The 144179-nt window shown below is 36.5% G+C and overlaps 12 protein-coding genes across 12 annotated transcripts; 9 read left to right on the top strand and 3 right to left on the bottom strand.

The window, feature by feature from the left end:
- Positions 1–2474: 2474 nt before the first annotated feature.
- LOC112930636 (olfactory receptor 9G1-like) lies at positions 2475–3392 on the bottom strand. The gene has a single exon (XM_026012977.2). The coding sequence runs from the start codon at positions 3390–3392 to the stop codon at positions 2475–2477; it is 918 nt and encodes a 305-aa protein (XP_025868762.2).
- An 18862-nt stretch (positions 3393–22254) lies between these two features.
- On the top strand, positions 22255–23187 carry LOC112930605 (olfactory receptor 2G3-like). The gene has a single exon (XM_026012947.2). The coding sequence runs from the start codon at positions 22255–22257 to the stop codon at positions 23185–23187; it is 933 nt and encodes a 310-aa protein (XP_025868732.2).
- A 9144-nt stretch (positions 23188–32331) lies between these two features.
- On the bottom strand, positions 32332–33267 carry LOC112930550 (olfactory receptor 5AR1). The gene has a single exon (XM_026012894.2). The coding sequence runs from the start codon at positions 33265–33267 to the stop codon at positions 32332–32334; it is 936 nt and encodes a 311-aa protein (XP_025868679.2).
- Positions 33268–45664: 12397 nt separating this feature from the next.
- Positions 45665–46617, top strand: LOC112930570 (olfactory receptor 5AP2). Its single transcript, XM_026012913.2, is given in 2 exon segments — positions 45665–45833; positions 45836–46617. Coding segments are annotated over 2 exon segments (951 nt in total).
- A 5200-nt stretch (positions 46618–51817) lies between these two features.
- LOC112930496 (olfactory receptor 5AP2-like) lies at positions 51818–56241 on the top strand. Its single transcript, XM_026012850.2, has 2 exons — positions 51818–52715; positions 56234–56241. Exons 1-2 carry the CDS (start codon positions 51818–51820, stop codon positions 56239–56241), a joined length of 906 nt encoding a protein of 301 aa, XP_025868635.2.
- A 10966-nt stretch (positions 56242–67207) lies between these two features.
- On the top strand, positions 67208–68176 carry LOC112930497 (olfactory receptor 5M10-like). Its single transcript, XM_026012851.2, has one exon. The coding sequence runs from the start codon at positions 67208–67210 to the stop codon at positions 68174–68176; it is 969 nt and encodes a 322-aa protein (XP_025868636.2).
- A 9088-nt stretch (positions 68177–77264) lies between these two features.
- Positions 77265–78212, top strand: LOC112930571 (olfactory receptor 5M10). The gene has a single exon (XM_026012914.2). It carries the CDS (start codon positions 77265–77267, stop codon positions 78210–78212), a length of 948 nt encoding a protein of 315 aa, XP_025868699.2.
- Positions 78213–80862: 2650 nt separating this feature from the next.
- On the bottom strand, positions 80863–81846 carry LOC140598926 (olfactory receptor 5M5-like). Its single transcript, XM_072757377.1, has one exon. The coding sequence runs from the start codon at positions 81844–81846 to the stop codon at positions 80863–80865; it is 984 nt and encodes a 327-aa protein (XP_072613478.1).
- An 11227-nt stretch (positions 81847–93073) lies between these two features.
- LOC112930630 (olfactory receptor 5M5-like) lies at positions 93074–94012 on the top strand. The gene has a single exon (XM_026012970.2). It carries the CDS (start codon positions 93074–93076, stop codon positions 94010–94012), a length of 939 nt encoding a protein of 312 aa, XP_025868755.2.
- A 14316-nt stretch (positions 94013–108328) lies between these two features.
- On the top strand, positions 108329–109264 carry LOC112930586 (olfactory receptor 5M5-like). The gene has a single exon (XM_026012927.2). The coding sequence runs from the start codon at positions 108329–108331 to the stop codon at positions 109262–109264; it is 936 nt and encodes a 311-aa protein (XP_025868712.2).
- A 9920-nt stretch (positions 109265–119184) lies between these two features.
- On the top strand, positions 119185–120153 carry LOC112930551 (olfactory receptor 5M11). The gene has a single exon (XM_026012895.2). The coding sequence runs from the start codon at positions 119185–119187 to the stop codon at positions 120151–120153; it is 969 nt and encodes a 322-aa protein (XP_025868680.2).
- An 11616-nt stretch (positions 120154–131769) lies between these two features.
- On the top strand, positions 131770–132726 carry LOC112930622 (olfactory receptor 5M5). Its single transcript, XM_026012963.2, has one exon. The coding sequence runs from the start codon at positions 131770–131772 to the stop codon at positions 132724–132726; it is 957 nt and encodes a 318-aa protein (XP_025868748.2).
- The last annotated feature ends 11453 nt before the right edge of the window (positions 132727–144179 follow it).

Below are 144179 nucleotides of genomic sequence, written 5' to 3'. Positions count from 1 at the left end.
GGTAAAGGATCTATACCCTAAAAACTATAGAACACTTCTGAAAGAAATTGAGGAAGACACAAAGAGATGGAAAAATATTTCATGCTCATGGATTGGCAGAATTAATATTGTGAAAATGTCAATGTTACCCAGGGCATTTTACACGTTTAATGCAATCCCTATCAAAATACCATGGATTTTCTTCAGAGAGTTAGAACAAATTATTTTAAGATTTGTGTGGATTCAGAAAAGACCCCGAATAGCCAGGGGAATTTTAAAAAAGAAAATCATAGCTGGGGGCTTCACAATGCCAGATTTCAGGTTGTACTACAAAGCTGTGGTCATCAAGACAGTGTAGTACTGGCACAAAAACAGACACATAGATCAATGGAACAGAATAGAGAACCCAGAAGTGGACCCTGAACTTTATGGTCAACTAATATTCGATAAAGGAGGAAAGACTATCCATTGGAAGAAAGACAGTCTCTTCAATAAATGGTGCTGAGAAAATTGGACATCCACATGCAGAAGAATGAAACTGGACCACTCTCTTTCACCATACACAAAGATAAACTCAAAATGGATGAGAGATCTAAATGTGAGACAAGATTCCATCAAAATCCTAGAGGAGAACACAGGAAACACCCTTTTTGAACTTGGCCACAGGAACTTCTTGCAAGATACATCCACAAAGGCAAAAGAAACAAAAGCAAAAATGAACTATTGGGACTTCATCAAGATAAGAAGCTTTTGCACAGCAAAGGATACAGTCAACAAAACTAAAAGACAACCTACAGAATGGGAGAAGATATTTGCAAATGACCTATCAGATAAAGGGCTAGTTTCCAAAATCTATAAAGAACTTATTACACTCAACACCAAAGAAACAAACAATCCAATCATGAAATGGGCAAAAGACATGAAGAGAAATCTCACAGAGGAAGACATGGACATGGCCAACATGCACATGAGAAAATGCTCCGTATCACTTGCCATCAGGGAAATACAAATCAAAACCACAATGAGATACCACCTCACACCAGTGAGAATGGGGAAAATTAACAAGGCAGGAAACCACAAATGTTGGAGAGGATGCGGAGAAAAGGGAACCCTCTTACACTGTTGGTGGGAATGTGAACTGGTGCAGCCACTCTGGAAAACTGTGTGGAGGTTCCTCAAAGAGTTAAATATAGACCTGCCCTATGACCCAGCAGTTGCACTGCTGGGGATTTACCCCAAAGACTCAGATGCAATGAAACGCCGGGACACCTGCACCCCGATGTTTCTAGCAGCAATGTCCACAATAGCCAAACTGTGGAAGGAGCCTCGGTGTCCATCGAAAGATGAATGGATAAAGAAGATGTGGTTTATGTATACAATGGAATATTACTCAGCCATTAGAAATGACAAATACCCACCATTTGCTTCAACATGGATGGAACTGGAGGGTGTAATGCTGAGTGAAGTAAGTCAATCGGAAAAGGACAAACAGTGTATGTTCTCATTCATTTGGGGAATATGAATAATAGTGAAAGGGAATATAAAGGAAGGGAGAAGAAATGTGTGGGAAATATCAGGAAGGGAGACAGAACATAAAGACTCCTAACTCTGGGAAACGAACTAGGGGTGGTGGAAGGGGAGGAGGAAGGGGGGTGGGGGTGCATGGGTGACGGGCACTGAGGGGGGCACTTGACGGGATGAGCACTGTGTGTTTTTCTGTATGTTGGTAAATTGAACACCAATAAAAATTAATTTGTTAAAAAAATAAATAAAAGATGAATGGATAAAGAAAAAAAAAAGAAATCCTGGTGAGGCAATAGAAAGGGATAATTTCAACCAATTAACTTTCATAGGAAAATATTTAAAATGAACTCAGCATATTAGTTCCTCTTTTCAAGGACCTAACTGGATAGATCCTATTCTGTGTATATCAATCAATAAGAAATATTCTCACGCTAAAGATGTGAAGTATTCTGCTATATTTTGAATGTAAAGAAGAATTTTAAGTTTTCATTCATTTTTATTCTAGAGTAGCATGAAATTCAATAAAAGTTCTTAAATTTTGTATTTAAATTCTATCTCCTAAAAAGGCTCTAATTTTGTCTTCTCTTAAATTGTCATGGATCAACAGTGCAAAGTCTTTAACTTGCATTGTCAGATTTCTTTTTTTTTAAGGTTTTATTTATTTTTTCATGAGACACACACACACACACACACACACACAGAGAAAGAGAGAGAGAGAGAGAGAGAGAAAGAGGCAGAGACACAGGCAAAGGGAGAAGCAGGCTCCAGGCAGGGAACCCAACATGGGACTCCATCCCAGGTCTCCAGGATCAGGCCCTGAGCTGAAGGTGGCGCTAAACAGATGAGCCACTCAGGCTGCCCGCATTGTCAGAATTCTTAATCATGATGGAACACAATGGCAGCTCTTCTTGAAATACAGTAACCTGATCAAATATTATCATTGCATCTCCTTAGAAGGAGAGAATCTTGATTTATTTAATGAGTTTATTCAGAGCCTCTTTCACATCCTTATTCCTCAGGCTGTAGATCATGGGATTCAGCATGGGGAACACCACAGTATAAAATGTAGAAACTATTTTGTCTGTGTCCAAAGAATAGCTAGATCGGGGACGAGAGTAGATGTAGAGAATGGAGCCATAGTACAAGGTGACAGAGACCAGGTGTGAGGAACACGTAGAGAAGGCTTTGAGTCGGCCCTGGGTGGAGCGGATCCTCAAGATGGTGGCAATGATGAACTGGTAGGAGGCTAGGATGAGCACTGTGGGGGTGATGACATTGGAGCACAGGATCAAATACAGCACAGTCTGGTAGCCATCTTTCCTGCCACAAGCCAACTTCACCAGGGGATACAAATCACAAAAAAAGTCATCAATGATATTGCCACTACAGAAGTTCAGGGCAAAAGTTCTTTTGGTGATGATAGAAGAGTTAATAAAACCACCAAGATATGAGGATGCTACCAAAAAAGCACACAGCTTTATAGACATGGCCTGAGCATAGCGCAGTGGCTTCGAGATGGCCATATAGCGGTCATAAGCCATGGCAGCCAACAGGTAACACTCACTGTATGCCAGTCCAGCAGAGAAGAAGAACTGACATACACAGCCAGCAAAGGAGATGCTTTTGTCTTCAGAGATGCAGGTCAAGAGAATCTTTGGGGTGTAGACAGAGGAATACCAGAGATCCAGAAAAGATAGATTCCCAATGAAAAAATACATGGGTGTGTGCAGCCGGGAGTCATTACAGATCAACACTATGAGGGTGGCGTTTGCTACCACTGTCAGAGAGTACACGCCAAGGAATACCACAAACAGGACCAGCTGCATCATTGGGTCTGTCGTGAACCCCACCAGGATGAACTCAGTCACTGTATTGTTGCTTCTTTCCATGGCTTGCCTAAGAGGAGAGAAAATGTGATTTCAGCTTGCCTCATTGTGCTGAATAAATAGATAGTACGCTAAATTAAAAATTATATATATGGTAGTTTTATTTTCATTTTTTATTTCCTGATCATTTTCTTTCCCCTGGACTCTAACTCATGAAACCAAATCTCTACTTAGCATCTCTTATAGGACATCTACAGGCATTATAAAAAAACTTATTTCAGACAATTCCTCCTCACCCTGCTTTTCTCTCAGTTTCTCCACTACAGTAATTGGCAGTATCCTAGTTTAGGGGAAATCATTTACTATTCTTGACTCCTCTCTGACTTTTACTTTTTAACTGACTAATCAGAAACATCTTGATTCTACCCTCACAATATATCCAGAGCCTGACCAGTGTTTTCCAGCTCTGGTGGGTGGTTCTGCCCTAGACTGAAACCCTTGAGATCTCCAGTGCGTGTTATCACAGAGCTTCTAATGGGTGCCCACAACCTCTCTCCTTCTATCCTTTACCCAGGCCGGTTCTCTGAACAAGGCAGGCAGAGCGATTCTGTTAAAAGACCAGTTAGATTATGTTACTTTTCTGCTTCAAACGCTCCAGTGACTTCTCAACTTATTCATAATAAAGTCATCGCAAAGATGAGCAAGCTTTTTGCCTCTCTGCTTCTGACTCCTACTGTCCATTCTATCCATGACATCCTTCTTTCAATTCTTGGAATAAACAGAGGATGCTCTGAGCCTTTGAAGTTGCTTCTCCGTATGACCAGGATACTCTTCCTCATATATCTTTTTTTTTTATAGATTTTATTTATTTATTCATGAGAGACACAGACAGAGAGGAGAGAGAGAGAGAGGCAGAGACACAGGCAGAGGGAGAAGCAGGCTCCATGCAGGGAGCCTGATGTGGGACTTGATCCCGGGTCTCCAGGATCACGCCCTGGCTAAACCGCTGAGCCACCTGGGCTGCCCCCTCACGTATCTTTATAGCAAACTCTCTGACATTTTTTAAAGTCTTAATTGCCACATATTACCCCTTTTCAGGTGTTTTTGATCACTATTTGTAATTTACTTTCCTGGCATTTCTTATATCCTTTTTCTACTTTATTATTCTCCTGAGGGCTACTCAGTATCTAATACTATGAACATCCCATTAATTTAACTTATTTTTTTTTCTCTTCACTAGAATATTGCTAAAAAGAAAATAAAAGAAACAACATGCCCCTACAGAGTCCTTTGATTCCTGGGACAACAAATCAAGATTTAATTACAGTTTCAGTATATCCAGGGAATTTGACCTTTTAGTAGTCAATCTGAAATTTCCTGATCAGCACTAGTGAAGTCATTTGCATTATAAAAACTGTTTCCTCCTTTTCCCTCAAAATATGTTCTGGCTTGAAACAATCACTTCTTTTCTTTCTTTTCTTTACTTTTCTTCTTTTTTTCTTTCTTCTTTTCCCCAAAGATTTTATTTATTTATTCATGAGAGACACAGGGAGAGAGAGAGAGAGTCAGAGACACAGGCAGAGGGAAAAGCAGGTCCCACACAGGGAGCCCAATGTGAGACTTGATCCTGGGCCTCTAGGATCACACCCTGGGCCAAAGGCAGGCACCAAAGCTCTGAGCCACCCAGGGATCCCCTCTTTTCTTTTGCTAATAACTTCCTTGCTCCACTGTCCATCCTACAAAAATGTTTCATTCAGTACAGCTCCCAATCTTTCTATTTGCCTGATGGATTGTTGCTTGATTCATGAATCACTAGATAAAGCCAACCAATTGGATCTTTTGGTTGGACTGGACTGGATTTTGTGTCTCAGCAATATACCCTTCCCCACCTGTTTTTGATGGAAAACACATATCATTTCAATGTTTATCTCATGTTAATGTGTAGGTTATTATGAGATTTTGTGGGCTGTTTGTTTTAAATGAGTCAATAACAACAATTGTGCAACTGAGCAAAATCTTTGAAAATAGATCCATGAGAACTATGAAGGGTTTCCTGTGGGAAACACTTGACAACTTCCATGACAGGTATACTGAAAGATTGATAGCAATAATTTTACAGATGACAAAATTCAGTGTTAATAAGTAGCTAGTAAGTGTACAATTAGCAGTGGTGCTGTCTTACTCCAGAGATCTGGTATTTAACCACTAAGTCATGTCCTTTCATATTTGATATTAGGTTAAGAGTTGCTTTTAGGCTCCATACATGGGTCTCTCTCTTTTTGGTTATAACAACTTAACTCAAAACCAATAGAATAATGCTGACAGATTCAGATGCTATCATAGATAAGTACCTTATACATATGGGGTCTGATAAATGCTTCTAAGAAGTACTCAAATCATCTAGCAGAGTCCTGTGTCTCACATTTATAGGCAACCCTGATTATGAACACAGAAATGGTCTACTCACCGCATCCAGGGCCAAGACACTTGCCTGAAACTCACAGTCACAGCCAACAAAGGACCACACTGTGGATCCAAGTACCTTATACTTGTTCAGGATCCCCAGTGTATTTGATTCCTCAAGTACCTCAGGGGTTCATCGCTTTTAAAGTGCCTAAAAGGCAATTAACCAAAAAGCATATTAACTTTGAAAGATTCTTCTTGCTGAAAGCAAAAAAAAAAAAAAAAAAAAAAAAAGAGAGAATGATTTTAAAAGTAATAATTATTGTGATATTTTGAGAAACTACTCTTTGCCAAAGACTTTCCTGGAAACTGTATTTGATTGTCAAACAACTCTGTGGAATAGGTATTGCAATTCCTATCACAGACAAGAGAATAAATCCAGAGTACTTAATTAACTTTCCTAAGTCAAGCTCAGAAGTAAATGCAGTCAGAATTTAAACTCAAGGCAGCCTGATTATCCTAATAACATTTACTGAATTCTTAGTATGTCCCAGGCACTCTACTGAATGCTTTAAAAGACTCCTTATTTTAACCTTCATAATAATCTTGTGAAATAAGTATGATTATTAGTCCCATTTTACAGATGAGCTATTTGAGAGAAACAATTGTACATATATTCTTCAGGGTCACAAAATTTGAGGCTTCTAGAACCAAAATTCAAAACCAGTTCTCCCATTGTGTATCATCTATTCCCAAACCTACATATCTATCTAGCATTTACTATATTCTCGATGCTTTTCCAGGCACTATAGACAAGAGAGAGAACTAAGGCATGGGGTCTGACTCAAGAAGGGTGTAGTTTATTTGGGGAAACCAAATCTTTATAAACAAATAAGCACCACAGGTTATGATAGAATTGTCTATCATCTCTGATGGTGGGAAGCAGGCCAGAGTGGAGAGCTTGCCAAGGGCAATGAGGGAAGCATTGTATGTGTGCCATGGGAGATTTCACACGGGAGGAAGAGATACATATCCTGCTTGAAGAGACGTTTATGGCAAAGAAAAAGAAACTGCAGCCCTCAAGGCATAGAGGCAAGACATGGGATTGAGGGTGAGAAAACTGTCCAAAGTTTGTCAGATGCATCCGGAATATAGTGTGTTTTTGTTGGAATGATGTTAGATGAGATTGTGCAGGGCCTTTAATGCCATACTCAGAATGTTCTTGAAGACTATGGTTTAACCTTGACCAACATTAAAATACTTTAAGGGTACCTGGGTGGTGCAGTCCATTAGGCTTCTGACTCAGTTTCAGCTCAGGTCATGATCTCAGGGTCCTGAAATCAAGCCCTGAGTGGGCTCTGTGCTCAACGTGGAGTCTGCTGAAAACTCCCTCTCTCTCGGCTGTCCCCCTCTGTTCTCGTTCTCTCTCTATAAAATAAATAAGTCTTAAAAAATGCTTGAAATGTCAATGGCTTTGGCAAAACTTTGATGGTATTAGGGAGGCAGTTAGCACTGCTCAAATCAATATGTGCTCCAAGTCTGAATAATGAATGATAGACACTCCACTCCACGCCTGATTCAAGATCAGAAAAATAAGAAGAGAGCCGGTCTCCTAAAGATGAAAGTGGTGACTGGGGATTGTAAAGCAAATCAGTGTGTATGGCTGAGTCTAAACTCAGTGACTCTGACTCTACCTTTTGAGATCTTTCCTACAACAGCAAATTCCTCCTAAACATTTTCCTGCCATGACAAAGATCCTTCATCTCTTTAGGCATTTTTTTTCTGCTACTGATATCTTGAAGAGAAGGGGCAAATGACTCATACCTTCCCAAACCTCATGCCCTAACTCACCCATCCTCCCATAAAGATGATTGGTAACCTAGGGAGAGGGGGCATGGGTGGAAAATGGAGAGCTTAACAGTGCAGTGGAATATTTGTACCCCAGGGGACCTTTTGCCTAGGGATGCCTATGTGTCTCCACAGGAACTCTGAACTCTCACGTATACACACACACACACATACACACACACACTTCATTTGTAGACCAGAGGATGTTCACTTGTGAGGTATTTGGACTTGCTATTCATTCTGTTTAGAATATTATTTTATCTCCTTTAGTTGTCCGAAATATATCACCTTCTCAGGTAGGTCTTCTTTCATAACCCTCTTCAAAGTTGTGTCCCTTCCACATCCCCTAGCACTCTCTATCTCCTACCTTGCTTTATTTTCCAGAGCACTTATCATCTGGGTTACCATATAATTGACTATGTTATTTCCTGTCTCCTCCCAGTAGGATGTGAATGCAAGAAGGGCATGTTCTGTTGCTTGTTCACTGCTGGATGCCAGGGCTTAAAACGGTATCTGCCATAGAGTAGGCATGAATAATGTTTGCTGAATAGATGAATAGATGGACAGCCCTAATTCTCAAGAAGTGTTTCAATCAAATCCACATACTTGTCTGCGCCAATGATGGCATTTAACCCTTCAAAGACGTCTTTGCTATTCTATATTCCTTGCAATAACAGAAATCTCTGCGTATTCTGTGCTAGTCACAGGCCTGTGCAAGAGAAACCAGGGACAAATAGTTAAAGAATAAACAGCCTGACCACTGTTATAGGCATAATAATTGTATTTGAAATAGAGTATATTTGCGAGGGAGGTTGTTTCCACGTGAGCAGCAAATTCTTTCATGTTGAAGAGCTATGAGGAGCCATATCTTTGAAATTAAAGTGGCCACAACTGGAGGGTTGTCCATCCAGCTACAGCACTGGGCCTTGGGGCTGATGACAGGGATTCAGAAGCTTGATCTTTCTGTTTACATCCTGCTATATACAGAATGTAAATGGCTATTGAGCTGTCCTGGGAAAAAAAACGAATTTCTATGCCATCGGTAATATCCAAATCCCATAACTTACTTAAATTCAGTGCAAGACTTCATTCCAACATTCTAATATTCAAGTCAGCTCATTCCAGAATCTTCTATAATTGTTCGTAGATCCTGTTAAAAAGAAAACCACAGGCTCAAAATGGGAGTCACTTGTTAATTAAGGCCCATGTCAGCTAACCTAACTGAAGTTTCAACCGCACTCTCCCACCCCAGAAGGTAACCTTTAACTAGTCAACATGGAATTACCTCGTGAGATATTCCTCCAGAGAGATTCCTTCCATTCCCCTTAGGAACATCGCCTGGCCCAGAACAATGTATTCTTTGCTAATAACTTCCTTTTGCCACCCCCTTTCTACCTTTAAACACTCTTCCTTTTCTACAGCTTGACAGAGCTCCTTTCTGTTTGCTAGATGGATGCTACCCAATTTATGAATCACTTAATAAAGCCAATTTGATCTTTTAAATTACTCAGTTCAATTTTTTGTTATTTAACAATCCCAAGGGTTTTATATCCATGGAATTCCTCATGGTTTTGTAGCTTTGGGGAATGGCAAACAAGGCAATTAAACAACACTATGCATTGACAAAGTCAGGTCAACCTTATTTAATAAAGACTCAGAACAGTTTTGTTTACAGACTGTGATTCCCCAATGATAGATGTATTTAACTATAATATTCCTTCACATTCTATATTGAGTTATATACATAAATTCATATATTTACAGTTCACATATATACATTTGACTACTGGTAAACACCTAAGTACTGACTTTGTAAGCAACAAGAGTTAGGTCCTCAGAAACTGAAAGACAGGCATAGCTCCCTTAACTTAAGAAAAGTCATTTTAGGCCCCTGGCCATCTTGTGAAAGATTGTAAGAACCAACAGTCATTATCAGGCTAGGAGATAATCTAATCACATCCAGGACGATAAATCAGTGGTAAAACTCCCAGTGCTGATTCAAAAGTGAAGATTGCCCTGATATATATTTTTGAATTGTCTTTGCAGGATCTAAATCCCTCTAAGCACTCAGATACTGAAGCAACTGGAGCCAGAAAATTGATGATACTGATCTTTGCCAGCTCTTGTGACTTTGACCTGGACTCAGTCACCTTAAGTCACCAATACCCAATGTTGTGTTGAATTCCCCACTGGACAAGCCTCTTTGTGAATATGTACACACCCTTAGCTTAAAACTCCATTTTAGTTCCAGGAGACAATGCTCTATGAAAGATCCCAGTTCTCCTTTACTTGGTGTAAGTAAAACCCTTCCTTTTGCTACTCTTCAGCTTGCTTGTGTCTTTTGGCTTCACACCCACCAAGACGGGTAACAATATTTCTGTAGGGTACTAAGATACCTTCCATTAGCCCTTCTACATCCTTTGCCACCTTGCTTTCTGCTCCAGGAAACCATCCTGTACAGATTGTATCAGTTAACTTGGCCATTGGGGGAGGAAACTAAAAGGAGGAAAAAGGTGATACAGAATATGTATTCCTAGACTCTGTTCCTGCACAGCCAACCAAGGCCACATTAACCCTTAAATTAATGCCACAGCTTTTATCCCATTTTCCTCACCACAAAATCTCTCCCTTTCCCTCTCTTTCTGGGTTCTGATAACTGCTCTCTCCTTTTCTCTCTTCAGATCTACATGTATAGTAAGATGCTCTGTCAGAGGACTGGTTTGTCCTTTGTGGCTTTTCAATGCTCTGTTCACATCTTGGTAAATAGTCCCTTTATTAAGTTCTCTTCAATTTGAGTGGGCCATCTGTTTCCTGACAGGATTCTGACTGATACAGTAATTAATATTAGGAGTAGCCTAGAATGAAATCTTTAAACTGGCTCACTGGGATTAATTTGCTCACATATTAAAAAAATGTGCAGATATATGACATACTCCAGAATGGGACACTGGTAAGCCATGGAATGTAATGGCATCATGATAATTTAAATCATCACCAGTAATGACACAGCTTGAAGTGCAGTTGAGGAGCAAAGCATTGAACAATCAATTGGTTGTAGCATTGATCGTGATCACAATAATATTGTTTGGAAAAATCATGAGATCTTTTGAACTGAAAATGATATTATCAGACTGTGAACAGGAAGGGCATTTGGAAAGCCTCAACTGTAGGTTTGAAGGAGTTTCCCTTCTCCATCAATCCTTTAGGAAAGATATGGTTGAGGTCCAAGCTGGGGCCTGATTGTGAGGATTGCAGAGAAGCAATACTACTAACATTGACCCTTGAATAACATGGGGTTGAACTGTGTGGGTCCACTTACATGTAGATTTTTTTCAATAAATATAGAAAAGTGCCATAAATGAAATGTATTTTTCTTGTGACTTTCTTTATAACCTTTTTTTCCCTCTAGCTTAATTATAAGAATACAATATTGAATACATAGAACATATAAAATATGTATTAATCTATTATTTATGCTATCACTAAGGCTCTGGTCAACAGTAGGCCATTAGTAGGTAAGTTTTGGGGGAGTCCGAAATTATATGCTGACTTTTGAATTATGTGTGGGTCAGTGCCCCTAACCCCCATGTTGTTCAAGGGTCAACCATAAATGCTAAACATTGCCAGAGATTTTATGGCACTCTAAAATAATTGATGGAGGGAAGAATTGGGACCATAAAGCAATGGGATAGGGATACTGGGTAGACAAGGACAGAGCCAAAAATAAAAATCCCTGCTTGAAGAGGTAATCCCTAACTTCTACTTGAGGAAAATAGCTTTTCTCTGGACAACTTTTCCAATGACTGCACTTAAGAAGTTGCCTTATGAGCTCATTGTAATTCTCAACACCCAACCTCACAACACTCACCAACTCTGAGTGAAAGTTAAATATCATTAACCCAGATGAAGAAATCAAATACTTTCTCTTAGAGCAATTATACACTAAGAAATTTATAGGATCTTACCAATCTGTTTATCATGAATCTGGGAAGCATGTATGAGAATGGGTTCTAAAAGTGAAAAGCCAAGGAGAATGAAATGTAAAGATTAATTAAGCCAAATTTATCATCACAGGTGCACCCATGAAAAATTCAGGAATTCACTGTTTCCTCAAGAACTCTAGGAATTTATGCTATAAATACTCAATAGGATTGATTTTTTGAACTGTTTACTTACTGAAGAGAAAATATTCCCAATGCAGTGATGACAAAATATGTGGTTAATATCAATACCATAGGCATAGTTAATTTCTTCATGATGTCTATATTTAGTGTGCTAACTTCTGAGCATTACTTGTTTATTTATAATCTTCCCATGTTTCAGTGACATTATTTGGACCTTTCTCGAGTTGAATTAACTTTACAAGATAAAAATGAATAAAAATATCTTCTCAGGATGGCAGTGGTTTCTTATTTGGAAAATAGAAGTTTTCCTAAAGTAAATAAAACAGGAGCAACGTGTCACATGATCAACTTTCCTTTTTAATTGTTTAACTTTTAATATGACTTTTCAAACAGAAATTTTGTGAGATTTTTGCCAAATGGTATCTTCTAAAATAATTTTTTCATGAGTGGAAAATATCAGAAAAGGAACATGAGAACATGAGAGAACATGAGAGACTCCTAACTCTGGGAAAGGAACTAGGGGTGGTGGAAGGAGAGGTGGGCGGGGGGTGGGGGTGACTGGGTGATGGGCACTGAGGGGGGCACTTGATGGGATGAGCACTGGGTGTTATTCTATATGTTGGCAAATTGAACACCAATAAAAAATAAATTTATAAAAAAATAAAATAAAACTTATTTTTTCAAATCTTCAGCCAACATTAAATAACTCCTTTTATGTTATTATTATAATATTAATTTAATACATGAGAATTATTTAAGAATAATTTAGCCTTATAATAGCTTTAATTAGTAAGAGTACTCAATATTCATCTGTTAAATCAGAGATTGAGTAGGCATAGTTAACTATTCATTTAAAATCTGTTATCTAAGAAGAAAAAAAAAGTAGGAGATGTCACTAAGGGAGACAGAACATGAAAGACTCCTAACTCTGGGAAACGAACTAGGGGTGGTGGAAGGGAAGGTGGGCCGGGGTTGGGGGTGACTGAGTGATGGGCACTGAGGTGGGCACTTGACGGAATGAGCACTGGGTGTTATTCTATATGTTGGCAAATTGAACACCAATAAAAAATAAATTTATTATTAAAAAAACATAAAATCTGTTATCTAATTCAGAATATCAGAACTCCTCTGTCTCAACTTGCTTATTTTGTATGATATCTGCTACTGATTATTATTATTCATATTCATCAGCACTGATTATTCCTTTCTGATCTTTGTTTAGCTCCTAATCTTACTGGAATTGTCTGGAAAACACCGTTCTTTATACTTATTATTATTTGCTGTTTAAACCAATAAAACATGGACATATCAGTATTTATTTGAATCTTCATGTATTTCTCTATGCTAAATATTTAATCAAATTGGTTCCTTTGAAAATCCAGTCAAAATGAAATAAGCTGTTATATTTACCCTTCTTTTGCTTTATTGCTATCTTATATTCTTTACATGCACTTCTTTCTTTCTCTCTCTCTCTCTCTCTTATCTTGAACTCCTTGGTTTTCACTGGTTCACCATATTGCAATATAAACTATATTATTTTGGCTATTATCATAATTTTGCTTTGATGCTCAGAATTCCACAACTTCAACTTCACAGGACCCTTTAAGTTGGCTCCTTTTGTTCCTGTCTTTGTTATTTGTAGACATATCTGTGTATCCTAGAATATTCCAGAATATTTCAGGCAGGTACTATTTATTTTCTCAGTCTAAAACATAGACTGAGCTATCCTCTAAGAAATACTTCAGTGGGTAGTAGTATTAAGGATACAAACTAAGTTCTGAAGTGTGGGAACAACAGGGTACAATGGGTTGACTCCTCTGAACATAGAAAGAGTGGTGGAGTGAAGTGCATCTGTTTGATGGTACTATACTGTTTGAATGGTAACTAGTGGATTGACTGAGCAGAGATTTAGAATAAGACTGGAAATTTAGTGAGAAGGAAGTCTGAGAGAGGTACATGGATGCAATTCTTGGAAAGGACAGCGTGAAGATACTCATGCTCTATCTATCACAGATGTCCACTGGAGGGCACTGATTGCAGAAACCAGTCTGCAAGGAGAATGTTGGTAAGCCTCTTTCCCTATGTTTTCTTCTAGAGCTTTACAGTTTCAGGCCTTACATTTAAGTTTTTAATCCATTTTGAGTTGATTTTTTGTATAAGGTGTGTGATAAAAGTCTAATTTCACTCCTCTGCCTGTGTATATTTATTTTTCTCAACATCCTTTGAAGAGATTGTCTTTCCCTGTGTGTGTTTTTTTGTACCTTTGTTGATAATCAGTTGACCATATATGCGTGGGTTTATTTCTGGGCTCTGTATTCTATTCTATTGGTGTATATGTCTGTTTTTATTCCGGTACCATACTCTTCAATTATTGTATTCTGTAATATGTTGTAAAATCAGAAAGTACGATGCCACCAACGTTGTTCTTCTTGCTCAAGTTTTTCATTTGTTTGTTTATTTTTTTGGCTATTTATGGTCTTTCATGGCTCCATATGCATTAAAAAACATTTTTAAAAAACAATTCTGGGGAAAATGCCATTAGTGTTTTGATAGATGTTACACTGAATCTATAGATTGCTTTTTAAAAAAATATTTTATTTATTCATTCATGAGAGACACAGAGATAGAGGCAGAGACATAGGCAGAGGTAGAAGCAGGCTCCCTCTGGGGAGCCTGCTGGGGACTCAATCCCAGGACCCCGGGATCATGCCCTGAGCCAGACAGACAGATGCTTGACTACTGAGCCATCTAGGCATCCCTAAAGATTGCTTTCAGTAATATGGACCATTTTAACAATCTAATTCTTTCTGATCCATAAACAGTGGCTATCTTTTCATTTATTTGTGTCTTCTTCAATTTCTTTCATCAATATCTTTTAGATTTTGGAGTAGAGAGCTTTCACCTCCTTGTTAAATTTATTCCTAAGTATCTTACTCTTTTTAATTCTATGGTAAATGGGATTGCTTTCTTAATTTCCCTTTCAGATAGTTCATTGTTAGTGTATAGAAATGTAACTGATTTTTTAACTTGGAGCTTTACTGAAAATTTTTCTTATTAGTTCTAACAAGTTTTTGATGGAGTCTTTGGGTCATATAGAGACCCAAGAGAGACAGTCAGCATATCATCAATAGGATCCCATATGGTTTCAAAAACCCTCCAGAATTTTTATTAGGTCTTTGTGCTGACCATGGCCCTAGACAATGTACATATTAATGTGAGAAAACTTTAAGTGTTTTTCTTGTCACTTATGTACTACACAAACCTAGAAAAGTGGTTTCTTTTTCTGAATTTCATTCTAGCAGAGTCCTCTCTGTTTCCTGGAGTTGTGAGGCTCAAATAAGAAAATATATGGTAACAGATATGTTCCATGTGTTGTTTTTCCTTCATGTGCTGGGAAGCTTCCATTACAATTCCGGAGTCAATGCACTCTGAGGGGATGACACCTGGTAAGGGTCTAATCTGGGAGTCTCCAGTTTAATCAAAGCAAAGTAGAACTGGACATTCCAAAAAATCTTGGATGTAGTACTTTTTACATTATTTTTACCCAACAGTTCTTAAAAGTTGAATATAGTAGGGAAAAAATTAGAAGTAAAAATACGGAACTCCCTAAAAGGTTGAATATTTTGGGCTTAGTTTTGTGTAAATCCGCAAGCATATCTTTTTTTCCAGTAAAAATAGTGGAAAATCAGGCTTTAAGAGTTCACCTGGATAACTTTTAAAAATACCTATACCAGACTCCTGTTTGGCAAGGATTATGATTTAATTGATTCAGGATAGGTCTGGGCATTGATATTAAAACCAAACAAACTACAACAACCGTTCAAGATTTGAGAATTATCAGATGAAGAGATATCGTTATGTGGAAGCATGATTTGACTCAGCTGACTCTTTATACACCGGGAGGACTGAATTAATGTTAACTTTTTACTTCCTTCCTTTTATGTCTTCTTTCCTTGTTTTCTTCCTCTTTTTCTTCATTTCCTCCCTGTAGTTCCATAAAAAGGGAGTGATATAGTGATCTAGATATTTTAATGTTTGTTGTTTGTTTGTTTGTTTGTTTGTTTGTTTGAGAGAGGGAGAGCACAGTGTGAGAGGAGGAGAGGGAGAGGGACAGAAAGAATCTTAAGCACACTCCATGCTCAGTGCAGAGCCCCACATGGGGCCTGATCTCCTGACCCTGAGATCATGACCCTGAGCTAAAATCAAGAGTCAAATTATTGAGCCAGCCACCCAGGCACCTGATATTTTTATGTCCATTTTAAAGATGAATAAGCTGAGGTGCAGGAAAATGAAGTGGTATGTTTGAGGTCACATCTAGGAAGTTCCCATGCTGGCTCTACCGTGCCCTTATAAATAGTTTGTGTATTGTTACTATGCAATAGGAGATGGTTCCAGAGTTTGCTATGATCTGGGAGAAAGGAATGTAGGGTTCAAATTTGCTATGCGCATAGTTGAGAGCATACTAGCATCATTATCATCTCTAAGTTCCAATAGATTCCAGGGAAATGACTCTGTTTCTGGTCTCTGAACTCTGCTTCTTAGGTTTTTCTCTTCTTCTGATGAATACGCTCATATTCATGATTACCAGTATTAGGCAATTCTGAAGGATGAGGACACCCAGGTCACTTGGAAGGGTCACTTTAACCATGGTACAAGGTCATATGCAGGGGAGGGAGAAGAGGGAGTACAACCAACAAATGCCTCAACCAGGAATCCCTCAGAACAAATAATTAAGTTTTAATTACTGATCTGGGACATTATCCCTCAAGAATCTACAAAGGTCAGCCGAAGCTCTTAAAGTGAGAAAACTCAGATGACTTAGGGATTGCACTGTGTATGTATTCATTATCTTTATTTTTTGTCTATAAAAGGGCTGAGTTGGATCATAGTACTATCTCATTTGTGGTTATAATAAAAAGAGATTTATTTTTATCTCCATGGAATTAGATTTTTTGCTCAGGGATATTACATCTGCTGCCTTTTATGGGTTTTTGTGTACATGAGTATGTGGTGAGGACAGGTATTATTTTCATACATTGCTTGCACCTTAAGGTACGTTTTATCTGCTGTGCTTTTGATTGCAATTGTCTACTGAGATGTAAAAAAATAGTAAAATAAAACTACCAGTTATTTAAATAAAATAATTTAGAATTATTTTAAAGTGCAAATTATGGTTCTGTTAAATACTCTGAGAAAGCTGTATAGCTTCTCTGATCTTTAAAATATATTTTGGAGTTGTAAAAATATTATTTATTATTAGCAAAGGATCTTAAAAAGTCATATAATAGAGAATTTTAATATATAGCAGTTAGTGATTTTTTTTGTGGATATTTTTCTTTCTGATAGAGAAGGCTTATTTTGCCAGTGGGGTGGAGGGGTTTTCTGATTGCCTGTGCTGAATATCACAATTTGTTAACCTGTGTTATGATATTTGCCATCATGGCATTCTTACCCATGTGTGGAGTTTGCCTCCTCTCAGAGCATGGCCTCCCAGGAGCCCCTGCTTTCATATTTTCCTCCTTCTCTTCCATGCTGTATCAAAAGTAAACCCCCCTTTTTGTTTAAAAGGCTTTGTGAAACTAATTCACAGTAAGTGGTAAATTACCAACTATAGTGCAATTTGTAAACACTGCAAGTTCTGCTTTTATAAAAAAAATGAACACTCCTTTTCTAGGATAATTTTCAAGTCAGTAATGGATTCGTAGGAAAAATATTTAGAGTCTTCCTGGTAGCTTTTCTTAATGTTTTTCCTTAACGAGGTAGGAAACAGGATTGTGATGCTATCTTTAGTCTTCTTAATTTTTAAAATTCTTAGTCCTTAAATTAATTTAATTTAATTTTATTTAATTTTAAATTTTTATTTATTTATGATAGTCACAGAGAGAGAGAGAGAGAGAGAGAGAGAGAGAGAGAGGCAGAGACATAGGCAGAGGGAGAAGCAGGCTCCATGCACCGGGAGCCTGATGTAGGATTTGATCCTGGGTCTCCAGGATCGCGCCCTGGGCCAAAGGCAGGCGCCAAACCGCTGCGCCACCCAGGGATCCCCTTAAATTAATTTTTAACAATAAATCTTGTTGATTGATGAACTGATAATGAATGAAAAGACATCACAAATTATGGCATTATGACACACACGTAGGGATTGTATGAGTTTGTGTAGGCTCTAAATGTTTCTACAGTGATGTTGTAAGTAACTTCCAATATAATTATGTCTTTCTGCTCTCAGAGTACAAGTATATTTAGAGCAAACTGAATAAACCTGAAGTTTATATAACATTGTGAGCTATAATTTCCTAAATTCTCACTATGTGTCAAATTCTATGCTAAAACTGCTAGATGGACTTTCTGATGTAATCAATTAAATAATCTTTAATCTTAGGTACTAATATAGTTCCCACTTAATCTAGGCGATAAAGAGTCTTGGAAAAGTTTAGAAACTTACCCAACTGACCCAGCAGAGAGCTGGTGGAGATATAATTCATATTCAGGTTGATTTTTATGCCTACATTAGGGTGCCTTGCAAACTTATCCTGGAAAAAGGAGGTATTACCAAAGACCAGAAATATCGTTGCTATATATCAAATCTATTTACCAAACTTAATAAACAATTTAACTACAAGTTGGAGAAAACAGTGTATTCAGTTGTTTACAAATTATCTAGATTACAAAGATTAAAGGTTTAGCTTTTAAACATCCAGAATTTATGAAGGAACATTAGAATTCTTTAGTTTTGTGTAAAATATATATTAGATTGTTTCCTGTGACTTGCAGGACAGAAAAAGGAGTCATTTTTCTGTGAATACATAAGATGCCTGATATGCTGTGTCTATATGATGCTAAAGTAACCTGAGCTTGTGTAAAATTTGTTAGCACACATAGTACCTTCTTGGTATGAAGTGACATTAATCATTTCCCCTCTTCCCTGCACCCCCACCCTGCCGAAACTGAATTAGATGGCTTTTTGAGCCATAGACAGTGCTGTTTAGAAAAAGAAGCAATTAGAGAGTAAATGATTTTTCAGGACCATATTCTTTGACTGAAATTATGGCTAGCATGAGGTTGAAATTATTTTTAATCTGAGTTTAAGACTTAAGAAAAATAAGACATAGAATCAGCTTATCTGAGTTTTTATCAATGCTTAACAGTGCTTATTATGTTCTAAGGAATGGGACAACAAAAATAAACATGACAGGATCCTTAGAAAGCCAAAGTCAATTGAAGAGATAGATTCATAACTTTTCATTCACACACACACACACACACACACACACACACACACACACGTACAGTAATCGAGTATGTTCAAAGGATGGAAATGATTCAGCAGAAGGGATTCTGATTAATTCTGTCTGGATGAATTAGATTAGGGAGAGTTTCCAAGAGGATGCTTGTATGCTTACATTAAACAATTCGAACATTTAAATAATCAAATATGAGTTTTCCAGGCAGACAGGTTGGAAGAGGCATATAGCAATGGTAGCTTTTGCCTTGTGAGGTAAGATGGAGAGTGTGCAGCTAACTAGGTGTTGGTTGCTTGATTGAAATGGCTGTATAGAATTTACAGGTAATTATAAACCATTGAGGGCCTTTTCAACTTGCATTTAATTTGGTGAATTTGCTTCCTATCGTGGGAGATAGATTTATCTACAAGTGTCTTTATTCCTCTTATCCTTATAATGGATTTACAACTCTGTGTTCTGATAGGAACAGAAACAAATTTGTAACCTGGAAACTGACAACAGAATGGGTTCTAACTCACTTTCAGCAACAGCAGCCATCAAGTTACTAAAAATGTTCTTTGAGGCAACCTTTTTATTTACAGGAACTAAGGGAATATCCTCCTTTATTGAGGCTTCGAAATATAGAGAGTGTTTAAATGTTGAATCAATATATTTACATTCCTTTATGTGAACACAATTCTACACGTACATTCATGCCTAGAGGACCAAGACTATTGCATTTGTGGTTTTATTACTGTAGAAATAGCTATATATACACACATGTTGCAGGTGCTTGCATATAGCTTCAGTAATTCAGTGATTTAGGACAAGTTGTTTACTGTCTCAAAGACTTAGTCTCCCTGGCCTATAGGGGAGTGGGTGAGGAATGCCAATAATTTATGATCTGTTCACTTCATATCACATGGATCATAATGATAATAGTTAACATATATTGAGCCTTTACTATATATGTCTGACTCTGTTTTAGGTACTTTTCATGCATTATCTCATTTATCCTGTGTATCACTTCTGATGAAGCCACTCTGCCCACCCTGTACAGATGAGGATGGTTGGGCACAGGTTGGTGTTGTGAATTGTGCAAAGTATGCCCTGCTGGCACATAGTGGAATCAGACATGTCCTCTTGCTCTCCAGTGGTGGATTCTGTGTATTTCACTACCAATGGTGTGATCTCCTGATTATATGCCACCTTGTCAACTGAAAAACTCTTTGTGGATATCATTTATTGTCATTATAATCACTGCTAAAATCACCAAAACATTTCTTATTTGCAGCAGAACTTGGTTAGTGCTGTTTGAAGGGCTTGACGGGAGCTCTATATCCTTCTGTTCACTCCCTTTCCTGATGCTCCTAGAGAAAATAGGGCTGTGACCTAACCTCTCCCCTCTCTTTCCAGGCCCATCACTCTTTTATCCCTGGACCTCAGATTGTTGATAATTTAATTGTATCATTTCACTGCATTATTAGATTTGAAAAACCCTGATTAAATCAAAATATAAGATAACACCTTATTTTTTTAAAATATTTTATTTATTTATTTAAGAGTTGGGGTGGGAAGGGGCAGGGGAAGAGGGAGAAGCAGACTCCCCACTGCGTAGGGAGTCCTACAAGAGGATCCGTCCCACAGCCCTGGGATCATGACCTGAGTCAAAGACAGATACTTAACTAACTAAGCCACCCAGGTACCCCATAAGAAAGCCCTCTAAAAGATATTACATGCAAATTGATGTTATTTGAGAAAGGATGTGTTGCATAAAGTAGTCTTTTTCATGACCTGCAACTATTTGGTTCTTAAATGTCTTCCTGATAATATCCTCCATGCTGTCAAGGGATGGAACTGTTACCTTCATCACAACTTTCCACTGGATTATAAGCTCTGAGACTATTGAAAATGCTTGTTGTGTTTACTAGTATATACCCAGCATCTGGTACATACTAGATTATCATAAAGAGATTTTTGAAAGAAAGAATAAAAAAGAAAGAAGACCAAAAAAAAAAAAAAAAAAAAGAGGATGAACAAATGGGCAAATGAATGATTGGCAGCTTCCTCTGGCTGCTGTAATGGTGCCTACCTCTAGGACTCTTCCTTACCTTACATCAGTCTTCAGTCACTGCTTTTAATCTGCTCATGGCTGCAAGTCAGTTAGCTGAACATGCTAACTCGGTGCATAAATAAATTTATTAAAGTAGACACAGGGAGGGGGCTAAGAGGTTCTCAATGAATAGACCTGGTAACTTTAACTTGTCTGGATTCTTTTAATTAATATTTCTCTGAAATAGTTTTTATTAGAGAAGCAAATTTTAGATAAATGTAGCTTCACTGTACATTAATAGAACTATTAATAATAGATGTTTTATATGCATTATTTCCTCCATGTAGACATTGTCCTAAATTCTTTATATACATTATTTATTTAATCTGCAAAAAATTTATCCCTATTAATCTAACAATTATTCCCATTTTATGTATGATGAAATTCTCCAAGACCCCACAGTTTGGAAATGGTGAAGCTGGTGGAACTGGCCATTAGTGTGACCTGTGACTGGTTTTGTTGGTGGTGTATGCAGTCTTTGTTCTTTAGGGTATCAGGGTGTCCAAGCATGGGAAGAATGCATCAGAGTGATAGAAAACAAGCACAGGCTGCTGTTCCTGCCTTTATTCTTAGGTTAGCACATGGAGTAATGCCTTTCACTATTTTTTAATTAATTTCTACATCATGCTGCTCAGTTGTTAGGTGTGGAGCAAAGACATAATCTGATCTTTTCAAAGAGATGAGCCATGAGTAAAGCTTTGAAGAATGAAGAATAAATAGGTTTTGGAAAGATTATGAAGAGCCAAAAGAGCATACTCTTGGAGAAAAGTTAAGAATATCTGCTTAACTCAATTTGAATGTGAAATTACTTTTTTAAAAAAGCTTTTATTTATTTATTCATCTGAGGTATGGAGAGAGAGGCAGAGACATAGGCAGAGGGAGAAAGCAGGCTCCCCACAGGGAGCCTCATGAGGGACAAGATCCCAGAACCCCGGGATCATGCCCTGAGTCTAAGACAGACACTCTGTCTGGCTGAGCCACCCAGGCATCCCTGAATGTGAAATTCTTAATCTCATCAAGGGAGTATGCCCTCCAAAAGTAGAAGAAAAGCTTTCCGTTTATAGTACATCTCAGATACTCAAGATGTAATTTCAGATCAAGATTTCTCTTTGCTTTCTTACTTATGTCTTGACTTTCTGACACTGTGCTTATAGATATAGGACATCTGATGTTTGTCTTCAGGTAGATGATCCTGTGAGAGGGAGGTGGCCTGAAAAATGTATATGATAAAAACAAACTTCACTGTGACTGAGTTTGTGTTCTTGGGGCTGTCATCTCAGCCAAAGATGCAGCTCATTCTTTTTATTATGTTCTTGTTCTTCTATTTATTAACAGTTGTGGGGAATATTATAATTATCACTATTATCCAGATAGAACCTCGTCTCCAAACCCCCATGTACTTCTTCCTTACAAATTTGTCCTTTCTGGACATCTGCTACACATCCACCAATGTCCCACAAATGCTGTCCAACATGATGGGAAAAAAGACCATCCCCTTCTCTAGCTGTGCTACTCAGATGTACTTCTCCCTCTCCTTTGGAATGATTGAATGTGTTCTCCTTGGGGTCATGGCTTATGACAGATATGTAGCCATTTGTCATCCTCTCCATTATATTGTCATTATGAACCAAAGAATCTGTGTCCAATTGGCAGCCATTTCTTGGTCCAGTAGCTTCCTGAGTTCCATGGTTATCAATGTCCTTACCTTGAGTTTGCCCTACTGTGGGCCCAATGTCCTGAATCACTTTTTTTGTGAGGTTCCTTCTGTCTTGAGGTTAGCTTGCACTGACACCTCATTTACAGAGCTGGTTGTTTTTATCTTTAGTATCATCATTGTCTTCATCCCTTTTCTCCTCATTGTTGTTTCCTATGCCCGAATCCTTCTATCAGTTCTCAGGATACGGTCAGCCTCCGGGAGGCACAAGGCACTGTCCACTTGTGTCTCCCATCTGACAGTGGTGGCCTTATTCTATGGAACTGCCATCTTCATATACATGAGACCCCAGTCGAAGTCCTCCAGGGCTGGGGGCAAGATCATTGCCGTGTTCTACACTGTGATCACACCCATGCTCAACCCCTTGATCTATAGCCTAAGGAACCAGGATGTGAAAGGAGCTTTAAGGAGAGCTATTGCAAAACGGAGGAAATGAGGGGTATTAATGGGACCCTAAAGCTGTTAGTAAGATAACTGACTTCTGAATATTAAATGAGACAATAAATAAGACCTTGTACAGTCAATGTTTCTCTTGCCATTCATAAAGGACACATAAATCTAGCTGCAAACTCAACAGGAAACATATCTGCCCCAAAGACAAATGATGGCTTTAATGTGTCAAAACAACTCCCTTTGTTGCATGACTATTTTCTTACTCCCTGAGAAATCTTGGTTCTCTAAAATCATAGACTAACTGAAATAAATGTTTGAAATTATGACTAAGATGAAATATCTTACTACTGTCTGGAGGATCTAAAGCATCTTCATATAGAGAAACATTCTGAATTTTTAACTCAAATAAAGAACTTCAGATAAAGGTTTTTGGATGTAACATTTCACATCTGTCCTAATTTTGTAGTTTACAGGGAAACAAGCTCTGCATCTATTTTGTGGTTGAGATGAATTTTGACCCCTTTACATATAGCCCTGCATTGTAGCAAATCTATCAAAATATTACTTCATTTAATTTTCATACAGCAGTCAGACCATGCAGTCATCTCGGGAGTAAGGAGTAAAGATTTATTCTTAGTAAAATGTAAGTATTATAAAGGAGGGTGATATGACACAACATACTTTTTGAAAGGTTTTCTGATTACTATGTAGACAGAATATATATATATATATATATATATATATATATATATACTCTGAATATATATATGTGTGTGTGTGTATATATATGATATCACAAATTTGTGAAAATGAATATTTCCTGTGTTTTGAAGCTTTGCACCAATGGTGTCTCTAAAAAGAATCACTTTTTTGAATGAAGAGAATAGAAAAAATAATTTAGCATTATTATACTTAATAAGCTTAAATACGGCCTTTGATTAACATGTTATTAAGTTAGATACCTTATTTCTAAAATTTTCTCACTTGCTGTTTTACAATTTAAAATAAAATAAAAGGAGTATAACTCACTTTCACATATATTCAACAACTAAAATGCAACTATTTCTTCCATCTAAATATGAAGGTCAAACGCAATCAGTAAGTGAAGCATCTCTGATGAAATAGGTAAAGAGGACTTCACTGGTTTAAAATTGATTTAAAAAGTAAAAAGCAAAATCACTAACCAACTAGTCAAATTCATTACATAGTGGGGTGCTTTTCTTGCATATTTTCCTTGATAAAGAAATGACTTTATACATAATATATTTGCTTAGTATGTGAATGAGGATTAGAAACACATACTTCTAATTAACTTTCTTCTGGACAATTTAAAGTGAAAAGTAATATTTAAAATTCTCTCAGATATTATCAAATAAGAAATACATATTTAGTTAGCTATTTGTGATTTAGAAGCATTAAATTAGTTTTGAAAAAGGGGCATAAAATGCCTGAAGTTATAACAAATGGAAAGTTTATTTTTTGTTTCACAAAAATGACTAATCCATCTTACCTTTCAGCTCTATAAATGAGTGAACTAGTTAAAAATGCAGAAAAAATTGCAAAACCATTCTTACAGGGAAGACACATAGCCAGAACATGTAAACAAATGAAAGTGAACATTTTTCTGTGTTTTTTCTAAAAATATTTATTTAGACCAATTACTTGACCTAATCAATTCATTATGACTAGTTTGTTTTCATCAGTAACTTGGAGTTGAGTGAATGAAGAGTAATAATGCAATACCCTATCTTAGCACCCAGCTAGAACTTTAAAAAAAAGTTTATTTAAATTAAATTCTATAACTATACTGTATTACTAGTTTCAGAGGTAGAGTTCAGTGATTCATCAGTTGCATATAACACCCACTGCTCACCATATCACATGCCCTCCTTAACGCCTATCACCCAGTTATCCTGTCTTTCTTCTCCCCCACCCCAGTAACCCTCAGTTTGTTTCCCATCAAACTAGACCTTTCCATGCAAGCTTTATTCTTTTTCTAGGCTTGCTTCTTTTGACAGAAAAGGAAATGTAACACTTATAGACTTTTAACTGATAATTCTATGTACTATATATTACAATCATCGCTAGAACAAATAACAATTTTAAGATTAACACAAATAATGTGAACTCAGCAATTATTGGTTCTTCACAACATCAAATGTCTTACTGAATTATTTCCTTCCTACATTTTTTTTTAGGATCACAGTAACGAGGTAACAGCGTATCTAGGAAATGTACTAACTAGTACTTTGTTCATATTGAAATAAAACTAAAGCCTAGAGTAAACAAAATATTAGAAAATGAACTGTTGCCATGAGCTACATTCTCTCAGTGCTTGATTAATCAGTATTATTGTGTAGCATAAGAGACTATATTTGGAATGAGGATAATGAAGTTATAATTTCAGGTTTTAATTTAGCTATATTAATATGAAGAAATCATTCCATTTCTGTAAACCTCACTTTTTTCATTTACAAAATGAGATTGTTGTTGGATTAGATCATCTTTAAGTATCAATAAATCATGTCTCTATCTACATCTTGGCTACTTCTGTCCTCTCTGGAATAGACTTAATTATAAGTTTATTATTGAATTTATATATCATAAATCTGTCAGAATTTCTTCTGAAATGTTTTTATTGTTTCACTTTTTGGATTTGATTGATTTACTTTAAGAATAATGCGATGTTGAAAGGTTTTAATGTCACTTTAGGTATACAGAATATAATGCACACTGTTGTCATACATCATGTTACCAGCTTTCTCAATGAGTTATCTTTCCCCTTGAAATGAAAAACATTAATTCCAGTCAAGAAGTATGAGGATTGTAAAATACTGAATGGGAAGAAAGTCAAGATACTATTCTTTCAGCATGATCTGAAAGTTCACTTATTTCTTTGATATTATCTCCTATCTTGCCCCTTTCCCTTGCTTCTTCAGGTTATAGTGACTCGTCCAGCCCATGTGATTTTGCAAAGATTCAGCTCACTGTGGTCATAGGCAAATGTGAACTTTTCTTTCTTTCTTTCTTTCTTTCTTTCTTTCTTTCTTTCTTTCTTTCTTTCTTTCTTTCTTTCTTTCTTTCTTTTTCTTTCTTTCTTTTTTTAAAGATTTTATTTATCTATTTATTCATGAGAGACACACACAGAGAGAGGCAGAGACACAGGCAGAGGGAGAAGCAGGCTCCATGCAGGGAGCCCGACGTGGGACTCGATCCCACGTGTCCAGGATCACACCCCGGGCTGAAGGCGGCGCTAAACTGCTGAGCCACCGGGGCTGCCCAAATGTTAACCTTTCAACAGATGCTTCACACTACAATCCTGTCTAAATCCCTAATAATCAATTTAATCAAATCATAAGACTAAATATAGCTGCAAACTAGACCTTTATTCGGGTTCCCCAGTTCTGATTATGCCTGTCATTTTCTTTAAGGCTGCACACTTTCCTATTTTATGGAACACCAGGTTAAAAATTAGAAAAATTTGTTTTGGGGATCCCTGGGTGGCTAAGCGGTTTAGCACCTGCCTTAGGCCCAGGGCTGACCCTGGAGACCCAGGATGGAGTCCCATGTAGGGCTCCCTGCATGCAGCTTGCTTCTCCCTCTGCCTGTGTCTCTGCCTCTCTCTCTCTCTCTCTCTCTGTCTCTTATGAATAAATAAAATCTTTTAAAAAATTAAAATATTTTTATTTTATTTTAACAAATATTTTTATTTGTTTCAATCCTAGCTCTACTACTTATAAGCCAAGAGCACATTCGCATGCCATTTAAACTTTCGTAACTCTGGCTTCATCATCTTAAAATATAGGGCCAATAATTTTGTCCTATGAATTTCAAGATCTTATGTGTATCTTTGGCAGGTTACCTGAGACCCAGAGTTGGGACTAGGTTCTGGTAGTTCTCTAGTCCAGGAAGGCATGATCATTCATTTGTTCAATGAGCATTTGTTACTCACTTATGATATGCCAGGACTTAAGGATAAAAAAATGAGACTACCTTAATGTTTCACAGTCTATCGAGGAAGCTTTTATATTAAAGGAGTATGTACCTAGCACAGAGGAAAGCCACCATTTATTAAGCCCCAAAGTGCTTAAATAAACTACTTAGGTTTTTCTTATATTTCAATATCTAAACTAGGACATTTTTAAAAAAAGACTTATTTGTTTATTCACGATAGACAGAGAGAGAGAGAGACAGAGAGACAGGCAGAAACATAGGTAGAGGGAGAAATAGGCTCCATGCAGGGAGCTCGCTGCAGGACTCGATTCCCAGACTCCAGGATGGTGCCCCGGGCCAAAGGCAGGTGCCAAACCACTGAGCCACCCAGGGATCCCCTAAGCTAGGACATTTTTAAGAGTGAGAAGTAGCAGTACTGATACCTACTTCAAGATAATAGGAAAAAACAAAACTGCCTTTCACAGGAGGGAAAACTGGCCACATTTAGACTATCTTTCGTTCTCATTGCAACTTCATAAGTAGGTATTAGTGGTGCCATTTTGCAGATTAGAAGGGGTGAGTCCAGGAATAATTTACAGAAGTGATGATTGATTTGTGACATAAAACAGTGTTTTCTAGGTGGATTAGTGGCCTTTGAGGCATAAGACTGTCATTAGCAAAAGTATACAAAGGGAGAGATTTCTCAATATCCTTGAGTTCAATGTGATTTGAACTTCTGGGAGGTGGGTTGTGGAAGGAGATGGCTAGGATGAAGCTGAAAATGTAGATCTTCAGATGTCATGTGTGGATGCCATTCACAGTGTTGATTTTATCATGGACCCTTACTCCAGCAACCTATTCTTCTCATTAACACTCAGTCAAACAGAGTTAAACACACAGATCTCACTACAGCTGCTTCCAGAGCCCTCATGTGGCTGCACGTTTTCACAGTGCATATAGCTGTTAGAAGCAGTCTAGCCAACAAATGGTTTATTTCATGCCTTTTTAAAAATATTTTTTACATTTAAATTCAATTTGCCAACATATATTATAACGCCCAGTGCTAATTTCATCAAGTCCCCTCTTCAGTGCCCATCACCCAGTCACCCCATCCCCGCCACCCACCTCCCCTTCCACAACCCTTTGTTTACAAGAGTTAAGAGTCTCTCATGGTTTGTCTCCCTCTCTAATTTTCCCATTCAGTTCCCCTCCTTTCTCTTATAATCCCTTTCACTATTTCTTTTATTCCACGTATGAGTGAAACCATATGATGATTGTCCTTCTCTGATTGACTTATTTCACTCAGCGTAATACCCTCCAGTTCACACCTTTCTTTTCATAAGCAAGCTGTTCCTTCAGTGTCCATCCTGACCTCATTATTGGTATGGGGCAATTCAGGTACATCTTTTATAGTGTCTGCCTTAGACACATTTGCACATGCACGTGCATAACTATAATATCCACACATACATCCATAAGGAAATTATAAATTAAAGGCTGCTGTTCAGAAGAGTGGTATTTTTTTTCCCCAGTCTAATAGCTCAGATACAAGGCATTTCAAGGAGTAATGTTTGAGCTGGTCCTTGAAGGAAGAGAAGAATTTGGATGTTCTGAGATATGCAGCTGGGACTATTAAGGAAGCACAGAGGAGAGAGGAGGGGGGATTTAGAAGGATACATAGGTAAAAAATTGGAGGACCATTAAAGAAATGGTTTTGCTGGAGAATCTGTTGCTCAAAGATAGCAGGAAGGAATATCAGAGAGGTGGTTTAAGGGGGAGGGCCTGGAATGCTAAGCAAAGGACTTTGGTCATGTCATAACTCCTGAGTTAAGGGAGAAGGATAATTATGGGGCAGATGATAAATCTCAGATCCTTGTGATCCAGGTGTTCTCTCTAAGGCAGAGATTGAAGGCAGAGACTTCAGCTTGGATTCCTCCCCTGGGAGAAGACCAGCTATAAAACCAACTATGAGTTTCATCCAAGCTCCATTAAGAAGAGCATGCCATCTTACGTCACCAAACCTTTCTGAAGTTGCCAGAATCAACTTGAATTTACCAATATAAAGGCCATGTTGTTATACTGACTTCCCCAAAGGTTGGTCTGCTGATGGATAAGGGACAGAATTTCAAGGAACAAAGAAGAACCTTCTCTTGAATCACAAATGATAAGCTTCCTACTCTCCAAGCAATAAATTGCCATTTCCTAAATTAGTGTGCAGTCTTGACCTACATTTCAGCTTTACCACCAATCCTAACAGACACCCAGGCAAAATAACCTGTGGAAATGTCCCCTGGTTTCCAAGCTCTTTGCCTTTCTTTGCTATGTTTTTTTTTCCTCTGCCATTCCCCACTTCATTTGCTTCTCTCTTTAATTTCTGGGCCCTGCTTCCCAAAATAACTCACATGCTCCCTTCTCCATGAAAATTCCTTAATCTCCCAGGAAGAAATGTTGTTTTTCAAGTGTGAATCCCTATAGCATATTGTCTGCAATTCTCTTTTGGTAGTTTTCCCCCTGTAGCACAAGACATTTGCATTTATTTTATTTCTTTATGTATGCCAATTCCATGAAGCCAGGATATATATGTAATATACATATTGTCCAGCACAGATTGTTTAAAAAAAAAAATCTCAACTGAAGTCACATAGCTTGAAAGCAGCAGCAGAAGAATTTAATCTCAGCTTTATCTCACTCTGACATCTCCCCTCTTAACCACTTTTGCATCAATCTTTGCTTTTCAAAGTTCCCAGTAGAATGAGTGCCAAGTCTTTGTTGGTTAGAGAAAATACCTACTCATGTGACTTTTATAGTCTATTCTAGAGAACATGATTGATATATTTACCTTTGCTGTGGTTTTATCACTGGGCAAAGTAGTTAATGTATGGAAGATAATTCAGGCCTTTCCAAACATAAGGCATTTATTTATTACTTATTTGAGCAAACTAATAGAATTGAGAAGGTGTAAATACTCATTCTCACTTTAGTTATGTAGAGATTGAGCTGCAGAGACCCGAGGGGATTTATCTGACATGATTATTGCTGGGAGTAGGATGAACACTAAGTTGACCCAACTTCTATCCATTTTCCTCTCACTATTATGGATTGATATGTGTACTTTCACTATCAATTACATGAGAAAAAAACAATTTCCTCATTATACTGCATCATATCAATAGCAGAATTATAGATATCTAAGATATAAATGAAGGAAAAATAGAAGCAACTAAAGTTTATTAATTATCTTTTATGTGATGGATTCTTTACAGAGATTACAGCATATCCTTTGAAAAATGCTAGAAGGTAAGCATTATTATTTTTATTTAATAGATGAAGAAACAGTCTGATAGAGATTAGGTAACTTGCCATTAGTCAGAGCAAGAAAATAATAGAACTTACATGAGGGATTCTTTGAATATTTGCCATTAGAGTAGAAAGCATAGCTCTTGGATCAGTTTTTGGTTCTATCATTAACTTTGACTGAATACAACAATCATTTCAGAGAAAAGTAATCCTCCAGCAGGGACATCACTGAGTAGAAATGCAGAAATGGGACTCAAAGTTCTTCCTGATTCTAAGGCAGCTAGTCTTTTAATTATAATGTATACTTGGTTTGTAGTTAATGAGATAGAAAATATCTATTATTTTTCACACATCATGTGGATTTTCACATTAGATTATTTTTAAAAAGAAACTGAAGGCTAAATCTCTGGGCTCTTTCTGGACTGCCAGCTCTATACCTGTCCATAGTTGCTGTACTTTCTTCATAATGTGACATCGGAAATATGTTTTTAGAAGTTCATGATATGGCTGTGTATATTTGCATCAGGTTAATTTTAACTCATGTATAATGATACCCATTAAAAAGCCTAGTAAATCCTGGGTCTTTTATCCCTAAAACTCTGGTGCTTTTCACGATCAATGGGGATACTACATGCTTTAGGATAATTACTGTGTTTCCATGATCTTTAATTATATTGCCCTTGGGGTGGCTGTGGGAGATAGGAACATTATTGTTTGGAAGTGTTAGAAACTGATGGTGTGATAGAATTTTAGCATATCTGAGAAAAACTTAGCTATCCTCTGATCTCAGTCTGCACCCTTTACCTGCTGTTGATACCTGATGCACTTTTTTTTTTTCACTTGTTTTTTGATTCAAGATTTGTAGCTTTGAGATGTGCAGAGAGGAGTTAGGTCTCTTCTATTGTCAGTCATTGATACCTCAGGGTTAATGAAACTATTCTTGGATAAGGGCCCGGTGATGATGGTGGAAATCATGAAGATTCCCAGAACCCTAGGAAAAGGCTAGGGCTAAACTAAACTAATATCAGAAGACATAGGGGATTTGGGATGGGAATAGGATACTAATCCTGTAGACATTACAATCTTGCTAAAATTAGCCTCAGAAATTGTATGTCTCTTAGGATCCCAGAGTCCCTGGGCTTCCCTGAAAGCTAAAATGATGTCAATTATGTGAAGTTAACAATATGTAAATATTAGGCAGAGGAGACCCAAGAGATCCAGGTGAAACCAACCACTAGACTGAAGGGAAAACTGAGGACACCAAAGAGAAGGGTCTTGTCAAAACTCACATACCCAGTTAGCAGCAGAACCTAAGTCTGCAGCTCTTATTCTTGGGGTTTTCATAGCCCATTATTTAGTTATTGATGGTAGTAGTATCAGAGAGATAATACAGTAACTGGAAGCAACAAACTCTTCATTGGCAAATGCACTTCTTATGTTTGTATCCTTCAGAACCTGGCATATATCTGGCACTTAGAAGTTTTTGCTGAGTATATGAATGGGTAGTTCCTAGGCTGAGTTAAGCCATCTCTCATACCAGTTCCATTCCCCACATATTTAACTACATTTTCTCCGAATTGTTTTTAATGTAGAGAAATTTTCAATGTTTGGATCTGTTAATTCCTCATAACCCTGAAAAAATATGCTTTAGAGTAATTGACTATTAAATAAATAGTCCCCTATTCAAGTTGTGTTTCCATTTCTAAGCAATGAGTGAGCCAAAGTCAAATAAAAAACAGATGCATCTTGCTCAGCATGGCTTTCAAAAATAGTAATTTATATTTCCTTCATTTCAGAGTATTAAGGTTTATAGAAAACCCTACAGAATTAAAGATTGATACAAGTAGATAGTAGCTTCAGTAGCGTTTATTAGAAAGTTATCTGCATTTCCTATCTCCTACCACCACCCCTTTATCTCTATCAATTATCTGTAGTGATAAGAAATCTTCATATTTTGTTATTCTTGAGGTTTTTTTCCAATTAGTTTTTTGAAAGCAGCTTTCACATCCTTGTTCCGTAAACTGTAGATCAAGGGATTCAACATGGGGATGATAATAGTGTAGAACACAGAGGCCCACTTGTCTTGGTCCAGGGAGTAGCTGGATGTTGGCCTCAGGTACATAAACATGACTGTGCCATAAAAGAGGGTGACGCCAGTGAGGTGAGACCCACAGGTGGAGAAAGCCTTAAGGCGGCCTTCTGCTGAGCGCATTCTGATGATTGCGATGAGTATGAAAGCATAGGAGATGAAGATGATAAGAATGGTGCTGAATTCAATGAAGCCACACAGACTAAACAGCAAGATCTCACTGATGTAGGTATCTGAGCAAGAGAGGGCTAAGAGTGGTGGGATTTCACAGAAGAAGTGGTTGATAATATTGGAACCACAGTAGCTCAAACTGAAGGTGAGGGAAGTATGGGCCACTAAACTCACCAGGCCGACCAGGTAAGAGCCCAGCATGAGGGCCAAGCAGACTCGCTTGGACATGAGAGTGCTATAGTGGAGGGGTCGGCAGATGGCCACGAAACGGTCATAGGCCATGGCAGCCAGGACATAGCACTCAGCATCTACAAAACCTACAAAGAACGCAAACTGGGTGGCACAGCTAGAGAAGGAGATGACTTTGCGGTCTGTTAAGAAGTCAGCCAGCATCCTGGGGGCAATGGCTGAGGAGTAGCCCAGGTCAACAAAAGAGAGGTTGCAGAGGAAAAAGTACATGGGCGTGTGAAGCTGAGTATCTGCTATGATCAAGATGATCATACCGATGTTCCCCACTACATTGACCAGGTAGACCAGGAGGAAAATCACAAAGAAGATGATCTGCAGCTGACGGTCCTGAGTGATGCCCATAAAGATAAACTCCGTCACCACTGAGTGGTTTTCTTTATCCATCTTTTGAACTTTATGTGTGCCTGGATTTGGTTTATTATTTGAAATGAGTTTTAAAAATCTTCCCAGAAATCAGATTCTATGACCCATAGGGTAACTCAAATGACTTTAATGAAAGTGATGGGTGCATGTCTTCTCCAGGTGCCCAGTCAAAATAGAAGATGTTAGCATCTTGGGGATGGCAAATTTTGCTCCTCTGTAGACCTTGGTGCTCTGAGGTAATTTATCACATGCTACCAAATGTTTGACATGATCTGTGCCATTATCTGCCTTATTTATTATTAATGAAGGACAGTTTTGAGCATCCCTTCCTTCTGTCTAAAACAAAGCAAATATGGACACAGATAATGAATAAGCATTAACTTTCTTTGCAGGTAGGCACAAAAAGAAAACTGAAAAACCCAGGGATCTCAAATTATTACCCATAACACACAAACACACACACACACACACACTCACACAGGGAAAGCAAAATATCTGGAGCAGAAGGTGAGCAATATTAGAAAAGGCAGTGAGTAATAATAATTTTTAAAAAGCCAGGAGATAGGGCAGCCCTGGTGGCTCAGCGGTTTAGCGCCTCCTACAGCCCAGGGTGTGATCCTGGAGACCCGGAATCGAGTCCCACGTCGGGCTTCCTGCATGGAGCCTGCTTCTCCCTCTGCCTGTGTCTCTACCTCTCTGTCTCTCTCTGAATAAATAAATAAATCTTTAAAAAAAAAAGCCAGGAGATACTATTAATCATATGCCAGAACTTGCTTCTACATATTACATAATTGCATCCTCACAATAGTTTGTGAAATAAGTACCACTGTTATCTCTATTTTATACTTGAAAAGAATAAGGCTAGATATTAAATAATTTCAATAAAGTCAGTAGCCAGCAAGCAGTGGAGCTGGGTCTTTCCGACTCTAGGGTTCACTTCACTTTATTGTCTTCTGTGTATATGTGATTTAATGAAGGTTACATCTCTTTATTTTTGCACTTGAATTTTCTTTTTCCTGCCTTGCTTGACATACATGGACCCAGCATTAGTCCTTTGGCTTCCCTAATATTTAGAAGCACTCAGGATTTGACATGAGGCATAATCGGGATGAAAACACAGCTGTCTTTGGACAATTCTTTTGCTTAGCCAACAGGTTGTTGTGTAGCTCAGAGTTAAGATTCAAGATCCTTCACTCAGGAGGAATAGAGAAAGCATTATCCAACTCTGTGGTCAGACAGCAGCATGCATTATTAGCTTTTTTCTTTGTGATTGGATGCATATCCACTCCACTGAAGAGCTGTAGCAAGGAAGTGGGCAAAACCACACCACACCACCTCAAACAAGCGAAAACATGCATAATTTAGAAAGAGGTAGCTTTCTCTATTAAATTTGAGGGAGAAGTCAGACTGTATCTCCTCTAACTGATTTACTGCTTAAGAAAGACAAGAAAGCAGAGTAGTATAATGTCTCTTTCGTGGGGATGTGGACATTCATAACAGGCCATCTTAAATCCTGGGGTGGTTGAAAATAGTGCCCTTGTCTTTCAGTTTCTGCAAAAAATATAATCAACTGCATCAATGAGGGGTTTAATAATAATGAATAATCAGTACCATGTATTTGCCTGAGAGTGTGTAGTTTATAAAATACTTTTGACTCATTCTAAATAGGTTGTGAATGTGTGCATCATTTCATACATTCAGTAAATTAAGAAACAGAATGAAAAGATAAATCTTGGAGAAATTGTTTGAAAAACACATTTCTCATAAATAATTTGTAAGTATAATATGAAAGAACTTTAAAATTCATTAATGAGAAAACAAGTAACCCAGAAGGAATGAGCCAGACTTGAAGGGTCACTTCACCAAAGAAGATAGATGGATGGCAAATAAATGCATGAAAATGCTCAAATCATTTGTATTAGGGATACACAAATTAAAGCCACAATGGGATATTACTACACATCTATTGGAATGATTAAAATTTAAAAAGATGAACCATATTAAGTGTTGACAAGGAAGTGGAGGAAGTGGACATTTCATCACTGCTGCTAGGAATGTAAAATAGTCCAAGTACTTTGGAAAATATCGCAGCAGGTACAAAATTAAACATACACATATCTATTGTATGATCCAGTCATTCTTCCCCCAAAAGACTGAACCTGGGAACAACCCAAAAGCCCATCCATAAGTAATAAGGTAAACAAATATTAGTATGTGCATAAAATAGATGACTACTCAACAATGAAAAGAAACAAACTATTGATCCAGGCAACATGATGGATGAATCACAAAATAACCAGGTTGAGAGAAAACATGTAGATAAAAGAGTATACCTTATGTGATTCCATTTCTAAAAATCTAGAAACTACAATCTAATCCATAGTGACAATCAATCAATGATTGCCTGGGTGGAGGTGTGTGTGGGGAGGTACAGGAGGGAAGGATTACCAAGGGGCATCAGGAAAGTTTTTGAGGTGACAGATTCATTGCCTATATTGATTGTGATGATAGTTCCATGGATATATATATATATATTTTTTTTTTATATATATATATATTATTTTTTACTTTAAATATATTTGATTTATTGTATGTCGCCTATAGCTTAATAAAGCTGTTAAAAAACAGCAACAACAAAGTACTTGTCTCTACTTTGGTTCCTCTCATGGTCACTCTACGTGAATGCATATGTCACTTCACAGGTTATATTAATGAGGAAATAAAACCAGGCTGAGGGGACCTGTAAAGTCACACAGTGCGTTGGGTGCAGAACTAGCAGTTGAATCTGGGACTACCGATTTAATATAGCACTGTGTTCATTGTTTTCTCTCACTACTTCACATAAAAATAGGAAAATAAACCATCACAAAAAGAATATGAGAGGTCTATCTCAGTCCTCTCACTTAGCTTGTTCTTTCACTTTAGCAAAAGGAAAAATATTTCTATTATTGCAACTGGGAGGATTCATTTCGTCTTACCTCAATTTTGTAGAGTAGGAGACAGACCCAAACATCCACTTGCAAGTGCAGGGTGATGCCAGGCTGCAGTAGTTTCAGGAGTGAGAGACACCTGCTCGGAACACAGCACAGGGCTCAGGGCTGACCTGCAGCTGGGCATGTGCTGACCAATTCACTTCAGTCAACTAGAAAATGGGATCAGAAAATCATTCTTTCCTCCCTTATAGATTCAAGATTCCAGTTAAAAGAGGAAGTGTGTGAGAAGGGGTTTTACCAATTATAAAGCACCCTGCTCATTCTTGCTTATAGTGGATAGACAAATCCAGGCTTTTCCACCTACTACTTTTGATTTCTAGCATACTACTTATTTTTTTTTTAGAGTCTCAGCTTTTCATTTATGGATGGGATTAATGCCTATCTTAATAAATCTCTGCAAAAAATTGGTTAGAATATGATGTATATTCTATCTGTCTATCATCTATCATCTGGTGCTAAATTCAGTGACTGTCATGTGCTAAGTGCTTAATGCATTTGGCAATTGTGCCAGTGCAAGTGTAATTGTGTAAGATTTAATTCAGTAGATGATTGTGTGCTTATGACTCCCAGAAAAAAAGTTCAAATGCTTATTCCATACATGTGATCTATCGTGGACTGCTTTAATCTTTAGTGAAGGTGTGATTTTAATTCTACGGTACTTCTATTAAATGATAAATTGAGTAGAGATGAAGCTATTAATTCAAAATCACAGTTAAGATAAAAAAAACCCTTTATATATAGATTTTTAGTCTCATGTAACTAAACTTCAGCCGATCTTACTCTTGAAGAAATGGTAGTGTAATGAATAAGTAAGTATATTCCATAGTTAATAAACCCTAATATTAAAAAAACCAGCAAAAGTATTGTCTTATGGAAGCAAATATAGACCAAATGTATTTTAGATTTCCATGCATCAGCTACTTTTGCATGTTTATTTAAAAAGACCAGCAAAAGTATTGTCTTATGGAAGCAAATACAGACCAAATGTAGTCTAGATTTCTATGCATCAGCTATTTTTGCATGTTTATTTGAAAAGAATTCTGGAGTAAAATCTGGAATCCTGGTTATTGTCCTGTTTTTGCCACTAAGTAGTTGTTTGAGCTTGATGAATTGCTGCATTAGATGCAGCTTCCTTATCTGTGAAATGAATAAGGTGAAGAGTTCAAACTCAACGTAACTTTCCAATTCTGACATATTCTGAGTTCATACTAATCATGAGGCGTGTAAAAGCCAAATCCATAGTCCATGTCTTCTTTTGAAATTTGAAAATGGCATGGACCTGAAGCCAAGCAAAGCCATTGCTCAAAGGAGCAGGGAGCAGGATCATATTCTACTCTTAATGGATCATCTCTCTCTGTCTGTCCCAAGGCTGACCTGTGCCCGGACTTGGTTTTCTACCTGTTGGTGAGAGGTTGATTGTCTCCTCTTCACTTGATGAGTTATAATGAACAAACATTCTGAGTAGAATCCGAAGATGGTGACTCACTCAGGTAGCTGTGCCTGAGCTCCTTGATCACCCACCTTTGCTCCTGTGTGCAGGAAGTTTTTATCAAGTTTCAGAGTCACAGGTTATCCTCAGAGGAAAAGAGATGAAGTGATTTCTGCACTCATGGGAGACTGGAAGAGCTGAGGAACTGTCACCCCTAAGGAATTTCACTCTCTCCTCCTTGAACCTTAATGATAAAAGAGGGAAACACGAGGGAATTCTTTTCTGCCACTCCAGGGAGTGGTGGTGATTGAGAAGAAGAAGAACCACATGCACTGTTTTTCCAGCCTCTAAAAGCTCCCTGCTGGGTGTGATTTTGATGGTAATGTAGAAAGATCTGTTTGTTGATGCCTGAAAGTCCTTTCACAGAGGGTGATACCTTCCATATTATATGGATTAGCCATCTTCAAACCAGACTTGAATCTGAGAGAGTCTGGCATAAGGGGTGCATACAAGTACATGAGATGCATATGAGAGATGACCTATGAATTGTTTTAGCTTCCCATCGCATGAAGAAAAAGGGAAATGAGGAGTTGTAAGATTCTCACTACCTACATGGTATTTTTTAAAAAGCTGCTTAATTTGGGAATGCTATTTGACTTGAGACAAATTTTCATCCTAAAAGAAGAGATGCAAAAATAACACCAAAAAAGCTAATTTTAAAAAATGCTTTTGTAATATCTTTTCCCATTCTTTCACTTTTCAGCCCATTCATTCACTTTTTAGCCCTTAAACCTGAAGTGAGTTCTTGTAGGCAGCAGGTAGTGGACTTTATTATTTATTTATTTATTTATTTACTTACTTATATTTTATATCTAACGTTTTTATTTTTTAAGTTAAATTTATTTTTTTAAGATTTTATTTATTTATTCATGATAGTCACAGAGAGAGGAGAGAGAGGCAGAGACACAGGCAGAGGGAGAAGCAGGCTCCCTGCTGGGAGCCCGACATGGGACTCGATCCTTGGACTCCGGGATTGCGCCCTGGGCCAAAGGCACGCGCTAAACCGCTGAGCCACCCAGGGATCCCCCTAGCTTTTAAAAAAAATCTGTATTCTTAAATCTTATTTTATGGTGAATAGTTAATTCCTAATAATATTGACATACTCACTTATTTATAATATTTATTGTCAAGTCAAACTTTTCTCCAACTGCATAATAATCCATTGTGTGGAGGTGCCTTTGCCTATCAAGTATCCTATTGATAGACATTTGAATTGATTCTGATCTTTTACTATTAGAAGAAAAAAATGCAAAAAAAAAAAAGAAGAAAAAAATGCAGCAATAAATAACCTTGGGGATATCCATTTGTCTCAACATTTATTCAAAAAAATTATCCTTTCCCCACTGTTTTGAATTGAACGTTCATTTCGTTTTATATTGTCTATTTTTGTATTTTTCTATTCTATTCCCTTGTTCCTTCACCATTCTATACAATTTATTCATCAATAATACAGTTTTCAATTATAAGCTCCCTTATATATTTTACACTAGCAAATCTAGTCCCCAACTCTATTTGTTCTTTTTTGTTTTTTTCTCCCAGGGTTTTCATGCTTATATTAGAATTTTATTTATTTTAAATGATTTTATTTATTTACTTGAGAGAGACAGAGAGAACAAGCAGGGGGAGCATCAGAGGCAGAGGCCAACATGCTTAGCAGGGAGCCCAACATGAGGCTTGATCCCAGGACTCCGGGGCTTATGACCTGATCTGAAGGCAGACCCTTGACTGACTGAGCCACCCAGGCACCTCAGAATTTTTTATCTTCTACATAAACTGTAGAGTCTACTTATTTGGGAAACAAATCTGAGGATATTATTATTGGGAGTAAATTAAATTTATAAGTTAACTTAGGAAGAATTGCCAGGTTTATGCCATCAAGTCTTGCTATCAGATAATGTATATGTCTTATACCCATTCAAGTCTATTCTGTATCTTTCTGTTACTCCCTTTCTTCACCGAAGTTTTGAACATTTCTTACTTGCTTTATACATAAAGCTTTTATGTTTGGCAATCAAAAGTGGGGATCTTCTCTTCCATATACATTTTCTAATCGGAGATTTGTTTGTTTATAGGAGGTTATCAGATTGATTTTACATTTTACTAATTTACTAAATTTTCTATTTTTAAAATTGATAGTATAGTAGTAGTAGTACTAGTCGTAGTAGAAGTAATATTTTTATGTACAGTGTGTCAGAATGTGGCTGCATCTTATACTGTCCAAATAAATCTTTAGTTAAAATGAAATGAGCCCCAGAGCTTAACAAGAGAATTTCCCTTGGTTTTGCCAGTTGATGTAGAATCTATTTGGATGAAACTCTTGGTGGCTAGTGAGTGGTATGTAACCATCTCCTGGGACAGTGGATAGGTATTTTTTCAGAAACGAAATGACATTTTTTTTTTGAAATGACATATTTTTATAGCAAGTATTTTATATTGCCCCCTTTATGTTCCTGAAATGGCATTCGGAGATAATTTAATTTACCTACACACATAACTTAAAGAGGAGAAATGAAAAGAAAATCATTTACAATAAAATATTTAGCATTCATTCATTCATTTATTCTTTATTTTATACTTGAAATATACTTGAATATCATGGAACATGGAGAGTGCTTTGTTTTTAGGATTGTACTGCACTTTGCGGGTTTTTAGCATCCTTGCCCCCTTACCCACTAGATTCTATAGTTTACCCTCTTCACTGTGACAACAATCAATTTTTGTAATGTCCCCAGAGGAAAAACACTACCTCCATTGAGACCTTTTTGAAATCTAGGCCTCTGATATTAAATAATAATTCTCTTTTTTTTTTTAAGATTTTATTTATTCATGATAGTCACACAGAGAGACAGAGAGAGAGGAAGAGACATAGGCAGAGGGAGAAGCAGGCTCCATGCAGGGAGCCTGACGTGGGAGTCGATCCCGGGTCTCCAGGATCGGGCCCGGGCCAAAGGCAGGCGCCAAACCGCTGCGCCACCCAGGGATCCCAAATAATAATTCTCAATTAAGGGTTGGTATAGTTTACTAAGTTAGACATCCAACTCTTCCACCTTTCCACTCCTAATACTTCTGATGCACTCTTTTCTTAGCAATCAACACCACCAAGATGTCTGAATTAAGCAGGGTTCTCCAGAGAAGCAGGTCCAATAGGAGATGAATATGTAGATCTAGATGAGAGGAGAATAGGTTCATGTGGATATGAAGGCTCAGAAGTCCCAAGAGCAGCTATCTACAAGCTGAAGAACCAGGAAAGCCAGTGATGTCATTCAGTCAAAAAGCCTGAAAATGAGGTGGCAGTGTGGAGTAGGGTAAAGGTTCTAGTCTGAGTCTGAAAGCCTGAAATCCAGGAACACTGATGTTTCAGGCAGGAGAAGATGGATGTCTCAGCTCAAGCAAAGAGAGCAAAAATTCAGGCCCCTAAGGAATTGGATGATGCCCACCCACACTGGTTAGGGAGGTCTTCCTTACTCACTCTACTGATTCACATGCTAATCTCTTCTTTAGACACTCTCACAGACACATCCAGAGATAATGTTTTATAAGCTATTTGGTCATCCCTTAGCTCAGTCAAATTGGGATTTAAAATTAGCCATCACAAATACCATAAACATTACTCCTGATTAATCAATCTTATCCAGGGGATGTCAAATAAGTCATTAGTCATTATTATAGTTTATGTGTTATTTATATTTAACACAGAAGGATATTTTTCACAAACTCTTTGCTACTTTTGGGCTGCGGTAACACAAAATGGTCAACAATGCTCATTCTGGAGCAAGAAAAAACTGTGTTCGAGTCCCAGTTTTGGTATGCATTAACTATTTGGAAAAGTAACTTCTCAAGGCCCTAGTTTACTTATCTGTGATAGAGATGCTTAATAGGAATCCAAAAATGCATGTGTTTAGGAGGACACTCAGAGATGGTATATGCTCAGTTAATATTAGTTGTTATTATTGTTTAGCCCTATTCTCTTCTAATTATGACTGGGGAGATCACCAGCTGGGTCACAATTTATATTAATATATAAGCTTTTCTAAAGAGGAGGTCATCTTTACAAGTTGGTATAGTCTCTATCAGTTGATCATTAATGCTTGTTGCCTTCTTTCTGGGCTTTAGGGTTATCATGGTTCTTCATGAAAAGCTCATTGCAACCTGTCAGTAGGTTATCTTTTATGGCACTAACTTCACATTCCAGTATCCAGTGTAAGTGCTCAGTTCTCCATGGAGATCACATTTCTGATGTGATCACATTCTAATTTCTGATGGTCCCCATCCTGGTGGCAGGGATATAGAGCAGCATCTAGTACCTCCTTGAATGACACTCAGGCTAAGATTAGAAATGAGTTTCTTCTTATTCTGAAGCTCTTTGAGATTTCTTGCTCCATAGCTACCTCTGTGTGTTTCCTTCTTTTTTTTTTTTTAATTATTTATTTTTGATAGTCATACAGAGAGAGAGAGAGAGAGAGAGGCAGAGACACAGGCAGAGGGAGAAGCAGGCTCCATGCACCGGGAGCCCGACGTGGGATTCGATCCCGGGTCTCCAGGATCGTGCCCTGGGCCAAAGGCAGGCGCCAAACCGCTGCGCCACCCAGGGATCCCCTGTGTGTTTCCTTCTATCAGCCTTTTACCATGATTCAAGCAACATAGCTTCTTACATGTATAAAAAGTCTTTCCAGAAGGTGGATATAGAGACAACCTGCTATTTTGTGGATTCTTTCAATGCTCTCAAGGGAACCAGAGCACCAGCTATTTGGGGGAGACAGAAGAGGGATATTTAGTCGGGGCTAGAAATGTGGAACTGGAAATTCATTTTCCACGGGGCCCAGGTGTCCCTTGGGCAAAGGAGAGAAATGTGAAGAGGACATGAGATTTCCTTAGCTTTGGGGGGAAAAACAAGTAGATTAAAATGAGATGACATGAGGGATACAATCCCCAGACACTAAAGAATAAGAAAAATATCCTATTTAAAATAATTCAGAATGCTTACTCCACAGTCTGATCCAGAGACTCTACAATTGGAAATAATTGCAAACATTAGAAGCTGCACTGCAGTGATATACAGCATATTTTAAAATCTGTTTTACCTTCATATAACAAATTAGGATTCTTATTTTCAAGGAAAAGTAAGAAAGAATGCAAAGTAACTCTCTTTTGATATGGAAGGTATAAAGGGTTTCAGTTGTCTTATCTCTGTAATGGGTGATGCCTTAAATCCATTCTAACTATGTCTACTACTTGACCTAGGAGAATTGATGAATGCCTTCCCTGAGAAGAAAGTTTGATGTGTGTTTTGTTTTGGGTGATTTTAAGCATTATACAAAAACAAGCAAAAGGACCAAATAGAAGTCAAGCAGTCAAGAAAGGTCAGGAAAATATATAAAGGGTTCTGCCCAAGTAATTTAACGACCTGAGGAAAAATCCACAACGCTGTACCTTTCTTCAAATAACCATATACTCAAAGCTCTAAGAGCACTGAGAGACTAAGAAGGTATGTTAAATTGTCCGTTTTTCTTGTTATAAGGTTTGTAAGCCATTAAGAGAAATATAAGCAGCAGTAAATAATATGATTTGAAGGCCTATTTAAATGCCAGAAATTCTCAGGAAATCTTGCTATTGTTTTCATAAATGCCTAGGAATTGAAAACCTTTGTTAAGAATCTCTGGACTAATGACTGCAAAATCTTAGCAAAGGGATTACAGTGAGAGTCCATTTTCCAGAGTAGAGGGGAGATGGTAGCATGTTATTCATAGCACCAGATGTAAAACAAATGGTATTTTGCTAATAATGCAAATTAATGAATGGAAATTCTAAGAAAGACAATTTTCAGCAACTGCAATGATATTTTCTGTCCAGGAGATCTATAGATTTTTTTCTTTATGTAACTAAATGTATTCTAGCATATTGATGAAACCCTGGTAATTACAATATCAATTATTCTGTGTATTAGTGCTCACATTTGTTATCAAGGGGTCCATTCTCAATCTCAAATGCAAAGAGAATGAGAAATGCATTAGCTGGGTATAAATTAGATTCCATTAGGTTAATTCTATAACTCTGGAAGAGTCACAGATCTTTTGTTCCTCCTATTTCTCATGTGCAAAATGAAGATTATAATACTGTCTGTCTCATAAAATTTAAATAAAATATTGCAGGAAAAATACTTAACACAGTGCCTGCAGAGCATAGAGGATCCTCAACATATTTTAGTACTTAATTCAGCATTACCTTTCTTTGTATCTCTAGTACACACATACGCACACATACACAACGTGTACTGCATTTTATTTATTTGTTTTTCACTATTCCTGATAGAATAATCTTCTCAGGGAAGGTTTCTGATTGAAGATGAGAGAAAAAGATCCATTCCTTCTTTTTATTTCCTTCTGGAGATGCTGTTCTTTGAAATTCAAATAACAAGGTTATTCCAAGGAAGAGGACCGGGGCTGTACACCTGTCTCCAACTGTGCTCAAGAGATCCATGATCTCCAGTGTTAGCACAGATATTAAGTTACTTTGGTCCTGTATTTTAATTCTAGATAATATAAAGTAACTTCCTGCTGAGAATGATACAAGATTTAACACTTTGAGCTATGACTGGACAGCTAGCCCAAGTCAGTCTTATTTATTGTTCAATAACCTGAGGTCATAGAGGGGATAGAGGATTTGATTTCAAGTGGGGAAGAATTCCACTGAAGCTGTTACCTAAAATTTACTTGAAAGCTCAAGACTGGGTTTTAATTTTTCCTTTCCTCTCTTGCTCCATCTCCCTCTCCTTCCTTCCTCCTTTCCTTCCTTTCCTTTCCTTTCCTTTCCTTTCCTTTCCTTTCCTTTCCTTTCCTTTCCTTTCCTTTCCTTTCCTTTCCTTTCCTTTCCTTTCTTTCCTTTCCTTTCCTTTCCTTTCCTTTCCTTTCCTTTCCTTTCCTTTCCTTTCCTTTCCTTTCCTTTCCTTTCCTTTCCTTTCTTTCCTTTCCTTTCCTTTCCTTTCCTTTCCTTTCCTTTCCTTTCCTTTCCTTTCCTTTCCTTTCCTTTCCTTCTTTCCTTTCTTTCCTTTCCTTCTTTCCTTCCTTCCTTTCTTTTGTCCTGTATTTGGCTTTTTTATATTTTACATGGGATGAATCTTATTTCCATTTAGATGACCTGGCAATGTGTTGTTCCCCCAATTCAGTATTGTGACTGGAGTATTCCATATGTTGCTGCTGCTGTTTTCAGGTCTGGTGTGATCTTGTAAATCTGAGTGCTAGGTAGAAGTTCTCCCTGCTGTGGCTTATTCTGTTCCTTTCACCTCATTCTTGAAATCAAAATCTCTAAATATTGGAGGGAATTATTCAAAGTTCTCAATATTTAACAGATTTCTGCCCCCTGTAGATGCTGATACTGGGAAATTCCAGCAGGTTTGCAACCATTCTAGTTGCATGTGATGTTCCTCTGTTTTTTTTTTCCTTGGAATATTGAGTTTTAAAGTTCCCCCATCTCCAGAAGATACAACTCTTTTCTTGTTGTTTGATCCTTTTGACTAATTTTACTAACTTTCACTATTTTTAACTCATTCTATGATACTGCTCAAGAATAAGCAGTGGACTGAATTCATTTGCCATCTTTCTCCAGAAGTTTGCCAGAGAGTATATATTAATATATCAATTAATATATTTATCATAAATAATGAAGAGAGATAAGTTACTATAATTATCCAATAAATGGTTAATGCTAGAAGTACTCTTAGTTAATGGATATATTAAGTCACTCATCTCAAGGTCATTAGTTAGTAGGCAGTAGTACACCTAGAACTTAGCATAGTCTTTTGATGTCTTTTGACTTGACATCATGTCCAAAACACATCTGGAATTTTTATGTATATATGTTCAGGAAAAGATGTTTATGGCTCTGTCATGTATTCACCTGACCAAATGTCAGTTCCATTCTCTTTCTTATTGCAGCTGAAATGATCAGATACATGAAAGAAGTCCAAGGCAGAAATCAAACAGAAATGACAGAATTTATCCTCTTAGGACTCTCAGACAACTCAGATCTACAAATTGTCCTCTTTGGATTGTTTCTGTTTATCTATATGGCAACCATGGTGGGTAATTTGGGGATGATTGTGTTAATTAAATTGACCCCTATCTCCACACCCCCATGTACTTCTTTCTCAGTAGCCTGTCTTTTGTTGATGCATCTTACTCTTCTTCTGTCACTCCTAAGATGCTGGTGAACCTCGTGGCCAAGAATAAAGCCATTTCTTTTAATGGATGTGCTGCTCAGTTCTACTTCTTTGGCTCCTTCTTGGGGACTGAATGCTTTCTGTTGGCCATGGTGGCATATGACCGCTATGCAGCCATTTGGAACCCTCTGCGATACTCAGTTCTCATGTCTGAGAAAATTTGCTTCTTACTAATAGCTACCTCTTTCTTAGCAGGCTTTGGGAATGCAGCCATACACACAGGAATGACTTTCAGATTGTCCTTTTGTGGCTCTAATAGGATCAACCATTTCTACTGTGACACTCCACCCCTGCTCAAACTCTCTTGCTCTGACACTCGCATCAATGGCATTGTGATCATGGCTTTCTCCAGTTTTAATGTCATCAGTTGTGTTATGATTGTTCTCATTTCCTACCTGTGTATCCTCATTGCCATCTTGAGGATGCCTTCTTTAGAAAGCAGACACAAAGCCTTCTCCACCTGTGCCTCCCACCTCATGGCTGTCACCATATTCTTTGGGACAATTCTCTTCATGTACTTGCGCCCCACATCTAGCTATTCAATGGAACAGGACAAGATTGTCTCTGTCTTTTATACAGTAGTAATCCCTATGCTAAATCCCCTCATCTACAGTTTGAAAAATAAGGATGTGAAAGGGGCCTTAAAGAAGATTTTACAGAAACACATACTGTAAAACCATGTTACATATGATCCTGTTATGCAGAAAAAATATGTTTTCATATTAATTTTACTATCTGGTTGCTTTAGCTCTTTGTGTGTTTGTGTGTGTGTGTGTTTATTAAAGCAAATTGGTTAAAATGGGGCAGCCCTCTAAATATTCTGGTGTCTTAAATGTTTATCCATGGGCTTATATGATGAAAAAACATAGTAGGGGAGGTTAGTGGTTAGTAAAGTATCAAAATATTTAGATATGACTGACTGGGTTTAAGTTCCAATTTCAATATTTATCTTTTCTTGATCTGATATTCTATTATCTATTTTATATTATCTATCATCTATCTATCTATCTATCTATCTATCTATCTATCTATCATCTATCTATCTATCATTTATCTATCTATCTACCTATCATCTATCTATCATCTTGGATCTGGGTAAATAGACTCAGACAGATATTTGTATACATGCCAGGAATTGTAGTGGAGAACATTCCCAGGAACAATACCTAGAAGGCTGGAAAGGAATGAGGGAAGCAGAGCTGAGTAGATAGAAGTTGAACAGCGATGAAGTTACAATAGAGTAGTCATGCAATTCCACTTGGAGCTCTGTGGCCAGGATGATCCTTCAGAGATTCCCCAGATTGTGAAAAAAAATAAAGACCAAATGTTTATACTTTCATAATGACCAGTTTTGAAAATGGCTCACCCATTGGACATGGTAATTCCTTTCATCAGGGCCAATTCCCAGAGTGGAACTCAGCTGTGAAGTGTCAGTTGCCATTGCACTTGGAAGCTGAGAAAATAAATGCTTTGACCCCGCAAAACAAATCTGGGTGGTATGAACAGCATCTGTCATAAATAATAACACTACTCTACTCACACAGATGTCAAGAATACCAAACAAGATACAAGAAAGAATCTTATCAGGGCTTCTAATATGGGTACCACAGCAATAATGAGGTATTATTTTACTGATTTTGTAAATTAACTGGAATATTATGAGGGTAGTGAATGTACTTTAACTTTTAACATTTACCCTTCCCAGGGGTAGTTTTTAATAAACATTTACTGAAAGTAAATTATCTATCTGTTGTTCACTGCGGTGGGGCAGGGAATTGTCAATGTAGGAGCAATGGGGAAATGGCCTTCTTCAATGAGATGGCATGTCAAAGGAAGCATTATTTGGAATCAGGTAAATATCTACTCCTTATTGCTTCCCATCCCACTATCCACTGCAGACCCTGAGGGAGAACATCAATGCTTCTCATGCTCCAAGTAAGACCACCTCACCCTCCCCACCAAGGTTTACATCTGAACATCTTTGGAGGTTTCCATAAATTTCACTTCAGAAATTGTATCTGTACTCTACCCAAGCACTGGTTTCTCAAACTACTGGTGTGTTCTCATTTGTTTATAAACATCATCTAGTATCACCTTCTTAATAATTTCTTTGGCTGAAAGTTCCGTCAGTCACCAGCTTATGTCTCTGCTCTCTTTACAATGAATCTTTTCAAAAGAACTACCTCTGGTCTTTGTCCCTACTTCCTCAGATCCCATTACATGTTCCAATTGTATTTCTGTGCCACTTCTCCATTGAACCCAATCTTGTCATGGACACATGAGTGCTTAACATTATTGCCTCTAAAGATTGTTCTTCTATCATACTTGTACTTGGTATATCAAGAGGATTTACCACCAATAATTCCTTCAACTTACCCCAAAACCCACATATTTTTAGGTTTCTGTATGACTTCAATCTTCTGATTTTCCTTTTTCCACTACCACTTCTTCCCAGGTAACTATGATAGCTTTTCTTCTTTCACATGCTAACCTCCAAATCTTGGAGCCAAAGACTTAATCCTCTATATTAGTTTGTGATACATTGGTTCTCCATCTGTACCCACTTCTTACGTGATCTAAGAAGTCTGCAATGATTCCAAAATTCACATGTCTGCCCCTGACCTCTCACTTGAGTTCCAGATTCATACATTGAATTGACAATCTGGCATCTAGGGACTCTGAACACATGAAAGGATTATAAAATTAGCTTTTCCAACTTAATTATCATACTCAAACATCTATAGAATGATCACACCTTTTGTACTATAAGGAGGATCTGTATCTTAGCATCACACCTATGTGTCATTGAGCTTAAAATATCCTTTTCTATGTTAAGCTACAAATTGTGTCTTCTATTATATATTCTTAGTTTATACTTAGAATAAGAAAATAGATACCCTTTATATCTTTACTCAGAATCCATCCAATGATTATTTATAGATATGCAAAACTCTGCATACATTTAATGTATATAATTTGTTGAGTTTGGGCATACAAATACCTCAATAAAACTGGTAAACTGTTAAGAGAAAAACTAGTATGTAACATGTACTGGAGATTTAGCAGGTAAAGAAAATAAGTTTTTGATCTTCTCTAACTTATATTCACATGAGGAAGACTATATTGTCTATTTCAAATGTTCATGCATGAGTGCATAGAATTGTAAAGTGTGTGTGTGTGTGTGTGTGTGTTTGACTTGGGTATGAGTGGTGTTTTGAAGAATAATAAAGCAGGAAATAGAATAGGGAACAGTGGCATCAGAGAAGAGCTTTCTGCGGGAAAAACATTTGAGAAAGGCTTAAATAAAGATAATACCATCTGACTATCTGTGGAAGAGCATTCCAGGTATACTTACAATAAATATAAAGGCTCCGAGGTAAGATTCTCCCTGGTTTCTTCAAGGAATAATAAGGGAACAACATATATATGGACCAATGTGAGCAAATGAAAGAAGGAAATGAATTGCAATCAGGAGGGTGTTTGGGAAGAAGTAACTGATCAGAAAAGCCTGGTAGTTCACAAATCAGTTTTGGGCTTTACTTTTTCCTACCATTCTACAAGAGCCATCCAAGCCTAACTTCAGAATGCAAGCTGCATGAAGGAATGAATAAGATCAATTTTTTTTGGCTACTCTACCAGTATCAAGAATACTTGTATGCTCCATAATACAAGTCCACTAAATCTGTGTTAAATTAATTAATTAATTAATACATTGAGAGCTATATTCTAGTAGAAATGAATAGGGATCACATTGTAAGTGGAATTCTGAAGTTTGAGGCATCAATTCTGTACCATTTAATTCAATGTTATGCTCAGTGGAGTCTCATTATTTCATGGTCTTGAGACTCCATGAAATAATTTTTGTACTTCTCTAAATGCCAATGTTACCCTCCAGTGTATAAGTGGTTCACTGGGGAGAAAGTAGTTCAATTATTTCAGTGGAAAATAAGTGCATGCTTTAATTCTGGATTAGCACATTTCAAGTTTTAGATTTTTAGTGTTTTGCAGTCTCAAGAGAGTCATCACACACTGAATAAAGCTGACTGCTTCAGATTCAGAAGCAGCATTTTCTACTCTGTTGAATTAATCCTGTCTTAATGCTGTCATAGCTGGATCTCTTATGCCACTTCCATCTTCATCATAGCTATAAATTTCACATTGTAAGACAGGAAACTTGTATTCCTCCAAAAAGCAGTAAAGCAAAACTAAACTAATAACCACTATTGGCGAATATTTCTTAAGAACAAAGGTAAGATTATTTAGTTGATCTTAAAGTGTTCAGACATAGAAAGATTCCAAGAGGACCCAAAAAGCATCAAGTAATTAAACATCTCAATTAGGATATGTCTGAAATACTAAATTTAATGTTACCAACTAAACTAATTTGGATTTTGTTTTTAGGCAACAGAGATTTAAGATGACTAATAACAAATGAGAATTTTATACAGACACATATATATGAATGTATATATACATGTTTATCCATGTATATATGTGTGTGTGTGTATGTGCAAAGTAGGGAAATTTAATTAATTTTTTTGTAGCAAGAATTCCATATATAATGTAAGTATGTTTGTATATGTATGTGTAAAGTAGAGCTTTAAAAATTTTAAAATAGTTTTTTTATAGGGTAGGAATTTAGCTGACTTTAAAGATAGATCAGTGAAAGACTGTTACAGTAATCTAGGTGAAAGGTAACGTTGTCTTGGGTCTTGGTAGGAATAGAGACGATAGGAAGTAGTTGATATGGATATTTTGAAGGTAGAACCAACATAATTTCTGATTAACTGGTTATATAGTATATAAGAAAGAGATTAATTTCTTAAATATTTATTTGTTTATTTAATGTCATCTAAGCAAATGAAAGTATAGAGTTGTCATTAACATGAGATAAGGAATGCTATGTTTGGTACAAATTAGGGGAGGGCATGAAGAATTCAGCTTTGGATCATTCTGAGTTGCTATTTGATAGTATTGTGGAGATTGTGAGTAAGCAGTTAAATTAGAAGTCTGAAATTTGGAAAATATGTCAGGGCTAGAGATATAAATTAAGGAGTTTTAAGTATATAGATGATAATTAAATTTACAGAATTGAATAGTCACCAGAGTAGAGTATAAATAGGAAAAAGAGGTAGACCAAGGACTGAGGTACTTCAACCTTAAGAGTCATAGAGAAAAGAAGGAGTAAGCAGAGACTTGAAGGAGTAACCCAATGGTAGGAGGAAAACTTGGAGTCTGGAGTTCTGGAAGATCAGATAAGAAAGTCTTTCAAGGAGTAGTAAGAAGTCAATTCTGTCAAATGTTATTGATAGGTCAAAAGGATGAGGAATGAGAATTGACCACAGAAATTGACAATGTAAAGATCCATGATGCTTTAGTAAAGAGATGTTTCCATGGAGTGCTGGGGTGGAAACCTGATCAGAGTGGACTTGAGAGAAAATAGGAAAAGTAGAACTGTATACAAGCAAAGGTATTCAACTGTATTGTATGTTTTATTGCCAAGATGAATGCAAGGAATTGGATCATAGGAGGTGAAGGCAGTAAGACCAACGGAGGAGGAGAAAAAAGTTGAGAGTTAAGATAGACTATGGATAAATAGGGTCAACCATCAAAGACTTCACACACGTACCACATACACACACACATTAGTTTTAAATAAAATAGTTTACTCTGTTTACTTAATGAATTTTTTTTCACTGCAATAGGAAAATAAAGAGGTTTAATACACATATCCTCAGGGCATTTTAGAGTTAATCTTACTTACAGCAGAGAATGAACTATTTTATCTTCCTGGTATTTTTTTTCTTTATACAATTTATTTCCTTGGTTTCTTTCTTATCCTAGCAAATGAATCATCTATTCTGAGACAAAGATATGAGCAACCATACAACAGTGACTGAATTTATTCTTGTGGGATTCGGGGATCATCCAGAACTACTGTGCCTTCTTTTTATGGTGTTTCTGGTCGTCTATATGATCACTGTATTTGGAAATCTTGGCATGATCATATTAATCAAGATTGACTCACGTCTCCATACTCCAATGTATTTTTTCCTCAGTAATTTATCCCTTGTTGATTTCTGTTATTCTTCTGTCATTGCCCCTAATATGCTAGTGAATTTCTGGGTGGAGAACCCAGTCATTTCATTTAATGGATGTGCCGCTCAATTCTTCTTTTTTGGTTCCTTTGCCGGCATTGAGGGCTTCCTGTTGGCCGTGATGGCTTACGACCGTTATGTGGCCATCTGCAAGCCTCTTCTTTATGCAGTTATTATGTCTCCCCATCTTAATGTCCTTCTGGTGTTGGCCACGTATCTTGCAGGCTTTCTGAATGCTGCCATTCACACTGGCTTCACCTTTCGGCTGTCTTTCTGCCGTTCAAATGTCATCAACCACTTTTTCTGCGACACTCCACCCCTCCTGAAACTCTCTTGCTCTGATACACATATCAATGAAGTTGTCATTTTTGCTTTTGCCAGTTTTAATGAACTGAGCTGCCTCTTGATTATTCTCATTTCTTATCTGTACATACTCATTGCCATTTTGAAGATCCATTCTGCTGAAGGGAGGCACAAAGCCTTTTCCACCTGCGCTTCCCACTTGATGGTGGTTACCATCTTCTTTGGTACAATTCTGTTTATGTATCTGCGCCCCAGCTCCAGCTACTCAATGGACCAAGACAAAGTGGTATCTGTGTTTTATACAGTGGTCATCCCTATGTTAAATCCTCTCATCTATAGTCTGAGAAACAAGGAGGTCAAAGCTTCCTTAGGTAAAATTTTTAAAACAACTTATTTTTACCTCTGTACTTAGAATCAACAAAGTATGGGATTTTAGGACTCTGAGGGAACATAAAAATGACCAAATCAACCTTCATTCACCCTGACTCCGTTTTTTTCATGTCATGAGTTTTGTTGTTGTTTTTGATAGTGGAATTAGACTAAAGGTCTCTGCATCCTGGAGAATATGGTCACTCTGTATAAATTCCACAGAACCTATATGCTTGAAAATAATCAGATATCACATTTCAACTCCCTGTTCAGAGGCATAAAAAGTATAAAGGTAGGTGACATAGAGAGACTGGAGCAGGAGGAATGATTCCATTTTTTTCCCCATTTGATGGTTTCATGATTGAATAGTGGTGTATATAACTGCCAGAGAACAGGTGATTAAGAGTAGGCTGAGTCAGAACTTGTCCAGAGGACCCAAAAGGCTTAGAGACTGCTTCTTAGCCCCAGTGAACCAGAAAAAAAATCAGAACTTAATCCTGACAGAGATGCTGGAATAAAATATTTCTTTTTTTTTTAAAGAATTATTTATTTTTAGAGAGTGAGTGAGAGACACCATGAGTGCAAGCACATGAATGGGAGGGGCAAAGGGACAGGGAGAGAGGATCTCAGGGGACTCAACACTGAGCATGGAGCTGATGCAGGGCTCAATCACCTGACCCTGTGAATACAACCTGAGCTGAAACGAAGGGTTGGATGCTTAACTCACTGAGCCACCCAGGCCCCCTCAGAGTCAAACATTTCTAATCTGGACAAGTAATCTTGATGTGAGGGAATAATGGGAACAAACCACAAGGTAAATATAGGGGGTATCACAGAACAAGAACACCAAGGCTCCATAGAATGGAGGTTTCTGAGCTTAGAAAAGAGGTATTCTTTATAATTCCTGTAGATAAAGTATCATGTGTTTGATTTTTAAATGAGTAAGAAGTTTAAGCTTAAAGAGCCAGGGCAAGATAAGTAAGTTTTCCCTTATACCTTAGCAAATAACCATACATATCTATTTTACTGCTGGCTGCAATTTCACTGGGGCATGTTTAAAGCTTTAAGTTGGTTTGACTGGTATTTTCTTGATGGAATATCTCCCCAGTAGGACTGGATTTTCTTCACAGTGACCATTGACATGTAAGCAGGTAGTGCTTTAAACTGTTTGGAACTGGGTAAAGTATACTAAGTGTGACGCTAGTATATTTCATGGAAAGACTGTCATAATAATAGAAAAGTAGCCATTTAAAAGAGACTAAAAACTCATTTTGCTTTCATTATAGCTTAGAGTTTTTGATAAGAAATTGAATCCAAATCTTATCATTTTATCTTCCTTTATTCTTCATTTCAGATGCTGCATATCAAAAACACATTTTTCTGTCTTATTCAATGGTTTCCTCTTATCATTCTTTTTCTGGAGAGCTCTTCATATTTCAAGACAGCATAAATATTACCTCCTTTATGATTGCCCTGATCCTCCATCTTTCTTTCCAAGGTACATATTTAAACATGCCTATTCCAGTGATTCTATAAATATTGCAGCTTTAATCAAGTTGTTTGTTAGAGAAGCTAATTATAAAAATACAGTGTAATATACATAAACTAGGGGCACCTGGGTAGTTCAGTTGGCTAACCTACCAACTCTTGGTTTTGGCTCAGGTTATGATCTCAGGGTCATGAAATTGAGACCTACATCAGGCTCCACACTCAGCAGGGAGTCTGCTTGAGGATTCTCTCTCCCTCTGCCCCTCCTTCTATTTGCTCTTGCTCTCAAATAAATAAATAAATATTAAAAAAATACATAGATTAAGACATCCTTAAGAAAAGAAACCTCTTTATGTCAACCTGGACATCTCCATGCCTTTATAAGCAGGCCATTACTAAAAGTTTTAAAATTAAGAAAGAAATCATTCCAATTGAAGGCATAGGGTGATGAAAGACAAAATATTGCCTCTGGCACCTGGAACTAAAAGTTGTCAAGAATCATTATTTCAGAAAGTTAATGTTAGAAAGGAAGTTCTTTGGTAGCTGGTTGGATGCTTTGTTGGATAATGTTTTATTTGTCTTGCCTTCTTTGAAATTAAACATTTTAATAAACATGATATTTCAGTATCCTACGTCTTTCGTATTGCATAAAGTAAATGTGATTTCAATATAGCAATAGAATATCCAGTGAAGGAACACAAGTTAATTCAAACCATCGTAGGCTTGGAGTTCTTAGTGCCATGAAGTCTTTCACAGTCTCTTTTTCTTTCTCTTTCTCTGTCTTTCATTTCCTCTCTCATATTATAAATTCATTCATTCTGTTTCATAGACTTTTCACCTGGCAGCCTCAATTTTACATACTTTTGGGACAATTGCATTAGAGGCAAGTCTGCATCTCTTTAGAAAGGACAGCATTACCTAAAAAGTCTCAGGTATTCATCATGTATATGGTTGTGGGGTATGTATGTATTTGTGTATTTGGGTGTATGTCGGTGGTGAGGGTGGAGTCATGAAATACCAGAAGAAATCTTGCTTTATAATAGCTACTGCAGTCCACTATACATTTGCTTAGTAAAATTAAATTCCTTGCCTGCTCACTGCTCACTTATGGACTCTTAGTTTAGACACTGGCACTTTATGCTGTTTACAACTCAACAGGAATGTTAAAACCAGTGCTAACTTTATAAGTAGATGGGTTAGATTTTTTCCCACATGATACAATTTGTGGATTCTTACATATTTTCGACCCTGCCTATCACAGCATGTAGAATTCTGCTTATAGAAAAATACAAGTGTGTGCAGTGTTTTTAAAAGCACACTGCACTGCAATGCTGAACAGCATTGTTATATTGAAAGTGATTTGAGCTTCTTTTTCTCATAATGAAATGATCAGGGTCCCCTCAATAACAGTACTAAAGTTGCTACATTTTGGCTTTCCTAGCCTGTCATGCCTACTTATTCTAATATATTTAAAGATAGATACCAGAAGTCAGAGGCTTCTTAGTATGTTTATGATAGTTAGACACAAATATTTGGATTAGACTTGCAGCCAGGCTCTCCTTCTAGGGTACAGGATCAAGAAAAAAAAAAAAAAAACAACTACTAGCCACAAGGTAGTACAGAAGTATGACTTTTAGGCTAACTCTTGTAAAATGCAGCTCTTGCTCTTTTGGTTTTTCCATAGTTCCTAGATTTGAGGGTTTCATGTGTATTTTCCTTTCTGGTTTTGTTAGATTGCCCAACACATAAATATCATCTTTCTTTATTATACTAATCATTCAATGTACTTGATTCTCTAAGAATATGGGATTTGTGATGACAGGATTTTGAGAAGTAAATGGTCCCAGCAGGCTGTGTAAAAACTCTTTGGGCCTCTATTGTGTAGAGAAATCCCAGAAGTAGTTGCCTTGACGACCCTTATTCACTACTAAGAGTTCTTCATTTAGCTACTTCTCCTCCTTCTCTCCTTTTCATCCCCACACACCCCTTTTCCTCCCAGGCTTCAGTGACAATAGAGAAATAAAGACAAGAGAAGAATGAATAGATAAACCGGAGAGCTTTCTGGGTTCTACTCTTGATGTCATTGTTTAAAAAATTTCTAGTAAAGACCAGGTTTGAGGGAAACTTTACCTCTCAGTGCTTAAACTTTTTGCTCTGCATGTTAATCTATAGTATATAATCTATAATATAAAAGAGCCCTTATAACATAGTACCGTAGAAATAACAGTAAATCATTTGATATGTTTTACTCTGAAGAAAGCAAAATTTACCATTAAGTCATATTTAGGAAGGTAAATTTACTCCTTATAAAGTGCAGAAATTTTAAATGTAAAGCTCAATGCAGTCTGACTAATGTGCATAGCCAGGTAATCTCAATTCCAGTTTTCAAGATTACTATGTAACTAAGGAGAGGATGTGGGAATAGAGCAAGTAGAATGTGCCACAAAGCTCACCATTCTTAGCAGAATTCCCTGCCATTTTTATGGAATAAACACTCTCAGGATTGCTGTAAGCTTTGCTTAATTTAAGTTTTGCTTAAAACTTCTGAAAAAGTTGACTTAGATACCTTTTGCCAGTGTTCTTGGAGGAGCAGTTTTGAGGAGGTCACTACTCTACCATTCAGGAAGTTAATACCTCCCCCCATAATGTTTCTGAGATTCATTTATGTGTACGACTAGTATGTTCATTTTTATTTCCGTAATATGGACATACCACAATCTATGCATCTGCCAGTATATATTTGAGTTTCTTGAAGGACATGTGTCTTCTTTTGTCTTGGATAAATGCTTAAGAGTAGAATTGCTGGGTCATAGTTTTGTAAGAAGGTATAACTTTCTAGGAAATTTTATAAGAAATATAAACTGGTTATTTCTTATAAAATTTGTAAAATTTTATAAACTTATAAAACTTCTAAAGTCGTTAAAAACTATTTTACATTCCATCAAGTGGTATATTATGAGAATTCTGGTTGTTTCCTTTTGTCACAATCGGCTAAGTTCTTGCTGTGGAGGTTGGGTATGAAGTGTTATCCTGTGGTAGTTATAATTTACATTTCTTTGACAATTACGGATATTGAAATGATTTTCATGTGGTTTTTGGCCATTCTTGTATCTTCTTTTATGAAGTGTCTCTTACATTTTGTTGTTTCATTTTGATCAGTAAGTTATGGAAGATCTTTATGTATTCTGAATGCAAGTCTTTGTCAGAATTACTCTATATGAATATTTTTTCTAGTCTGTGACTCACCTTTTCATTATTTTAACATTATTTTTGAAGAGTGCATGTTTTGAAATTTGGTCACATAATTTTTACAGATACATTGTCATGTAAGGACTTCTCTTTCATACTAGGGGTGAAAGTGGTTCAGTTAATAGTATTAAAAACTAATACCTGTGATCGCACATACACACAAAAAAAGAAATTTGTTCACATAAAGTTTATATATTTGTTTCACAATGAATGATTTTTCTGTACACCCTGAGAAACTTTTGGTCAATTTTTGGTCAATTTTTTAAAATCATGAAGACATTCTTTTATTTTTGCCCCTAGAGGACTTGTAGATTTAGTGTTTACATTTAGTCCTGTGATCCATACATGTTAGTATTGGAATTTTGGGGTATGATGTTGTAGTGAGCAAAATGGAAACTCTCATGTGAAGCAGGAGCCTTTGTAAAGCAGGGGCCTATGTCAAACAATGATGCAAGCAACTAAAGGTACTGCAGCTAGATGACACAGCCTGGACCAGCATCAGCTGACACCCCAAGAACTGATAATGAGCAGAACCAGAGGAGGTCTGTGGGGACCTGAAGCTGATTAAATTCTTTTAAAAAAGAGTGGATTTGGGCAGCTAACTGTCAGATCTTCAGACGTGACCTCTCTGAAGGAGCACTTAAAAAAGGCAGCTACTACAGAAGGTTCTGCCCAACTGATCTCCAAACAGATCTGAAATCCTCCCTTGCTTGAACAGAATAGTCAGGAAGTGCCCAGAGCTGACCCGGACCACACTAAGACTCACAGACTGATCTCACGTTTGGTTCTAGCCAACTTCCTACACTCTTCTGTTATCTTGTATGTTTTGTGGTTTGTCTGTTCTGTGTGCTGTGTAAGAAGCCAAGTGTAACCATGGGGAAATGTTATTGAATTTGGTCTCTGAACCTGCTTTATAATTGTTACTTAACTTTGCTTTATGATTAAATAAACCTGACATTGTGGAAAGACACAAATCGTGTGTGTGCCTTCATAGCATGCTCATGACAGATGTGATACACAGCTTGAAGTTAAATTTTTCTAGAGATTAATTTTCCAGTGGCATTCCCCTTCGCTATAACTCTGTAACTTTGTTTAAAGATCCACTGAGTCAATATGGGTGAGTATACTTCTGGATTCTCTATTCTGTACAATTAATCTATTTGTTATCCTCAGATCTATACATCGTTTTCAGTACTATCACTTCCTATTAACTCTTAAAATTAGGTAGGCTAGATCATTTAATAATTTTTCTTCACTCTCAAAATGGCTTTCTTTGGCTAATTCAAGTCTTTTTAAAAATATTTATCTATGTATTTTAGAATCAGTTTTCAATTTTTGAAAAGATAAGCCTGATGAAATGTTGAGTGGACTGGCATTAAAATTATTGATCAATTCAGGAAGAATTGACAACTTAACAATATCAAATATTCCAATCCACAAGTGATATATCTCAATCTCTTCACTATTTAGGTCTTTAATTTCTCTCTGCAATGTTTTGTGGTTTTCAGATCCAATCTCTTGGATAGTTTTATTATATTCATTTCTAAGTAGTGTATGCATTTGATGTTATACTTAATATTATACTTAAGATAATACTTAAATTTTAAAAAGATTTTATTTACTTATTCACGAGAGACACAGAAAGAGAGGGAGGCATAGATACAGGCAGAGGGAGAAGCAGACTCCATGCAAGGAGACTGATGTGGGATTTGATCCCAGGACTCCAGGATCATGCCCTGGGCCAAAGGCAGTGGTTAAACCACTGAGCCACCCAGGGATCCCGATAATACTTATTTTTTAAAAAAATTTCAGTTATGGCAGTGTAAGCAGAAAGAGTTAGTAGCTTCCAGAAAATGAAAGATGAGACATAGTCATTTTAGGAGAAGCCATTTTAGGTCCCCAGCTATTTTCCATGATCTGTGCCCCAAGGGTCTACTAACTGGAGCAGACTTCTGCAAGGGTATCCAAGGAAGTAATAGAATTACAAAGAAATGTGGGACACCAAGGTGGCTCAGCTGTTGAGTGCCTGCCTTCAGCCTAGGGTGTGATCCTGGAATCCTGGGATCTAGCCCCCCATTGGACTCCCTGCATAGAACCTGCTTCTCCCTCTGTCTCTGCCTATGTCTCTGCCTCTCTCTGTGTGTCTCTCATGAATAAACAAATAAAAATCTTAAAAAAATTACCAAGAAATGCAAAAACCTCAATAGTTAAGGATTTTAAGGAAGCAAAGGGAATGCAGAAACTAATAATGTCTACCTAACCAGGAAATAGCCTAACTACATCAGACAAAATAAATAATGGTAAAATTCCCAGTGCTGTGTCAATGGTCAAGAGTGACCTAAAGTACATTCTTGAGCTGTTTTGGCAGAACTGAAAACATGCCCCATAGGGTTAATGAGGTTAAAACCAGTAGAAAATTTAAAGCTTGTTTTCTCAGGGAATTCATTTGGTTCTGTTGTCAAAAACTTCTGTGTTCTGGAACCAAAATATGTAACTAGAAAGCATTTTGGGGATAAAGAAGGAGGATAGTTTATTATTTTGCCAAGCAAAGGAGGCTGCAGCAGGGTAATGCCTCCCAACACTGCAAGCTAGCAGGGGGTTAAGGGTAGGGTGGGGGGCAGGGGGCTGTAAAAGGCTGAGGAGTTTTATAGGAAAATACAGGCCGTGTGGGTGTTGTTACTCAGTGTACATTGAAGTCAGCGAGGTGTCAACATTCATACCGAGTTCCTACTCTCACCACTGCTATTCAACATAGTACTAGAAGTCCTAGCCTCAGCAATCAGGCAACAAGAAGAAATAAAAGGCATTCAAATTGGCAAAGAAGAAGTCAAACTCTCCCTTTTTGCAGATGACATGATACTGTACATAGAAAACCCAAAAGACTCCATCCCAAGATTGCTAGAACTCATACAGCAATTTGGCAGTGTAGCAGGATACAAAATCAATGCCCAGAGGTCAGTGGCATTTCTATACACTAACAATGAGACTGAAGAAAGAGAAATTAAGGAGTCAATCTCATTTACAATTGCAACCAAAAGCATAAGGTACCTAGGAATAAACCTAACCAAAGAGGTAAAGGATCTATACCCTAAAAACTACAGAACACTTCTGAAAGAAATTGAGGAAAACACAAAGAGATGGAAAAATATTTCATGCTCATGGATTGGAAGAATTAATATTGTGAAAATGTCAATGTTACCCAGGGCAATTTACACATTCAATGCAATCCCTGTCAAAGTACCATGGACTTTCTTCAAAGAGTTGGAACAAATCATCTTAAGATTTGTGTGGAATCAGAAAAGACCCCAAATAGCCAGGGAATATTAAAAAAGAAAACCATAGCCGGGGGCATCACAATGCCAGATTTCAGGTTGTACTACAAAGCTGTGGTCATCAAGACAGTGTGGTACTGGCACAAAAACAGACACATAGATCAATGGAACAGAATAGAGAACCCAGAAGTGGACCTTCAACTCTATGGTCAACTAATATTCGATAAAGGAGGAAAGACTATCCATTGGAAAAAAGACAGTGTCTTCAATAATTGGTGCTGGGAAAATTGGACATCCACATGCAAAAGAATGAAACTAGACCACTCTCTTTCACCATATACAAAGATAAACTCAAAATGGATGAAAGATCTAAATGTGAGACAAGATTCCATCAAAATCCTAGAGGAGAACACAGGCAACACCCTTTTTGAACTCAGCCACAGTAACTTCTTGCAAGATATATCCATGAAGATATCTTGCCATGAAGGCAAGAGAAACCAAAGCAAAAATGAACTATTGAGACTTCATCAAGATAAGAAGCTTTTGCACAGCAAAAGATACAGTCAACAAAACTAAAAGACAACCTACAGAATGGGAGAAGATATCTGCAAATGACGTATCAGATAAAGGGCTAGTATCCAAGATCTATAAAAAACTTATTAAACTCAATACCCAAGAATCAAACAATCCAATCATGAAATGAGCAAAAGACATGAAGAGAAATCTCACAGAGGAAGACATAGACATGGCCAACATGCACATGAGAAAATGCTCCGCATCACTTGCCATCAGGGAAATACAAATCAAAACCACAATGAGATACCACCTCACACCAGTGAGAATGGGGAAAGTTAACAAGGCAGGAAACAACGAATGTTGGAGAGGATGCGGAGAAAGGGAAACCGTCTTGCACTGTTGGTGGGAATGTGAAATGATGCAGCCACTCTGGAAAACTGTGTGGAGGTTCCTCAAAGAGTTAAAAATAGACCTGCCCTAAGACCCAGCAGTTGCCCTGCTGGGGATTTACCCCAAAGATACAGATGCAGTGAAACGCCGGGATACCTGCACCCGGATGTTTATAGCAGCAATGTCCACAATAGCCAAACTGTGGAAGGAGCCTCAGTGTCCATCGAAAGATGAATGGATAAAGAAGATGTGGTTTATGTATACAATGGAATATTACTCAGCCATTAGAAACGACAAATACCCACCATTTGCTTTGACGTGGATGGAACTGGAGGGTATTATGCTGAGTGAAATAAGTCAATCGGAGAAGGACAAACATTATATGGTCTCATTCATTTGGGGAATATAAAAAAATAGTGAAAGGGAATAAAAGGGAAAGGAGAAAAAATGAGTGGGTAATATCAGAAAGGGAGACAGAACATGAGAGACTCCTAACTCTGGAAAACGAACAAGGGGTGGTGGAAAGGGAGGTGGGCGAGGGGTGGGGGTGACTGGGTGACGGGCACTGAGGGGGGGCACTTGACGGGATGAGCCCTGGGTGTTATGCTATATGTTGGCAAATTGAACTCCAATTAAAAAAAAAAAAAAGGATTCTACAGAAAAGCAAGTGAAGGGGAAGGGCTGGCTTCAAGAACGAGGAAAAGAAAAATTTCAGTTTAAAGTAAAGCTTTCGGGATCCCTGGGTGGCGCAGCGGTTTGGTGCCTGCCTTTGGCCCAGGGCAAGATCCTGGAGACCCGGGATCGAATCCCACGTCGGGCTCCCGGTGCATGGAGCCTTAAAAAAAAGAAAAAAAAAAAGTCAAGTTTTCCTGAAAGACAAGTATGTTCATCTTCATTCTCATCCATCTTTACCTTTCTATAGGGGTTTCACTTCCAGTCCATGAATAAGCAAGGCTCTGAATTTCTTAGCTGAAATATCAAGCCCAAGACTCCATCCTGGTTATACCTGCTCTTAGAGCAGGGACATGGCCCTTCCCTTTGTCAGGCAGTTTCTTCTGCTTCATTTTATTAAAGTCTCTGCCCTAGGAAGAGCTCATGCTTCTAATATAACATTCAATGGTGTCTAGGCATGTTTTTTAAACCTCCCAGCACAAGTGTATGGCTGCCTTTACCTGCAATGCAAGTTCCTCTGTTTGTTTTTTTTTTTTTTTAATTGATAATCCTGATCTAAGCCAATGAGCCACTCAGGTATCTCAAGTTCCTCTTTTTGAATATTCACTCTAAGCCCTAAATGGAAAGAACCAGGTCACCCCCGTTCAGGGAGTCTTTGGAAGTTATTTTTCACGATCTCCTTATTTGCTGCAAATAAAGTTTTTTTGTGTATGACAATTCCATCGGATATAATCTCTATCTGTAATTCATGTTAGTTTGGTTACAATAGGTTTTTGCATAATAATATAAATGATTATGTGTAATATGACCTTCCAAAGGAGATCGTATGTAAACTGTCCTATGATCTGTGAATAGCATAATTTTATTTTTTCCTGTCATATCTGCATAACTTTATGATATAGATTAGAACCTCCAGTAAAATGTAGGACTTGCTGTAAATTTTTTTGAAAAAAGATTTACTTATTTATCCCAGAGAAAGAAAGAGAGTGAGGGGAGGGGCAGAGGTAGAGAATCTTAAGGAGACTCCCCACAGAGACCCACACAGAGCTTGATGTCAGGTCACAAGATCATGACCCAGGCCAAAACCAAGAGTTGATCACTCAACAGACTGAGCCACCTAGGTGTCCTTGACCTGCTGTAACTTTTAAAAAGACAGCCAATTGAATAATCACAAAAATGTAAGTAACAATGTCAGGATGATATTTTCTACTACCTATCATGACATTTGTGTATCTGTGTCTTTTTAGCAGACAGATCAATTGGTTATTGCAATTGAAGCAGGGTGATATTAACTAAGGAATTCAGGTCTTCAAGTATAATTTAAGCAGAGTCCTCTGAAGACTTTCTGGGAAAATAAGAACGCATAAAATTCTTCTTTGAATTAGTATCATATATCTAGGTAAAGTCTAATCTTTATCCATTGCTATATAAACAAAAGAATATAGACTTTTTTGTTCTTATGAATATTGACTTCTTATGTGTGGACTTCTGATGAAGCTATCCCATACTGAAAAGTCCAGACACTGCTCTTCCAGAGCTCAAAGAACTAATTCACTGCGTTTTGCCTATTTGGTTACTATTGAGCTAGTCCTATTGGAAAAGTCTTTTTGTAAATCCTATGCTTATTCCAATGCATATATTATAGTATATTAGGAAATACTTAAATACATACATGTTCAGGTACTTTGGGACAAGTTTTCTTCAAATGAGAAGCTAGCATTATGTTTAAAGAAGTGTCTTTAAATCTTCAACCCTTTTTTTTTCTAAAGATTTTATTTATTTATTTATTCATGAGACACACACACACACACACACACACACAGAGGCAGAGACACAGGCAGAGGGAGAAGCAGGCTCCATGCAGGGAACCTGACATGGGACTCAATCCTGGTCTCCAGGATCACACCCTGGGCTGAAGGCAGCGCTAAACCCCTGAGCCACCCAGGCTGCCCAACTCTTTTTATGTAAAACAAGGAATCTCCACAGTAAAGGGTCAGGAAGTAAGGGCTCTACCATCCTACAATGAGCTTTATAATCCTACAAGAAACTTATTTCATGGGAATAAACAGTAGGTTTCATTCTTTAAATTTTATTATGTGATCTGTGCAAAGAATCAGGATAAGAATGAGAGAGAAATTGAGAGAAATCTTTCCATTTCATTCTGAAAATAATATGGTCACATTCAAATCTCAAATGTGGTGAGTTGATAACAATCTAAATTTGATGTTGATATGCAGCTTTTACTCCATGTCTAATTTCTCACAGCATAACCCACTATGAAAATTATTAATGGGAAACTTCACTACAACGGAGCTGGAAGGTTTCCATAGGGAGAGCTCTCACATTCTAATACTCTAGTCAGTTGCAGACCCAACAGGAAGAGTCAGGTGTGATCTTACATGGACTTGACCTTGCACATGGATACTACTCTACTACTACAGCCTGAGGAATAGAGGCTCTCTTCATCCACAGCTCCCTCAATCCCCATCCCAGCAACAACTCCATCAATGAAAAGCCATCACACTGAACTCCGTTTCCTCCAATGGACTTTTAGTACTAATACCCTTCCCAACATACTCCTTTTCTCCTTAAAAAGTGCAGTTCTCCTTTGTTCCTTCAATTTGTCTAAAATTTTGCCACAATTTGTCCTAGATTGTAATTCTCTTTTATTCCCCCCAAAACTCATTTTTGTTTTTGCTGTCAAAATAACTGGCAATATCTATTTTTAAGGTTAACACCACCATTTAGACATCTAACAGAATCAGACGTCTCTCTTTTCTTGAATAGCCTACACTTTGACTTGGAAATATCTGCTTCCTAGAAGATACAGACTAGTGAAAGCATCTCTAGATTCTTTCATTCTCTAACAAATGCAGTGCCAATGTTCAAATATTCTTTAGTCTACTTTTGATCATCCTTCTAAATCACCAGTTTTATGAATCATCAATTTTATGAATGATCCTGGCTCTCAGACTCATCTTTGATTTTTAGCATGTTGATGAAATTAACTCAGTGGGGCAGATTGGTTCCAATATAAATCCATGGTGTCAACTGTTAAAGGGTCCTCATCCCTGACTTCTACTTCTACTTCCTTTCATTGGTCTTCTGCTTTGTACATTCTTTCTGCTCCTCAAATCTCTCACTGACTTCACCTTTCTTCCCCCCACTCTCAGTGGATGACCTAACCTCAGTATCTACAGAAAAACACTGAAGCCTTCTGATGAGAATTTTCTCATTTTACTATACAAAAAAAAAAAAAAAACCCAAAACTTTTTTTTGTATATTTTGTTATTTGAGTTCGATTTGCCAACATACAGTATAAATACAAAACTTATATACTCTTATTTTCCTTCTGCCATGGTATTAAAGATGATGAATAATTTCACTATTGTTGCTAAAGATCTCATGCACTCAATACCAAGTGGGGTACATAGATATTAGGTGGATTTTTGGCCTCAAAGGAGAAGCTAGGGTCTCAAAGCATCAAATTAAGGTTGTGCCCTTGAGGAACAAAGACTATTTTGACGAGTTATTCAGAATTATTTCTAAAATACTCTAGAGAATGTGCTGGAGAAATACATTATAAATGTTTCCACCTTGTTTTGACAAAATACAGTAGTCAACTTTTACAGGTAGGTCATTTTCTACATTTATTCACTAAGAATATATTTGTTCTTTTGTATGAAGATGAATATCCCATCAATGTAGACAAAATTAATTTCATCAAATGTACTTGATTTTTCTATTGATATGTTAATATTTTATAGCTTCTCTAAAAAAATCAATTATATGCAGACCCTTCTGATGAAATACGTGAAAACTAAATAAAAATAGCTTTAGGTATAGTTCTTGGGGTGCATTGTCTTCCAGTCATACCTTATTTTCATAAAGTATTGAGAGATGGTGGCTCCAACTGGAAGCTAAGGCCACATTAAAACATCATCTATGCTTTCCAAAACAAATATGTTCATATATGTGTTAGTTGCTAAAAAAATGGGAACAAAAAACTCCATGATCTTCTCCTACTTGGTTTCTTTATTTACTGTTGAAATTGTACTTTCTTCAAAGAATCTTCTCCGAATGTTTATCTAAAAGCATCCTACCTTCATTTTTCTTCATAGTACTGGCTTCTAACTGACATCACATTCTATAGCTTTGTCTATGTGGTAATATCTGTTCCTTCTCCTACAATATATTATCCATGAGGATGGGGAATTTGTTCAATGCTGTAAACCCAGAACTTAGAACAGAAAAAAATGTTCTCAGTGTATTTGTACATGTATATGTATATGTGAATGAGTGAGTAAATTCACTAAGCAGAGAGAATGATTCTTCAGTACTTCTTAGTCATATAGCAAGAGGTAAATTTACTAATTCAATGGTTTCTGAATAAAATTAAGATATACCACTATGGATATCAGGTGAAAATTTTGTACTAAATATTTCTGTTATTTTGTATCTGAAAGATACCAGATCTGGAGGGACCCTCAAAATCCAACTTCTTTTATTTTTCCATTTGAATTATACCAATGACCTGCTGCTTTTCCTATCTGCTTTAAGCTCCTATACTTTTCTTTGTACAAAATTTGAAAAAAAAAAAAAACCCAAATATGGAGTCCTCCAAGAAGGCAAGAATAAATGTGATTCTACACACACACACACACACACACACACACACAAGTGAGAACAAGGGCAAGAGTGAGAGAGAGATAAAGAGAAAGAGATAACAGAGATACAGGACAAAAATATTTATGTAGTTGTTATGATGAGTTTGTTAAAAGAGATGAGAGATTTCCTAGTAATATATGAATGAGTAAATGATAAAAATGGATGGAATAAATGCAGAATCTGGATTAGACAGGATCCCTCACCTTCTCTGCTACTCTCAGTTTTCAAGGAATAAGAAAATGTCTTCCTCGAACCACACTACAGTGACGGGATTCATTCTCTTGGGACTCACAGACGACCCAGTACTAGAGAAGATCCTGTTTGGGGTGTTTCTGGTGATCTATCTAGTCACGCTGGCAGGGAATCTGTGCATGATTGTGCTGATTGGGACCAATTCCCACCTGCAAACTCCCATGTACTTCTTCCTTAGCCACCTCTCCTTTGTAGACATTTGCTATTCCTCTAATATCACTCCAAACATGCTGTACAATTTCCTCTCAGACCAGAAGACCATCTCGTATGCTGGATGCTTCACGCAGTGTCTTCTCTTCATTGCCCTGGTGATCACTGAGTTTTACATCCTTGCTTCAATGGCATTGGATCGCTATGTAGCCATCTGTAGCCCTCTACATTACAGTACCAGAATGTCCAAGAACATTTGCATCTCCCTAGTGGTGATCTCTTATACTTGTGGTTACCTTAATGGACTCTCCCAGACACTGTTGACTTTTCACTTGTCCTTCTGTGACTCCCTTGAAATCAACCACTTCTACTGTGCAGATCCTCCTCTTATCCTGTTGGCCTGCTCTGACACCCATGTCAAAAAGATGGCGATGCTTGTAGTAGCCGGCTTGACTCTGTCAAGCTCTCTCTTCATCATTGTGTTATCCTACCTTTTCATTATTGTAGCCATCTTGAGGATCCGTTCTGCTGAAGGCAGGCACAAAGCCTTTTCTACTTGTGCTTCCCACTTGACAATAGTCACCTTATTTTATGGCACCCTCTTCTGCATGTACTTAAGGAGTCCATCTGAGAAGTCTGTAGAGGAGTCCAAAATAATTGCTGTCTTTTATACATTTTTAAGCCCAATGTTGAACCCATTGATTTATAGTCTAAGGAACAAGGATGTGATCCATGCTATGCAGCAAATTATTAAGGGAAATCTCTTTCATACAATTGAAATTTGGGTCTCTGTTAATTTGAAATGACTAGTTGTCTGTAATAACATGGTGATTAGAAATAAATAACAGAGAAGTCCTACCTCTAATAGAGGCCCTGTTCCAATTTCTTTTTAAGATCATCATCATATAGTTTGTGGGTCATTCCTTTAAGTTATAATAAACTTTCTTGTTTTCAGCAAGGAGTTGCATTCCCATATCTGGCAATCAAAAGGTGCTGATATCCAGTTTTAGATTCTTAACTGAAAAATGTATTTGAGATTCATTGTGAAAGCACTTTGTATTTTGTCTCAATAATCATATGCTTCCTTTTATTTTATAGTTCTGAGAACTACTGTGGCTTCCAGGAACCAATCTTTAAACTCAATCTTGGCAAGTCTTTTAAACCAAATGGTTGACCTATTTGTAGTCTTTCTTTTTAATCTATTTATTTAGATTGAATAAATAGTGAAGGCCACTTCAGAAATTCTTTAGAGATAGGATACAACACAAATAAACATGCACAAAAAGCCCTGTGTCACTCAAGTATAATTAATAGTCACTTTTAAATCTTATTTATTTATTTATTTATTGAAGGAGAGCTTGAACAGTGGGAAGGACAGAGGGAGAGAGAGAATCTTCAGGTTCCACGCCTAGCATGGAGTCCAATGTGGGACTTAATCCCACAAACCTGAGATCATGACCTGAGCTTAAATCCAGAGTTTGACACTTAACTGACTGAGCCATTGAGGCATCAATATTTACTTTAATTCTCATACTTAAATTTGTGAGAAATTTATTATCTTCATGTATAACATTTGGAGTCTTAAACACAGAGAGATTAAATGACTTTCTATAGTTATTCAGCCACTAAGTAGCAAAAAGGTAAATCCCTTGGATCCAAATTCTCTTTCCAACTCACTGTGGTTAAACTTAGCGCTGGGGGTGGACTGTGTTGGGGATAATGAGGGGATGAGGTTACTGCTCCACATTAAATGTTGGTGATTGTGAAGAGGGTGTAACATGAACTGTTGAATTCTTCTGACATTTTAGGTAAACATGATAATTTGTGTGCAAAGTAGAATTATCTTACTGTTTTATGTAAAGCAGACAATTTTGATATATGGTAGATATATTTAGACTGTGTTTTTTGAATATATTTTCTAGATTATAAAAAGCACATATGTTCATTATGAATAACTGGAAAATACAGACAGATGTTAAGAAATAGCTTGCATCGGTGATACCTTAACCAATGGATAATTTATGTCTATGTTTTTCCATATTTCTTCTCAGTGATTTTTTTTTTAAGATTTATTTATGATGGACATAGAGAGAGGCAGAGAGAGAAGCAGGCTCCATGCCAGAAGCCCGATGCGGGACTCGATCCCGGGACTCCAGGATCGCACCCTGGGCCAGGGCAGGCGCGAAACCGCTGAACCGCCCAGGGATCCCCTTCTCAGTGATTTTATATGCATGTGTATTATGATGATTCATAAAACAAAATTGGAATCATATGCCAAATGCAAATATGAATGTTGATTTTCACTTGATAATGTAATGTTTGTGTTTCATATAGACTAATTTTGGTGAACACATTTTTAATTAATTTTAATACTTTATAATAATTAAATTATCCTTGAATTTAATTATGTAAATAACATGTTGATCATAGAAAAGCAAATTGGAAAATACTGAAATATCTGGAGCACCTGAGTGGCACAGTCAGTTAAGTGTCCAGGTCTTGTTTTCAACTCAGGTCATGATCTCAGGGTCATGAGATTGAGCCCAGTGTTAGGCTTTGCAGAAGTCTGATTGAGATTCTCTGTCTCTCTTCCTCTTCCTCTGCCCCTCCTGCTTGTGCTCTCTCTTCCTTTCTTTCTCTAAAATAAATAAATAATAAAAAGTACTGAAATATCTATGGAATAAAAGCAAAATTTACCTATGATCTTTTATCTAAAGATAGCTGCTTTCAACATTTTAGTGTATTTTCTTCCATTTGGTTTATCTTGCAAACCATAATTCCATCATATCTATGAATCCGATTATTTTTAAGACTGACTGATATTTTTTTTTTTAGACTGACTGATATCTTTATGTACATATCCTCTGATTGTTTTTTAGGATTAGTCTTAGAAGTGTAATTGTTGAATTAAATATTTTGAACATTTTTAAAGCTCTAAGTTTTTTACAGATAAATTTTTCTCTATAAAAGCATATACCATTTATATTTATTACTAGTCATGTTTGAGAGTAAACATCCCACTGCATTGTTATTAATATTAGGAATATCCATTAAGGGTATTTCCTTCTTTCTATCTCAATAGAAATTCTTAGGAAAGGAATCTGTTTTATTTAACAGAGGAGTATTTGAAATATATATTTAGCAAGTAAAGGGAATACATCAGTTTCCTTTTATTTTATTTCTGATGATTCCTCACATGAAGAATATTTACATTTTTATTTAGAAAAAATTTATTCATTTTTTTTGTTTTGTGGCTTTTCTCCACCTTAAATTAAATAAAGAGGTATGTATATTATATTTTTATTACCATATTTTATAGCAGTATCTTGAATTACTCTGGATAAAATTCTGTTATACTTTATAATATTGTTTGTAACTCTTTTCCTTACATTTTTAAACCATGTTTTTCCTACTAGGTGTTAAACTACCCTTTGTTTTTCCTTGTTTTGTGACATCACTTTTATTGTACACTAAGTGAATCTATTTCTGGCCAATTCTACTCCTTTGACCAGTTTATACATATGTTTTAAACCAAATTCACATAATTAATATAGACTTTTTGAAATTGTTAATTTCTGATAAATCCCATCATTACTATCCTTTAAATTTATAGTAGAATAATGCAAATCAAATGCTTCTAACTATCTAAAATTTTTAACCCAGTAATTATGCATATTGTAGCTCAATCTGAATAGCAGAGGGACATGTACATATGAAAATCAAATATGGTTATATTTACAATACATATTCCTTATAAATTATTTGAAAAATATTTTAGTCTTAGTATTTTTATAACTTGGTCCCCACATCTGATGGAATCATGGCCATAGAGAGGTCTGTTTCTGGATGAAAGGCTATGGGTAGGTTAAAATTTTTTTCCAGAAAGGCAAAGAAATCGTGTAGCTTATAAATGAGGAGCAAAACATTTAACTTTGGCATATTTGTTAACATTTTTACACATTTATTTTTGCACCAAACCAGTGTCCATAACGCAAGATTATTTTTCAGCAAAGATATCTAAATACAGACTTTTATTCCCAACTAAATTGTCCTTTGTCAGCAACTGTCCTCCAAAAGACTGAGGTGCCCACAATAATCCTCAATTGTGTGTCATTTAAAATGCTGAAAGGAGGGGGGATCCCTGGGTGGCTCAGTGGTTTAGTGCCTGCCTTTGGCCCAGGGTGCGATCCTGGAGTCCCGAGATCGAGTCCCCCATCAGGCTCTCTGTATGGTGCCTGCTTCTCCCTCTGCCTGTGTCTCTGCCTCTCTCTCTCTCTCTCTGTCCCTATGAATAAATAAATAAAATCTTAAAAAACAAAAAAATAAAATGCTGCTGAAAGGAAAAAAAACCTATGTTGATTTTAATTAAAATAAATATTGAGCTTTTAAATAATCAGAAGGAAATATTTCTGAGGTCATTTGGAATACAGGAATTCATAATGGAAGAGTTACTTGAATATGATGATAAAACTACTTAAAATTAAGGAGCATATTATATTTTGGAAAGTATTTGTCCCAGATAAAAGTGGTAAACAAGATATGATTCAAAGTACTGAAACACTGTCATAGTCTACATAAATACTGAAGGCTATTTATAGAAAATTGATAAAAATTCTAAAATTAATGAGTAAAAATAATATGAAATAAGTGCTCCAGTTGCCAACTTTCCAACTTTGTACCTAAAATGCAACAATACGTTAAGGTACTGGAACTGATGTTTACCTTTTTTTATAGGCACTCTACCATTCAAATAGCATGGAGAATTGGAAAACTTATCAGTTTTGTTTAGATAGGTTTTCTTTATGATGAGTTGGAGCTGACTCCAGAGAGCCAATTCTTAAATATTCAGGTTTGCAATATGGCCAGGGTGGCAGTATTTACAAGAATAAAACTGGCAAATACTACTATCAGAACTCCATCCAACTTACCATTATACCAGTGGTTTATCCTTCCAGTATTTATCAGGTTAGCCTTACATAGTTTGTAGTTCAAGGGATCAAGGGATCTTTGTCCTAAATGACTATAAGTAAACCTAAGGCAAAAATCAGTCACCAATAAATAGTGATAATTTCAAACAAAAATATTTGAAATAAGATACTTTTGTGTATTTATATTTGAGTTCAAAAAGATTAGCATGTTCTACATTATGGGTGTCGAGAAAATGATAAGTTTTCTGGAAATCAATTTAACATTATGATTTCAGGAGCATTTATTTTTTTTAAGATTTTATTTTATTTTATTTTATTTATTTTTTCTTTTTTAAGATTTTATTTACCCATTTGAGAGAGAGCATGGCAGGGAGGTAGGAAGGTGAGGGGCAGAGGGAGATGGAGAGAAGCAGACTTCCAGCTAAACTGAGAAAAAAGAAAGGAGTGGTCTATGGGATGCAGGTTGCCCTCACTTGGCATGGGATTGTTTTAATTGAAACGTGTGCTGCATTTGAATGTGTTCTGCTTTGCATGAATCTCAATTGCCATTACTGTCTGCATTCTGTAACAGGCACAAGCCAATGCTCCTGACAGAGCAGGAGCTGGCTGTAACCAGAGCCTTTGCAAGAGAGTGTTGGCTGTGGTCATAAAGGAGAGTTTGAATCTCACATGACTGATTTTTAAATTAGAATGTTCTACAGGCACTAAAATGAATAAGTTACTAGTTAAGGACCAGACAAATGATTTTGTATAATTTTTATGAAAAAAGCATGCATTGGTACACACATTATGATAACTGTTATACTGGGAGTAAGGACAAGTAAACCTTGTTCTTTGCATATTTTTGTATCAGTTTTCTATGATGAACAATTATCTCTTTTATAAGCAAGAAAACAAACAAAAAACCTGGATATTTCCAGTATGATTCAGATCCCAGGATATAAAATTAAAGGATTTGTGTTTATTAGTAGTTAGAAGTAGAAATAAAAGTAGAAAAAGGCAGAGGTCAAACTATTCTACAAGTTATTGAACTGGATGGTCAACTGCTTAGTTCAACTGCTGAGCTACCCAGGAGTCCCTGTTTCTCCTCTTTTATTTCTGATTTTGTTTATTTGAATTATCACTGTCTCTCTCTTTTAATGAGTCTGGCTAAAAAGGCTTATCAATTTTGTTTATCTTTTCAATGAAGATCTATTTTTTTTTTTTTTTAGTTTCTATATCATTTATTTCTGCTTTGATCTTTACTATTTCCTTCCTACTACTTGTTTTGAGTTTTATTTGTTCTTCTTTTTCTAGCTCCTTTAGGTGTAAGTTTAGGTTGTTTATTTGAGATTTCTCTTGCTTCTTTATATAGGCCTGTTTTGTTATAAAATTCCTTCAGAGTAGTATTTGCTGCATCTCAGAGATTTTGGACTGTTGTGTTTTCATTTTCATTTATCTCCATATATTTTTTGATTTCCCTTCTGATTTCTTGGTTGACTCATTCACTGTTTAGTAGCATGTTATTTCACCTCATGTGTATGTATTCTTTCCAGATTTTTTCTTGTGGATGATTTCTAGTTTCATAGAGATGTGGTCAGACAAGATGCATGGTATGACTTCAATCTCTTTGAATTTATTGAAGCTTATTTTGTGGCCTGACATATGATCTATTCTGGAAAATGTTCCACGTGCACTTGAAAAGATTGTGTATTCTGCTGTTTTTGGATGGAAACATCTGAGTATATCTGTTAAATCCATCTGTCTTAGTGTGTAATTCAAAGCCATTATTTCCTTGTTGATTTTCTGTTTGGACGACCTACTCATTAATGTAAGTGGGGTAATTGTATTGTACTACTATTATTGTGTTACTATCAATTACTTCCTTTATGTCTGTTACACATTGCTTTATGTACTTGGGTAGCACTTTATCTGTGTTGTCCTCTGAGAAGCTTTCATTGGTGGGCAGAGCCTGTGGTTAGACCCAATATCTATCCCCAGATCATTGCTGGAGCTGCAGTCAGACTGGTATATATCATTATCTTGCCCTCTCCCAGGGGCAGGAGTCATTTTGGAGTGGTGATGGCCCCTGTCAGGCCTTTTGCACACTGCTAGGCTTGTGGCACCACCTTGGATGGACTCTGGCCAAAGGCATATTGGAGTGGGGAAGTTCACAGGAGAATGTGAGGGTAGGGTAGTTGGGGCTAGCAAAGTCTGAGCCAGTCCACTACACGAGGGGACCTGAAGGCACCTGGGAAACTTCCTGCCCAGGCCAGAATGCCGATGCTCACCTGCAGCAGAGTATGGGAGTAGGGGCATTGTTAGCAAGCTAATGGAGAAGGTTCTTGCTGCACTGGTCCCCATAGGTGTTCACGTATCTAGGCTGGGTGTGTTAGGGAACAAGTGGTGCCTGCCAGCTCTTTTGTTTGTGGAGAAGTCTCCCAAATATCCCTGTTCCTCTAGCAAATGCTCTGAGATTAGTAAATAAATCTTCCCTTATAACCCAGGTAGTTTTCATATTGCTGCTTCTATGCTGTATCTCAGCAGAGCTGTTTGTTTTACTGTCTCTTTAAAGGTGGGGACTCAGTTTCTTCTTTTCTTCCAACCCTCCCAGAGCTGAACCCACTGATTTTTAAAGTTCCAGGGGTAAGTGCCCCTGACTGTAAGAAGTCATGAAGAGAGACCCCTCAGATTTTTGAAGCCAAATGTTATGGGGATTCATATTCCCCATGTGGATCCCGTGTATCTGAGGTGGCTGGTATGGTGGGCTGCTCCTCCCCCCTCTCCATGTCTGCCATGTTCCTCTATCCTACGGCCGGTTTAACAGGTCCACTTAGCTCTGGACTGTATTTTCCACCCTTCCTAGACTCTCTGATGGGACCTGTTCTCTACATTTAGCTGTGGAGAGTCGATTCTACCAGTCTTTGGGTCATTTTCTGGGTTATTCACACTGATAAGGCCATGATCTAGGTGTGTCCATGGGTTGAGGAGAGCCAAGGACTCTCCTACTGCATCATCTTCCCAGGAAGTCACAGCCGGTCTTTTAAATTCCTGCCATTGAGGTTGTGTGAAGTGATACCTACCTGTATTCATAATTTGCATTTATTTGACAATCGTAGATGTTGACATTCTTTTCCTGTCATTATTGGCTGCTCATATATCTTTTATGAAATGTCTGTTCACTTCAGATTTTTTTTTTTAATTGGGCTGGTTATATTTTCATCCTTGAGTTGTGGAAGATGTGCACAAATTCTGAATGTAGATCCTTTGTCAGAAATATTTGGCAATCGTACTCCAATTAAAAAAAAAGTATGTATAAATAAAATAAATAAAATAAAATAAAATAAAATAAAATAAAATAAAATAGAATTACTTGATGTGAATATTTCTCCTAATCTATGGTTTGCCTGGTCTTTGTGCTCCTCAAATCTCTCACCTACTGTATCTTCCTCTTCTGCACTCTCATTACATCATGCCACCTCAGTGTTTACATGGAAAAACAGTCTTTCTAATTGGAATTCCCACTTTACTACATTAAAAAAACCCAAAACTTATCTCCCTTATTTTATCTTTCATAGTATTAAAACTGACAGCTACATTTTTTAATCATGCTAAAGATTTCACATACAGGACTAAGTAATATATGTACAGGTTAGACGGGAATACCTGCCTCAAAGGAGAATCCAGTTCCCAGACCATCAAATTACGGTTATGCCCCAGAGGAGCAAAGACTTTTTTTAATTGTTTTTTTTTTTTTTTTGGAATTATTTCTTAAATACTCTATGGAATATATCTAAGAAATACATTATATATCTTCCCACTTTGCTTTTACAAAACATGGTAAACCAACTCTTTACAGGTAGGTCACTTTCTACATTTGTTCACCAAAAATATATTATAGGCTTTTCTGTGGACATTAGTATCCCAATGATGTGGAAAATATTTTATCTAAATGCATCTCCTCTTCATTTTTCTTCATAGCACTTGTTTCTAACTGACATATTGATATATTTCTTTCCCTATGTGTTTAAATCTGTTCTGCCTCTTACTGCTCCATGAGTTGGATAGTTTGTTCACTGCTGTAACCACAGAACGTAGAGCAGAAAAAAAATCAGCCTTTTCAGTGTAAATGAATAAATAAATGTCTGAATCTACAGAGCAGAAAGAATTCTTTTTTCTGACCTCTTAGCCTAAATGCCAAGACGTAAGTTTCACTAAATAAGTGTTTATTTTTTTTTAAGATTTTATTTGTTTATTCATGAGAGACACAGAGAAAGAGAGGCAGAGACACAGGTAGAGGGAGAAGCAGGCTCCACGCAGGGAGCCCGACGTGGGACTCGATTCAGGGTCTCCAAAATCACGCCCTGGGCTGAAGGCGGCGCTAAACTGCTGAGCCACGCGGGCTGCCCTAAATGTTTCTGAATGAAATTAAGCCAGATTACTATGGTTTTCAAGTAAAATAGTGTACTGAAGATTTATCTTGTATGATATATCTGAAACAATAACATACCCTAGTTAGTGGGACCCTAAATATCCAAATTACTTTTTTGTCCACTTGGATGATGCCAATTATCTGTGGCTTTTCATATCTGAATTTCTTTCCTTTGGCTTCTTTTAAGGTGTGAAAAAATATCAAATATGTAGTTCCTCAAGAACACAGGTATAAATGTATAAATATGTATATACATTAAATATGTAATATTATTACTTAATGTACAATATGCATATGTATGAATATATAGGTATACACACAAATATGAGAAAATATGTGTGTATGTGTGTTTGCAATATAAATAAGAGATAATGAAGAGATACAGAATAAAAATATTTATGTAGATATTTTGATGTGATTTTTGAATAGGGAAATGTCTCAGTAGCTGAGTATATCCATGAGTAAATGATAAAAATGGATGGAATAAATGCAGAATCTGGATTAGACAGGATCCCTCACCTTCTCTGCTACTCTCAGTTTTCAAGGAATAAGAAAATGTCTTCCTCGAACCACACTACAGTGACGGGATTCATTCTCTTGGGACTCACAGACGACCCAGTACTAGAGAAGATCCTGTTTGGGGTGTTTCTGGTGATCTATCTAGTCACGCTGGCAGGGAATCTGTGCATGATTGTGCTGATTGGGACCAATTCCCACCTGCAAACTCCCATGTACTTCTTCCTTAGCCACCTCTCCTTTGTAGACATTTGCTATTCCTCTAATATCACTCCAAACATGCTGTACAATTTCCTCTCAGACCAGAAGACCATCTCGTATGCTGGATGCTTCACGCAGTGTCTTCTCTTCATTGCCCTGGTGATCACTGAGTTTTACATCCTTGCTTCAATGGCATTGGATCGCTATGTAGCCATCTGTAGCCCTCTACATTACAGTACCAGAATGTCCAAGAACATTTGCATCTCCCTAGTGGTGATCTCTTATACTTGTGGTTACCTTAATGGACTCTCCCAGACACTGTTGACTTTTCACTTGTCCTTCTGTGACTCCCTTGAAATCAACCACTTCTACTGTGCAGATCCTCCTCTTATCCTGTTGGCCTGCTCTGACACCCATGTCAAAAAGATGGCGATGCTTGTAGTAGCCGGCTTGACTCTGTCAAGCTCTCTCTTCATCATTGTGTTATCTTACCTTTTCATTATTGTAGCCATCTTGAGGATCCGTTCTGCTGAAGGCAGGCACAAAGCCTTTTCTACTTGTGCTTCCCACTTGACAACAGTCACCTTGTTTTATGGCACCCTCTTCTGCATGTACTTAAGGAGTCCATCTGAGAAGTCTATAGAGGAGTCTAAAATAATTGCTGTCTTTTATACATTTTTAAGCCCAATGTTGAACCCATTGATTTATAGTCTAAGGAACAAGGATGTGATCCATGCTATGCAGCAAATCATTCAGGGAAATATTTTTCATAAAATTGCAGTGTAGGCATCTGTTCATTGTAATTATTTAACGTTTGTAATAACATAGTGAATCCCATCACAGGGCAAATGTACTACTCTCTAGTCATGATATAGTCTCTTCATAAACTCACAATGACATTAGCAAATTCCTCTCAAAATTAATAGCTTCAAATAAATCATTTAATAAAAACTGCAATGTTGAAGTTAAACAATATTCTCTGTAGCAAAAAAATCTGCACATATAAATTGGGTGGTATCCAATAATTCCATAAAATATTTTAGCATCTTTACTTACTTGGGAGTAAGTATTAGAATTAATTCAGTATGATAAGAATACTGGAAATCCAACTTTCTGAATTATGCTGTCCACAGAGTCATAATGAGTTTCAAAATAGAATGATTAATTTTATTCTTCAAAAAATTGTGAAATAATTTATTCCTCAATGAATGGTATAGAATAATGGTTCTGGTGCCTGAGTAATCACTGGAATCACCTTAGGGAAATTTTAAATATATGAATCTCTCCTAGGTTTAAGCATTCTATAAATTTTTCCCAACCAATATTGTAGAAGGCCACAGTACTAAAAACTTATGTGAAATCAATTCATTGATTTATTGTATGTATTTATATGATTTTCCAGAACATAACCTAAATGACCTGCAGTTAGGCTCCATTTTCATGTCTCGGTTGATTGAATAAGGCTGATTCCATCAAACATGTTTATTATACACATATAAAAATGTAAACAGATGTGATGGAGTAACATTTTTTTGGTGATATGTCCTAAATCAATGGACAACTTCTATTTGTATTTTGTTATATTTTTCTCAATGAATTCATATGTATGCATATTCTTATAATTCATGAAACAAAATTTGAATCATTTACCATTTATGAGTTTAAACACTGTTTTTCACTTGATAGTATAATATTTATATTTTCATACAGACTATTTATAGTCAACATCACTTTTTCTTTGTTATTTTATTTTTTTTATATTAAAGTAGTATTATACACAAAATTAAATCATCCTTGAACTTGGTTGCAAAAATATTACATATCAACTGTAGAAAAACAAATTGAAAAATACTGAAGGATTCTTCAATTTTGGAATAAAAGCAAGAGTTACTTATAATCCCTTATTAAAAATGGTGCACTTTATTTTTACATACTTTGTCTTGCAAACCATTATTCCATCATATTGTTGTAACCTATTATTGTTATGATTATTACATAATAATGTACCCTATTATTGTTATATTTATATTATGTTCTATGAACATACTTAATTGTTTCCTTAGGTTGGGGAATTGCTGAATTAAATGCTCTGAACAATTTTAAAGCTTTGGTTAATTTTTTCTATTGGTAAATTTTCTCCAGGAAGCATTAACTATTTACATTTAGGACTAGTTGTGTTTGAGAGTGACCATTTCACTCTGCCTTTATTAATATTAGAAAAATATTAAGACATCATTTAAGATTGTTTGCTTCTTTGTTGTATCAACTGAAACTCTTAGAAAAGGTATATATTTTATTTTTTGATTATTTATTTGAGAGAGAGAGGGTGCAAGTGTGTGTGTGGGGGGGCGATGGGGTCAGAGGGAGGGGAGAATCTTAAGCAGACTCCATGCTGAGCACAAAGGGACTCCATTTTATGACCTGAGATCATACCCTGAGCTGAAATGAATCAGACACTTCACTGACAGCCACCCAGGCATCTCTAAAGCAACTGTTATTTTAAAATAGTTTATAAGTAGATACAAAAGGTAATATGCAGCATTATAGAGCAAATAATTGTCAATATTGTAGGAACAAAATCATAAAAACCTTGTAAGCAATGAAAATTCTATATCCAGAACGGGTATCTCCCATTCATATAGATATCTGTTTTGATTTAGGGAAACTAATGAAAGAAATAATTTGGGTAATTAAAATGTAAAAAGTTAGGTTATTTGTGAAAATAATAAAACACAGATGGTTTTCAAATCAAGATTAGTAGACATAACAATGCACCAAAAAAGTATTGAGAACAAATATCTGAAATTAGAGCTTTGAGCCTTTTTGAGAAGATAATCAGCTTTCATTAAAAATAAACTATGTAATATATGGATGTAAATTATTTTTTATGATTTTATTTATTTATTAATGAGAGATACACAGAAAGAGGCAGAGACATAGGCAGAGAGAGAAGGAGAAGCAGGCTCCCTCTGGGGAGTCTGATGTGGGACTCAATCCCAGGACCCTGATCACAACCTGAACCAAAGGCAGATGCTCAATCACTGAGCCACCTAGGTGCCTCTGGATGTAAATCATTTTCATATTCAGAAAATATATTGCAAAGCACCTCACTTTGCTAGTAAGAATAGCTCAGTGATGATCAATATTGTTGACCTATGAACTGAAAGGAAGAACTTCTCTGCCTACCAATCAACTGAAAGTCAGTTCTTGAGTGAAGCTAAACACATGACCCTTCTTAATTATAAACAGCTGACTTCTGTTGTTGTGCTTCCTATCAGTCATTAGTTCCATACAATGGTCCCATTTGTTGTTTCCATTAGGATTCTCATTTGGTCCTAAACTATGCATACACAAAAAATGTTACTGTTACTCCAGAGAATTGGATTCAGATACAACCAAAATGAGTTGCTTTTTGGTTGTTTTTGAGATTTTTTTTTCATTGGGAGACTGTCAAAATAGACGTTTTCTCCACTGTACCAAGGTTCCTCATAAATACTATTCTCAAAGCCTGCTTCACATCTTTGTTCCTCAGGCTGTAGATAAATGCGTTCAACATGGGACTCACAAAGATACAGACCACTGCCACAATTTTCCCTTGTTCAACAGACTGCTCATTTGCTGGTCTCAGATACATGCAGAATAGGGACCCATAGAACATGGTGACAGCGGTCAGGTGAGAGCGACAGGTGGAGAAGGCTTTGCACTGCCCTCCACTGGAATGGATCCTCATAATAGTGATACAAATGAAAACATAAGAGATGAGGATGATGAGTAGGGAACCAGTGAGGTTAATCCCCGCAGACACAAATAGTGCAGTCTGCTTTATGTAAGTGTCAGAACACGTCAGCATGAGGAGAGGTGGGTCAGCACAGTAGAAATGATTGATGATGTTAGGTCCACAAAAGGACAAGCGAGAGGTCAATATTACTTGCATTGTGCCCACCATAGAACCCCAGAGGTAGGGAAAAGTGACAAGGCAGATGCAAAGTGGCCTGGACATTCTGCTGTTGTAATGCAGCGGATGGCAAATTGCCATGTACCTGTCATAGGCCATGGCACCAAGCATGTAATACTCAGTAAGGAGCAGAGTCACAAAAACAAAACACTGGGCCAGACACCCTGTGTAGGAAATAGTTTTCTTCTCAGAGAGGAAATTAACAAGCATCTGAGGAGAGACATTAGTAGAATAAAAAATATCCATGCATGCTAAGTGGGTGAGGAAAAAGTACATGGGTGTTTGCAGCCGGGGAGTGAATCTGATTAATGCAATCAATCCAAAGTTTCCTGTCAGGGTGATGATGTAAATCAGTAGAAACACCACAAAAAGGATGGGTTGCAGGTCTCGTTGGCTGGTCAGTCCCAGCAGGATGAACTCAGTTGCTTCAGTGCCTTTGTGTGGGAGAAGTATGTCCATCTTCATTTACTCTAATAAGGGAATAATTTGTCAAATATAAAAACAGAAATAAATTGTAAGCATTTCAAGAATAGACAAAGTAAAAGTAAATGGGCACTAACACAAACTGGCTTTGAAAAGAGAGGTTTAAATAGGTTGTTACTTCCTCCCTTTGGTGGAAGAGTTTCAGTAGTTGCCATAAGGTGGTTGGTGGTGCTGGAGAAATGGATAATATATTTGAAGTCCATGCATCTGCCATGCTGGCTGCTTTGTCACTCTCACCTTTCCTTGCCTAGCACATATGGAATTCAACTTGACTCATTGGTGTCCCTAATTAGACTATAGGATCAGAATTTTTGGCACTCAAACATGACTACTGCCATAATCTGGTTATGACATACATGCTTCATCAAGGAATGGGAAGAAAGGGTGACTCTCTGTAGACTGGTTGTCTACAATCTTTTGTAATTGGAGTGACATATATTCTTGGGAGCCTGTTGTATATTTATTGGTGTTCAGTTTCTTCCTAATTTCATCCTTATTTACTGATATTCACTTTCTTTCTAATTTCTTCCTTATTCTCCTATAGCAATACACTTCTCCTGCTTCTTTGATATCTGTCCATCTCCTTTGTTCCAAACCAGTCACTGATGGTCTGGAATGTTTTTCACCTAATATCCCCTTTGATCTCATGGTCTCTTTTTATCTCACAGTATCCCAATTTATTTTATTTTTTATATATAATATTCATATTTCATTTTATCTCATACCCTTGACTTCAAACCTGGTATTTAACTATTAGGAAGCCTTTTTTGCTCTACCTTCAGAAGATTACACATTGAATCTTAGAATAATTTGTCAGCAGTTCCTCTGCTAACATTAGGTCTAATATAAAAGTCTCTCTTTTTCTCATGCCACATTGTCCTTCTAGTGTTTTCTGAACATGTTGAACACAATCTTACCTTGGGACCTTTACATAAACTGATGTCTCTGCCTTGAAAGTTCTACAAGGCATTTGAGTGACTCATTTCATCACTTCATTTAGACCTCTCAAGTTAAGCTCCATTCTTTAGCTCTTTAATCATTGCCCATGATCTATTTTTGCTCATTTATAACTTATGAAATTTTTATTTATATAAATAATTTTTAGTTACATATTTTGTTGTCTCTCCTCCATTAAAAGGTTAACCACAGGAGGGCAAGAACTTTGTGCGTGCCCTATCCCTAGAACCAGCCAATGCCTGAATCAGTAGAAACACAATAATAATTAGTTGAATAAATGGAGGAATCAAAGAGGAAACTTTGCCAACTCACATCAGCTGATTTTTTTCATGATGTGTAGATTTCTCATCTCCCTGATGTACCAGTGGAGTCTGAGTTACTACAAAAATTTTAGCTGCCATTAAACAATGTACAGGAGAAAGTACAATTATAGATTTGTTTTTATAACATGAGCTAGTGATAATGGTACCTGACCTAAAGCTCTGAATATTGACAATTAAATTTTGCAAGTTGGACTGTTAGATGGAAGTTTACTCAGGACTGAAAAAGTGAGTTACCTATAATTTTTTAAGGCCAGAAGGATAGTAAAAGTTTATACCTTTTAAAGACTAACTCTGTTTCTTATTAAAATAATATATTGACATATACAACACTCAGATTAGTGGTTATCAACTTTGGCTTCACATTGGGTTCTAATGTGGAAGTTTTGAAAACCCTGATACTTGGGTCACAGCTCAACTCAGGTGGGGTACACACATTGACATATTTTTGAACAAGCTTTCCACATGATTTTAATGCACAGTCAGGATTGAAGTACTGAATGAGACAGTTGATATGATTTGTTTAAACTAAATAAAAAGGTTTATCATGTGGTTTAATCCTTTGAGAGTTTACACCTTCCCCTTACAGAGGATACTTAGGTATTACCACAGTTTCCCTAAGTATAGAACTTGCCGTCATCAATGCAGACAGACAAAATATTTCCCCATTAGTTTGAAGAAGGAAATATCCCATCCTCTGACTTAGGCTTGATGGCATTCTGTTGGTTTTTTGGGCGTGAAGAAAGAGAATCTTTCTAAGAGTCTCCATGACCCTATGTCAAATTATCTTGCATTCAGAAATAAAAGGAAAAAGAAGTAAGCTTTCTTATTAATGATCATACCATCCTATCATTTACTACACACAGTCCAGGATTTTCTTTTGGGGATACACATGGAAAAACACCTCCTACAGAAGTAAATTTGATATAGTTATATCTCAAATTATGACCTGAAGTGAAAGAGTAGAAGAGAAGAACTCATGTGTTCTTATACTCACTAAAGTGTTCAGTGTTTTAAAAATGCCAGTGCAGGGGTACCTGGTTGGCTCAGTGGTTGAGTGTCTGCCTTTGGCTCAGGTTGTGACCCCAGGATCCTGGGATCAAGTCTTTCTCAGGCTCCCCTCGCTGAGCTTGCTTCTTCTTCTGCCTATGTCTCTGCCTCTCTCTCTGTGTCTCTCATGAATAAATAAATACAACCTAAAAAAATGCCATGCAGGTCATGTTAAATGGCCATCAAAAAGTTTTCAGTCACATGTCACACAGCATAGCCCACTGTGCCATGGGCCTCCATCAGGTGGGTGCATTCCAAGTTGTTAGGAGACCCTTGCCCACTTCTCATCATTCAGTGCTTCTATCATTCCAAGGGAAAGTTTAGTGAGAAAAGGGGAGGAATAAGGATAATCTAAAAGAAGATAATTATTAAATGTATAAAATCATTATAGTTCAATTAACAGAATTATCAAAAAGAATCACAATTATGCTTAGTGTAGGTAGGAATTAAAGGTCTATGAACAATGTAGGGGAAGAAAACAAAACAAAACAAAAAGCTCAAGCCTTTAGGAATCTTTTCTGAGAACTTTAGCTAAATGGGATGCTTCAGCTGAGAAGTCCTTAAAATCTATTGCAATATTGTAGAGGGACAGAAACACAGTAAAGAAGGAACATTTGGCTGGTTCAGTTGATGGAACATGTGACTCTTGATCTCAGGGTGTGAGTTTCAGCTCCATGTTGGGCATGGAATTTACTTAAGGAAAAAAAATTAAAAAAAGAAGAAACAGAGTAATGAAAAGTGTATTCCCCTTGAACAAAACAATGTAAACCTGTTTTGATCATCCTGGTTATTGCAGTGCCATCATATTTCAGTGCAAACTTGAATTGGAAAAGTCTATGAGAAGCCCTTTCAAGTGAGGACGGGGAGATGTTCACATTTATTTTTTTGTTTCTCACCCTTAATCTATCACTCATTTACCCAAATCCCTTTTAAATTTTTCTCTTAATAAATAAAAAGTATATGAAATTGTTAGAGACATGTGAAGTGGGAATGTATTTTCTTGTGCCAAATTCTAAGGCTCTAGGCTTGGAGGTGGAAAAGTCAAAAGGGAAGTGTGATGTACAGATTTTTTGAAATCCAAGGATTGGCTAAAGCTCAACATGTAAGCTTATCTAAATCTTAGCTGTATTGTGAAATGGATCTGTAACTAAGTTTGGGATGGTTGCAAGGCTTGATTTAATATACTACCAGTTATAATCTGTCTTTGTCAGAAAGAGTCTGAGTCTGCCTGCCTATAGTTTTGTCTTAATGTGGCAATTCTTATAATCACTAATAATTCCATTTTATTTTATTTTTTATTTTTTAAAAAGATTTTTATTAGTTTATTCATGAGAGACACACAGAGAGAGACAGAGACAAAGGCAGGGTGAAGCAGGCTTCCTGTGTGACTCTATCCCAGGATCCTGGGATCATGACCTTAGCCAAAGGCCAAAGCTCAACCACTGAGCCACCCAGGTGCCCCTAATAATTCCATTTTACATTCAAAAGAGAAGATAGTAAAAAATCAAATAAAATGTATTAGAAGTTCTTGATTTTCAGAATTGTCAGACTTACCTGTGGAGGGATAGTAATTTCCAAGCCTCATAGAAGGTCCCCAAAGTGGAAGGATTTATACCTGAATGACTAACTATGGATGACTCATCCCTGAAACATTCATCAGGAAATCACCTGTGGGACATCCTTAGGATTCCCTCTGGGGATGTTTACAAAAGACAGAAGTAATTTCTTAATGGATGGGATCCTAAATTATGGGTTAATCTTTAGATGCATGCAGTATCTTTCATTAAATGTGAAAAACATGGGGTACCAATTTTGATAGGGAGATTCATTCTAGGCTAAGTAAAAAGGTATTGCATTCTTCATAAGGAAAAGCTCTCTGCCATGACTCTGCTCATCATATTCTCAGCTGGGATAGTATTTCCCCTTGGAGATGCCATTGGTGGTTTTCTCTGTCTCTCTTGTGGTATTTGCCTCCTTTTATATAACCTCCCTATTTCTTTTACAGGACAGGCAATGCTCTGGGGACAGAATTCTTGTCAATTTCATTTGCCATCTCCTGGAGAGATCTATACAACATTTTGGGCGCACAATTGTTGTTTGGTGAAGAGTTACTGATGAATACTCAAACAACAAGACTATGCAGAGGGTTGTGACTTGGTGGCCTTCCATGTAAACAGCAGCTTATTTCATTTTCATTTAGTAATCTAAGATCATTTCTTCTTGTGAATTAAATTGCAAGTTGCAGGGAATAAATTTTTAGACTCTCAGGTCTCATGGAAAGGTTAGTTTGAATGAAACTGGTTCAGACGTGTTAGTGTGGATACTTAAACAATATGTTTAGTTTTTAATTCCTGATATATAATATTATACTCTTATAATATTTCCTCTTTGGGTCTTAACTATGTTAGAATTTGAAAGGAGAGTAAAGTCCGAGTAATTCTGGACCAGGTTCATAATAATACCATTATGAAAAACAAAAATAATATTGTATCTTTCATATGATTGAGCTGATTTTCCTCCTCTGAAGTTCATCTGCCATAAATGCTTGACATAAAAATATGTAGATTATCATGGAGAGAAAGTAAAGAGCCAAAGCCTGGCCCTTTAGCATGGGCATACTAATGAGTGAATTAAAAAAAAAAATAAAAATAAAGTGAAAGAGAAGAAAAAGAAAAAGAAAAGAAGATTTAGGGCCTTAGGAGTTCACTCTCAGACTGACTCTCCTGATATCCTTGCTGTGGGCTTTTTTCCTGAATCAACATGTCAGATAGCCTAGGAAAAGTAGACTTTGGGATTAGCTTACTTAAACAGTTGCTCCTTGGACTTGACTTAATGTTTCCACAGTTTCTTTGGTTTCCATGAGGCATGGGCAGCACCCAAATTTCAAATTTTCTGCATCCCCTTGTAGGGGAGTACAAAAATATTTAAGAGATGAACCTGAGGAGTGCTGCATCAGTGAGGCTGAGTACTACATAGCAGCATTCTCAGGCCATGTCTGAAAGAATCTAAGAAGCAGATCCTAAATGGGGGCCTATAGTTTCCTCAAGAGCCAAGGTTCAGCTGGGTCAGCTGGGAAGACATAGCAGGCTGTGTCTGGCCAAGAAAGATTAAAGACTGCAAGATGCACTTGTCCTGGTGGAGTCCACCAAAGCAATCATGTAGATCAGAGACCAAAAAAGGCCAAAGGGAAGCATAATGGATTCAAATCAGTGATAAGACTCCAGTGATAAGGGGCCTCATAAGTCATAAAAGGGAAAAAAGATTAAAATTTGAAGGACTAGGCATTCATCTAAAGTGAAAGAGTTTATTTAATTTTTGATGGTTTAAGTCCAAAGCTTCTCTTAAAAGTCATACATTACAAGTCTATGTGATATGTAATTATATCTTGAAATAGGGACTTTGGTAATATGACAAAGATATTTTATCATTAAATTTTCTTCTAAGAATATAAGAGAAATATGCAAAATATGTATATATTAGTTGCTATAAACATACAAAGAGTAAATAAAAGACCTTTACTTGTCAGGTGGGCAGAAATCCCGCTAGTTAAACAAATTGACAAACAAACAAACAAAAACTCAATATATACTCTTTGTCATTCTGAAAATGTTTTTCTGTCTAGTTGGTTTGTTGAGATGGGTAGAAGCTCTAGTATAATATAATTATCCCTTATATTTCTTAATATTTCTAAATCCATGCTACCATCAAATCCTTCAGGAAATATGTTGGTAAGAAGAAATTGTTATAATATCTTGATAAAAGATTGTGTTTCCTCATTTAAGATGACCATTGTATTCATTTTAGAAATTTGAATTGCTCATCATTCTTATGATAACTGACCTATTGTTCATGACCTTGCAGATGTTTTTACAATCAATGTCAACATTATACACTCTGTATACATGCTTTGATAGTTGAAATTATCTCTGGATTTTCATAAATTGACTCTAGACAAATATGGTTAATTGGTTTCCTAGCAGATTCACTATAAAAAAAATACCTTGAATCTTGTTTTACCATATATCTGCTCAGCAGAATTGTTTCCAAAGGAAAAACTAAACAATACAGATAATTTTTAAAGTTACATTTTTTTCACATTTACTTTACATTATCTGTTGGTGGAGCATGCAAATTTGCAACTCAGTTATGATGGAAGCTACTCTCATTTCTTGAGTATTTCTAGGTACCAGCTAAGCATTTTAAAATGAACATCCTTCTTCATTACCAAGAAAAAGTAAACTCCATTTAACACCTACAATATCCCTGTAATATAGATATAATTTATTTCTTACAGATGAAGCCCTGCTTTGGGCTGCCTGGTCAGCAGGGAGTCTGCTTCCCCTTCTCTCCACTCATGCTTTCTCTCTGTGTCTCTCTCAGATAAATAAATACAATCTTTAAAAAAAAAATAGAAGTCAAGAAGATAATCTTTGAAGGGAATGGGAATGAAAGCAGAAAGTCAAGAATAACCAGATGTTTCTGGAATGCATAAACAGATGAAAGAATGTGTCAACTGTGGTAATAAGGATTGAGACAGAGGTTTCTAAATGCTTTTGGGGAAAAGTTTTAAAGGACTTTTTGGATTCCTCTTACTACATCCCACACACATTTATCTAAGGAGGGTGAGTGGAGATGGGTGAGATTATGGAAAGGATTTTTGCTGCTGCCACACAGACAATACAAGGCATCCAATTCTCTATGTGATTCATGAACATGTCTCAACTCAATCAGGTGTGGTGACTGGCCATGACTCTGGAAAGGTAAAGAGGGACCAAGAGTTGTGCTAGGTGACTTCATTTCAGAAGGAAGGAACAGAAAAGCATGTTTAAGCTGCATTGTCAAATTCAATTCTACCTGCAACAATGCTGCTATGGACAATAGCTGACTCCTATGTGTAGTCCTCAGTTGATTCAGGATCCAGAAAGAGGCTAACTCAACAGTCTTTTTTAAGCTCCAGGCCAGAATCTTCAAAACCCAGCTCTATCCCAAAACTATAACAAAATGAATAATCATTCTTGCTTCTACTACTTCCATTGCAACAGTATTGAAGAACTACCGCATACTGCTCAGGCCTGTGTTAGGGACACAGCATAAAACAACATTCCACTCAGACTGTTTACCTGGAGAGAATTTAGTGAAAGGACACAGAATACAGGTAAAGCTACAGAAATTGATCAAAGAAGTTGCAACATCTGGAAGCTAGCAGCAGAAAGTAGAGCCCATCCCCTGTTCTGAAATGAGCATGCAGTGACCACAACCACCACCCAAAGAGAGCTAGAAGTAGGAAGCAAGTACCTGGCCACCTTCTTTCCCAACACACAGCTCAGGAGGAGTTTTTCTTGGAAGGATGCAGCCATTCTAGCACCTTCATTGTGCATCTGGGAGATAATGGGAAGTAAATAGAGCTCTTTTTCTCTTTCTCCCACCTCTGATATCCTGCTGGTTTCTGGCATTGGCCAAACTCACCTGAAACTGGACACCCAAGGAACTCTTGGTGTGATCCATAAGGGTTTAACTTGAGGGGGTAAAGGGAGAAAGAGAAGAAAAGACAAAAGGGGTGAGGTAAGAATTACCAGCAAGCACATCTACATTACCTGTATATCTATAATGTTCCCATGGTATATACATAGCTATATGTTATTGTTCTGTTAAAAAGTCAAAGCACAAAGCTCAGAATTAGTAAATAACTTGTCCAAGTTCAACAGAAATGAGTCGATCTACCAATGGCATTCCAGATTCCAAAACTACTCTATATACCCGGTATCATTCTACTTTACACGTTGTATTACTCCTCCAGTCAAAAAATAGTAAGATATTCAACCATAATTTAACATAAATGATAAATCCCATTGCTTTATGATTCTCAGGAGATTTGATTCCCTGTTGGTAGTGGACCCAAATCATATTCTCAGTGAGCTTAGTTAGGATTTGCAAGAGAATAAGATAGTGGCTGTACATAGTCTGAATGACTTGCTGCTAGGAATAATTAAACCATAGGGATTTGATCCCTAAATGACAATTCTGTTATAAAATCCTCAGGTCTTTCTATTCACACTATCATTGGGAAATCACACTTCTTGCAGAGGTAGGTTGTGGTATTGTGAAAATATATCTTGGAAGGAGGAAATAAATCTTTTACTCAACAACAACAAAAATTATGGGCTGAAACATGATGAATTAGCAAACCCCTTGATTTAAATTTTAGTGATCTTCTAAAAGTACAAGTATTTATAAATGTTCAGTAGAGTAGTAGTTCAAATGAAAACAAAACTGACCAGAGAGAATATTCATTCCATATAATGATTGATTGGCTCCATTTGGGAAAACATTGTTCTAGGTGCCACTGAGGCTATGGGTAATGATTAGATAAACTCTTATCCCTGGAATCACACTTTGGGTTTTGTCTTATTTAAGATGAGACCTGATTTTGTACCCAATATAATAATAGCTACAACTTATTAAGTGCTTTTTACGTGTCAGACACATTTGAAGTTTTATCTGAAAAAAAAAAAAAAAACCTCATAGAAGGGAGTTGCTATGAGAACCAAATTTTATGCATGAGGAAATTTAGACACAGAGAAATGAGTAACTTGGTCAATCCCCATAGCTAGGAATTGGACATGTGGGTTTTCTGGTGAGGTGGTCTCACTGAGGACTCTCAATATCTGTTGACTTTGATGACTCTCAAAACCTAGCTATGAATATTTTCTCTTACTTCATGAAGAAAATTACGGAGTGGTGTTAAATAGCTTCCAAAGTAATGATGCTACTTTTCATAATTATAAGCATCCTATTGTATAATGCTCCATACCCCTTCATAGAGAGTAGCCACTCTTAGGTTTACGATCTACATTAATTATTTAAATAAAGTTAGTTAAAAATGCATTTCATGAAGATGCCTTCACTCAATCTTTTCCACTTCAAAGTGAATGATGACCACCTATCAGGAGACATCAGTCGTCTTAAAAAAAAAAAAATAAAGACCAACCTTCTACAATCTTTGTGTGCCTGAATAGTGCCACAAGCATCTATTTGAGAGAGCCTCAGGGTGAGTGTGAAAGTCAAGAATGCAAAGCCTTATGTGTCCCCAGAGCCACATCTGTCTCCCTATAAATATCTGTCTCTGAGTTTTTGTTGAAATCATGTAGGACTTTGTGTTTTGTTTCATTAAAGGAAAGTCATTGTCATGAAGTACTCAGCTAAATTATCTGATATGTTCAAGCTTGCATTGCATCATTAACTCACAGTAACAAATAGACACTTTAATTGTATGGACACTTGATTTATATGTCAGTAAGTAGATATTCATTCAAATGCCATCCCAGCATCAAAGAGTACTTGTCTATTATGATAATTACTCTAATCTTAAGAAGTTAGGTTAGGATTTACAAAGTAATTATGATTACATTGATTTAGGTGATTTGTCTTGCATTTTATTATCCTGGACAAATAAGTCCAAAGTCCACATGTGCAGAATTGGATAATGCAATGCACAAGAAGGTGGAGGCATTTACAAAATGCCTTACAAAGTGACCCTTGTCCTTCCTTGGCTTTGTACCTATTAGTAGGAGGCAACATAATATTGCCATACCTGGGTTTGTTATTGAAGGATGGTGTAGGTTTTCCACAATGGTCTTTATGGTATTTTTATCCTACAGACAACTGGGGAGATGCACTTGAGGGTATCTTATGTCTTGTCTCAGTTGTATGATTAATATGATTATTATTCCAGTAGTATCATTTACATGTATTGAAAAACTTAAAAATAATTTAGGTTATATATTTTTTCTTAATTTTTGTAAGAGTTAAAAAGAGGTAGAGTTACAATAAAAGTATTGTAAAGTGTGAATATGCTTGTTAATCTTTTCTTCATTATTTTCTCCTCCCCCATACCAGGGAGCCTTTTTAATACATGTTTTCCCTAATCTCTCCTCCAATGAAGGGGTATCACAAATACATATGTATGTATGTATCTATCTGATAGATACATACATATATATTTATGTACTATATATGTATCTTTTTTTATACCAGAAACATAATTGACTTTTGTGCCCCATGAACCAAATTTTGGCCCTGATATTTGGCATTAATAAACAAAACAAAGGAAATCATATGCATATGCATATCATATCTTAAAAGTTAAGTAAGATTTGGTGCTATGAGGACCACCTGAGCAGAGGACACATAAAGGGAAGCACATGCATTGCAGAGTGGGAACAAATGCTTGAAATGATCTTGAGTCGAGAGGGGCAGGAGGACAAAACCTAGCTCTACAGGTATATGCATCATTCGATTCAGTTGTGCAAAACAGATGATGATTTATATACCACATCAAAAATATACTAAGAAACCAAAGATTGCCACCCCCCCCCAAAAGAAAGCAACGTTTAAGGAAATTGTAAGTGAACTAATGTAATAAATCTTGCAGATAAGGTAAAGTCTTTTCAATGTGAAGATTTTCAGGAAAGCATTTAAAATATTACTGCCTTTATAAAAGGAGCTGTATATTAATGTAGATTTTTTAAAAAAGATTTTATTTATTTATTCATGAGAGACACAGAGAGAGAGAGAGAGGCAGAGACACAGGCAGAGGGAGAGGTAGGTTCCATGCAGGGAGCCTGATTTGGGACTCCATCCCGGGTCTCCAGGATCACACCCTGGGCAGAAGGTGGTGCTAAACCGCTGAGCCACCTGAGTTGCCCTAATGTCGATGTTAAAATATCAATTGCATACTGACTAAGCTATTTTTAATGTCACAAATGTTTACAAGTTTTAGGGAAGACTTATCAGATGACATGATGGGGGTAACAGATATGTGACAAGAGACATGCATTTTCATTTCCCTTCTTTTAGCCCTCATTTGAAGCCACGCACACACAATGTTAAAGAACAACTACACAGCAGTGACTGAGTTTATTCTCCTGGGACTGACAGATCGAGCTGAGTTGCAGCCTGTCCTTTTTGTGGTCTTCCTAGTCATCTACCTTATCACAGTGCTTGGCAATGTTAGCATGATTTTGCTAATCAGAAGTGACTCAAAACTTCACACTCCAATGTACTTCTTCCTCAGTCATCTCTCTTTTGTGGACCTCTGTTATACTACCAGTGTTGCTCCACAGATGCTGGTTCATTTCTTATCCAAGAGAAAAGCCATTTCCTTCTTGGGTTGCCTTCTGCAATTCCACTTTTTCATTGCTCTGGTGATCACCGATTATTATATGCTCACAGTGATGGCCTATGACCGCTACGTGGCCATCTGCAAACCCCTGTTGTATGGCAGCAAGATGTCCAGGTGTGTCTGCTTCTCTCTCGTTGCCACCCCTTATATTTATGGCTTTGTGAATGGTCTGGCACAGACCATCCTGATGCTTCGCCTCTCCTTCTGTGGACCCAATGAAATCAACCACTTTTACTGTGCAGACCCACCTCTCATAGTCCTTGCCTGCTCAGACACTTATGTCAAAGAAACTGCCATGTTTGTGGTGGCTGGTTTCAATCTCACCTGTTCTCTAGCCATCATTCTCATCTCATACATTTTCATTTTCTCCACCATTCTGCGCATCCACTCTGCTGAGGGGAGACGCAAAGCCTTCTCCACCTGTGGGTCCCATTTGACGGCTGTCACCATCTTTTATGGGACTCTGTTCTGCATGCACCTGAGACCCCCTTCTGAGACATCTGTAGAACAGAGCAAAATTGTTGCTGTGTTTTATATCTTTGTGAGTCCTATGTTAAACCCTTTTATTTATAGCCTGCGGAACAAAGATGTTAAAAGTGCAATCAGGAAAGTTGTCCAAAAGGAATTATTATTTAAATAGACACTTTGGCCACAGGTAGGTTGTGTGTCATATTATCTGACGAACTAATGAGCATATTTAAAATTAGGAAGTCACTCTGTCATGACATGTTTTGTATCTTTTGTTAATCACATATGGAACTTGAGAGAAGTTATCAAATTATTTGCTAATAGTGATAGTTCCATTTCAGTAAATTAAAAAAAAAAACTCTTAGAAATTTAAGGACAAAACCAGAAGGCATTCTTTTTGCTCCACGAGTATAAAAAAGAACAGAAAATTCCATCCGTCTTACTCATACAAGTAGTTATAAAAGACAGTTACCAAATGATGCTATGTCAATGACTATTTGAGTTTTTAGTTTTTAACAATTTCCAAATTAATATCCAGAACCTTCTCAATCACCATAGGTGAAAATTTTATTTCCCTTTTTCTCTTCATAGAAATCACATAACAATGATTGTCTTTGTGTATCTCAGATTTTGCTCTAAACAATATTTAGAACAATAAATCTGTTCCAATGATATCCTCATTCATAAGACTTTTGATAGAATGGCAACTTTCCTTATAGATTGTTTTTATATCAATATTCATTCCCATAATAAAAGTGATTTAATGGTCATTTTAAATGTGTCATTATGAACTATTTCCATTTTATATTAAGAAATAGAAAATAATGTAAAGACAACCTATGCAAGCAAACTAATCATTATTGTCTTCACCTATGCCAATTTTGCTTCAGACATTTGATATAATCAAATTTTTTCAAATTGAGCCCTCCCTGACTATGTTCCTTTCTCCTTTGCCTTCACTAAACTCTCATTGAATTTAATGTTTTGTATTTTTTTTAATCCCTAAGTAGAGTTCTAATATTTGCTGGTCTTTATGTATCCACAGAATTACATAAAATTATTTTGGTATATTTAAATTGTTATAAATGAAATCATGCTCTCCTGTAAGTTATTCTATTTTCATGAAATATTGTTAGATTCATCCATGCTGAATTATGTAGTATCATTTTCACTCAGATAGTCTACATCAGTATATAAATATACCAGAGATGATCTATCCATTCTGTTAATGATTTTTCTTGTTCCTGGATAATATGAAAATCTAGGAAGACATTTTCCTTTGAAATTTTCAGTATATACCAGTTCAAGAGACCCTCTCATGTACATTCCCTGGAAGGTAATTTCTGGTTCATAAGAAAAGAGCATCTTTAAATTTAGGAGATATTGGGATCCCTGGGTGGCACAGCGGTTTGGCGCCTGCCTTTGGCCCAGGGCGCGATCTGGGAGACCCTGGATCGAATCCCACGTCGGGCTCCCGGTGCATGGAGCCTGCTTCTCCCTCTGCCTGTGTCTCTGCCTCTCTCTCTCTCTCTCTGTGACTATCATAAATAAATAAAAATTAAAAAAAAGTTTTATTAAAAAAATAAATAAATAAATTTAGGAGATATTGCCAAATTGCTCTACCAATGTGCTTTCCTGCAAACGCTGTGTGAGATTGGTCTTCACTCCATATTCTTGCCAATACAATACTATATATTGCTAGGCTTTCAAAATGTCTTCCAATCTGATCAGTGTAAAATGGCTTCATAAGGGAGGTGAAGCGTTTTTAAGTTCTTTGATGCTAATGGCAGAGTTTTCTTTCTTTTCTTTCTTTTCTTTTTAGTTGCACGTCTATATTCTTTGTTCTTTGTTCAGGTGGGTTGTTTTATCTTTATTCCATACATTTGTAATAGCTGCTTTCATAATGTCTACTAGCTACTAACCTTTTAATGATATCTGCAATGTCGATGCTTCAACCTGTTTGTAGCTTGTACTTCACTTTTGTGCCAGACATACTTGGGATAGAAATTTTTCATTTTAATGGGCTTCCAATTTTAATGTTCCTTTATGGTTGTGCTTTGTATGTCTTGTTGAAACAACTCTTTCCTATTATAAAGATATTCTCTTGTATTTTCTTTCAATGCTTTGAAATATTTCATCTTTAAGTCTTTATTTTTTCTGGTATTATAAATGTTGCAAAACAGTCTTTAATTCTGATCTTTAGTGAAAGAAATATGTTTTATATATTTTTTTTAATTTTTGTTGAATTTTATTTTTTTTTATTATTATTTTTTTTATTTATGATAGTCACAGAGAGAGAGAGAGAGGCAGAGACACAGGCAGAGGGAGAAGCAGGCTCCATGCACCGGGAGCCCGATGTGGGATTCGATCCCGGGTCTCCAGGATCGCGCCCTGGGCCAAAGGCAGGCGCCAAACCGCTGCGCCACCCAGGGATCCCTGTTTTATATTTTTTAAAAAAAGACTTCATACATTTCTCGTTAAGATTTGAGTGAGTAATCTCTTTCTAAAATTTTATTTATTTATTAGAGAGAGAGAGAGAGCATAAGCACAAGCAGGGGAGAGGAGGCAGAGAGAGAGACAGGGAGAAGCAGACTCCTTGCTGAGCAGGAGGCCCAATGGGGGCTTGATCCCAGGACCCTGAGATCATGACCTGGCCCGAAGGCAGCCACTTAACCTACTGAGCCACCCAGGTGCCCCTAATTTCCTTCTCTTTCATAGCAGAGAGTACAGTGATAATATTGAAAGGGGTAGATTTTTTAGAATGACTAAGTGACTGACCCAGCACTCCACTCTTAGGTATTTACCTAAAAGGAATGAAAATGTATGTCCATACAAAAACTCATAATGAAAGTTCATAGCTGCATTACTTATAATAACCAAATAGTAAAAGCAACCCAAATGTCCATCAACAGATGAATGGATAAATTAAATGTGGTATATACATACAATAGAACATTAGAATATATAATCAAATAGTTTGGCAATAAATAGAAATTAGGTCCTGATACATGATATATAACATGGATGAATCTTGAATACATTACATTAAGTGAGAGAAGACAGTCACAAAGGATCACATATTCTTTTATTCCATTTAAATGAGATGTCCAGAATAGGCAAATCTATATATAGAGAAAGTAGATCAGTGATTGCTTAGGGGTGGGAAAGGATAAGGAAGTTGGGAGTTTTAGCTAAAAGAGTATAGAGTTTCTTATTAAGGTGATGAAAAGTTCTAAAATCAGTTAAGGCAATGGTTGCACAATTCTGTGAACACTAAAAACCACTGCATTATACATTATAAATGGGTGAATTGTATGGTATGTGAATTCTGTCTCAATAAAACTGTTACCTAAAAGATACTAGGAAAAAAAAAGACTTGCATGAAAATTCTGTCATGTATCAAGCTTTCATATTTGTGTCAGTCTGTTTCTGGTTCTCTCTTGTAGAACCTTGTAGAACCTGGTTCTCCCTTGTAGAACCTCAATGTAGTAGACTATATTTATAAAAATAGTTTTACCACCCCTTTTCTGGAAGTTTGAACACTGGAGAATTTTCTTGAAGTATATCTGAGAGGAGATACAATTAAGACGTATAGAAATACTTTATTCTCCAGATTTCAGTCCTGTTATCTTCCCAGAAGGCACATGATACCACTTCATTGGGCCAGAAGTGTGGCTACGAGAATGAACAAGAAAAAATACCTATTCGTAGTCTGTATTGAGCTCTGTGTCCACCTTTTTGTTTGGTACTTGCCATCACAGGGCTTCTTTACCCAGGGGGGTTAGCATGTGTTGCAATTTGTCATCAGTTGTGCATGCCTTGCTCATCCTTTCTTTCTTCCCAGGCTGGTAATCTGCCACATGCAGATGTAAGAGTTCACAGGGAAAATAGAAACAAAAGTGGAGTGTTATGTTTTTCCCTCTTCAGGCATTAGAAGTGGTCCAATCCCACTGAGCAATTTGTACATCCATCCATGTCATGGTACCCTACTGCTCGCCTTCGGCTTTTTCTTCTGAGACTACTAGTTCTGTAAGTCAATGATGTCAAAAAAACACTCACAGAAGAGATAGGCTGAGCACTGCAAAATTCTAAGTCAATCTAGTTAATTTTTACATATATCTTCAGAATGCCTACAAATGTTTAATTGCTTCATATATAATAAACGAGAGATATGTTTATGGATTTGTTTTTTTCTCCTTTGTATTTTTTCCTCTTTTATAAAATCATGTACAGTAATGAACTAGCATTATCCCTTTTAGCATTTTGCATTTTCTATCCCATCCTAGGTGATTAAGATTTGAAGTGTTTTTGTCGATATTCATATTTCTCCAGCAGTATTTTTCATTGTTTTTGTTAATTGTTGCCCATTATATGTATTTTTACCTTTTTGCTTTCAGGTAAAATTACTTAATTTAATTACTGAGTTTCGTAATTTATTGTGAATATACATACTTAGATCTATTTTATAACTTCTTTAATTACTGAGTTTCGTAATTTATTGTGAATATACTTACTTAGATCTATTTTATAACAACTTCTTTTGTATTTCTAAAATATGTTATTTATCTTTCCCCCCTTTTCCTTGCATGAATTAAATTGTGTTTTCTGAATAACTGATTAATGATTTTATCATCTCCAGATTGTCAGCTTCAGAAGGCAAGATCCTTGTCTGCTTTTGCTCATTTTACTTTATTTATTTTTCAAGATTATCTATTTATTTAGTTAGTTTTAAAAAGATTTTTATTTATTTATTCATGAGAGGCACAGAGAGAGAGGCAGAGACATAGAGGGTGAAGTGGGCTCTTTGCAGGGAGCCTGATGTGGGACTTGATCCATGGGCCCAGGATTACTACCTGAGCTGAAGGCAGACACTCAACCACTGAGCCACCCAGGCTTCCCTCAAGATTATTTATTTTAGAGATATAGTGCTTGAGTAGGGGGGAGAGAAAGCAGGAGAGGGAAAGAATCCTTAAGCAGACGCTTCACTGAGCATGGAGCCCTACGCTGGGCTCAACCTCAGGACCCTGAGATCATGACCTCAGCCAAAACTAAAAGTAAGACGCTTGTCATACAGGTGGGCCTTACTCATTATCTTAAATTCAGCATATTCCCCAAATATGTGGGGAATATAAGTGATTCTTAATAAATCTGGATTAACAAACTCTCATTATATCATTTGCATTACAACTTGATGGTAAACTCTCCTCTGCCTTATTTTCCACCATTATCTTAATGAATTCTTACCTATTGAAAACACAACAGTGACACTTTATATATCCCTGCTTTATCCATCCCACGATGATACAGAAACTGTTTAAGAACACAAATCTTAACACTTTATCTTATATTCTCTACATTGACAGTATAGTGGTAAATACAAAATTTTCCTTGGATATTTTTAACCTCGTGGATGAATGACTGAATGAGTGAATGAACAAATGAATGAATGCCAGTGAATCTGGAGAAAGTTTAGCACAATGTAAGCTTGTCCATTTCTTAGTGAAACTATCAACAACATGATATCAAGGACTATTGACTGGCCTGTTTGAATCCCAGACTCATAATTTGTAATTTGCCTTGGCCAGGGAAAGTTACTTAATCTTTCTAAGCCTTAGTTTCCCATCTGTAAAATGAAGATAATAGTACTAATGCCCCATGGAGTTGTGTGAAAAATTACTGGACTCATGCTTGCAAAGTGCTAAGTCTAAATCTGGCACATATTACATGTCCAATGCCTAAGGCCTATAATTAATTCCCCTCATTCTGATTTCTTTCTCGTGGTTTCTTACACAAATTAGTCACTTACTCCATTTCATCTCCCTACAGATTTCATTTTTATGAGAGAAAGAAGTATGCTCCATAAAATACAAAGTTACCTGGGAGGGGATAACCAAGACTTGTTGCGTCTTCACAGAATTAGGTACACACTGCACACTCCTTACATTATTCCAAAAGTATCTGTTGATCAACTATCACCTTCCAGGGCCTAGGCTACATGCTGAGATCACGGTCCTGGCCCAGATGGGCTTTCAATGTCGTGGTGGCAAGAGAGACATTGGCAGGTAATTAAACAGGGTGTGTTAGACTGCGATGGGGGCAGGGTGCCCGGAGCACTAGGGTCTTGGTTCAGGGGGGACAAAGAAAACCTCTTTTGAGAAGACATGTATTTGAGCCTTTCCTATGGGGAGAACAACTTGAATCTGGGGGGAATGAGGAAGGAGCTGAGTGGAGAGGAAGCTCAGAGAATATTTAAACCCAGCTATGTATGGACAGAAGGACAAATTGTGACTGCAGGTTGAGGCATGGCAGCTACGTACAATTGAAGATGGAGTCCACTTGGGACATGAAGACAGGCATGGAAGTCTACCCTGCCACTTAGCAGCTCTATGGCACTGGGGGTGTTAGTCCATCACTGGCGCTTTAGTGGAACCTCTGTCTCTTTAGTCAAATGTTCACGATGGAGTGCCTGCCTCTTGGGTTATTTTGAGGACATGGAATCATCTACTTGAGAGTTGTCCACACCTAGGAAGTACTCACCAAGGCATTTGACAATGACCTGTGTGTTTCACCATTCTACCTGTGACTCACTTTCCCCAAGACTTTGACGTTCATCAGAGGGGACATTCTGAGAGCTCTGGATTTTAGGAGAAGACATAGTTTTAGAGTGAAAGAACAAAATGAAAAAAAAAAATCAGCCTATCATCCAAATTTGAAGTTGAATCTCTTTTGTGTGCCTTCCCCAGAGGTCTTAGGGTAAATAGGAAATTTGACATTAGGGACTGTAAGACTGAGGCATGTGATTAGCTTTCTGATCTGAGAGTGTCCCAATTAATCCCAGAGGCATGATTCCCTACATAACACTCATCGCTGCTATTCTCAAGTTCTGAGATTGGCTTGAAGACCTGTCCCTACCTCCCACATCCTGGTATAAATGCAGCTACATTTACAGCTTAGAAGGGCCTCAGTGAACTTCCTTAATCAGAGGTGAGAAAATAGGTGCATTTTAGAACCAGAAGTTAGTCATTGAAGTTAGAACATTTTTATGTTCTTCATTTTTAGTCAGGAAGGGATTGCAAGAAAGTCTTAAAGTGAGGCACACCAATTTATACCCTGTTTGCTTGAAATATGCCCAAGCAATGCCTCTTGTTCTCAGCTTCTGAGTTTGAACCTCAATGAATTTCCCTGACAACAGGCTTTTGAGATTTCCATTGATCTCCCTGTAACATATTTTATAGATGTTTCATGGTGCAAAAACTAAGAAAGGCAAACAATAATTCTCCTAACTAACATAGTGAAATGCAAGGACATTTTAAGGCATGGGATAGAGCTTACCCTAAATGAAGTCCTTAGAGTGAGAGCTAGATCTATGATCCCCTTATGTTTTTTTGGTAAGATTGTGAGTGGATTCATTTATCTTGTTTTAACATTATTATTTTCATTAGTTTTTTTTCATTGAATTCATATAAAAAATAAGCTGAAAGACCATTCTTACAATGAATTCTTGCTAAAAGTTTTTATTAACTTTTCTTCCTTTATTTTGGAAACAAAAGTATTCTCATTCACTCATAATTGAATGGGCTACAATATTCATCTAGGCAGCTAAACTTTGACCTGTGTTACCCTCTAGCATTTCTTACCAGGGCTCTATCATTGCTTTGTAATTTTTTTTCTCCTTTGCGTTTTCTTTTTTCTCTCCTCATTTTGCAGAGTTGGGCGTTTTCCATCCTCTTTTATATCCCCAGATGACCAACAGGTATATGAAGATGCTCAACATCACTACCCATCAGGGAAATGCAAATCAAAACCACAATGAGATGTCCCCTAATATCCATCAGAGTGGCTAGAATCCAAAAGATAAGAAAAAAGTGTTGGCAAAGATGTGGAGTAAAACAACATTCATTCACTGTGGATAAATAATTGGTGCTGTCACTGTGGAGGATAGTACAGAGGTTCCTCAAAAATTAAGATAGAAATATTGTATAATCCAGTGGTTTCTCTACTTGGTATTTACCCAAAGAGAAGAAAAACACTAATTCAAAAACATATATGGACACCTATGTTTTTTGCAGCATTGTTTAAAATAGCCAATATATGGAAGCAACTCAAGTCTTCATAGATGAATAAAGAAAAAACATATAAGTATACAATAGAATATTACTTAGCCATTTGTGACAACAGAGATTGACCTCAAGGTTGTTATGCTAAGTGAAATAAGCCAGATAGTAAAAGATAAATACCATATGATTTCACTTATATGTGGAAACTAAAAAAAAACAAAAAACAAAAACAAAAGAAATTAATAAACAAGAAGCAGAAACAGATCCTTAAATACAAACTCATGGTAGCCAGTGGAGAAATGGGTAGGAGAGGGACAAAATGGAGGAAAGGATGTAGGAGATACAGGATTCCAGTTTTGGAATGAATAAATCATGGACATAAAAGGTATATCATGGGGAATATAGTCAATGATACTGTAATAGTGCTTTATGGTGACAGATGGTAGCTACACTTGGGATTAGGATAGCATATACATATTATTTATAGCATAATATATAAGAGCTGTCAAATCAGTATGTTGTACACCTGAACCTAATATAACATTGTGTCCCATTTATGTACGTTATATGTATCAACCATGTGTATATATAAAGAATAGAGCAGTATTAATGGATATCAGTTATTTTAGTTGTACTAAGTATGACTAACAATTTAAGAAGGAATGACAAAACATGAAAGTATCGATGCTAAAGAAAAATGTAAATTTTGCAATAGCTAGAGATAATCTAAATGCTATCTTTAGTGATTTCTGAAAACTAGCAACTAGAGACAACTAGCCATATGGATATGGATACCATCCATTAATTTACCAAGTGACTTTGAGCATTTAACTTTCTATTCTCAGCCTTAGCTTACCCCTATGTTAGATGAAACACTTGACTTAATTACTCTTTTTTTAAAGAATTATTTATTTATTTGAGAATGAGGAAGGGCAGAGGGAGAGAATCTTCAAGCAGACTCCCCACTGAGAGTGATCTTAGGATCCATGAGATCATAACTTGAGCCAAAACCAAAGATCTGACACTCAACTGACTTAACCACTTACGTGTGCTTTGGCTTAATTATCTCTAAAATAATGTCCATATGGAATATTTTGTGATTGGTGAGATTCTATGGATTTTAGCACTTAAATCCTTTCATGTAGTATTCACTCAATATGTTCTATGAAATAAATGGATTCTTAAAAATCACAACAATTTAAGGCAGAATTTTTTTTTTTAAGTCATGAAAATGATATTAGTCTCTGGGAAAGAATGAAACTAAGAGGGGATAGTCAGGGATAAAGTTTTCCTGGTATGCATAAACAGATGAAAGGGGTGTCCATTGTGGTAACAAGGATTGAGGCAGAGATTTCTTCTTTTTTTTTAAAGATTTATTTATTTATTCATGAGGGACATAGAGTGAGAGACATAGGCAGAGGGAGAAGCAGGCTCCCTGCAGGGAGCCTGATGCGGGACTCGATCCCAGATCCCAGATCACGACCTGTGCCGAAGGCAGGCGCTTAACCGCTGAGCCACCCAGAAGTCCCGAGGCAGAGATTTCTAAATGACTTTGGGGAAAAGTTTTAAAGGACTTTTTGAATTCCTTTTACTACTTCCCCCACACACTTATCTAAGTAGGGTGAGTGGAGATGGGTGAGATTATGGAAAGGATTTTTGCTGCTGCCACACAGACAATACAAGGCATCTAATTCTCTATGTGATTCATGAACATGTCTCAACTCAATCAGGTGTGGTGACTGGCTCTGGCTCTGGAAAGAAAAAGAAGGACCAAGATTATGCTAGGTAACTTCATTTCAGAAGGAAGGAACAGAAAAGCATGTTTAAGCCGCATTGTCAAATCCAATTCTACCTGCAACAATGCTGCTATGGACAATAGCTGACTCCTGTGTGTAGTCCTCAGTTGATTCAGGATCCAGAAGGAGGGTAACTCAACGGTCTTTTTAAGCTCCAGGCCAGAATCTTCAAAACCCAGCTCTATCCCAAAACTATAACAAAATGAATAATCATTCTTGCTTCTACTACTTCCATTGCAACAGTATTGAAGAACTACCGCATACTGCTCAGGCCTGTGCTAGGGACACAGCATAAAACAACATTCCACTCAGACTCTTTACCTGAAGAGAATTTAGTGAAAGGACACAGAACACAGGTAAAGCTACAGAAATTGATCGAAGAAGTTGCAGCATCTGGAAGCTAGCAGCAGAAAGTAGAGCCCATTCCCTGTTCTGAAATGAGCATGCAGTGACCACAACCACCACCCAAAGAGAGCTAGAAGCAGGAAGCAAGTCCCTGGCCACCTTCTTTCCCAACACACATCTCAGGAGGAGTTTTTCTTGGAAGGATGCAGCCATTCTAGCACCTTCATTGTGCATCTGGGAGAAAATGGGAAGTAAATAGAGCTCTTTTTCTCTTTCTCCCACCTCTGATATCCTGCTGGTTTCTGGCATTGGCCAAACTCACCTGAAACTGGACACCCAAGGAGCTCTATTGGTGTGATCCATAAGGGTTCAACTTGAGGGGGAGAAAGGAGAAAGAGAAGAAAAGGCAAAAGGCCTGGGTGGGGTGAGGTGACAAAGGGAGAATCACCAGCAAGCATTTTTATATTACCGGTATATCCATAATGTTCCCATAGTACACACATAGCCATGTGTTCTTATTCTTATTAAAAAGATAAAGCTGGTGGTGCAGTTGGTTTAACATCTGGCTCTTGATTCTGGACCAGGTCTTGATCTCAGGGTCTTGTAATGGAGCCCAGTCTTGGGATCCCTGCTGAGCGTGGAGCCTACTTGAGATTCTATCTCTGCTTCTCTTTCTGCCCCAAACCTCTAACTCTCTCTCTCTCTCTCTCTCTTTCTCAAAAAAAAAAAAAAAAATAATAATAATGGTAAAGCACAAGGCTCAGAATTAGTAAATAACTTGTCCATGTTCAACAGAAGTCAGTCAATCTACCAATGGCATTCTAGACTCCAAATCTTTCTCTGTATATTAGGTACCATTTTACTTTGTATGTTGTAAACAAGAGAACCTATTACTCCCCCAGTCAAAAAATAATAAGATATTCACCCATAACTAAAATAAATGATGGATCCCATTCTTTTATGATTCTCAGGAGATTTGATTCCCTGTTGATACTGGGGAACAGGCCCAAATCAAGTCCTCGACAAACTTAGGATTTGCAAGAGAATAAGATAGTGGCTGTACATAGTCTGAATGACTTGCTGCTAGGAATAATTAAACCATAGGGATTTGGTCCCTATATGACAAATCTGTTATAAACTCCTCAGGTTCTTCTATCCATGCTATCATTGGGAAATCAGCCTTCTTGCAGAGGTAGGATTTGGTTTTATGAAAATATAGCTTGGAATGAAGAAATAAATCTTTTAATCAACACAAATAAAATTATGGGCTGAAACATATTATGATGAATTAGCAAATGCCTTGATCTAAATTTTAGTGATCTTCTAAAAGTACAAGTATTTATAAATGTTCAGTAGAGTAGTACTTCAAATGGAAACAAAACTGACCGGAGAAGACATCATTCTATATATAATGATTGCCTGGCTCCATTTGGGAAAGCATTGTTCTAGGTGCCACTGAGGCTATAGGTAATGATTAGATAAACTCTTGTCCCTGAGACTCACACTTTGATGTTGAGTGGTATTTTATTTTTAAAAATATTTTATTTAGTTATTTGAGAGAGCCAGCAGGAGTGGTGAGCTGGAAGGACAGAGGGAGAGAGAGAAGGAGACTCTCCAGGGAGCAGAGAGCCCAAAGTGTGGCTCAATTCCAGGATCCTGAGATTATGACCTGAACAAAAGGCAGACACTGAGCTGACTGACCCACCCAGGTACCTCAATGTTGAGGGTTATTTTAGGCTAGACCTGGATCTTCCACTCAATATAATAATTGCCACAACTTATTAAGAGCTTCCTACATGTCAGACATGTTTTAAAATTTTACCTGAATTAAATCCCTCATAGAAGAGAGTTCCTGTGAGAACCAAATTTTATGCATGAGGAAATTTAGACACAGAGAGATGGGTAACTTGGTCAATTCCCATAGCTAGGAATTGGACATGTGGGCTTTCTGGTGAGGAGGTCTCACTGAGGACTTCCAATATCTTTGACCTTGATGACTGTCAAAACCTAGCTATGAATACTTTCTCTTACTTCATGAAGAAAATTAGGGAGTAGTGTTAAAAATCTTTCCAATTCCTTCCAAGTTAATGATGCTACTCTTTATAATTATAAGCGTCCTATTGTATAATGCTCTGTACCCCTTCACAGAGAGTCAGCCACTCTTAGGTTTATGATCTACATTAATTATTTAAAGTTAATTAAAAATGCATTTCATGAAGATGGCTTCACTCAATCTTTTCCACTTTAAACTGAATTATGACCACTACTAGGAGACATCAGTCTTCTTGAAATAAAGACCAACCATCTACAATCTTTGGGTGCCCGTATAGTTCCAGCAAGCATCTATGTGAGAAAGTTTCAGGGTGAGGGTGAATGTTAAGAAAGCAAAGCCTCACGTGTCCCCAGAACCACATCTGTCTCCCTACAAATACTTCTCTCTGAGTTTTTCTTTGTTCAAATCACGTAGGATGTTATGTTTTGTTTCATTGAAAGAAAGTTATTGCCACAAAATACTCAGTTAAATCATCTAAAGTGTTAAAGTTTGCATTGCATCATTAACCCTACAGTAACAAATAAGAGACACTAATTATTTTGACACATGATTTACGTGTTAATAAGCAAATATTTATTAAAACACCACCCCAGCACTGAAGACTATTCAAAACAACAAAATAATTATGATTACATTGATTTAGGTGATTTTATTTTTATTTTATTTTATTATCCTGGCCTTTAAGTCCAAAATCCACATGTGCAGAGTAACGTACATGGGACAACATGTGGACAACACAATGGACAACACAATGAACAAGAATGTTGGAGATATTTACAAAGTACCTTACAATGATCCCTGTCCTGCCTTGGCCCCATAACTCTTAGTAAGAAGTAGTGTAACATTCCACACCTGGGTGTGTGTTAATGAAGGATGGTATAGGTTTTCCAGGATGGTCTTTATGGTACTTTCAACCTACAGACATGTGGGGAAATGCACTTGAGGTATCTTATGTCTTGTCTCAGTTGTCTGATCAATATTATTATTTCAGCAAGAATATTTACATGTATTGTAAAACTCAGAGTTTATGTTATAGAATATTTTTAAATTTTGGTGAGAGTTAAAAGGAGGTAGAGTTATAAGTATTATAGGGTGTGGATATGTTCGTTAATCTTTTTTTCATTATTTTCTCCTCCCCCATGCCTGGGAGCCTTTTAATGCATGTTTTCCCTAATTTCTCTTCCAATGAACCATTGATACCACTGATATATATGTATGTGTATATCTTATACATAGATATGTCTGCGTGTGTGTATATATATGTGTGTGTATATATATATGTACAGTTCATATACTCTACATTATTTTTTTAATACTAAAAATATAATTGACTTTTGTGCCTCATGAACCAAATTTTGGTCCTGATTTTTGGCATTAATAAACAATACAAAGGAGATCCGATGCTGAGTCTTAAAAGTTAAGTAAGATTTGGAGATATAAGGACCACCTGAGCAGAGGACACATAAAGGGAAGGACATGCATTGCTGAGTGGGAACAAATGCTTGAAATGATTTTGAGTCAAGAGGGGCAGGAGGACAAAACCTAGTTCTACAGGGATATGCATCATTTGATTCAGTTGTGCAAAACACATGATGATTTATATACCACATCAAAAATACACTGAGAAGGAAGGGAAAAGAAATGTTGGGAAATATCAGGAAGGGAGACAGAACATAAAGACTCCTAACTCTGGGAAACGAACTAGGGGTGGTGGCAGGGGAGGAGGGCGGGGGGTGGAGGGGAATGGGTGACGGGCACTGAGGTGGACACTTGATGGGATGAGCACTGCGTGTTTCTTTGTATGTTGGTAAATTGAACACCGATAAAAATTAATTTAAAAATAAATAAATAAATAAATAAATAAATAAATATTGAATATGTATAAAAAAAAAGAAAATTAAAGAGGAAGAAAAAATATACACTGAGAAAGCAAGGATTGTCATGTCTCCCCCCACCAAAAAGCAACATTTAAGGACATTTTAAGTGCACTAATGTAATAAATCTTGCAGATAAGGTAAAGTCTTTTCAATGTGAAGACTTTCATTAAAGCATTTAAATTATTACTGCCTTTATAAAAGGAGCTCTCTACTAATTGAGATATTTAAAATATCAATTGCATTGACTAAGCTATTTTTTTATGTCGCAAGTGTTTAAAGTTTTAGAGAAGACTTATCAGATGACACGATGAAACATTTATTTCCCCTCTTTTAGCCCTCATTTGAAGCCACGCACACACAATGTTAAAGAACAACTACACAGCAGTGACTGAGTTTATTCTCCTGGGACTGACAGATCGAGCTGAGTTGCAGCCTGTCCTTTTTGTGGTCTTCCTAGTCATCTACCTTATCACAGTGCTTGGCAATGTTAGCATGATTTTGTTAATCAGAAGTGACTCAAAACTTCACACTCCAATGTACTTCTTCCTCAGTCATCTCTCTTTTGTGGACCTCTGTTATACCACCAATGTCTCTCCACAGATGCTGGTTCATTTCTTATCCAAGAGAAAAGCCATTTCCTTCTTGGGTTGCCTTCTGCAATTCCACTTTTTCATTGCCCTGGTGATCACCGATTATTATATGCTCACAGTGATGGCCTATGACCGCTACGTGGCCATCTGCAAACCCCTGTTGTATGGCAGCAAGATGTCCAGGTGTGTCTGCTTCTCTCTCGTTGCCACCCCTTATATTTATGGCTTTGTGAATGGTCTGGCACAGACCATCCTGATGCTTCGCCTCTCCTTCTGTGGACCCAATGAAATCAACCACTTTTACTGTGCAGACCCACCTCTCATAGTCCTTGCCTGCTCAGACACTTATGTCAAAGAAACTGCCATGTTTGTGGTGGCTGGTTTCAATCTCACCTGTTCTCTAGCCATCATTCTCATCTCATACATTTTCATTTTCTCCACCATTCTGCGCATCCACTCTGCTGAGGGGAGGCGCAAAGCCTTCTCTACCTGTGGGTCCCATTTGACGGCTGTCACCATCTTTTATGGGACTCTGTTCTGCATGTACCTGAGACCCCCTTCTGAGACATCTGTAGAACAGAGCAAAATTGTTGCTGTGTTTTATATCTTTGTGAGTCCTATGTTAAACCCTTTTATTTATAGCCTGCGGAACAAAGATGTTAAAAATGCAATCAGGAAAGTTTTCCAAAAGAAATTGTTAAATTAAGTAGACACTTTGGTCACAGGTATGTAGTATGTATATCTCATTATCTGGCCATTTGATGAGCATTTAAAATTAGCAAGTCACTTTCTGTCATTATATATTTTTTGCCTTCCATAATTTGCCAATAGACTTAGAAGAAGATATCAAAATATTTGCTAGCATTTAAAGTGTCATCTCAATGAATAATAATAACAACAACAACAATAATAATAATAATAAACATTCATAGAAATTAAAGACAAGATTGAAGTCATTGCTATTGCTCTATAAATCAACAAACAACAAAAGGCAAAAGACAGATATACCAAATGATGCTTTGTCCATAATCATCTGTTTGATTTTTGTAGTGCTTAATAATTTTCAAACTAAATTCCAGAAACTTCTTAACCATAGCAGGTAAGCATTATTTTTCTTGTTTCTTTTTGCCTTTATAGGCAAAATAGATCATGTAGTAATTAAGATCCTTAGGTATCTAAGATTACTCTAAAAAATATCTTTATACTGATAATACTGGTTTGATGGAATCCTCATTCATAAGGGTTTTGATGGAATGGCATATTTTCCTTAGAATTTTTAAAAAATTAATATCCACCCCCATCATAAAACTGGTTTTCTGGTTTCACTTGTTAATTTTTCATTAAGAAACATTTCCAACACACGCTAAAAAATAGAAAATAATATAAAAACCTGTGCAAGCAAAAGTGATTATTAAGTGTTCACCCATGCCAGTTTGCTTCAGACATTTCACATAATCAGTCTCAAACTGAGCCCTTCCTGCCTGATTCTATTCCTCTCTTCATTGCCTATACTCAAGTCTCACTGAATTTAGTATTTCTTATCTCTATATAGAGTCCTAATATTTGCTGGTCTTTATGTATCCACAAAATTACATAATGTTATTTTGGTATATTTAAGACTTGTTATAAATTAAAATATGCTATCTTTCTGCAACTTATTCTATTTTCATGAAATATTGTTAGATTCATCCATGCTGAATTATGTAGCACCAATTTTCACTGAGATAGTCTACGCACCATATAAATATACCACAGTCTATCTCTTCATTGAATTATTGATAGATGAATACATTTTTCTTATTCCTGGATAATATGAAAATATGGCAATGCGTTTTCCTCTGAAACTCTCAGTGTGTACCAGTTCAAGAGACCCTCTCATGTACATTTCCTTGAGGGGAATTTCTGGTTCATAAGAATAGAGCATCTTAAATTTAGGAGATATTGTCAAATTGCTCTACCAATGTGCTTGCCTGCAAACGCTGTGAGAGATTGGTCTCGCTCCATATTCTTGCCAATACTATGTATTGCTAGGCTTTCAAAATATCTTCCAATCTGATCAGTATAAAATGGCTTCATAAAGGAGGTGAAGTGTTTTTAAGTACTTTGATGCTAATTGCAGAGTTTTTGTGTGTGTGTGTGTTTTATTTATTTATTTTTTTTAGTTGTACGTCTATATTCTTTGTTCTTTGTTCAGGTGGGTTGTTTTATCTTTATTCCATACATTTGTAATAGCTGCTTTCATATTGTCTACTAGGTACTAACCTTTTAATGATATCTTCAATGTCGATGCTTCAACCTGTTTGTAGCTTGTACTTCACTTTGTGCCAGACACACTTGGTGGGATAGAAATTTTTCATTTTAACGGACTTCGAATTTTAATGTTCCTTTATGGTTGTGCTTTGTATGTCTTGTTGAAACAACTCTTTCCTATTATAAAGATATTCTCTTGTATTTTCTTTCAACGCCTTGAAATACTTCATCTTTAAGTCTTTATTTTTGCTGGTATTATAAATGTTGCAAACAGTCTATAATTCTGATCTTTAATGAAAGTAATAAGTTTTCTATTTTTTTTAAAAAAAGACTCCATACATTTCTCATTAAGATTTGAGTGAAAATTCTGTCATGTATCAAGCTTTCATATTTGTATCAGTCTGTTTCCAGTTCTCCCTTGTAGGACCAATCTGTCAATTCCTTCCTTGATGTAGTAGACTATATTTATAAAAATAGTTTTACCACCCCTTTTCTGGAAGTTTGAACACTGGAGAATTTTCTTGAAGCATCTCTGAGAGAAGATACAATTAAGATGTATAGAAATACTTTATTCTCCAGATTTCATGCCTGTTATCTTCCCAGAAGGCACAGATACCACTTCATTGGGCCAAGGTGTGGCTACAAGAATGAACAAGAAAAAAAAGCTATTCATAGTCTGTACTGAGCTCTGTGTCTGCCCTTTGTTTGGTACTTGCCATCACAGGGCTTCTTTACCCAGGGGGGTTAGCATGTGTTGCAATTTGTCATCAGTTGTGCATGCCTTGCTCATCCTTTCTTTCTTCCTAGGCTGGTCTGATTCCCAAACCTGAATCTGCCACATGCAGATATGAGTTCACAGGGAAAATAGCAACAAAAGTGGAGTGTTATGTTTTTCCCTCTTCAGACATTAGAAGTGGTCCAATCCCACTGAGCAATTTGTACATCCATCCATGTCATAGCACCCTACTGCTCACCTTCGGCTTTTTCTCCTGAGACTACTAGTTCTAGAAGTCAATGGTGTCAAAAACACTCTCAGAAGAAATAGGAGCTGAGCAGAGCAGGTTTCTATGAGGTCAAGGTCAATCCTATTGATTTTTTAAAAAGATTTTCATATCCCTACAAATGATTTAATATTTTGTTTCTAAAAACTGAGAGATATGGTTATGATTTTGTTTATTTATGTTTATAATTTTTTCCTTTTATTATCTTATGTCAATTAACAAGCTAGTTTTACCACTTTTATCATTATGTACTTTCTCAACTTTGCGGAGTAAAATCTAAGAGTGTATTTTTCCTGCTATTCATGTATCTTTAGCAGTATTTTTTAAATTGTTTTTGGTTACTTGATGCCTATTATGTACATTTCTACCCTTGACTTTGAGGCTCTGAGTCCTTTTAAACATGAATTTCATATTTTATTGTGGAGATAGATATTTAGGAATATTTTTTAACAATTTATTTTGTCCTTGAATGCATTTTCTCTATGGTTTTCTCCCTCTCCTGCCATGAATTAAGTTGCATTCTTCAAACTCATTTTTAGTTTTTGAGTCTACTTTTGGATTATTATACATTGTATTTTCTATTTTTTTAAAGATTTTATTTATTTATTCATGATAGACACAGAGAGAGAGAGGCAGAGACACAGGCAGAGGGATAAGCAGGCTCCATACCAGGAGCCCGACACGGGACTCGATCCCGGGACTGGGCTGAAGGCAGGCGCCAAACCGCTGAGCACCCTGGGATCCCCTGTATGTTCTATTTTTAATAAATTACTTTAAATTTGGATAGACATAATGATTTACCTAAGTCTTCATTACTCATATTGGTGTGTAGTAATAAAAGGATTATGAAGTATTTTAATTGTGGGTACTGCTGCTCTATCTTACATGGTGTCATGAAGTATATGATATATGATTGATAATAAATTATAAATTAAAAATAAACTGTTGCGATATTATGTCACATATGACTGTAATTATAATTTTGTTGCATATTATTAATGTTCCTTTAATATTAGCGTTTTTGTCAATGACTCACTACTGTTCTCTTTGCATCCACTTTTCATCTTGGGTCAAGTTTTCACCTACATGATTTATACTCTTATTTATTAGTCCTTAATGACAGTTCCTATGAGAGAGAGACTCTGTTTTTACTTTTCTAAAACTGTCTCAATTTAATTTTTAACTCTCAAGGAGGAATTCATTTGGGTATGGCTTTAGATAGATTGATATCTTCTTTCAACATGTAGAAAATATTTAATTTCCTGCCTGTAATAATTTGTTCTTGAAAAGATTGTATTACTAGATTATCTGTTATTTCTGTGTAGGTAAATTTTCTTCCCATTTTAAATTTGGTGTTTTTAGTTTCAATTTCTGTCTTTGTTGGTATTAGCTGTTTTTTCCTGCTCCATCTTTGGTGGTTCTGTGGCTAATTTCTCTGAGTAAGCCCTATCTTCTATGTTCTCACAGTATCATGAATCTTTAATGTACGGGACTTTTCACAACTCTGAGTTAACATCTGTATATTTGTGTGATTAATTCACAATTGTGTCATCTCCAGATTGTCGGCTCCACAAGACAAGGTTCATATCTGGTTTTTTTCACAATTGTGGGCAATTTAAAATATTAAAGCCAGTATTTTTCTCAAACCTAGAATATAGATCATTCTCAATATATATATATTGAATAAATAAACTATTATTATGCCCTTTTCATTCTGATTAGCTCATTGCAGGATCTATCTCTACCACTTTCCAAAATGATTTTCACAAATTCTACTCATTGAAAACTTGACCATGAAATTTTAAATATGCATACCTCATTCCACCGACCATGAAACAAACTGTTTAAGGACACAAATCTTTCACTTTCTCTTATATTCTCTACATTGACAGTATAGTGGTAAATACATGATTATCCCTGAATGTTTTTAACCCTGTGGATGAATGAGTGAATGAATGAATGAACAAATGAATGAATGCCAGAGAATCTGGAGAAAGTTTAGCACAGTGTGAGCTTGTCACATTTCTTGGCTAAACTATCAACAACGCAATATCAAACCCTACTGACTGGCCTGTTTGAATCTCGGGCTCCCAATTTATAATTTGCTTCTGCCCAGGAAAGTTACTTAATCTTTCTAAGCCTCAGTGTCCCATCTGTAAAATGAAGATAATAGTACTAATGCCCCCTGGAGTTGTGTGAAAAATTACTGGACTCATGCTTGCAAAGTGCTAAGCCTAATACCTGGCACATATTGCCTGTCCAATGCCTAAGGCCTATAATTAATTCCCCTCATTCTGATTTCTTTTTTTGTGGTTTCTTACACAAATTAGTCACTTACTCCATTTCATCTCCCTACAGATTTCATTTTTATGAGAGAAAGAAGTATGCTCCACAAAATGCAAAGTTGCCTGGGAGGGGATAACCAAGACTTGTTGCGTCTTCACAGAATTAGGTACACACTGCACACTCCTTACATTATTCCAAAAGTATCTGTTGATCAACTATCATCTTCCAGGGCCTGGGCTACATGCTGAGATCACGGTCCTGGCCCAGATGGGCTTTCAATGTCATGGTGGCAAGAGAGACATTGGCAGGTAATTAAACAGGGTGTGTTAGACTGGGATGAGGGCAGGGTGCCTGGAGCACTAGGGTCTTGGTTCAGGGGGGACAAAGAAAGCCTCTTTTGAGAAGACATGTATTTGAGCCTTTCCTATGGGCAGAACAACTTGAGTCTGGGGGGAATGAGGAAGGAATTGAGTGGAGAGGAAGCTCAGGGAATATTTAAACCCAGCTATGTATGGACAGAAGGACAAATTGTGACTGCAGGTTGAGGCATGGCAGCTACGTACAATTGAAGATGGAGTCCACTTGGGACATGAAGACAGGCATGGAAGTCTACCCTGCCACTTGGCAGCTCTATGGCACTGGAGGTGTTAGTCCATCACTGGCACTTTAGTGGAACCTCTGTCTCTTCAGTCAAATGTTCACAATGGAGTCCCTACCTCTTGGGTTATTTTGAGGACATGGAATTATCTACTTGAGAGTTGTCCACACCTAGGAAGTACTCACCAAGGCATTTGACAACGACCTGTGTGTTTCACCATTCTACCTGTGACTCACTTTCCCCAAGACTTTGATGTTCATCAGAGGGGACATTCTGAGAGCTCTGGATTTTAGGAGAAGACATAGTTTTAGAGTGAAAGAACAAAATGAAAAAAATCAGCCTATCATCCAAATTTGAAGTTGAATCTCTTTTGTGTGCCTTCCCCAGAGGTCTTAGGGTAAATAGGAAATTTGACATTAGGGACTGTAAGACTGAGGCATGTGATTAGCTTTCTGATCTGAGAGTGTCCCAATTAATCCCAGAGGCATGATTCCCCATGTAACACTCATCGCTGCTATTCTCGAGTTCTGAGATTGGCTTGAAGACCTGTCCCTAGCTCCCACATCCTGGTATAAATGCAGCTACATTTACAGCTTAGAAGGGCCTCAGTGAACTTACTTAACTAGAAGTGAGAAAATAGGTACATTTTAGAACCAGAAGTCATTGTGTTTTTATGTTCTTCATTTTTAGTCAGGAAGGGACCGCAAAAAAGTCTTAAACTGAGGCACACCAATTTGCACTGTGTTTGATTGAAATATGCCCATGCAATGCCTCTTGTTCTCAGCTTCTGAGTTTGAGCCTCGATGAATTTCCCTGACAACAGGCTTTTGAGATTTCCATTGATCTCCCTGGATAATATTTTACTGATCTGTCACTAGTACAAAAGAATCAAGAAAGGGGAAATTTCTACTTGCTATGGAAAAAAACAAGGACATTTTCAGGTATGGGTTGAAGCTTCCTCTAGCAGAAGATTTTTTATAGTTGGAGCCAGGCAATCAGTGAGGCCTTTCTATTTATCTATCATATATCTCTTATCTTTTATCTATCTATCTATCATCTATCATCATTTATCTATTATCTATCATCTATCTCTCTATCATCAATCTATTAACTATGCATCTACCTATCTATTTATCTATCATCTATCTTTCACCTATCTATTTATATTTTGGCAAGATTTTGAGTTTGTGCATTTATAGTGGTTTTGGTTCCATAGTTTCAATGGTTTCATGCGATTTTTAATGAAGTTTGTATTTAAAAAAAAAAAGAAACGTAAGGAGCTTTCTTTCAATAAATTGTTGCTAAAAGTTTTTCCTTAATCTTACTTCCTTTTTTTTTTTTTCACAAATAGTTTTTTTCTCATTCATTTGTAATTGAATGGACTACAAAATTCATCTAGATAGCTGGCGCATTGAGCAGAGTTGCCCTCTGGCATCTTCTCACTGAGGCTGAATCCTTGCCTGAGGTTTTTTTTTTTTTTTTTCCCTTATTTTTACTTCTTGTTTTCACAGAGGTGCTCTCCTTCTGTATCCCCATTGTCGTCTCTGTTAGCCCCTGTGCTCTAGGAGCACCTGGCTTCTTAGCTATGCACCTGGCGCTGTTGACATCACCCTGTTTCCAACAGTGTTAAGCTAGTTTTCATGCCCTGCTGTCACCATCTTGAAATGCTTAATATGTTTGGAACATGGATAACTTATTCTCTTATTTTGTACTCAACCTTGTTTATTATATGGTTAATCCTAGTTCCAGGTTTTACCATTTGCAGCTTTGTGCTGTCCTTTTGAAACTACTTTGCTTTTTCTTTCCTCATTAGATAGAGGCTTTGTCTGATTGTAATCTACTAAACCCAGAATCCATAGTTCAGAAGATGCTCAGCTTTTACTCTGGCCTGATGTGGGCAGCTGGGTCATCTGTGATGTTCTTTCTCTTTAAACACATGTTCTTCATCATCTTTTTTTGTGTGCCTTCCTTCACTTAGCAGAACTTTTGCTCTACTTTCAAGTGGATATTTCTGGATCCCACACAAGTCACTGAGGTCACGAGTCAAGACCATTTCAGATCCCAAAGGTGGTCATTAAGTGACATGCAACAAATGAGTTTTTCTGCAAATGATCCCCTAAGTCCAATTTCCAAAAGTATCTTTTATAAATCCGAAATTCTCACATCCTGATCTTTTCTCTGTCCTGGGAAAACCATCTACACTCTTTCTGGGGTTTTCTGGGTGCAAATGAATATGAAATTATCTTCTAAGCCATCCTGCTGATGTCACTTAAAGAAATATGCTTTTCAAAGGTAATTTTCTGCTAGGCACTTCTGGAAGAGGAGCTACAACTCTCCACTGACTCCTGTTCTGCAGTGAAGGTCATTGCTATTCTTGGTAGGAAACTCATAAGTAGAGATGAGTCAGGCTTTCAAAGAAGGGACTCATTTACATTTTAGGGAATATCTAAGCTGGGACTTTTGCACTCCTCTGCATGAAACCCATACGTGTACACACATCTCTAGCAGTTCCAAAGATCACATATGCTGCCTTTGCCTCTGTTTTTTATTATTCCTAGAATACTGTTCTTAAAATATGCTTCTTGCTTGTTCTCATCCTCCTTCAGTTTGTTGCTAAAAAAAAGTCACCTTTTCATGAATATTTCAGTGATGTTACTATTTAAAAGTTGAATGCCCTCTCCATAAAACTCCATTTTCCTAATTTTTCTCTTATAACACAGCTGTTTGAATCACCATTTACTTACTTTTACTACTCTGTGTCTCTGTCCACTAGATGTGAATGCCAGAAGGGCAGGGATTTTTGAAGAGTCTATTCATTTTGGTATCTATAGGGCTTAATCACATGATATGTTGAGTATCAATAAACACTTATTTTATGAACATCTTGTTTGATGTCCACAATGACATTACAAGCAAGCAGAACAGATGTAATCATTTCCATTTACAAATGAGGAAATGAAATAACTTATGAATGAGGATCATTGCTCATTATCAGTAACTGTTATTGGTATATTCAACAAATGTAAAGTACTTACCCTTCTAGGTAAAGGACATAAAGTTCAAAAAGACATTGTCATTGGCTCTCTAAAACTTAGACTAAAGTAAGAGTCAGTGACTCATTTTGAAATAAGATAAGAATTGGACAGGTTTTAAAAAATTGAATATGAGAGAAAGGGCAAAAAAAAAAGCATTTGAGAGAAAGGAAGAGAAACTTAAGCACTAATTATGATGTTAAAGGAGAGCTACAAAGAGCTACAAAGCCATAGGGATTGCCATACCTCTAGGTAGATACAAGTTGTGATTAACAACTTAAGTACTAACTATGCGAACCTTGTTTTTTTATTGACACATTACGTCTTTGCTGTAGACTGTTCACAAAATACTGAGTGAGAATTCATTTGATCTGGTGATTCTTTGTTCATTTATTTTCCTTAAGTTTATTAGACCACTGTGACTGTGCCTTTTAAAATTGTGAATCTGGGAACATCTGCTTTATAACCTCCTGGATGATTGTTACATATGAAGATCTCCACATCCCACATAAAAGGTTCTCAAGCAAACTTTCTGTGACTTTTCTTGATTAAGAAGTTTTCCAAGCAATTTCTTTGTACATTAAAATTCACAAAGCTCTTAATTCTCCTCAGGAAATGACATCATGACAAGCTCCATGGGGATACAGAGATGATTAAAATACTTGTAAGTAGTCCATTTTTCATGTTTACCCTATTTTTTTCTTTTCTTTTTAAAATTTGACATAAATATGTACTTAGAAGTCAGAGTACACAGGGCATTTGGGTGGCTCAATCGGTGGAGCATCTGACTCTATTTCAGCTCATGTCATGATCTCAGTATTATGAAATTAAGCCCCTCATTGAGCTCTGTGCTCAGCATGAGGTCTACTTGAGATTCTCACTCTCTCCCTCTGCCCCTACACTGCCTGCCACCTTCCATGCTCTCCCCTCTTTAAATAAATACAATCTTAAAAAAAAGAAAAAGAAAAAAAAAAAGAGAAGTCACAGGGCAATAATGAGCTAGACTTTGTCCTTGCCCCTGAGGATGGAATATACAAGGAGTGGAAAGTAGACACATTATGGAGATGTAATGTGCTACAGAATGAATGTGTGCTGGAATCATAAAGCCTACTGAGCCTAATAGCATAGGGAGAATTTGAGAGGCAAAAAATATTGCAGGGAGAAAGGATATGTAGCTCGGTTGTATGTATAGATATAAGAATAGGTGTAAGTATAGTACCTATAGGTATAGCTATAGGTGTAACTGTAGGTATCTAAATAGAGAAATATAATGGCAATTCAGTATAAAGACAAATTGAATAATGTATTAGTAGGAGTACAAGTCTGTTTATGGTAGTATTCATTTTGAAAGACACATGGAAGAATTGAGAAAAATCATTTCAATAGTCAGTAATATGATTTATACCTTCCTGTCTGCGTTATTTCTATTGTTTCCAGTGCAGGTCCAAACTCTCAGAAAATGTCCATCACAAATGATAGTGCAATAAGAGAATTCATTCTCCTGGGGCTCACAGATCGTCCCGAGCTCCAACCTCTCCTCTTTGTGCTGTTTCTGGGTGTGTACCTCGTCACCCTCTTGGGCAACCTGGGCATGATGGTATTAATCAGGCTGGACTCCCGCCTTCACAAACCCATGTACTTCTTCCTCACTAATTTGGCCTTTGTAGACTTGTGCTACACCTCAAATGCAACCCCGCAGATGTTGACTAATTTTTTATCAGAGAAGAAGACCATCAGTTTTGCTGGCTGCTTTGCGCAGTGTTACATTTTCATTGCACTTCTCCTCACTGAGTTTTACATGCTGGCAGCAATGGCCTATGACCGCTATGTGGCCATATGTAACCCTCTACATTATAGTATGAAAATGTCCAGGCGTGTCTGCATCTGCTTGGCCACATTTCCTTATGTCTATGGATTCTCAGATGGGCTCTTGCAGGCTATCCTGACCTTTCGCTTGAACTTCTGTAGATCCAATGTCATCAACCACTTCTACTGTGCTGACCCGCCACTGATTAAGCTTTCTTGCTCTGATACTTATGTCAAAGAGCATGCCATGCTCATATCAGCTAGCTTCAACCTCTCCAACTCCCTCAGCATCATCCTGGTATCCTATGCTTTCATTATTGCTGCCATCCTCCGGATCAAATCAGCAGAGGGAAGACAGAAAGCATTTTCCACCTGTGGTTCCCACATGATGGCTGTGACCTTATTTTATGGGACGCTCTTCTGCATGTATGTAAGACCACCAACAGATAAGACTGTCGAGGAATCCAAAATCATAGCAGTCTTCTACACCTTTGTGAGTCCAGTGCTTAATCCACTGATATACAGTCTGCGGAACAAAGATGTAAAGCAAGCCTTGAAGAATGTCCTCAAAAGAAATATGGTCATTAAGATGAGACTGCCTCCAGTTTCCAATAAATCATAACTAAACCTTTGGCTCAAATATCTTTGCATTCTGATGATGTATTTTTATATTCTCTATGAATATTCTCAAATATCTCATCTAAAAGTCTCAGGTCTGGAAAAAAATGTCCTTCACTTACTAATCTAATCCCTCAACAAGCGATCCACTGAGCAGCAGCAACAGCATTATCTTGGGGTTTGTTAGAAATTTAGCACCACATTCTGTACTTAGATCCACTATTTCCAATTCTGGGTTTAAATCAAATCATAAGTGAGTTGTAAGCACATTAAATTTGAGGAGCAGTGTTCTAAGTGAAAATTCCCACTTGATGTGGCATGGAACATTCCTGTGTTCTTATTGTTTCCAGTGATTAACAGGCTAAAGATACTCTCAGCTCAATTCCTTGGATTTATTCTATTCTTATTCCCATCTATCTTTTGAGACTAGGAGTCTTTTTGAAACACATTCTTCTGTATGTCTCTGAGTTACTAAATAAAACCAAAAATCATAAGTCATGATAGTGGTTCCTGTTTCTTGTGAATATGCTTTTATGGTGGTCAGTATGGGAATGGGGAGAGATGAATAGAGTGATATTTTTTTTTTCTCTAGTTCTGAGTTTATGGATCCTGTCTGTGGCCTCTGAACTACAGGGACCAACTTCTGATATGCAAGCCTGAATCTACACACTCAAGTCTAGGAAAAGAAAGAATACTTTCTGTGTCACTTGGATTTTAAAAATTGAGAATTACTTGGCATTATCTTTTATCCTTTTCTACATTTTTAAGTGAAAGTTTTGATCATTGATTTGAGTTTTACTTCTTTTCTTATAAAAATGATTATACGTTTTACCTAAACACTGCTTTAGCTGAAAACCACCAAATTTGGTATTTTTTACATTCAATTTGCAGAATTTTCTCTTTTTCCCAGTGCTTTCTTCTTTAACCCCTGGGCTATTTAGAAGACTATGCTTAATTACCATATATTTGGAAAATTAAAAGGTTTGTCATTGCTATTTATTTGTAATTTAGTTCTGTTGTGAGAGAACATATGTCTTATGATTTTAATGTTGGAAATTTACTAAGTCTAGTGTTTTTCCCCCAGCTTTATTGAGATGTAATTGACATATAACATTTATAAGCTTAAGGTATAGAATTTGATACATGTATATGTTGAAATGATTATCACAAGACTTAGCTAACACATCTATTGTTTCACACGAGCATGATTTGTGTGTGTGTGTGTGTGTGTGTGTGTGTGTGGTGGTAGTGGCAAAAACATTAAAAATCTACTCTTTTTTAGCACTTTCCAGTATGCAGTCCAGGATTAATTGTAGTCACCATATTGTACATTAGATCCCCCAGAACTTATTCATCTTATAACTGAAGGCTTGTTGCCTTTGACCAATATCTCCCCATTTCTCATATCCCAAGCCCTGCCAACCAACGTTGTATTTTTTTCCATGAGTCTGATTTTTTTAGATTCCACATAAAAGTTAGATTATATAGTCTTAGTTTCTCTTATTTCACTTAGCCTAATGACTTCAAGGCTCATCCATGGTAACTCAAATGTCAATTTCCGCTTTTTAATGATGGGATAATATTCCATTATGTATCTACACCACATCATCTTTATTCTTTCACCTGCAAATGGACATTTGTTTCCATGTCTTGACTATTGCATCACTGCAATGAATGTGAGGTGCAGCTATTTCTTCAAGATTATGATTTCATTTCCTCTGAATATATCCCCAGAAAAAGGGGCTTACTGGATCACATGGTAGTTCTATCTTTGATTTTTTGAGGAACCTCTCTACAGTTTCCACATTGACTGTACCAATTTACATTCCCTTTAGCAAATGCACATGGGTTCTTTTTCTCCACATTCTCTTCAGCACTTATCCCTTGTCTTTTTGATAATAGCTAATCTAATAGTTGTGAAGTTATATCTCACTGTGACTTTCATGTGCATTTCTCTGATGTTTGGCGGTGTTGAGCACCTTTTCATTACCTGTTGACCATTTGCATGTTTTCTTGGGAAAAATTTTTTCAGGTCCTTTACCTACTTCTTGATTAGTTATTATTTTTGTATTGAGTTGTATAAGTTCTTCATATTTTTTGAATGTTAAACTCTTTTTGGATATATTGTTTGCAAATATTTTCTCCCAATCCACAGATAGTCTTTTCATTTTGTTGAGTGTCTCTTGTGCTGTGCAGAAACTTTTAAGTTAGTTGTAGTCTAATTTTCCTTTTGTTACTTGTGCTTCTGATGTCATATACAAAAAAACCATTGCCAAGACCAATGTCAAGGAACTTTTTTCCTATGGCAGGTCTTATACTTAAGTTCTTAATTCATTTCAAGTTAATTTGTGTCTGTGTGTGTGGTATAAGATAGAGGTCCAAAATAATTGTTCTGCATGTGGTCCAGTTTCACTGGTCCATCATCACTCACTGAAGAGACTATCCTTTCCAAATTGAGTATTTTTGACTTCCTTGTCAAATACTAGTTGACCATATATTCATGGCTTATTTTAGGCTTTCAATTCTGTTTCATTGGTTTATGTATCTCATTTTTCTTTTTTGTTGTTGTTGTTTTGTTTTATGCCAGTACCATACTGTTTTCATTACTATAGCTTTGTAATAAAATAATTTGAAATCAGGAAGTGTGATGTTTCTGGCTTTGTCCTTTATCATGTTTGCTTTGGCTATTTGAGGTGTTTTGTGATTTCATATAAATTTTAAGAGTATTTGCTTTGTTTCTGTGAACATGTCATTGGATATATTTATTTTTATTGGAATGGCATCGAATTCCCAGACAGCTTTGGGGAGTACAGAAATTTTAACAATTTTAAAGTTATTTGAATCCATAAACAGCTGATATCTTTATATTTATGTCTTCTTCAATTTCTTTCATCAAAGATTTGCTGTTTTTAGTGTATGGATTTTTAATGTTTTGGTTAAATTTATTCCTAAGTATTTTGTTTTTCTTGGTGCTTTTAAAAGGGATTTTTTTCTTGATTTCTTTCTCAAATAGTTCGTTGTTAGTATATAAAAATGCCACTTATTTTTTAAAAATGTTTTTTTTAATTTTATTTATTCATGAGAGATACACAGCGAGAGGCAGAGGCATAGGCAGAGGGAGAAGTAGACTCCCTGCGGGGATCCTGATATGGGACTCAATTTCAGGGCCCTGGGATCACACCCTGAATCAAAAGCAGATGCTCAACCACTGAGCCACCTAGGCATCCCTAAAAATGCCACTTATTTTTTGGATGTTGATTTTGCATTCTGCATAAACTTACTGAATTCATTTATTAGTTCTAAGAGTTGTTTAATAGTGTCTTTAGGATTTTCTGTGTATAAGGTCATATCATCTGCAAAGACAATTTTACTTCTTTCTTTTGATAGTGGATGCTTTTTTTCTTGCCTAATTATTCTAGTTTGGGCTTCCAGTTTTATGTCAAAGAAGAGTGGTGATAGTGTCCACCCTTGTCTTGTTTCTGACGGTAGAGGAAAGCTTTCAAATTTTCACCATTGAATATGATATTAGCTGTGGGCTAATCATATATAGCCTTTATTATATTCATGTATGCTCTTTCTGTACCCAATTTGTTGAGAGTTTTTATGATAGGATGTTAAATTTTGTAAAATGCTTTTTCTACATCTGTTGAGATGGTCATAAAATTAATCTTTTATACTATTAGTGGATACATATTTATCTTCACAAACAAACAACCCCTGCGGAGACAGTGTATTATGATTGATAATGGGTACAATTAAATTTGAATCTTGCTTTTAAAGTTTGATATGTGTCCTTTGGGCAACTAACTTACCTTCTTTTATCCTTAACTTACTCTTATTTGATAATAATAAAATATTATAGGTTTTTAAAACTATTACTTTATTACTGTGTAATTTACATGCAATAAAATATGTCCATTTTAAATACAATTCAATGTGTTCTGACAAATGTATACATCCATATAACTGCCACTACATTTGAGATATAGAACATTTCATAAAAAAAAAAGAACATTTCATAACTTCTAAAATTTCCTTTTTATTCCTTCACTGACAGTTACTTCACTGCATACTCAGCTTTTGGTAATCATAATGTGCTTTCCTAACTACCTTTCATATAAATGGAATCAAACCATATACGGTCTTTTGTGTGTATATTCTTTGACTTAGCAAAATATCTTTGAGAATCATTCAGTTGTTCAATGGACCCATAATTTGTTATATCTTCTATTATTGAACAGTATTACATTTTAAAAATTTAATGCAATATATATATATATATATATATATATCCATCTGTTATTAGAATCTGGGCTGTTTCATTAAGTTTCAGACTGTCTTAAGTATCAGTCTTAATGAAAGTGTGATTTCAAGGGCAAAGGAAGATTCTTCCACTAACCTGATGTAAGTTCATATGGAATAGATTCAACTACAATAAAAAAATATGAATTTCCACATTCCTATGTGAAAGATGCCTTTCTCTTTCTTCCTCACCTGATTAAGGCACCATGGATATAAAGTCATCACATATGAGTTACCTTGCTAGATGTTTGTAGGCAGAAGCAATCATTTTCTGCACTATGTTCCTATTCTACTTTGTAACTAATTTTTTTGTGCATTTCATACTATATTCAATTATAGGGACAAAAAATTAAATAAGGTTGTGAGGTTGGGTTGGGGGATTGGATGATAATAATAAATTTAGAGGTCTTCAGTAAATCACAGAGCACTTGCCCTTTAATGGAGGAAGTTGCTACTCAGCTCTCATCATTTGCTTCCAGGCTAGAATGCAAGCTATACAAAGTCAGAATATTGATTTTTAGGAGAACTTCATGATATTGCAATTAGTGCATAACTTGTCAATTTAAAAATTTTAAAACTCATTCAATAGCAACTGTGTGGACATAACACAGTTCAGAAAAGGGAAAATCACAAAAACATAAATCCCATGATTATGTCATTATTTTATATCTTTATTAACTGTCTTATTTATCTGACTAGAAAAAATTATGATACATAATGAAAAAATTCCATGAGAATAAACTTCTGATCACTCAAAGCAATCAGCTCAAAGTGCTAACAAATTGGTGGCACCTGGGTTGGTTAAGCGCCCAATTCTTGATTTTGGCTCAGGTCATGATCTCAGGGTTATGAGATCGAGCTCCATGATGAGATGTGCATTCATTGGGGAATCTGCTCAAGATTCTCTCTCTGCCTCTCTCTTTGCCCCTCCTCCACTGAATGCTTTTTTCTTTGATAAATAAATAAATAAATAAATAAATAAATAAATAAATCTTCAGAAAAATGATTACAAACTGATGCAATCACATTGTGGAAATCCCAAGACTCTAGTTAGTGGAAGTCTACATAAATTACTTCCCTAGAGTTTTCTCTTTATTATATTGTAATTATGTCTTCAGGGTATGTTAAAAATATTTTAGGAATAAGAGTTTTAAATTACAATTTGGCTATAAATCACTCCCAGAAACTCATCACTTGGACCACTAGTGTCTCTGAAAGAGTCTTTCCCAGGGTCAGGTAGGAATGACAATCTGACTTCTATAGTTGCACTTTCTCTTTCTGTTTCAGTTTTGGATCTTCTTCAGTGGGAGTTAGGTGACAACAAAAGCAGCTTTGAATGTTAGCTCAATTTCTTGGTTAGTTAAAAATGAACTGGTATCTATTTTTATTGAGATTGGTCACCAGAAACATTAAAGTTTCATTGGAATTATGTATTTATATTTATCATTTTACTTTATAAATAGCATTCTCTCCATCCCTTCAATAATTTAAGACACATTGAATAACCATATTAGAGGAAGCTCCTGATAATCTCAAAATTTTTAAGAATGATATCTGTTGAAAGAATAGCCCACCCCCAAATAATTGAAAAGAGATAGAAGCAGGAATCATTATACCCATTCTAGAAAATATAAAACTCTTAGAGAACTTTGTAAATCTCTTTTAAATTATCTGGAAGAGAAACTTTTGAGGCAAGTTTAGTATTAACTAAGAGTTACATGGCTAGTCATGAGTGAAGGATATATAGCTATATAAATGCTGAATCAGAATGTTATAAATAATGGGCATTGTAGCAATTATTTAGTCAAAGTCCTGAAATCCACAGAAACTCACTATATCAAGGTAAAAAGATTGTTTTCTAACTGAAGACTCAAAAGAATTTTTACTGATAACCATTGGTTGGTACTAAGCCATCATGTGTAACATGATTCATATTTTAGGTTCATTTTTTTGTAATAGGTAATGTACACTCCTTTTACATTTGTGAGACTTTGGAATGGAAAATTGAGAGGGATAGATACTGGAGTTCACTATGGCAGAGGTGACAAGGTGCTTTTCATGGGAAATTAATATTCTCATGAGATGCATGGCTCCACCAACTACAGGACTTGTTTACCTGTTTCTTCATTTCTTACCTTAAAATATCATTATTCTCCCAGCTATTCTTGCAGACTTATCTATGTCTTATATTTTATATGTCTTTTAGTTTTATATGACCCATTGAGGTTGTGTGTATATTGGATTACTGACCCTACAATCCTTATTTCTATTTTATGTTGTGGTCCTTTCCTTGGCTTCGATATCTCCTAATTTCCCACTGAATCCATTTTATAGGACGTCAAAATGGTGACCTTATGCACATGGAATAGTTAGTAAATATAACAGCAGTTCAATGTTATCCTGCTACCTTGAACATTTGCTTTTTAACTGGATCCTAAAAAGGGCAAACTCTTCCCCAAATGAACATTTCAATAAGCAAGGTGTCAGGAACCAGCGATAACTTATAGAACTGAACTTTGCCCTCTGATTTTGAGTGGGAAAAATAGGAAATTCTTGGAACTCCACATTTTTATCATATATTTATCATGTTTACCAATTTAACATATATGGCACCTATTTTTTTGCTTAATAATCCCTACTAAATTACAAAGTAATGTTTTGTTTTCTTGAATTTTTATGTAATAAAAAATAAATACATATGCAAATCAATATCCTTGTGAATCAACTTCATTTGCATGAAAAAATCTGGGTGGTCTATTATCTTTTTTATCTATGATCATTCCAATCCAGAGAAAAGCAATTTGACATTATTGAGCCAGTGAAATCTTATGTTAAGTTTTATTTTCATTATATTCTTTGACATAAAATACAATTAAAAACTCACCACTTATACTACTTCTAATTACCCAGAAGTTTGAAATTGGATGCCAATCTCATAAGGAGATCTTTGTTTAGGATGGTGCCTGGTTTCTTACCTCATTGAAATTTAATTATTTTTCAGTGTTATATTTCTCATATGGGCAGCAAAATATGCATGAGCAATCCCTCCAATAGTTCAGTATGAATTACTTGTTATTCTATATTGAAATTAGAGTTAGAAAATAATAGTTATGGAGGATAAATTTTGCTACTTTTTGAATAAATATCAAATAAATGAACAATCTTTCCAACTACGGGGCATGGTAGGTGCAGTATATATAAATAGGAAGTTATTTAAGGCAGTTCCCACTGTCATTAAACATGAGCCCAGAAGTGCAAGCTCTACATCTTTTGCTTATAGAAATAGAAATAATATTCAGGTGAATTTATAGTGAGTATTCTAAAATCATTCAGATACTTGCTTCCACTGGAAAAAAGACTTTAGTTCTAATGGAGCAATTTATCATAAGGATCTACCAGAAATATTTAAAATTTGCCAGAGTATTTTTCATATACACATTTCAGATCACATCTCTCTCTCTCTCTTTCTCTCTCTCTCTCTCTCTCTTTTTTTTTTTAGATATTTAGAATCATGTTCTCAGCAAGAAACTCCATTAGATTGGTTTGGGAAACAGCGGCAAGATAGGACTATAAAAAGGAAAGAAGAGCAACTAAGGAGGCATGATTTTAAAAGAACGTGTAGCAATTTCAACCCAGAAAAGTTAAAATATATGCAAATTTTATGAGTATTTAAAATAGTTGGAGTTTATCTCATGTTATATCCACAACTGTGGTAATTTACCAAGTAGACAATAAACAACCATTATTATTTGTTTGATATGGTATGATGTGCAAACAGGTATGAGTATTTAGGGTCCAGCTATACAGATTATATGTTTGGGAGTAGAAAAGACCTGTGCCCACCTATGATTGATATGCAGAGCTCTGATGTCACATTGCATTCTATTTCCCTAGGAACTCTTAGATTTTTTTCTGCCTGCTTCTATTCCTTCCCATTTCCAGAGTTCCTCTTCCATGGTCAGTATTTTCTCCAGTTTTTCTGAGACCATTAGTCAATAAATTCAAAAGTGCTTTAGCATCCTATCGGTGGCACTACTGAAAGAAGGTGATTTTTCAGTAGTGCAGAAGAGATCTTACCTCCCTGTATTTTGTTTTGCTACTGAGGTACGAAGATTCTAGCAATCTCTGGTGCTCATCTGAGACTCCCTGCACAACAGAAACCCATTTTTCCCTTTTCTTTTTCAAAACTCAGCTTCTCTCAAACTTAATTTTACCATAGACCTATTTTGTTGCCTGATATCCAGTTGTTCTGCTAGACACAGTTTTGAGAATACTAATCTAAAAACTCAGATGCCGGCAATCTTAAGATGTATGGGTGCCCCTTTCCTAACTGTACTTGCTCTGTATTAGTTGCAGGGTTCTTCTAAATGTAAAATAAAATAGAATAGCATCATTGCTTTGTAAAACTGAAGAGCCTATGTGCATGGAAAGAAGTACTATAACCAAAATGTAGTCTTTCTTCCTAAATTGTAGAGCATGGTTGCTGAACCTATTTAAAGGAGTTAGAAGAAGGCAAATTAAATTCTTATCTCTCTTTTATACTTTTGTTTCCTTTATTAGTTGTTAAATGTAATATGATGGTTGAGCAGGTGCTAGTATTTAGGGCATAGTTGTACAGATTTAAAGATTAGAGGAGTCTCTTATGCCATCAAAATGGAAGAATTAAATGTATTGCTAAGGTAAATATTTTCCAAATGGACTCATCCTCCTTGTGAGGAAAGAGCAATTTTGCTATTTATACAAATCCCGATTCTCAAATTACTGTATTTTCTTCTCAAAGGCTGAAGTTGTAGATTTAAGCCCTGCAAATTACTTCCATTTCAAATTAACAGGGAATATTGGTTCAAATCCATTACCATAACGTAGGTGTAGTGCATATAGACACACACACTCTCAGATAAATATCTCAAAGATATGCTGCTACCTGACAGCTTTCAGGAGGGACCACACTTCTTGGCTTGGGATAGGGACTTTGGTTTGGCTGCTTATCACTCCTTAAATATTTTATTTGGCACAAGAGAAGACCTATCCTTGCATCTATGTGGAATATCTTTGATTTCCCTTGACAGCCTCCCGTCTCTGAATGTACTATTCACAGTATCTGAAAGCCATCTCTACTCTTGTCATTCTAGAAAATTCTTAGTTATCCTACAAGTTAAAAGTTATTCTTTGATGATAATCCAGATTTCAGAACACAATTGTTACTTTGTTCAAATACTTGTTGAATTTATCAATTATAACCTCAATTTTTTCTTCACACATCTCCTTGACCATGAAGATACGAGTCAGTGCTCTCAAGACAAGTACTGTCACCAGCTACCTTAATTCCCTAGGAAAGTGGCTTGTACACATGTACTGTTCAATGCTGTTTGTGCATAAAGGTTCTCTTACTATAATGACTATATTATACAACATCCTGGAAGCATTACTGAGTCAAATTAGCTTTTTTTTAAAAAAGATTTTAAAAATTTATTTATTCATAGAGACGCAGAGAGGCAGAGACACAGGTAGAGGGAGAAGCAGGCTCCACGCAGGGAGTCCCACACGGGACTCAATCCTGGGTCTCCAGGATCACACCCCAGGCTGTAGGCGGCGTTAAACCGTTGCACCACCGGGGCTGCCCAAATTAGCTAACTTTTGAGGGTACTTGCTTCAATCTCCAGGAACAGCTTAGATACTAGAAATATAGTAGATGACACTGGCATTGAATGAAATTATTTTCATCTCAGTGCATCAGGCCTACAGACTTCTTTTGTTATGCTCTGGTTAAAGAGAGGTTTATAAATGGAATTATTTTCCAACATTCTGTATGGTAGGTTTCAATTAAATAATGAATTCTGATACCTGTTTAAATTTGGAAGCTCTTAACATCTTGGAACATGGGGACCGTGTTACTGTATAGTAAAAACTCCACTGGCCTGAGTGGCTGCTGGTTTTTTGGTTCACTTCTGTTCACCCTTACACCCAGCCCACATCATTCATTCTTATTATCCAAATGGCTCCCACCGTCATTTGAGCTTTGATCCCTTATCTTAGTCTATCACTTATAAAATAACACAAGACGACATTGAGAATCCATGATAGAATATATTCTCCAGACTCCTGGAAAAATAATTTCTCATTTTATTCTTTTGTTATAATTGATATTATAATGAATTAATAATTTTATCTAAAAGTATAATCCTTTTATCATCATAATTAGTATCATTTGAACTCTGTGCTAAGAATAATTGTCTCTTAATTAGTTTTTGTTTTATAATTTCCGGACTTTGCAATTCTGTGGTGAAGAAGGTTGAGCTATTTACATAACACTGCTAGAAAGTTTAAAGTCAAATTTGTGTTCATCAGTAGCACAAACTTACAGCCAAATATGCTATAAACCCTTTAAATGCTTTCTGAGATAAATAAAAAATGGATAAACAAACAAAACTGTAATCTAAGCTTTGGCCACTTCTCTTTTCCCCAACTTGTGTCTCCTTTTCTTTATTCATACAAATGCTTCTGAATGAAAATTCCTTCATTAGTAATTTACACAGGACTTGTTATTTTCAAATTTGGGATGGTTATTTTTGGTCTATTTGCATAGCAATACCACAGTTCCCTATGTTTTAATGATATAACAGTGAAACAGGCTCCTGAAAATTTCCTTCAAACCCCTATAATTTGGGGCTTTCTAAAGACAGCCAGTAAGGAATGCAAGTCTTTTTTTTTTTTTTTAGATTTTATTTATTTATTCATGAGAGACACACACAGAGAGAAAAAGGCAGAGACACAGGCAGAGGGAGAAGCAGGCTCCATGTATGGAGCCCATCCTGGGTCTCCAGGATCACTCCCTGAGCCCAAGGCAGGCGCTAAACTGCTGAGCCACCCTGGGATCCCTGAGTGCAAGTCTTAAAAGTTGAACTTCTAAATATGCATACACTGTTGACTGCAGAAGTGTTTTCAAACTCATGTCACCATTTTGTCTGGCACCATTCTCGGGCTCAATGATGAAGCCCATGATTTTATAGTGAACTCTAAGTGACAGGTGGTGTGGTTCAATCCATTTTTAGACAAACTTTGGGTCATAATCTCCCATTCAAAAACAAGCTGGTGTCAGAGGAGCTGTTCTTTTGGGAGTCATCTACACATCATACACCTAACTAATCGGGGCCCCAATCTTCTTAAAAATCTCAGCTTCTGCAATCACAGACACTGATCACAGTTATGTGTGAGGAATAATTGAAAGGGTGAGAAAGGAAAATGAGAGAAAAGAGAAGAAATATATGATGGACTTCTCACTCACTTCTTACTTTATTTCAATTCGTCTAAGTGAACAATGCTGACAGCTAAGAAAATGGTCAGAGGAAATTCCACCCTGGTGACTGAATTTGTTCTCTTGGGATTAACAGATCGTCCAGAGCTTCAGCCCATCCTCTTTGTGCTGTTCCTGCTGATCTACTTGATCACTGTGTGCGGGAACCTTGGGATGTTGGTCTTGATTAGGATAGACTCACGCCTCCACACTCCTATGTACTTCTTTCTTGCCAGTTTGTCCTGCTTGGACTTGTGCTATTCCACTAATGTGACTCCCAAGATGTTGGTGAATTTCTTATCAGAGAAGAAAACCATTTCCTATGCTGCTTGTTTAGTCCAGTGTTATTTTTTTATTGCCATGGTGATTACGGAATATTACATGCTGGCTGTAATGGCTTATGATAGGTACATGGCCATCTGTAACCCTTTGCTTTACAGCAGCAAGATGTCCAGAGGAGTCTGTATTCGCCTGATTGTTGGTCCATATGTCTATGGGTTCCTTAGTGGCCTGATGGAAACCATGTGGACCTACCGCTTGACCTTCTGTGGCTCTAATATTATTAATCACTTCTATTGTGCTGACCCTCCCCTCATCCAGCTCTCCTGTTCTGACACTTTCATTAAGGAGACATCCATGTTTGTGGTAGCAGGATTTAACCTCTCCAACTCCCTCCTCATAATCCTCATCTCCTACATCTTTATTCTCATTGCCATCCTGAAGATGCATTCTGCTGAAGGGAGGCACAAAGCCTTTTCCACCTGTGGGTCCCATCTGGTGGCAGTGACTGTGTTTTATGGGACTCTGTTCTGCATGTATGTGAGACCTCCCACGGACAAGTCAGTGGAGCAGTCTAAAATTATTGCTGTTTTCTACACTTTTGTAAGCCCTATGTTGAATCCTATCATTTATAGTCTGAGAAACAAGAATGTGAAACAAGCTTTTTGGAAATTGATCAAAAGAAATGTACTTTTGAAGTAAAATTACAATGTATCTTTATAAATTAAATAAAAGATATATTTACAAGAACTGGATCCAATTTTAACTACATTTACAATAAAGTCAATTTTAAATTTATAATGAAAAGCTATAATCTAAGGACAAAACATTCAAGACATAGGTACAAGAGATATATATTTCTATAGGTGATGTGTGATTGTGCATTGAGTGTATAAGGGGTTGGAGGTTAGATATGTAGGTATGGTGGATAATTTCTCTTCTTTTACCCACTTTTACACTTATAACATCATGTGTTATTTTCATACTACTAAAATTATACATGCTTATAGTAAGACATCCAGTCTCTATAGAAGAGTATAAAGTAAAAGATTTTCCCCTTTTTCTTTCTCCCATTCTGATCTTCCATTGTCTCCTTTCAAAGTTATCATTATTAACAGTTTCTTACACTTTTGGAAAATTTCTCTATATCTACGAACCAATGTATAGCTATATATGTACTCACACACACAAATTTGTCAATATACACATTGATTGTCATGAGCTAACTTTTAATAGTTTGTAATTCTGTAGCATAGCATTGTTATGCAGGGGCTTCAGTCCCGTGGTATAGAATAATATGACCAAAATTGCTGATCGAGACTTGCTGTCAGCTCTGGGAGAAGGAAGCCATGATGACCGCTCCATGCCCATGCCTGATGCCCATTTATTCCTCCCCACTTGTGAGAAACACTTTCAATAAGACACTTTCCTCCTTCTGCCATAACAATACATAAAAATTTGCAGTTAATTTTTAGATATTAACTCCTAAAGCAGGCAACAAATATCTCTCAAAAATCATATGCCTTGCCTCGAAAGAAGTTGTGACTCTGTAGAGTTTATCAAAGACATGCCAGCCTCCTGGGCTCTGTGGTTTTCATGTCTTCCTTTCATCATTACCTGTTAATCTATTTTTCAGGATGGGACAGATATTTTTTATTTGTACCATAATTCAAATTTTATCTTCAAAAACTCTCCCTTGCCACAATTAATTACTATATATCTAATTTCAGAATAAACACACTGACTTGTTTGTAAATATTTTACTGCTAAAGAATGCAAAAGACAAGTTGGTTTTTAAAGGCGTTAACATTTCAGGTGATATTGCAGATATAAAGCATAGGCAGAGTTGAATGTTTACCGAGCATCTATAAGCTAAGTACTGCTCAAGTACCAAGGATTCCTCAAGGAGTTCTAGGGTTGTATAGTTTTGTAGAGTTCATGAAACTGTAAAGAGAAAAATCAATATAATTTGTTAAGTGTTGGTAATATAAGAAAACAGAAGTGCTCATGGAGCAGAGGAAAAAATGCATTCTGAATAAGTTGAAGTTGGTCTTATGTGATTGTATGAGACACGAACTTGTTCATCCTTTGTGTGCACGCTCCAGAATACTCATAGCTACTTGTACAATGTGATGTCAGACCAAGCAGCATCTGAATGAAATAACCATTAGAACTGATTCGTGATCACATATGTACGTGTTACTTCCAATGAAATCAGAAAAGCCACAGAACTGTAATTAGCCACTCCTCCAACGGACATGCTTCTCTCACTTGTATTTCAAAGCCTCTTTCCTACTTGAGAGCTTACTTCTGTTCAATATTTTCTACAAGGTAACATTTTTATATTTATTAATTCTCTATTATCCCCTATAATGGCTTCAACCTTTCTATTACTAGATGCTGTTCTTTATCCTTATTTTGAAAGTCAGATTATCTGTGAATACTGCTAAAACACACAACTAGACAAATCACTAGTTTTGTAAATTTTAACATTCAACAAATAGTGTGTTGGATTCTACTTAAACAAATATCTAGGAGTCTATTACTGTTTAAGCACACACACACAAGCAATTATATAAAACCAGCTCCCTTGTTTCTCCTATTTTCTGATTTCAGTGTCCATGTTTCTATCTTTACAGACTAGCTTGGCACTAAATGAAGCTTCAGTGATGATTACAGCATAGAAAGAAAATTAAATGAACCTCCATTTCAAATGTAAATGAAGTGCTTGAAGTTTTGCCTCTATGTAAGATAATGTCTTTGAATGAACCAATGAATGAGGTCATCTGATCATCTGGAAGTATTTAATATGCTAAAAATATTGCTCAGAAGTACCAGTGACCCATAATGTCATTGACATTTATTACTAGTATTAGCAATATGAAGCCATAGTTATGGTCACATTGCAAAAGTTTAAGATAAAAGAGGGATTTCACCAAGTGCTTTCATGAATTGGTTGGCCGCCTGAAATTATACCATCACACAGTCTATTTTTTAGTTCATATTGCACTGTGCTGGACATAAAGTATGTACTCATGCAATGCTTTTTGTACTAATGATTTATCCCAGTAGACCCTGGATACTTACCTAAAAATCATAGAATTTATTTATTAATGCAAAAACCTTCCATGAGGAACCTTAAGAAGACTCCTCAATTCTTGTTCTTCTTTTAAAGTTAATTTTGAAGGTCCTGTTTATTGAACAAATTAATAAATGTGATGTTGGAAGAACCTATGAGAAAATAGAGAATGTTTATCACACATCCTTAAGCAACATTTAATAACTGTAAGAATTTTTATGCTTTTCTTCCCACCTATCTAAAAGATCATGAATCTAATTCGTCATTTTTTTGAGGAAATCTGATCATGTGTACTTAAAAAAATAAACAAATATTCTGGGGAATGATAAGCCTGTCTGTAAGGCTAACATTCATGTATCATATATTTCCTTGGAGCACTAGACATCTGAAGAATGTTTAGATTCTTGCACTCATACACACAGATAATGAGAATGAGGGAAGGAAATAACAACACTCACCAAAGTTTAAGCACTATTTTAACATATATTGTTTCACTTAATCTGCCCACCAATATTATGATTACAGAATTGTCATTCCCCGTTTTGAAGATGAGAAAAGACTCACAGATTGATTGCTTACCTATAATTACTTAGCCATGAGAGGATGTTCAAATGTGTCTGGCTTCAATATTTATTGTTTCTTTTTCCTACTAAGATATACATTCAAAACATTTTTATTTTTAAGTAACCTCTACACCCGACATGGGTCTTGAACTTACAAACCTGAGATCAAGAGTCACAAGATCTACTGTCAGAGCACCCAGGAGCTACTCTTCTGCTCTGCCCTTTTTAAAGATTTTATTTTTACATACTATGATATACTTTTTCCACTACACTATGAAGGGAGAAGCCACAGAATGAGTAGAACTATCATTTTCTCTATTCCAAAAATATTGTTGATCAGGTATTTGACAGCTGACTGCACACCAAATAATACAATCTACTGTGAGAAAACATCTTATTTTATAATGTATAAAAAAACTCAATTTGTTCAATAAGATGAGCTTTGTAGTAAGATCCTGACTCCACCATTTATCAGCAAAATTAATATTTATGAACATAAACTCCAGGATCAGATTTATTGAGAAAGTTACTTAACCTCACTCTGCCTCAGTTTTTTCCTCTGTAAGATAAGTATATATAGTACTTTCTTATAGGGAAGCTGGGTAGAAAAATGGTTTAATGAATACATTATACACCTGAAACTAAGGTGACATTGTGTGTCAACCATACTCAAATAGAAACATTTAAAAAATATTAAAAAGTACTTAGCATAATGCCTGATACATAGTATTCACTAAATAAAAGTGAACTGGTTTTTATTATTAACTAGAAAGTTACTTCACCTATTTGAGATTTGATTTCCTGTCATAGGTTTCTGTATTTTTCTGTTGCTACATTTATCATTATTTAGATATAATGCCCTTATAGTTTTGGTTAATTAATTAATGCCTGTGCTTCCCATCTTGTAAATGGCATAAGGTCAGATATAAAATTTGAAAGCAATTATTTCTCTGTTGCTTAACTTGGCAAATAGTCTGTGCTCCCTTAAAAGCCAGAAAGGTGATAGACAAGATAGATAGATGATAGATAGATAGATAGATAGATAGATAGATAGATAGATAGATATTAGAGAATTCTTACAAACTGGAAATTATAATAGTTGTATAATATGATGAGAATCAGGAAACATATGACACATACTGATGGAATCTTAATTTTGTATGATTTACTCACATACAATTGGTCTGTTTTTATTTTCTTCAACAGAAGAATTCATCTGGTGATGTTTAGGATAAATCAGACCAGAGAGAAGGAATTTAGCTTCCTGGAGTTGACCAGTTGTCCAGTGTGGCAGCTTTTCTTCTTTTTCTCATCTCTAGTAATTTATATTCTCTTTCTAGTGGAAATCTTGAGCCTAACTCTGTGGATCACATCCTCATACTATTTCTTCACTGATCTGTCAATCCTACACATTCTGGCTTTTTATTTGAAAAGGTCATTTCCTTGATCAATTTATTTGCACAGTGTAGCATGATCATTTTCCTGTTAACTCAATGTTTTGTCTCTGATGATGTCTGTGACAATCACATCCATATGACCATTTGCTTTCCATGTGGTCACAATACCAGGTTCAAAGTGTCCTATACTTAAATGGCTTCCATTGCCTATATTATCAGTTTCATATAGATTTGTGTAACATCACAGTTGTTTCCTCAAGCACTGGCAATATGGAATATTATCATCACATCTTGCCACTTCACTATAATGGTAAAAATTATAGTTTACCATACACCAAATGGGAACTCCAGAACATGCTTAGCAGTATATGAGAGAGTCTCAAGTTTTCACTTTTACAAACTTTCAATCTTTCTAGTCACTGTAAACCATATAAACCTCTCTGCTTTTGAATCCTATCTTACAAATATAGCTGGGCAATGGTACCTCCTTGAAAATATCAGTAGTGGAATCCCTGGGTGGCTCAGTGGTTTAGCACCTGGCTTCTGCCCAGGGCGTCATACTGGAGTCTCGAGATCAAGTCTCACATCAGGCTCCTTGCATGGAGCCTGCTTCTCCCTCTGCCTGTGTCTCTGCCATTCTCTCTCACTCTCTCTCTCTCTGTGTGTTTCTCATGAATAAATAAATAAAATCTTTAAAAAAAGAAAAAAATCAGTAGCAAAATTAAAAGTCTCTCATATATTGTGACTCTTCTCTCGAACCACCAAATAATAAAGAGAAAAAAAAAGAATGTAATATTTGTAAAAATAAGGAAATCTAAAGTTGAATTACTACATAAACCACTTTTTTATTCACAGCATGAAGAATCACTATATGAATAATTTGAAAGGCTTATATTAATTGTGCTTTTATTATGTAATATAAAAATGTTTTTTGTTTGCCTTTTTTGAGGGATGGCAATTTCTTTCTTTCTGTGTCTTATTATTTATTTATTTATTTATTTATTTATTTATTTATTTATTTATTTATTTTAGAGAGAGAGAGCATGAGCAAGGGAAGGGGGGGTGGGAGAGGGAGAGAGAGAATCTCAAGTAGACTCCATGCTCAGCACAGACCCCAACATAAGGCTCAATCTCATGACCCTGAGTTCATGGCCTGAGCCAAAATCAAGAGTTAGATGCCTAACTGACTGAGTTACCCAGGTGCCCCAAGGTGATTTCTTATTTAAACAACAGAATAAAAATATTGTAGAATAAATTTCCGAATAATATCTAATCAAGAGTGAAGAATAATAGCTAGGTAAGTGACATACTCCAAATCTTTGACTTAGAAACCTGATTCCTCTCTTTATAAATCCCCTCTGTCTCATATCCTGCAGGTACGTGTGCAGTTGTGATTTCATTGTTGAATTAATTTTCTTGAGTTTTAAGAAGCACTTAAGAAATGATGTGATGCTCTAATGAATGAACTTAGGAAATAAGAATGCATGTGGAAGTAGCCATTGATTTGGGGATTGTAATACAATTTTAAAAAATATTTATTCATTATTTTATATATATATATATAGAGAGAGAGAGAGAGTGCAAGCATGGAGGGGCAGTGGGGGAGAGAGAATTCTTAACCAGACTTCATGCTGGACATGGAGCCCAAGTTGGGACTCAATCTCAGGACCCTGAGATCATGACCTGAGCTGAAATCAAGAGTTGGATACTCATTGACTGAGCCATCCAGGTTCCCTGGGATTGTAATGCACTTAAAATCATTACTTATTATAATGATATTGGGTTGGAAGATCTATTATAATAAAGTGAATTACTTTTTCCTAGAAGACTTGCTCCGTTTAATGACATTGGTAGCCTTTTCATGCAGGCAAGACTATGCTGAGGACAAGTTACCTTTTGCTTTACATTTCTACTGATAGAAGTATCTTTGTATATTTGTGGTCACATGTTAATTTAACACAGCTCAAAATAAGATTATAAAAGCCTATTGAAGACAAGGCACAGTAGGTTTTAAAAATGATTAAATATATACCCACTGCTATGAAGAGTAATATTTATGGAGAAACTTCCATCACTATTTTACCATAAGACTTGTTTGGATAAGAGAAAGAGTTGAAGTATTTGTTTAAATTGTTTTCTGGGGACAGAGAAAGAAAAGTATTAATTTTGCTTAAGGCTTTCAAAGTAGGTTTCCCAGAGGAAGTAACCATTGCGCTGAGTTTTGAAAGCTGAGTAGAACTTCAAAGGGCAGAGGATGGGGAAAAGGCATTTCCTGATGAAGGAATCAACTGGAGAATAACTTGGTTGCACCTGGGACACCAATCATGGATAATAAAGTGAGAAAATATGTGGCTAAATACTAAACTGAATCAGATGAGGAGAGAAGGAATGCTTTGTTAAGATCCTTAGATTTAATTTGGTATAGATGAGGAACCATGAACACTTCTTAACCTGAGTAGTGATATGAACTTCCAGTCATGATTCAGCATGTGGCTGAGAGACAAGATTTCTGTGAAGAGTAACAATCTTGTTTTAACCAAGGTAGATAGAAACTACATAACTGGACATTATCATTATTAATCCAGCAAATGAGAGTTTTCTTCCTAAACCAAAATTTCTAGTTCTTTCCTTCCATCTTGGGATAAACTTTTATAGAAACATATTCAAATTTTGATCATTAATCGTTAATTTACTTGTTCCTATGTTCTTGCTATCTTTCTATCACCCCATTTGTTTACACATATACTATTGTGCTGCCCAATTCCCTGTTATCAAGGTCCCAAAGTACATGGGGGTAATTCTCTGCTTGTCCCCCACATTGCTGAACAAAAGCTGAGTTCCACAAAGCTCTCAGAAAAAAAAAAAGTTGTTTATCTTAAACTTCCAATAAGGCAAGCTATTCATATTTTATTTTCTCAATTTTATTAATATTTAAAAAAAAAGACTTACCTATTCATTCATGAGAGACACAGAGAAACAGGCAGAGACATAGGCAGAGGGAGAAGCAGGCTCCCTGGGGGAAATCCAATGCAGGACTTGATCCCAGGACCCTGGGACCATGACCTGAGCCAAAGGCAGATGCTCAACCACTGAGCCACTCAGGTGCCCCTAATATTAAGATATTAAAAGGGCAAAGTATTTGAATTGGAAGTGACCTAAGATATACTGTAGTAGACACTCATGCATTTTATTTTTTTAAAGATTTTATTATTTGAGAGAGAGAGAGAGAGAGAGAGAGAGAGAGAGAATGAAATGGGGGAAGGCAGAGGGAGAGGGACAAGCAGACCCCCAAATGAATGCAGAGCCAGAAGTGACTTAATACTAGGACCCTGACAGTCATGCATTTCAAAGATGAAGAAGTCAAAAGAGGATAACTTGCTTAGCACTAAAGGACTAACCTATGTAGACTTTGTGGAACTAAACCCACTTTACCTGGTTCTCTCTCTAGCCAAATGTAATAGATTTATTAGAAATTGCCTCCATGAACCTAGAAAGTATGGGCATTTTTGATGCATTGTTGTAGATGTTTAATCACTTTGTGAAGTGAGATGATATTTCATCCACCTCATGAAACAAGATGAACTGTGAGGGAAGCCATTAATGTTAGAAAGGCAGGAGAATTATAGTCAAATCTGATTTCTCATCTCACCCAGGTCACTTAGTAGCTTTGATTTTGAGAAAAGTGATTATCTTTTCTAAGGTTGACTTCCTTCAACTGTAAAATGGGTTTAATAATATTAACCTGACATTTTTTTAAATGAGTTTTTGATAAAATATTACATGAAAAAAGTTCAGTATGTCAAATTTAATGAGTTACTTTATTAATCAAATATATGAAAAATATTTAACCACTAAGAAGTTCAACAGCTATACAGAGGACATCGTGGCCTAGAAAAGTAAGGAATGGGAAGCACTATCAATCATGTGCATAATGTAGGAGTCTCCAATTACATTCATTACCTTTGGGCTTTTCTAAAAAAAAAAAAAAAAAAAAAAACCTCCACAATATAAAACAACCCAAAAAAGGGGCTAAAAAACCCCTTTTTATCAAATGAATGTATAATTGATGCCATAATACCATATGGTAGCATATGTTTGTACTGCATTGGTGGAAAGGTAAATTAATGAGTAACTGGCTTTCTTTAGAATGCAGCTTGTTCTACTGAGGCTTGGAAGCAGTGATGGAGAATGGGCCCAACAATGCATGGTAAGTAGTGAGGAAGGCCATTACTGAGAGAAATAAAGAAGACAGGGAAGAGAAGCTTACACCATTCCTAGCTCCTATGTTACTAATCTTTGAGTTGTCTTCAGGAAACTTTTAATTGGCAGAATTGATTGCTTCATCTTGTTTTGTTTTTGTTTTTTTTTTTTTCTTTAATACTATAGGGAGAAAATAGTCATCCTTATAAACACAAGCAACAATCTACCTCACTTATTTTTGAAAGCGTACTAGTTTTTCCCGACCTCTTTATAGGTAGGGCTCTTTATTTTGGGTGTTAGGAATGAGCCAAAATGTTGCTATTTATACTTAGAATCCAATCAATATCTTATTTAGTAGGAATAAGTGCATGGTGAGATATGGGTAAATGGCTACCTGGACAAAAACTAGAGCAGCTGGTCATATGACAAATACCAACACTCCTAATTGGGGATTTTTTTCTAAATATTAAACAAAAGGGAGGTAGACACTAAAATTTTCTTGTGATAGCCTTATATGCTTCACACACAGCAAGATATTTATATACATTTTAAGTTGTAAAATCCTCAGAGAACAATTCTGCAGGAACATTTCAAACATGAGAAAACCCAGGCTCATAAAGATGAAGATGTCTGTCATAAGTTTTTCAGATGAAATCTGCCCAGTTGTAAAACCTGTGTGATGAACATCAGTATTAAGGCTAATGGGAACATTTAAGCACAAAATAATTTTTAAAATTTTGCAAAGCATAAAGATACCTTAGTGGATCATTTTTAGGAAAGCAGGAGGGAAGAAAAGGGCATGAGCACATACAGGATGCAACATGATGTTTCAGTGTTCTCTGGTAGAAAATGAGAAAAAGATAGACTTTATTTATATAAGCACTTTTATTCTTCATTTTTTTAGATTTATTTATTTAAGAGGGAGAAAGTGCAGGGCAGAGGGGCAGAGAGAGAATCTCAAGCAGATTTCGTGCTGAGCATGGAGCCCAATGCAGGGCTTGATCTTATGACCCTGACATCATGACCCTAGTTGAAATCAAGAGTCTGATTCTCAACTGGCTGCACCACCCAGATACCCCCAAATAATCATTTTGCATTTTCATTGTTCAGGATAATATGGAGTCCTTGAGGTCTTTCCAGGAGAGAAGAGATAGAGCTGAGAAATTTGAATGGGGAAGAAATGAGAGAAACCAGACATGTGCTGTGAAGCTGGGGATTGAATGCTGTAAAATAGCCCCTGGAAAAATCCTCTGTGGTTAGGGTGCAGGGGAGAACTTAAAGAATAAATATGACTAATGCTTACATTTTATTTTAAAATATTTTTGTATTAAATATCTTTCATCTGCATTTGATAGAGCTGCAGTGTGTGTGTGTGTGTGTGTGTGTGTGTGTGTGAACATGGAATGGATAGATAGGAGGTTTATGGCAATTTTAAAAGGTCTCAAGAGGCTTGTGATTATTTAAACACTGTCATCACAATTTTAAAGTCATAACTTGGTCTTGGGCATAACCTCTCAGGAATTAATTAAATTCTAGCTAATAATTATCTCTTTATATAGTTTTATCTTATGTAGATAAAACTTTCTTTTTTCTCAAGAGGAATCTTGTTTTTGAGTGGAAAATAAAATTCAAGATTACATCTACCTTTTCCTGGGGATCAATATTTCTTTTCTGATTATAGCTTAATATTAGTTATTTTTAATGATGGAGGGGGGAATTTTTTGAATGAATTTGGATCCAACTAGTAATGACTGATGTTTACAACTCCTAAAGGGTTTGTGATTGTCACAGATTTAACTAAGTTTGGTCCACCAGGAGTGCAGATTCCAGATTGCCTGGTTCTTAAATACCTATAAGAAAGAAGCAGTTGTGAATGCAAATCTGAAGACCAGGGCAAGCTCTATAGAGACTTAGTAGTCTTGGACATTGATTCTCGAGGTTTGTATTAGTTAGATAATGATTTCAATTCCTGCAAGAGCGACACAAAATAATAGTTAAATTAGAAGTTCAATTCTCATTCACATAAAATTCTGAGCTGGTATGTCAGTTGAGCACTGCCATGATTTTAGTAGTTGTGACTTATTCACTCATTCTTCTGCCATTGTATCCATATGTTCCTGGATAGCTCTGCACTATGTCCATTTGAACTGCCAGTAGAGGCAGAAAGGAGGAAGGGAAGGGCAAGTCTATGTTATAAAGGGATGGATAAAAATTGCACATTTCTCTTTCATCACATTCTCTTGCCTAGAACCTACTCTTTGATTGTAGAAAATCTGATTTGAGAATAAACAAAGAGAAGGGAAATTTTGTGGTTGTGTTGTTTTGTTTAGTTTTGCTTTTTCTTTTTTCTTTCTTCTTTCTTTCTTTCTTTCTTTCTTCTTTCTTTCTTCTTTCTTTCTCTCTCTTTCTTTCTTCTTTCTTTCTTTCTTTCTTTCTTTCTTTCTTTCTTTCTTTCTTTCTTTCTTTCTTCTTTTCTTTCTTTTTTTTTTAATGCTGCTCCATGAAAAACAATTCTGGCTCTGAGGAACAAGCATCAACATGGATATAGGGGAAGTACTGCTTCTAGCCCAGGCTCTGTCAAATCCGTCTATGGCTCTGAGCTATCACTTTGCTCTTTCATTTGTTTTCTTAAGTGTAGACAAACATTCTTGGCCAAGTCATTTCTATCACCTAATTCAGGTCTGATGGACTGAAAAATTAACTTCTTTAAATGTATCGAATTGACTGGAAATGTGTTAAAAGACTTTTTGAAAGCTTTCCTGTGCATTATATCACCTCCATACATGGTAAAATATTTCTAATTACTCAACTTTTCAAAGATTTCTTTTCTTCCATTTTTCTCCCAAATAGCATCTAGTCATTCTAATGTAGGAAGTACTAATTTCTTATATCTCACAAAGAATGAATTAAGATGTG

This window comes from Vulpes vulpes, chromosome 5 (genome assembly GCF_048418805.1).
Source record: "Vulpes vulpes isolate BD-2025 chromosome 5, VulVul3, whole genome shotgun sequence".
Classification (NCBI taxonomy): Eukaryota; Metazoa; Chordata; class Mammalia; order Carnivora; family Canidae; genus Vulpes; species Vulpes vulpes.
This window is presented reverse-complemented; position numbering and strand designations above follow the sequence as displayed.

Excerpts from the sequence above, each read along its gene's own strand:
- LOC112930636 (XM_026012977.2), bottom strand. The coding sequence starts at position 3,392 with ATGGAAAGAAGCAACAATACAGTGACTGAGTTCATCCTGGTGGGGTTC.
- LOC112930622 (XM_026012963.2), top strand. The coding sequence starts at position 131,770 with ATGCTGACAGCTAAGAAAATGGTCAGAGGAAATTCCACCCTGGTGACT.
- LOC112930630 (XM_026012970.2), top strand. The coding sequence starts at position 93,074 with ATGTTAAAGAACAACTACACAGCAGTGACTGAGTTTATTCTCCTGGGA.
- LOC112930497 (XM_026012851.2), top strand. The coding sequence starts at position 67,208 with ATGTCTTCCTCGAACCACACTACAGTGACGGGATTCATTCTCTTGGGA.
- LOC112930586 (XM_026012927.2), top strand. The coding sequence starts at position 108,329 with ATGTTAAAGAACAACTACACAGCAGTGACTGAGTTTATTCTCCTGGGA.
- LOC112930551 (XM_026012895.2), top strand. The coding sequence starts at position 119,185 with ATGTCCATCACAAATGATAGTGCAATAAGAGAATTCATTCTCCTGGGG.
- LOC112930571 (XM_026012914.2), top strand. The coding sequence starts at position 77,265 with ATGTCTTCCTCGAACCACACTACAGTGACGGGATTCATTCTCTTGGGA.
- LOC112930496 (XM_026012850.2), top strand. The coding sequence starts at position 51,818 with ATGAGCAACCATACAACAGTGACTGAATTTATTCTTGTGGGATTCGGG.
- LOC140598926 (XM_072757377.1), bottom strand. The coding sequence starts at position 81,846 with ATGAAGATGGACATACTTCTCCCACACAAAGGCACTGAAGCAACTGAG.
- LOC112930550 (XM_026012894.2), bottom strand. The coding sequence starts at position 33,267 with ATGGATAAAGAAAACCACTCAGTGGTGACGGAGTTTATCTTTATGGGC.
- LOC112930605 (XM_026012947.2), top strand. The coding sequence starts at position 22,255 with ATGTATATGATAAAAACAAACTTCACTGTGACTGAGTTTGTGTTCTTG.